This window comes from Eumetopias jubatus, unplaced genomic scaffold (genome assembly GCF_037043125.1).
Source record: "Eumetopias jubatus isolate StellerSeaLion01/CBP00866 unplaced genomic scaffold, mEumJub1_p1.0 scaffold_14, whole genome shotgun sequence".
Taxonomy (NCBI): Eukaryota; Metazoa; Chordata; class Mammalia; order Carnivora; family Otariidae; genus Eumetopias; species Eumetopias jubatus.
The window spans coordinates 67109100-67253278 of NW_028274820.1; the positions used below are offsets into that span (position 1 = coordinate 67109100).

Below are 144179 nucleotides of genomic sequence, written 5' to 3' on the forward strand. Positions count from 1 at the left end.
GCGGGCCGGGGGAGCGGGGAGCCGTGAGCCGCGGCCTCATCCGCCCCGCCGAAGCGGCCCGAGCGGGGTCGCCTTCGCCCGGCCCGTCGGCTCCCGCGGCCCTGTTTCCTCTGGTCGGCGGTCGCTGCGTCCGCGGCGGAGCTCCCCTCGTGGGGAGTGGGCCTGGCGAGGAGGGTGGGGACGTTTGTGCGCGCCCGGGTGAGGGTGCTGTGTGGGCCGGCCCGAGAGGGCGGCGGCGAGGAGGGAGGAAGAAGGATGCACCAGGCTGAAGCTGCGGTGGAGGCGGCGGCGGCGGTTGCAGCCGCATCGCCTCCTCGCTCCGCCTCCCGGCCTCTCGGGGTTTCCTTTCCCCAGGCGCGGCCCCGAAGGCCGGTGGATGGCGGGCGAGGCTTGAGTGCGGAGGCTAAGGAGCTGGTTTGGGCTTAATACTTAGGAAAAAGGGGAAAGAGAGCGCCTGGGAAGGGCGCCCCCACCCCGCCCCCACCCCTCCCGAGGAGTGGAAAGGATGGGAAGGGTCGCTGGAAAAGGGAGGGAGTTGGAAATACTGGTGATGTTTAAGGAAATTAATTTTTTGAAAATATTTCAGTATTCTCAGTTATTCTCTTCAGAAACCTTTTCATTTCCTTTCCTCCCCCGCGAATTGGAAAAAGAACAAGGCCATTTCATTCACATTTTCCACTCCTGAGTTCCATTTCATACTGTTTGTATAGTAGGAAATAGGCAACTGAGATTTTTCTGACATTTTCATTTGCTAAGTTAAATTTTGAAAGAGCACTGTTTCAAATCTTTTTTTTTTTTTTAATATAGCGTAGGGAAAGAATTTGTGACGTCCACGTGTTTGCTTCGTTACTGAAATAACTTGCGAGTTTATGGTTATAGTTAAACTTTAAGATTTCTTTTGGCTTTGTTATTTTGGAATGGAAGAATACCTTCCTGAGTGCCCTTGAGAATCTAAATGAACAGATAATCTAGATTGAAAAGCATTTTACTTGTTTTACATATTTACGTGATGAGTATAGTCAGTCGTCTTCGTCTCCCTCTCCCCAAGTAATATAAAAGCAACTTGAGGAGGAAACTTTTTAGGCATTAAGTGTACAGGTACGGATGAAATTTGTGGAATCCTGATAGACTGAAGGATGGTGCCTTAGCAGGATAAAAACAATTACTAAGCTACTTACTGCTGCCTGGATCCCTTATTCCTCCAAATAGCAAGTGAAGGGGCAGGGGGAGGGCAGGAAACAATCTTTCATCCCACCCAGCTGTTAAGTGGGTGGGGCTAGAGGAGATAGGGTTGAGTGGAGCTATGAAATAAATGTGGAAGCTACATAGATGTTTTGTATGGGAGCATTGTGTCATTCTGTGGTGGGACAACATGGTGGAGCCAAGTCCTCTTAATACAGTTATTAAAGGGACGCCTGGGTGGCTCCATCGTTAAGCGTCTGCCTTTGGCTCAGGTCATGGTCCTAGGGTCCTAGGATCGAGCCCCGAATCAGGCTCCCTGCTCAGCGGGAGGCCTGCTTCTTCTCCTCCTACTCCCCCTGCTTGTGTTTCCCCTCTTGCTGTGTCTCTCTCTGTCGAATGAATAAAATCTTAAAAGAAAATAGTTATTAAAAATATCACACACCCTCTTAAGCTTACAGAATTGAAGATCATAACTATAATAGAAATTTATTTTGTGTTTATGTCAAGTAGATTTTAATTTACAGAAAGGATATTTTTGTAATTTAGTTGAGAATTTTTGGTTTCCAGTTTTGATTTGGAGATAAGGTGTTCAGCACATTAACTACATGAAAGGTAGTGTTCTCAATAGATCGTTTCAGAAGTTTGTTGTAAAATTGGTTGTTTGCATTTGTGCGTTTTCCCATAGAAATAATCTTAAATGAGTCTACGCTAGAACTTCTGAGCTAGTCTAACACAAGGTAGAACTTCTGACAGATGTTAGAGCAATTGTAGAGGGTTAATGTCAACAACACAGACAGACACACATACATGCAAGCATGGGTAGAAGGAAGATCTGTGGTTTCCAAGGTCTCAATAATGGGGGGTGGTCAGATGACATAGACCAGTCAGAGTGAAAATAGTGGTAGAGTAGGTTGGTTTCAGACTTCTTATAATTTGATGATACACATACTCACTATAGATTGTATTCTGGGAATTGCCAGTAGAGTACTGTTCTATGACTAAATTACCAGCTGAGAACCATGTCTTAACATTTTGAGCTAATGAGCTCTCTTCAATTTCTTATTAGAGGTTGAAAGATTTTTAACTTTAACATTTATGTATTTTACTGAATTTTGAGGCAAAACTTTGTGTGTGTGTGTTTTCCCTGTAACTAAATTTGGACTGTAAATGACACTAGGTTTATTGTGCCATGAAACTGATGTAGAAAAAAATGTGTTTTTGAGGAGAATTTTAAGGTAGCATGATTATGGGTTAGGCTTGCCAGATGAGAGCATAGTGTTTTTTTTTTTTTTTTAAAGATTTTATTTATTTATTTGAGAGAGAGAGAATGAGAGATAGAGAGCACGAGAGGGAAGAGGGTCAGAGGGAGAAGCAGACTCCCTGCTGAGCAGGGAGCCCAATGTGGGACTCGATCCCGGGACTCCAGGATCATGACCTGAGCCGAAGGCAGTCGCTTAACCAACTGAGCCACCCAGGCGCCCGAGAGCATGGTGTTAAATGCAGACTGTTGGTCTCTACAGCAGTGCTTTGCAGACTTCAGGTTGAGGCCTATTAGTGGGTTTTGAAATCAATTTCATGGACTTGTAATAATTTCTAAAAAGTAGGAAAGAAAGAAGATAGCAGTACATTGCACTTAGCATGAATTTTAGGGGGGTTAAATTTTGTTTTATATGTATTGTGTATTGGATTGGGTTATAACATTTTTATTAGGAATTGTCAAAAATAGGAAAACACGTGGGGGATGTGCAGTGTGGATGGGTCAAACCAAAGGTCTTTAAACATTGTGGTAGAGTGTGGAGATCTTGGTCTGAGGACTCCGGGATCATGACCTGAGCTGGAAAGCAGATGCTTAACCAACTGAGCCACCCAGGGGTGAGAAGGGAGGACTTTAAATGCGATTAAGTCCATGTGGCTTTTTCTTATCTTGGATTCATTTATTCTGTACTCCATACATGGAGTGTGGTTAGAGAGATCTGGGACCTGCTCCTTGAGAGGAGGTCATCATCTCTAAGAGCCAGAGAAACCAGGATGGGTTCCAAAAGAAGATAGTATTGTTTAGTGACTCTGCTCTAGGCCTTGAGGACATGTATATATATATCTTTCTTATATATATCTTAAAAGATATATATATATTTTAAAATAAAATAAAATACATATTTTTTTTTTTTGGTCTTGTCCATATGCATCATCAGAAATCAAGAGAGCCAAGATTTGGGCATGAGCCTGGGGGAAAGGGGGCCAAGGAGGCAGTTTGATTTGCTTTCAGTGTTGAAGGCTTTAGGCCAGACATACAGAAGATCTTTTGATTTGTGCCTGGTGCAGTCCAGCTCTCCAGAGGTAGGATTATATATAGGGATTTGAGTTCAAAGTGATAACAAATATAATGATTAAGAATATGGGCTTTGGTGTCAGGCAGACATGGGTTTAAATCCTGGCATTTCCACTTACTAGATGTATCAGGATACAGTTAGGTTACTGCTTTTCCAACTGATGAAGGAGCTTTTCTTTCTTTCCTTTTCCTTTTTTTTTTTTTTTTTTAAGATTTTATTTATTTATTTGCCAGAGAGACACAGCGAGAGCAGGAACACAAGCAGGGGGAGTGGGAGAGGGAGAAGCAGGCTTCCCGCTGAGCAGGGAGCCCGATGTGGGACTCGATCGCAGGACCCTGGGATCATGACCTGAGCCAAAGGCAGACGCTTAACGACTGAGCCACCCAGGCGCCCTTCTTTCCTTTTTCTTTAAAAATTTCCAATCCACTGTTGACTAATACTGTTGCAAAAAGTACTGCAAAATTTCAAAAAATGAAGATGCATTAAAAAAGGGAAATACAGCCCCAATTTTTTATTCAATCCAACAGACATAAACTTATTTTGCTATAAAAATTTTCATTCTGTGCTCTCAGTTTCTATACTTGACTGAAGTAAACTGATAAACAGTTCAGACTGGCTCACTGGTCCACACACCACACTTTATTTTTTTTTTAAAGATTTTATTTATTTATTTGAGAGAGAGAATGCGATAGAGCATGAGAGAGGGGAGGGTCAGAGGGAGAAGCAGACTCACTGCTGAGCAGGGAGCCCGATGCGGGACTCGATCCCGGGACTCCAGGATCATGACCTGAGCCGAAGGCAGTCGCTTAACCAACGGAGCCACCCAGGCACCCAACACATACCACACTTTAAATAGCACTGTGTTAGACTATGCTGCAGTAAGAAATAGCCCTAAAAAAATCTAAGTGAAGGTAGCTGAAGATGAGGTTTTGCCTATCATTCTAAAGTTTATGTACTTTATTTAGGCAAGTGTTTCTTAACTTCAAAAGTACATGTAGGCTGAGGAGAGTAAATAAGTATCTCCTGAGGTTGCAGAGTAAAGCCTGAAGTTGCTCCTGTTCACATTATTTTGAATTTTTATAAAAAAATCTTAAGTTATTCATGTGACATTTGCATTTTATTTGTTTGCCTTATATGCAGTATAAAGAAGCTTTCTTCCTCCTTCTTCCTCACCAGTCTGGAAGTAAAAATTGACTCTCCTGAAGAGGTGACACGTTAATTCTGTTCTGTGTACCTCTGGGGCCACAACTGAGTACTTGTGGTAGCTTCATTTGAGAAGCGAGGCTCCAGGTCAGAATTTCTCAAACTTGGCACTATTGTAACTTGGAGTTTTGTAATTGTTTGGGGGGCTGTCCTTTGCATTGTACAATGTTTACCAGCATCCCTGGCCTCTACCCACTAGATGCCAATAGCGCTCCCCCCGTTGTGACAAAAAAAATGTTTGCAGACCTTGCCAAATGTCTTGGGGTGAGAGGGAGAGGAAAGAATCCCCCGCCAGATGATGGAGAAGCCTTTGAAGGATCATAGGAGATGGAGAAGAAAGAAGTCTTTCTTGGGACGCCTGGGTGGCTCAGTCGGTTAAGCGGCTGCCTTGGTTAAGCGGCTGCCTTCGGCCCGCGTCATGATCCCAGGGTCCTGGGATTGAGTCCCACATCGGGCTCCTTGCTTGGTGGGGGTGGGGAGCCTGCTTCTCCCTCTCTCTCCTTCTGCTTGTGCTCTCTCTGTCAAATAAATAAAATCTTTAAGAAAAAGAAAAGAAGTCTTTCTTAACCATCTAGTCCATAATTCTTCCTCTTAGTGCTCTCACCATATTTCCCAAAATTGGGAATCAGAATCACCTAGGTAGCTTATGTGTGTGTGTATGGGTGTATGCATGTATGTATGTAAGTTTATCATTTAATTCATGAATTTTTGTAAAATGTGATCAGTAGTTAACTGGATGCATAACATTATGCTAGGTCAATATTTTCCAAAATATAATTGATAAACCTCATTTATGAGGGACAACCACAGCCTCTTGTTAAAAATGCAGATTAATTAGTTCCCATCACACATGCAGTGATTCAGTCTCTGAGAGGGGCCTAGGAATCTGCACTTTTAAATGCTTTCCAAATTAAGTAACTTTATTGAGGTATAGCTTTCATACAATAAAATGCACAGAGTTTAAGTGTTCAGTTCAGTGAATTTTGACAAATATATATACCTTGTAGCTTTTATTCCAATCAAGATAAAGAACATTTTTGGGGAACCTGGGTGCCTTAGTCTTTTAAGTGTCCGACTGTTGGTTTCAGCTCCAGTCATGATCGTGGGGTTGTGAGATCAAGCCCTGCCTAGGGCTCTGTGCTCAGCAGGGAGTCTGCTTGAGATTCTCTGCCTCTGCCCCCACCTCCACCCCCCCACCCCACGTGCTCTCTCTTTCTCTCTCAAATAATAATTTTTTTTTAAAGATAAATAACATTTCCATCACCCTAGAGTTTCTTGTGCCCCTGTGCAGTTATCCCTCTACTGCTCCAGGTAACCACTGGTCTGATTTCTAATGTCCATAGATGAATTTTTAAAAATTTTTTTAGAAAAGAAGCAGCTTCATTGAGATACAATTCACATGCAGTCGACTCATTTAAAGTGATTTTTCTGGGTAGCTTTTTAAAGTCTTTCCCCCTGAATCTCCGCCGAGAGTCGCCCCGGTTTCCTGCTTCAACAGTGCTTGGACGGAACCTGGCGCTCATCCCCCACCCGGGCCGGCCATTCAGAGCCAGCCCTCCTTCATCTCTTCGTCGCGCCCTCAGACCGCTCCAAGGCCCTCCCCGCCGCCTTTTTTCAAGCCGCCTCCATGACGACCGCGTCCCCCTCGCGGGTGCGCCAGAACTACCACCAGGACTCGGAGGCCGCCATGAATCGCCAGATCAACCTGGAGCTCTACGCCTCCTACGTCTGCCTGTCCATGTTTCACTACTTTGACCGCGATGATGTGGCTTTGAAGAACTTTGCCAAATATTTTCTTCACCAATCTCACGAGGAGAGGGAACATGCTGAGAAACTGATGAAGCTGCAGAACCAACGAGGTGGCCGAATCATCCTTCAGGATATCAAGAAACCAGACCGTGATGATTGGGAGAACGGGCTGAATGCAATGGAGTGTGCATTACATTTGGAAAAGAGCGTGAATCAGTCACTACTGGAACTGCACAAACTGGCCACTGATAAAAGTGACCCCCATTTGTGTGACTTCATTGAGACTCATTACCTGAATGAGCAGGTGAAATCCATCAAAGAATTGGGTGACTACGTAACCAACCTGCGCAAGATGGGGGCTCCCGAATCTGGCATGGCAGAGTATCTCTTTGACAAGCACACCTTGGGAAACAGTGATAGTGAAAGCTAAGCCTTAGGCTGTCTTCCCATAGCCACAAGGGTGACTTCCCTGGTCACCAAGGCAGTGCATGGGGGTTACCTTTACCTTTTCTATAAGTTGTACCAAAACATCTACTTAACTTCTTTCATTTGTACCATTCTTCAAATAATTTGGTACCCCCCCAAAAAAGTCTTTCCCCCAACTTCTTTATTGTGACAGATTTGAAATATGAAGAAAACATGAAACAATAGTAAAATTGTCATCTTGGTACTTTTAAAAGCATACAGATTGTAGTAGTCTTCCAGAGTTTCATAAACAGTAGGCTTGGGATGAGGCCCTGATTGTTTTTCAGAATGATTAAAACCATTTTTTTCAGTGTTACTTTGTAAAATATGTTTGAAATATTCCTGCAGTGGCAATTTGAGTTTTTTGTAAATGTAACAAATACTTGACTGCCAGCAAAGTGTCAGACACTGCAAAATAGTAGCAATCAAGAAAGCTATGGCCCATGGCTTTATGGATGTTAACATAGTGTTTGTGTTTTCATTTCTGAAAATGCTTTTTATTCTATGGGGGAGTATATATTTGTCAAGTAAGTAATACATTCACTTTGTTCGGAATTCAGAAGGTTAAAAAGAGATATGTAGTGAAATCTTTCTACTCCTATTCTCAAGTAACCCAGTTTCCTCCTCAGGCAACCTTTTTTAACAATTTCTTCTGGAGGTGATTTTTACATATACTAGCAAAAAAACATACATTCTTCCTTGCCCCACACATGGTAGCATCAGACACACTTTCTTCCTCACCTTTGATTTTTTCCACTTAGTCTCTTAGGATATTCCATATCAGAACATGAAGAGCATTCTTTTTCTTTTATACAGCTGTATAATTCCATTATAGGTAGGCTATGATGTAACATGTCCCTTTCTGATAAGACATTCATTTTTAGTATTTTGCTATTGTAAACCATAACATGGTGAGTAACTTGGGACATTGATTATTTCACATGTGTTAGTATATCAGAACTCTTGAACCCTTTGAACAAGACATTATTAACTAAAGTTGTAGTATTGATGTTAAGTCATTACCAGCTTAGCACTTCAGCACTCAAGTTCATTCATTTAACAAACATGTCTTGTGCCTTGTGCTGTGTGGTGGGCACTGGGGATACTGAGTTAAATGCCGTGACAGTCGAAATAGAAGGTGATTAAGAGCTTAGGTTCTGGAGTTAGACCTGGATTCACATGTCTAAATCTTAACTGAATCTTGGGCAAATAACAGAATTTTGTTTCCTTCTCTGTAAAGTGGGAATCATAAAGTTACTGGATAATTAAATGAGATGATAATGTGGCAGGTTCTTAGCCTCATATATCGAGCAGATGTTAGCTTTTTTTTTTTTAGATTTTATTTATTTATTTGACAGAGAGAGACACAGCAAGAGAGGGAACACAAGCAGGAGGAGTGGGAGAGGGAGAAGCAGGCCTCCTGCAGTGGAGGGAGCCTCATGCGGGGCCCAATCCCAGGACCCTGGATCATGACCTGAGCTGAAGGCAGATGCCTAACAGCTGAGCCACCCAGGCGCCCCAAGAGCAGATGTTAGCTTTAAAAAAAAAATTATCATGGGGAGCCTGGGTGGCCTAGTTAGTTGAGCATCCGGCTCTTAGTTTCCACTCGGGTTGTGGCCTTAGGGTCATGGGATCGGGCCCCACATTGGGCTCTGTGCTGATCTCCAAGTCTGCTTGAGATTCTCTCCTTCTCCCTGCCCCTCCCGCTTGTGCTTTTCTTCTCTCTCTTTCTCTAAAAGAAATGAATAAATCTTTAAAAAAAAAAAGTTATCAGACTATATGGCAAGTGACCATTTACTTTTCTGCCTTCATTTTTAAGTTCTTAAAGTCAAGGACTGTGTTTTGTTCACTTTTCCCTACCTGGCATTTACTTAGTAAATCATTTGTGATATGATTTTAAGGTATATAGAGTATACAATGGAAATACAGAGCAGGATACCTTTTCTGAACTGGAAAAGGTAAATCTTTAAGGGTAGATAAGAGTGATCAGGCAGAGGAGGAGGAAGGATACTTATTCTAGGCTGAGAAGTCATGGTAATTTATGAGGCTAGACAGGTAAGTAGAGATTTGGTGTCTTGTGCTGAGGATTTTTAAAAAAATCTTTATTGAAGGATTTTAAAAGGGGAAGAATAGCAACCATGAACATCATGATGATAATTCCAGTAGGGATAGCTAGAACACCAGGGTGGGGCCAGCGAATTGAGGGCGGTTAACATAGCAGTCCTGGGACTAAAAGATGAAGGACAAGGGTGCCTGGGTGACTCAGTCGGTTAAGCATCTGCCATTGGCTTGGGTCATGATCCCAGAGTCCTGGGATCAAGCCCCATGTTGGCATGTTGGGCTCCTTGCTCAGTGGGGAATCTGCTTCTCCCTCTACTCCCCCTCCCCGCTTATGCTCACTCTCAAATGGATAAATAAAATCTTTAAAAAATATATAAAAAAGATGAAGGACAGAACTAGGGTAGTGGCAAGGAACATGAAGTGAAGGGGATGGTTGTGAGGGGATGTAGGTGGGGAGTAATGAACCCAGAATATCTGAACTTGAGTAAATGGGTGATTAGTAGGTTTCATATATTGAAATAGGTAATTTAAAGCATGATATTGAGAGGCCTGGAGAACATCTAAGTATGCATGTCTGGTAGTCTTAATACTAGGAGAGACATTTAGGATGGAAAATAAAAATTTAAGATTATTGTGAATTTATTCACTTCTGCTTTGAATTTTTACATTTACTAACTGAATCCACCATATTGATCAAAAGCTATACTATAGTTGGGTCGGTAAATTTGTTGGTACCTTTTTTTTTTTTTTTTAAGAGTTGGGGAGAGGGGCAGAGGGAAAGGGAGAGAGAGAGTGTCTTAAGCAGGCTCCACGGCCGGTGGAGTACTATTGCAGGGCTGGCTCTTAAAACCCTGAGATCATGACCTGAGCCGAAATCAAGAGTTGGACGCTTAACCAACTGAGCTACCCAGGTGCTCCTGTTGATACTATTTTTTTAAGACTTTGTATTTGTGGTTTGGTGAGAAGAGTTGAAGGAAATTGGAATAAAATGATTTGTGTGAAACTTCAGTGTCCTTCAAAGTCAGACAGACTGGGGTCACCAATTTCTTAAGTAATACTAGGATGTTTACTTATTTAAAATTTCTACTGATATATTTCATAGCAGTAGCTCTTTCACACTAAGGGTCACACTAGTGTTTCTTTACATGAATAACATTTTGTATCCTTAATGTTCAAATGTTCATACAGATTGTAATTAGAGTTCTTTTCTTTTTGAGGAAGATTTTGGTGTGTATTGTTAATTATAGAAAATACTGTAAATACTTGGCGTGAGATCATTATTTGTGTAAGAGGAGGCAGAATCCTCATAGTAATTTTATCTTAGTGCGTTCTGTTAATGCTGTTATTAAAGTAACCAGGGTAATATGTGTAGTGTTGTAAAAATTTGTTACATGTAGCATTCTGGCATGTCAGGTGATCTATACAAGGAAATTTTTTTCAGTAATGAATGAACCATTTTTAATTTTAAAAAGTTTTAATAGGGCGCCTGGGTGGCTCAGTTGGCTAAGCGACTGCCTTCGGCTCAGGTCATGATCCTGGAGTCCCGGGATCGAGTCCCACATCCGGCTCCCTGCTCAGCGGAGAGTCTGCTTCTCCCTCTGACCCTCTCCCCTCTCGTGCTCTCTATCTCTCATTCTCTCTCTCAAATAAATAAATAAAATCTTTAAAAAAAAAGTTTTAATAGATATGCTTAGTTTTATGATGAATTCAAACAAATTTACCAGGAGGAAAAAAGCCATAAAATTATTTCAATGCTGAAGGTTAATTTGTGTTCTTTCTTAATTAAATATTTTTTCCATGGTTGTAATTACTGGTGTATTAGTGGTTAGTGGTTCTTCACTCTGGTTTGACATTGAAAACACTTCCAATGCTTAATACCCTTGGAAGCTTATTAGTTCACTAGGTGTGAGGTGGGGCTCAGAAATTTGCATTTTAAGTATTTTAGATAATTTTGATGAACAACCAGAGTTCATAAAGTGGTGTGAATTATATATTATGAGGTAATATAACTAAAAGTACTCTGTAAACTCTTAAGTTTTTACACAAAACCAGGATATTATTCACTTAATACCTAATATAGTTTTTGGTATATTAATCTATATGCAGGTTATTTTAATATGTATATAGTGTTACAATGTTGATATCCTGATTTGCGTAGCCATTTTATTATTTTGAGATTTTGTAGTTTCAATATTTTAGAATTGTAAGTAGTGTTTGAAAGAGTATTCTTAAACCTCTTCTGCCTTCCCATTATTTTCCTGGGGTATTTGTTAGTTTAGTTCCTTAAACTTGTTTCAATTTACATTTCTTATGTTTTGGAGAGAGAGATTTGTTATGTATAAACTGATTAGCTTCCCTATTTTCAGTGGAATATACTGAACTTGTTAAAGTCACCATGAGGAACATTTGATTTTATGCTCTGAGTTATGGGGCTATTAAATAATGCAATATGGGAGTAGTTTTTGTTTTTTAACAATGTATAGCTTTTCATATATTTCTGCTTTCATGGATGTACCTACCTTCTTCTGTCCTTGAAGTCTGTAGCTATCTAGCTTACTGTTACAAATCTCTGTGTTAGTTGCTCAGTTTTTATTTCTTCGTTCATTTCTTTATTGAAGGTCTGCTATCTGTTAAGCATTAAGTTAGATTTCCATTTCTGGTTCCCAGCTATAATCTGTAGAATTAATATGCTGAGTGAAAAGGAAAGAAATTTAAGTGGAAATGATTCCTGTTCCGTGGATGTATAAAATAATGTGCAAATAGAAAAGAACTGCAAAAGTTCTTTATATAGTCACTATAATTTGTGAAGACCTTAGTTCTCAAAGGACGGCTTGTAGTCTTAGTTTTCTTGTTGCTGAGAAGGGTGAATTGAGTAAACATTTCTCTAGTGTAAGTTTGGAGACATGAGAACTTGGCATGAAGGGATGAAATTAATGATCCTAGATAGAGCTATAGTATGTCCTGTCTTGGAATTTGTCTTAGAATATTAAAGTTGGTCTAATACAGTACAACTAGGAGTTACTTTATGAGATGCTAAATTCAGCTGTGAGCCAGAAAGATAACTGGAATGACTTAACTGGCAAGCGGACCCATCAAAAATACTTAAGTTTGTGTTTGACCATGGTGCTGTGCTGTTATAATGATGATTATACAGATGTAATTTTTTTTTTTTTTTTTTGGAATAACTTTCGACTTGTTGAAAAGTTGCAGCCCCTAACTTACTGAAAGTTAAATATTTGGTCAACATGGAGGAAATGCAGAAATAATGCCATAAACACACAAATACAACATGTTATATGAGGTAAATGCACCATCAACATTAGTGCTGGCCAGGACTAAGGGAGTTAAGAGAGGAATTTTATGCTTGATGGAAACATCTTTAATTGGAATCTTTGTTCAGAGTTTTTGGGTAGGGCTGGGAGATTCCATTGTTTTTTAATTGAAGGATGGGTGTTCTAAGTATAGTTCGTCATTAGTGGAGTCCATATAACAAATTATCAGCACAATTCTTATCCCCTTCTTCTAGGCTGAGGCCCAGGTATCTGTTTTTATCAAGCTCCCCAGATGCTTCAGATTACAGCCAAGTTTGGGAATCATTTATCTGCAAGATAAAAGTCCAGAGGCCTTAATAATAGCTGTCATCTATTGCACAACTGCTACAATGACCATCGTTTATTATACTCATTATATGTGAAGTACCAAATATTTCATGTATACCTTGCAGTAACCTCATAAAGATGTTATCCTCGTCTAAGGCTCAGAAAGATTATGTAATTTACCCTCCAGGGTGTAGTTCTAAGTTACAACAGATATTGGAAATCAGATTTCTAGCTATATTTATACTGCCTTATTATTCTATGTGTTCTACCATTAAAAACTTAGGCACTTCGTTGGACTTTTTCTTCTACCCGGGTTGAGTAATATTCTTTATATTTTTGCCTCTGCTTATGCTGTTCTTACCTACCTTGAAGTCCCATCCATCCATTAAGGAAGGTCCAGCTCAAAACTACTCATTCAGGGAGATTTTTCCCAATTATCTGTCTTTGATGATCCTTCCCTTTCATTGAACTCCTAGAAGATATGTTTTTAGTAGGTAATAGCACAGTCAATTTTTTATGTATTATCAGTTATTGTTCATGTTTAATATTATAAATATTGTTGGGGTAGTGTTTGCAGTATTGTGATGTGTGGCATGCTTTTTTGAGCTCCCTACCACTCTCTAGCTTTATTGTGTAAATAGTACTGGCCTTGAATAGAATTTTTTTTTATAATGAAGTATAAGTTGAAGGCCTTGGTTATGGCTTAAAATAGAATTTACAGTTTTGAGATATCAAATTATTTTGGTTACTTCGGTAGCTCACTAACGCAGGCTTTTAAAATCTTTGGTTGTAGAGTAAATTTAACAGATATATTTATAATTTATGAATAATTCAACAGTAATACAATTTGGTTTGTAATACAGTTTTTAAAAAGATTTATTTATTTGAGAGAGAGAGAGAGAGAGAGAGACCGTGGTGGGGGAAGGGCAGAGGGAGAGGGAGAGAGAGAATCTAAGCAGACTTCCCACTGAGCATGGAGCCAGCAGACTCAAGGCTTGATCCCACAGCCCTGAGATCATGACCTGAGCTGAAATCAGGAGTCTGATGGTCAACCAACTGAGCCACCTAGGCACCCCTGCAATACAATTTTTTTTAAAAGCACTTTCTTAGGAACTATATTACTCTGCTAGGGCTATCATACCACAGATTGGGTGAATATCACAGATTGGGTGGCTTAAACAGACTTTTATTTTCTCATAGTTCTGGAGGCTGGAAGTCCAAGGTCACGGTGTGAGCAGGTTTGGTTTCTTGTGAAGGTTCTTCCTGGCCTGCAGACAGCTGCTTTCTCAGTGTGTCCTCACATGGCCTTTCCTTTGTTCATGAAGAGAGAGATGCCTTAGGTATTTCTTTCTCTTTTTATAAGGGCACCAGTTGAATGTGATTGGGGCTCTACTGTAAGGACCTCCTTTAACTTCGATTACCTCTTTAAATGCCCTGTCTTCAAATATAGTAGTCACATTGTAGTTAGAGCTTCAGCATATTAACACAATTCAGTCCATAAGAGGAATCGAATTTCTATTTTCCTATATGGTTTGTAATGTAGATGAGCTATAGAAAGTTTTAAAAAAAATGGATAGTATTTTTATTGATTTCTTTTTATTAGGTAAGCAATACTAGGATGAATATCAGTTAAACATTTTATGAGTCATGGGATTCGGTATTCTGACAGGAAATGGCTTTGATGTCTTTTAAGAAGCTAGTTTGGGAGGTACATACTGAAATAATTTGAATTCTTTGATGAAATTGCTATGTTGTGTTCAGAATGAATTCTAGTAAAATACAGAGTTTGTGTGTGTGTATATGTGTGTCTGTCATGAGTGTACAAAAGCACAATAGTGACTGATTAAAATGGAATAAAGTTAATCTTTTGAAAATTTTGACTTTTGTTATTTTTTGATATTTTTATAAGATCTCAGGATTGGAAGATGTATCAAGTTATTTAATCTAATTATGCAGAAAGTGCTCCAATTTCCTCTGCAGCATACCTGTCAAGTGGCTGTCTAACCCTGCCCTGTCCAATACTGTAACCATGAACATATATGGCTGCTGAGCACTTGAATTTGTCTAGTCTGAATTGAGATTTGGTATAAAGGTAAAATACACAAAGGATTTTGAAAATACTTACTTTGAAAAAAAGAATATAACGTCTTATTTTTATATTGATTATATTTTGAAATAATGTTTTGAGTGTACTGAGCTAAAATATATTATTACAATTAATTTTACTTTTTTGTTTTTTTAAATGTGGCTACTGGAAAATTTAAAATTGAATGTGTGGTTTGTGTTGTATTTCTAATGGATGGAGCTGGTTTAGCCTGTGTTAGAAACTCACTACCTTCTCAGGAAGCACATTTTATCTTTGAATAGCTGTCACCATTAATTTTTTCTTCCTATTTTTGTATATATCGCAAGTCTGTCTTTTATATTTGTATTCAGAAGTTCTCTTTTACTCCTTGAGACTAAAAAGTCTAACTTTTTTTAATATTATTATTTAATAGTCTGAGTACAGCTTTCTCTGAGTCTTTTGTAGAGACTTTTAGTCTTTACATTTTCTTTATGACAGGATTTTATATCTCCAGCCATTGTTGTTACTCCCCTCTGAACTGTCTTCATTTGGTACATATCCCTGCTTGTGAAACTTATCTTTTGATAAGAACTGAATATCTTTTGATCTTAAAATTACAGATCAGAATAAATCTTTTGTACATGCTGTGTAAACCTGTTAATGAGTTAAACTACCTTTTAGGGTGACTTTTAGTTTCTTATTGACCTATGGAGCATAATGTCAACTAAGATTTTTCTACCTTTTCCTCCTGCTCTACTGTTTTATTTTGCTTCTTCAACACTTTTTTTTTTTTTTTTAAGAGGAGCTTGTTGATTGATAGGTGAAATGTGTTCCACCACTGGCTTCTTATTTTTGCAATTCCATTTTATAGTTCTGAACTAATCTGAGACTTTGTCTTCAGATTCCAGTTCAGGGTGGTGAAAAAGGACATGGTTTGTATCCGTATATTTCCATATTAAATTTCATTTGGATTTTGAGTGTCATATAAAGTATTTGTTATCTTTTTCAGCTTTTATCACATGCAGGTTTGACAAGTGTTAGCATTATGTTTTCATCAAGGGGTAGACTAATGTTATCTGGGCTTAATTAAGGATGGATCCTTGTGGTGTATAATTATGGAAGTTGACATACTTCTGGTCAGCTATTAATCCACCTTATTTTATTAGTATTCCAGCCTTTGTTTCTCTGCCTTGCTGAAGTTCACATCGTGATTGAAATCTTGCAAGAATTATCTCCTGTAATTTCTTCTTTTGCAGTCTAATGAACTTGTCAGAAATGGCAAATAAAAAACATTTGACTTACCTATTAAAAATAAAAATCCATACTGACTGTGGTTAACATTATTTCATTTTCTTTCTATGTGATCCTTTTGTTTTTTGTTTTAATGGAAATGCTTCAAGTTCTTTAATAATAACTTGGAAAATAGTAGTATAAAACCAAATTACTTCCGAGTCCAGTTAGCAAAATACAACCTATGTTAAAATTTGGATATATTTTCTTTTTGGCTTTTTTCTTTGTAAACTTTAAAAAGCTGTAATGGTGGTGCCATATGATTACATTTCTTTTGGATAAATACTTAAGCTAAGTCATTGGTAGATCTGTGCTTAACTTTTAAAGAAATTGCCAAACTGTTTCCCAACATAGTTGTAACATTTTACGTTCCCATCAACAGTGTATAAGAATAGTTGCCTTACAGGGGTGCCTGGGTGGCTCAGTTGTTAAACATCTGCTTTTGGCTCGGGTCATGGTCCCAGGGTCGTGGGATCGAGCCCCACATCGGGCTCCCTGCTTAGTGGGAAGTCTGCTTCTCCCTCTCCCACTACCCGTGCTTGTGTTCCCTCTCTGGCTGTCTCTCTCTCTGTCAAGTAAATAGATAAAATCTTAAAAAAAAAAAAAAAGTTTCTTTACATACTCCGCAACACTTGGGATGGTCACTCTCATTAATTTTAGTCATTCTAGTAGAATTGGAAATACTTCATTGTGATTTTAATTTGCATTTTCCTACTGATTCATTGAGGGTCTTATGTGCTTATTTGCCATCCATAGGTCTCTGGAGGTCTGTTACAATCTTTGGTCCATGGTCTATTTTTTATACTACTCTTACTGAGTTGTATATTTTAGACACTAGTCCTTTGTTGAACTATTCAGATAACTTATTTCTCATTATACTTTTTATCCGCTGTCAATTTTTGCCTGTCACAGTTATTACTGTGCTGCTGGCTTTAATATTTTTTTCCATTATGCTACATTTTTTAATTGGAATTCTTTTGTAAGAAAGAGCTATTGTGTCTCATGTTCATTTATTCAGTTATTTATTTATATTGGTTTGGACATATGAAATTAACTTTATCAGTTTTGTTGCTCAAATTGTCCTGGATTTTACCATTGGTAGCTCTTTCAAGTTGGCTCCTATTCATCTCAACATGCCTTATCAGTTTTTGGGAGCACTTCCTTACTTTCTGGTTCATCTTGTATTTTTCCTCCCTAAGTCCTGGAATCAGTCATTTTTCCAAAGAGTACCAAGTTACTTTTATTTGAGAATAGTATTTGGAAACCAAGATTTGAGCACTGGAAGTGTTCATTGCTCTTAGGGTGTCATTGCTTCTAGGTGTTTGGAGCAAATAGGTCTAGGAAATTGTATATTTATATACATTTACACATCCATATTTTACATATGTGTATATATAAATGTGTGTGTATATGTATATTAAAAACCATGAATTCATACTGATAAACCAATTCTTTTATAATTCTGAACTAATCTGATACTTTGTCTTCAGATTCCACAAACCCTGCACTAACATAAGGTTCAGTCTAGCCTTTCCCCCCCCCTTATTTGTGACTCCTTTCTCCAGCATCGAACAGCCTGGCCCTCATCCACGATTTATTACATATTTGTACGTATCTGGTATATATATATAACTGTAGTTTCAGAATTGCTGTTATAGATATACTTACTTAGTAGACTAGTATTTGTGTATACTTCTTTTTGTCTTTAAACTCTGCAGTCAAAATACTGTTTTCCAGGGGCGCCTGGGTGGCTCAGTCGGTTAAGCGGCTGCCTTTGGCTCAGGTCATAATCCCAGGGTCCTGGGATCGAGTCCCGCATCGGGCTCCTTGCTCGGCGGGCAGCCTGCTTCTCCCTCTCCCTCTGCCTGCCTCTCTGCCTGCTTGTTCTCTCTCTGTATCTCTCTGCCAAATAAATAAATAAAATCTTTAAAAAAAATACCGTTTTCCAAAGATACTTGTGTTTTTCCTTCCTTACCATGTTCAGTGGAGTTACTCGTTTGAAATACAGTTTGTTTCATTTGTTACTGTTTCAAGTCCATTTTGAGCTCTTCTCACATCTTGGCTGATTTTTTTTTTTTAAGATTTTATTTATTCATTTGAGACAGATACAGAGAGAGAGAGCATGAGCAGGGGGAGAGGCAGAGGGAGAGGGAGAAGCAGGCTCCCCGCTGAGCCAGGAGCCTGATGTGGGGCTCGATCCAGGACTCTGGGATCATGACCTGCGCCGAAGGCAGACGCTTAACCATCTGAGCCACCCAGGCGCCCTGATTTGGGTTATTTTTTATTGGGATATTTGAAACATTACTATGGTGTTAATAGTCAGCTCTATAAAACAGTATGTCCAGAAGTATCCATCCCACCTCTCATCTCTTTTACTCTATTCTCCTTCCCCCCATCACTTTTCCACCCGTCTGTATGGGTAACCAATGTTACTAGTTTCTGGTTTAGTTTCTTCCTATCTTTTTACATGAAGGAGATACACGTAAGAAAGGAAATACACAAGCTATGTGTGAAAGGTAGTGAATTGTAGATACTACATACCTGCTATAACAGCTTTATTGAGATGTAATTCACATGTGCCATAAAATTCACCCCCTTTAAATTGTACAGTTCTGTTGTTTTTGGTATATTCATAGAGTCGTGCAGCAATCCCACTGTCTAATTTTAGGACATTTTCATCAGAGAAAGAAACCCTGTACCTGTTAGTAATTACTACTCCATTCCCTCCACTTCCCAGGTTTTGGCAACCATTAATCCGTTTTCCATCTCTATAGATTTGCCTGTTGTGAGCATTTCATATAAATGGAATCATACAGTATTTGGTGTTTTGTGACTAGCTTCTTTAGCATGATGTTTTCAAGATGCATCCATGCTGTATTAGTACTTTGTTCCTTTTTTTTGTTGAACAGTATTTCATTATATAGATAATACTACATTTTGTTTATCCATTCACCCATTGGTGGGTATTTGTGTTCTTTCTCCTTTTTGGCTATTGTGAATAGTGCTGTTGTACACATTTAAGTACAAGATTTTGTGTGGACTTATTCTTTTGGTTCTCTTGGATATATACCTAGGAGTGGAATTGCTGGATCAAAGGGTATCTGTATGTTAACTTTCTGAAGAACTACCAGACTCTTTGCCAAAGTATCTGTGGTATATTACATTCCCACCAGCAATGTATGAGGTTTTCAGTTTCTCCACATTTGTCTACACTTGACATTGTCTTTTTAAATTATCTTAGTAGCTGTGAGGTGCTGTCATTGTGGTTTTATTTTATGTTTCTCTAATGACTAATGATGTTAAGCATCTTCTTATGTGCTTATTGGCAACTTCTATAAATCTTCTTTGGAAGAATGTCTATTTGAATGCCTTACCCAATTTTTAATCAGGTTATTTGCCTTTTTAGTTGTAAGAATTCTTTACATATTCTGGATATAAGTCCAGAATAGACTGGATAGATGATTTGCAAATATTTTCTGCCATTCCCATGGGTTGTCTTCATTTTCTTGACAGTATTCTGTGAAGCACAATGTTTTTAATTTTGTGAAAATCCAGTTTACCTTTTTTTAATTGATGTATTTTGGGTGTCATATTTAAGAAACCATTCCTAATTCAAGGTCATGAAGATTTTCAACTGTTTTCTTCTAAGAGTTTTATAGATCTAGATCTTACAAATATTTAGGTCTTTGATCCATTTTGAATTAACTTTTGTACATGGTGTGAGGTGGGTAACTATTTTCTTTCTTTTGTATATGAATATCCAGTAGTCCTAGCATCTTTTATTGAAAAAAACTTTCCTACTAAGTTGTCTTGGCAACCTTGTAGAATAGTTGACCATAAAATGTAAGGGTGTATTTCCACCATTGATTTGTATGTCTCTCTTTACAATTGTACCACACTGTTTTGATGACTATAACTTTGTAAATGAGTTTTGAAACTAGGAATGTGACTCCTTTAGCTTTGTATGGTTTCAAGATTGTTTAGCTGTTTGTCTCTTGAATTTCCACATGAATTAGTGAGTTAGTTTGCTAGTTTGTGCCAAGAAGCCAACTGGGACATTCAGTGTGGGGAGTATTGCCATCTGAACAAAATTGTCTTCTAATCTATGAATGCAGAATAGCTTTCATTTACTTAGATCTTTAGTTTTTTGATGTGGTTTGTAGTTTTCAGTGTGTAATATTTGCCCTTTTATTAGATTTATTTCTAAGTATTTTATTTTTTGATGGTATTACAAATGAATTTTTTTTAGTTTCATTTTAGGTTGTTTTTTGTTAGCATACAGAAATGTAAGTTTTTGTTGATCTTGTTTTCTGCAACTTTATTAGTTCATGGTGTGTGTGTGTGTGTGTGTGTGTTTTGGTGGATTTGCTAAGGTATTTTATTTAAGATCATGTCATCTGTGAATAGAGATAGTTTTACTTCTTTCCAACTTGGTTGCCTTTTATTTTGTTTTCTTGCCAAGTACCTTGGCTTGAATCTCCAGAACAGTGTTAAGTAGAAGTGGCACTAGACATCATTGTCTTGTTCCTGAAGAGTGAAAGCATTTAAGTCTTTCACCACTCAGTATGATATTAGCTGTGGGTTTTTCTTAGACATGCTTTATGAGGTTGAGGAAGTTCCCTTTTATGCCTTGTTTGGTAAGTGTGTTTATCATGAAAGGGTGTTGGATTTTTTTGTCAAGTGCTTTTTCTGTGTCTGTTGGAGATGATCATGTGGTTTTTTTTTATTGTTGTTATTGCTTTACTTAATATGGTGTATTACATTGGTTAATTTTCATATGTGGAACCAATCAGTGGATGAATTCCACTGGTCATGGTGTATACTCTTTTTTTATATTGCTGGTTTGGGTTTGCCAGTATTTTGTTGATGGTTTTTGCATGTATATAAAAGGCATTTGTCTGTTGTTGTTTTTTGATGTGTTTGTCTGATTTGGTATCAGGGTAAAACAGGGCCATGTTTAGTCCTCTTCTGTTTCTTGGATTAGTTTGTGAAAGATTGAGCAGTCTTTAAACATTTGGTGGAATTCACTAGTGGAACCATTTGGACTTGGGCTTTTCTTTGTGGGAAGGTTTTTGATTACTAATGTAATTTATTTATTTTTTAAAATAAGATTTTATTTATTTATTTGAGAGGGGGTGGGGGGGAAGCAGACTCCTCACTGAGCAGGGAGCCCGATGCGGGGCTTGGTCCTGGGACTCCAGGATCATGACCTGAGCTGAAGGCAGATGCTTAACGACTGAGCCACCCAGGTGCCCTGTCTTTATTTTTTATAGGACTTGAGATTTTTTTCTTCTTGAGACAGTTTAGGGTAGTTCGTGTCTTTGTAGGAATTTTTTCATTTCTCTAGGTTATTCACTTTGTTGGTATACACTTGTTCATAGGTTTTATCTTTATAATCTTTTTTGTTTCTGTAAGGTTAATAGTGATTTGCCCTCTTTCATTCTGAATTTCATTATTGAGTGTTTTCTGTTGTTTTCTTGATTAGTCTTTGCTAAGGTTTGTCAGATTTTCATCTTTTCAATGAACCAACTTATGGTTTGGTTAATTTTTTCTGTATTATGTTTGTTACATATTTTGTTTATTGCTGCTCTAGTCTTCATTTCTGTTTGGTTTGCATCTAGTTTGTTCTTTTTTTTAGTTTCTTGAGGTTAAGCGTTTGGTAATTGATTTGAGATCTTTTCTCTTTAGCATAGGCATTTATAGCTATAATTTTTCCTCTAAGCCCTGAATTAGCTGCATTCAATAAGTTTTGGTATGTTGTGCTTTTTTAAAATAGTATTATTATTAATCTCAAATTTTATAGTTCCCTTTCTGATTTCTTCTTTGACCTGTTGGTCAGAGTGTAATGTTTAACTTCCACAGCTGTCACTTTTTCAAATTTCCTTCTGTTATTTATAATTTCATTCTTCGGTAGATGAAGAATAGCCACAATAGCTGATTTCAACCCTTTAAAATTGAGACTAAGATGTTTAATATATGGTCTGTCCTGGAGAACATTTCATGTGCACTTGAGAAGAATGTATTTTGCTGGTTTCAGATGCAATGTTCTACATATGTTAAGTCTAGTTGCTATGTTCAAGTCTTCTGTTTCCTTATTTACCTTCTTTGTAGTTGTTTAACCCATTTTTGGAAAGTGAGGTATTGAAGTCAGGCTATTATTGTTGAATTGTCTTATTTCTCCCTTTCATTCTCTCAGTTTTTGTGTATTTTGGGGCTCTGTTTTTAGGGGCATATATGTTTATAATTGTTATACCTTCTTGATAAATTGATGTTTTAATCAGTATTAAGTATCCTCGTCTGTGGTAACAATTCCATCTTAATGTCTGTGTTGGAGCCACTCCAGCTCTTTTTTTATTTTTTAAATCCTTTTTATTTCAAGGTAGTTGTGTCTGTGATTCTAAAAAGTGTTTCTTGTGGGCACCATATAATTGGATCATGGTTTTTAATCTACTCAGCCAATATTTGCCTTTTTATTGAATATTTAATCCTTAGACTGGTTAATGTTATTTTGATCTGTCTTCAGATTTGCTGCTTCTTCTGCTAGCTCTGATATGTTATTGAGCCTCTCTACTGAAGTTTCATTTCAGTTGTATTTTCCAACTTGAGAATATTTAGTTCTTTTTAATACTTTTTTTTAAAGATTTTATATATTTATTTTACAGATACAGATGAGGCATAGTGAGAGAGAGAACACAAGCAGGGGGAGTGGGAGAGGGAGAAGCAGGCTTCCTGCTGAGCAGGGAGCCCGATGCGGGGCTCGATCCCAGGACCCTGGGACCATGACCTGAGCCGAAGGCAGATGCTTAACAACTGAGCCACCCAGGTGCCCCTAATATTTTCTTGTCTCTTTATTGATATTCTCTGTTTGGTGAACATTGTTCTCATACTTCCCTTCAGTTTTTTAGACATGGTTTCCCTTAGTTCTTTGAACACATTTAAGAAAAATATGCCTTATGCCTTTGCTTAATGTCTCGGTGTTCTTAGGAAATAGTCTTTATTGATTGCTTCCCCCCCCCCCCCCCGTATATGGGACATTCTTTTTTGTGTTTCTTGCATACCTCATAATTTTTTGTTAAAAACTGGACCTTTTAAATAATACGACATGGCAACTTTGGTCAGATCTCCTTCCAGGGTTTCTTATTGCTGTTTGTTGTTTGTTTAGTGGCTTTCTGTGCCATGTGTTGTCACCGAAATCTCTGGTTATCTTTGTGGTTATATTATGGAGTCTTCTACGGCAACGCCAGACAGGCCAAATAATGATAGTGGTCTGGGAATGGAGCTTCAGAAGAGCCTGTCCTGTCTCCTCCAGTTGCTGTCAAGACGCTGATTTTTGCCATGATGGTGTGCTGTTGGTTTTCAAGGCTACTGTGGGAGGGGAGATGAGAATGGGCAAGTTACCTAGACTCAGCCCCCTTATTTTGGATAAGTGCTCTGTGGATGGCTACAAGCCTTTTGTTAATTTCCAGAGTTTTGAAGAAGTAGATTTTGACAGTTTTCTCACTGCTTTTGAAGGAGAGAATTTTCTGAGATCTTTACCCTGTCAGTTTCTTTACTGTCACTCCAGTCTGTATCCTTTTAATTGTGCACACAAGGGAATGTTTAAAGGTACATAATACTGTGTCAGCTGTTTAATAACAGTTTTTCCATTTAATATAATGTTATCTGTCATGCTTATTCTTCTAAAACTTATACATATGGGAATACTATGATATATTGTTTCTTTCACTTGTTTTTGGAACTTGGTTTTTTACAGTCTTTTACTTTTATTAACTGTGTTTTGTTAGATGTTCTTATAGCTAAATCTTAAATATATTCTCAAAATTATGAATGTGTGGAAGTGGAATGTGTTGAGTCTGGGAGGATGAAAATTTATGCTTTTGGTCTGCAAGACCAGATTGCTCTTCAGGGAAATGGTTTAAATTTATATTCCACCAGTCTTGTAGGAGATGCTTATTTGCCAGCATCCTCACCCAGTACTGGGTACTATTATTCATTTCATTTTGTGCTCCAGGAGATCTTTTGGCACGATGGAAATGTTTTATATCCTTGAAATGTTTTATATCTATGTCTAGTATAGTAGCCACTAACCACATGGATCCTGAGCACTTGAAATGTGACTAGTCCTAAATGAAGTGTGCTGTATTTCAAAGATTACTACAAAAAAAAAAAAATGCAGAGCAATGAATATGTGAAATGAGTCATAATCATTTTTATATTTATTGTATGTTCAAATAGTGTTGTATATACATTGGTTAAATAAAACCTTAAAATTAAATTCTTTTTACTTTTAGATTTCTAATGTGTTTAATGGAATAATTACAATTGCATATGAGATTTATTTTATACTTTTATTAGGCAGTGCTGATTCGACTCTAGACCATTCTTCCTTTAAAAAAAGCCCTGCTTCTTTAACGCTTATGCTATTTAATAGCAGCATGTTCTCACACTTTTTAAATTCGCCAGTTTCTATTTATTCATTCAAGATGGCACAAAATACTCAGTTTTCCTTTCCTCCCCAAGCTCTGTCATCATTCTGGGGCATTTTTAGTGCCCATGTGTACAACTAATTCAGTAATTTATCCTCACAATTTCTGGGTTGTGCTTGGGCCATCATTTTAATGGTCCCATGTAGTTATCATCTAGAACTTCTGTTCCATCTCTAAAATTTTAATTGTATGGCCTGTTCTAACCACAAGTTCACATTCTTTTAGCTGTCTCATTTCCTTGCTTCCTACCTTTCATCCTTGACCCTTTTCATTTTTGTTCACTGAATCATTTCAGCTATACTTGTCAGCTCCCGTAATCCCTTGTACTTTTGTGCACTTTCTGCAAAAGAAGTTTCATATGACTCCTACAGCCTGTTTGCTTGTACTTAAGTTGTAGATTGCTACTGGACAAAAAGATTCTATGGCTTCTGGGATACATTCACACAGATTTGTGGTCTTCAGCCTTAACCTGCATATAGAGTTGCTTGGCTGTCTCCTATGGACTCCTAGTCTTTCTTTCTATTGTTGTGGTTGCTCATTCAAATGTTTTACCTCTTAATATTCCCTGGTCCTCCTCTCCTTAGAATTAGTACATGATTTTGTCTTTGGCCCTTGGAGAAAACCTCATCCCTCACTCTAGAACATTGTATCCTAACTTACCCTTTCTTCAGCCTTTTGTCTACTTGATCTTTTCTATTAGCATTTAAATGGATGCAATTATCTTTTTTTTTCTCTCCTTAAAACCCTCCCTTGACCCAGTGTTATTCTCCAGGTTCTACCTTATTGCTCTGCACAGATGAGCATTCAGAAAGAATTGTTTATACTCATTCCCTGCATTTATTCACTGTTTATTTACTTCCAATATGCATTTTTCTTCTATCTTTCCCCTGTTCTGGCAAAGGTCCCTGATAATAAGTAGATTCTTCTATATCTATATTGACCACTCCAGAGCTTTTGGTACAGTTGACCACTTCTTGGAAAAGGCCACTATAATTGACCTCCTTAAACTGCTTCTAGGAACCTCTTTTTTCCTCATTCTTTTTCTCGCTCATCTTTTTCTACATTTGTGTAGGTGGTGGGATGTTAGTGTTGGTTCTGGCCTGCTTCCTACTTCATGTATTGTATTTGGATTCATACCCATGGCCTTCTTACCATTTAAGTGTTGGTTTAAAATGTTTTATTTGTTTCACCCAGACATTTCTAGAACTTCTGACTTTTATATATGCAAGCTGTGTACTAGACATTTGTCTTCCTAAAGTCCAGTTAACACCTTAAAGTCAGGTGATTCCTGCTTTTAATGATTGGTACCACCGTAATCCAGTTGTTCAAACCTAAATTCAGAAATCTCAATTTTAACACCCCCCAGGTTAGTTATAGAGACCTGTAAATTCATCTCATTAATATCTAACCCAGCATTGTCCAGTAGAAATTAATATGTCATATATGTAATTTAAGCTTTTCTTTCTTTTTTTTTAAGATTATTTATTTATTTAACTGATAGAGCGACAGCGAGAGAGGGAACACAAGCAGGGGGACTGGGAGAGGGAGAAGCAGGCTCCCCACTGAGCAGGGAGCCCGACGTGGGGCTCCATCCCAGGACCCTGGGATCATGACCTGAGCTGAAGGCTGTTCCTTAACCAACTGAGCCACCCAGGCACCCCTGAAGCTTTTCTAATAGCCACATTTAAAAAGTAAAAAGAAACAGGTGCAATTAACTTTAGTTCGTATTTTACGTCACTCAGTGTGACTAAAATTTCATTTCAGCATGCAGTCACTATAAAAATTAAGATATTCTTCAAAAATTTTTTCATACTAAGTTTTCAAAATCTGGCGTGTATTTTGCATTTACAGCCCATCTCATTTCAGGCTAGCTAAATTTCACGTTTTTGATAGCCATGTGTAGCTAGTGGCTACCTTAATAGACAGTAGAATTTTAGCTTCTGTTTCTCTTCATCCTCACTTCTTTCTTGGCTCAAGTCTTAATTTTTTCCCTGGGTTACTGCACCAGCTTTTGGGATTGCTCTCATTCTGAGAACTCTTATAGTTCATCTTCAGTATTCTTGTTAGTGGTAATTTTCTAAAATAAGAATGTGATTCTGCATGTGAATTCATGTGATTGTGCATTCTTATGCTTAAAGTCCTTTAATGATGTCCCTAAGCTTTCAAGATGAAGTCTAATCTAAGATCCTTAGTGTAGCTAACAAAATCCTTCACGATCTCGCTTTTGCTTAAGTTTCCTGTGCTGTAGCTCCCAGACGCTGAAACTAAGATGTATTAAATTTGTAGTTCCCATAGAGAATCATGTTCTCCTTTTGCTTTTGAGCCTTTGCAGTTACCAACTAGTTTGCTTGAGACCCATATTTTCCAGCACCTACCCACATTTCTCATCAGACTAAGACCTGCTAGTCCTTCAGGATCTGAAGCATCTGACCTCAGAATAGGACCAAGCTCCCCCCGCCTGCCTTTTTTGTTCTCATAGCCATTCTTCATGTTTGCTTAGATCATAGTATTTTATCACTGTTATTATAATTGCCTTCTAACTTACCTGACTTTAGGTTCTTAGTTTCATAAGCAGGGATCTTGTTTTTATTAATTTTTGTGTATGTAATTGCTAGTACATACATTGTGAAGGTCCATTAACTAGGTTGATTGAGAGAGTAATTCTATATAAGTAGAGATCTAGATTCCAGGTTCAGAGTAAAGAAAAAAAAGGTTTAAATTATGTCATCTCTTTTTTTAAAGATTTTATTTATTTATTTGAGAGAGAGAGGATGAGAGATAGAGAGCACAAGAGGGAAGAGGGTCAGAGGGAGAAGCAGACTCCCTGCCGAGCAGGGAGCCCGATGTGGGACTCGATCCCGGGACTCCAGGATCATGACCTGAGCCGAAGGCAGTCGCTTAACCAACTGAGCCACCCAGGCGCCCAAATTATAAGTCATCTTATTCTTACATGTATTCATAGAATTAAATATTAAAATGTTCTAAGCAGATTAACTAGGAATCCAGAATAGAGAAAATGAAAGTTGGTTTCATCAGTACATAATTGCGCATCTCAGTGAAAAGGGAGGAGCTGAGGGCAGGCAAACTAAGACATGAACTCTTCAAAAAAAATTAGGGTGAGGGGACATTAAAGCCAACATTTAGGACATACCCTTGTAATCTTGTAACATTTTAGTGTTCTTGTTATATTAAATCTGGAATGTAGGTATTTTTATACCAGTTATATTTAAAATATTTAAAACATTTAAATGGTGACATTCTTTAATTTTTTCATTGGGTCATGTAAGACTAAGCAAGTGCCAAGAGAGTTATATCTGTGTATACGATGTAAGGCTTTTAAGAATACTAAGGAGTAGAGGGGCGCCTGGGTGGCTCAGTCGTTAAGCGTCTGCCTTCGGCTCAGATCATGATCCCAGGGTCCTGGGATCGAGCCCCACATCGTGCTCCCTGCTCGGTGGGAAGCCTGCTTCTCCCTCTCCCACTCCCCTTGCTTGTGTTCCCTCTCTAGCTATCTCTCTCTCTCTCTCTCTGTCAAATAAATAAAATCTTTGAAAAAAAAAATCCTAAGGAGTAGACAAATAAAATTATGTATCAGTATCCTTTCTTTTTGTAGTGTGTAGTTTTTTGTACTTAGAATTGTTTAAATTTTACAAGAAAGAAAATTATTTTGTCCATGTATAAAACAATGTACAATATATGTATGTTTTAAATTCCAAAGGGCACAAATTGAACCTGAAGTTAATTAGGAAAAGACCAAATGTTTATCTTTGAAATTTAAAGTTATGGATAAAACGCTTGGATCTTCATAGCCTGATATTTTTTTAAATTGCAGTTATTAGGGGGAGGAATAGAATTCTGGTCATATTAAGGTAATTTGGGGCTGAATGTCTCATTCTGTAAAGCTGAGGGAAGTTGAAGGTTTGTAGTACATGGAGCATGGGTATGTTTTAATTTTCCTCAAATTCTGGTTTTTGTCAGGCTTCCTTTCTGTTATGTTGTTGTTATGGAAATGTATTTTTGGCATTTTTCAAAATAGCTGCTTTTTTCTTCTGGAAAATTTGTTAAAACACATTAATGTTCAGACCTTTAAAAACGATAATAGATTTCAGATGCCAAGATTTTCATAACTTTATTCTTTGGAATCGGAAAAAATGGCAAGAGAAGGTAAAGTATTCTTAAGGTTTCCGATAATCTATCAGTCAGAACTTACTTGAAGCATCTTGTTCCTCAAATATAATTGATTTCTAGAAATCAGGTTAAGTAAGTTAAACACTGAGATTACTGGATATTGTATTTAAGTTGAATTTTCCACAGGCAGTGAAATAACAAGCAGTGAATTGTTGTGATTTGATTTTCTTAAATAAGAATTTGCCATAGAGATTTGGCATAGTAACTAAAAGATTTTTGTAAATATATGCCTTTAGAGAAGATGATTTGGGGGCGCCTAGGTGGCTCAGTTGGTTAAGTGGCTGCCGTAGGCTCAGGTCATGATCCCGGGGTCCTGGGATGGAACCCCATATCGGGCATCCTGCTCAGTGGGAGGTCTGCTTCTCCCTTTGCTGCTCCCCCTGCTTGTACTCTCTCGCTTGTACTCTGTCTCTTGAATAAATAAATAAATAAACTCTTTTAAAAAAATGATTTGATAACTGTTCTTTCTTATGTAACTCATGTTTCAAATCAAGTAATACTTTTAAGACCTTAAGGTATTTTGGTAGAAGCCTGTGTGAGAATATACTTCTATCTATATTCACATGCTTATAAGTGTCACAGTTATATCACTCACATCTATAAATAATGTTTCTTATCCAGAAATTACATTTCACACTGGTACTGTGAACATTTTATTTGCCCAGGAAAAGAATCAGTGGGTGGTTAAGTCTTCTGAATTACAGACTATGGTTGATTTTAGAATTTAGGGTAAGGAATGATTCTTATGAAATGTGAAAAGTCTATATGTTTTAGTCAACCAATGTTACATTATTGGTATATTCTCAAAGTCCTTTTTTTTTGGTCTTTGGACACAGTTTTTTTCCTTAGAAGGAATTTTCCTATATTTTAGCCATTTAGCTTTTTAAAATAGCTCTCATATATCAGCACTTTGCTAGGAATATAGAGATGAGTAGGACGTGTTTTTCTCCCTCTGGGAAATAATTATAGGGGCTGATAAGTAATGTGTTTAATTTTAAAATAATTTAATTTAAAACATAGAATTATTTAAAATGTTATATTTATGTGCAAAGAATTGCATATCCTCAACCTACTCACTCATAGCAGACTACGTTACTGAGACTGCTCTTATTCAAAGTTACCAGTAACATTATTTTTATGGTTATGTCTTTGGTATTTCATTTGACCTTTCAGTGGCATTTAATACAGTTGAGTGACCTTGAGCCATTCCTGGTGTTCCTTCTTGCTGACTGATCTTTCTCAGTCTCTGCCTGACGTCTCAGTGATGGAGTGCTCCAGGACTCTGGCTAGACCCCATGATCTGTAGTTTCTCCCTGAGAATCCAACCCTTTGCCAATACTACTTATATGCTTACGATTCCTAAATCTATGTTTTCAGCACCAACCAACCCTGCATTTTCTGGACTTAACGTATTTAACGGCCTACTGGCCTTGAATGTATAATGGACACATCACACTTCACATGTTCAAACTTGTTTATGATTTTGATGATTTGGGCCCTCACCACCTAATCTTTTATTCCCCTCATTGTTCCTGTTTTTCCTTAAAGATACCACTCCATTGAGTTGTTTAAGCCAAAAACGTAGGAGTTATCTTGGTCTGTTTTTCCTTCACCAATCACATCCAGTGCATCAGCAATGTCCTGGCAGTTTTATCTTCAAAATATATTCTGAATCCTTCTTATCTCTTCTTGCATCCACACCATCTAAATTCAGTATACCCTTTCTTTCTTGGACTATTGCAGTAGGCTCCTTACTAGTTTTCTTATCTCCACTTCTTCTCTTAGCCCTGAGAGCTATCTTTACAACACAAATCAGGTCAGGTCACTTGCCTGTGTATAACCCTCTAGTGGCTTCCCATCATGCCTAAAATAACATCCAAATTTCTTACTTTGGCTGGGTCCCACATGATCTGGCCTCTGCCTGCCTCCCTGACCTCGTTTTCTATCACTTTTCTGCCTGATCCACTGCCTAACTTCATTGTGGTTCATGTACCTTCTTTTTGGTCTAAAAGTACTGTTCATCTCTACTTTAGGTCCCAGCTCTTTGCCTAGAAATCTTTCCTCCCTTTTCTTAATTCATTCCCAATATTGTACTATATGCCAAAGACTGTTAAAGGACTTGAGGATAAAGCAGTGAATAAGACACAGGGATACTCTCAGGCATTTTTCTCATACCTTTTGTCTGGAGCGTTCCTTGAATATGCAACCCAAAATACTCTCCCTGATACTTTTTCAACTCTCCCAGATGGTGGCTTCTTTTTTGATGCCACAATTTATGTAATTTATTTAATCTCTACCTTGATGGCTCACATTGTAGTTGGAGGTGGAGTAGGGTGGAGATTGCAATAAATATGATGAGTAAAATATATGTTAGATGGTAAAAAAAAAAGTGCTAAGGAGAATAACATGAAGCTGCAGCAAAGTGCGGAGGAGAATGGAGTTGTAATTTTAGATAGGGTGGTCAGGGCAGGCCTCTGTGAAGTTGACATTTGCATATCATCATCTGCTCCAGGTTGTGATATAACTCACAGATTTGTGTCAGTATAAAATATAGATGTACACTTTTCGCAGACATTGTGTCCAAAGTTAGTCTATTTTCTTCTCTGTGCTTTGTTGGTTGCCTTTCGGTTTTCACAGCTCGCATTAACTTCATCTTCCCATTTGTTGCTTGCTATCTTTAGCTTCCTCCTTCTCCTGTATCCACAAGTCTGTATTTCTTCCAGTTCTGAACTTTAATCAATAGAACTTGAAATATAGCAATGTATAAAGATTTTTAACTAAAACATTTGCATTTATCTGATATGGGCTGTCTTAATTCAGGGATTGACAAAGCAAAATTGTATGAAAGTTACATTTTTTTCCTTGGGTTTTAAACTTGGTCCCTATATACCTTGCTGAAACTTCATACTTGACAGCTTTTCTACCATTTTTAAAAAAATTTTAAGTGCAGGGCATAGTAATTGGTTTTTATAAAAAGATAAGAGGTCTTCAGGAGAGCTGCTGCACATTAATTAAAACTCACTGGGACTTATATCCCACAAAAAAAGTATTACTTTGACATGTATAAAGTCTGTCCTTACTTTATTGTAATTTATTTCTAATTTGTTGAGTTACATGCAAGTAACTTTCATTTTTCCCTCTATTTTTTTCTATGTTCCAATGGATTTGCCTTTCCTGTTTGGACTGAATGTGTCATATACAATTCTTGGAATTCCTCATTTATTGTTCCTCTGTGGATCTGTTCTGTTGGAATCTGGAACACTGGAATGATGGAAATGTGTTCTTTACAAAGTAGCTGTGAGTATAAGATAATTTTTACAGAGATGTTTTCAGTCTAAATTAACTTAAAATTTAACTTACAGTTGAATGAAATATGAGCTAAGGAAGCCTTAAATTTAATACGTACTTTTAGTTTATACATAGTAGGCTTTCAAATATTTGATTTTAAAATACTATACTCTGATCAGTATCCTAGTTAGTATTTAAAACTAGCTTTTTCATTTAATTGGCTTGGTTATCCTGTCAACATTTGGCTTAAAGATTAGTTTATATGAATCCAGAAAAAAGGCTAAAAGGTGATGGATGGAATATTTTGTTACATGTGATACCAGTGAGGAATGCAGATTGCTAGTTGTTAAATCCAAGTGTGTTGAGTTAATGCTTTGATCTCTTGAGTATTTTTTTTTTATGAGACATTAAATGCGTGAAGAACTTTTAAGAGAAATATGTACCTCTTAGGAATATTTTGCCATTGTATTTTAATGATGACTAAGACCTACCTCTAAGTAAAATTGACTAGTAAGACTACTCACTCAGATGGTCTGAACTATGGACAGTTTTTCTTACCATTGGGTAAGTTAAAAGTCAGATTTAATTACTACACCAATTTAAAAGTAGTAGGTTTCTTTGAATTGCTCATGAAACTATTGCTGAGGTCATCAAAGAATCAAAAACCATGCAGAAAACTAAATTCTGATTTTCTTTAAAATCTGGATGAATCTGATGTCCCTGATGAGGGAGGCAACAGGATCAATTGAAATGCTGAAATGGCATAATTGGACCTGGTATTAATAGCTTGAAAGATATTGTTTACTGATTGGCCTTGACCATGAGAGTTTTTAAGAATTTATGAGAAAATTGTCTTAAACTCAACATTTGATTTCATTTCATGAATAAGTAGACAAATTTCAAGGAATTCATACCTGTGGTAATTAGTATGAGCAAAGGGATAATTAAAAGAGTTCTTACTATAAGTGGATTTGAATTTTTTTTATTATGAAAAACCCTTTATTTTTTATTATTTATTTTTTTTTTAGCTGATTGGTCAGAATCTTGTTATTGACTCATTGTAAGTTGAAATCTTTACTCTGAGGCAGGTTTCTTTAGTTTTTATTTTTTGCCCGTGTATTTTTATAATTGACCATTATATTGTCAAATCACTCATACTCCTAATTCATTTTGTTTATTGCTGCAGTTAATACTTTTATTGGTGACAATAAAATCAATTTGATTTGCCATGAATAATAGTTTGTATAGTTTTCTAAAATAGGTTATTGATGGGAATTTGAAATGTGTGACAGAACAGTTTTGTTGATACGTGAATAATTTGGCCCTTTTGCTTTTCTCAGCAACAGAAGAACCTTGAAGGCTATGTGGGATTTGCAAATCTCCCAAATCAAGTATACAGAAAATCAGTGAAGAGAGGGTTTGAATTCACACTTATGGTTGTGGGTAAGATATGTTTTCTTACTAAAATTGGATTTTGATCTGAGTTTTAAGTTGTTAATTAGCTCAGTGAATTTAAGAAGACAATAGCCTGAATGACTGTAGTAATCGTGTTTTATTATGTGAGTACATTTTTTTTTAAAGATTTTATTTATTTGAGAGAGAGCACGCACTCAAGTGCATGAGCAGGGGGGCGGGGCAGAGGGACAAGTAGACCCCTCACTGAGTGGGGAGCTCCACGCAGGGATCCATCCCAGGACCCTGAGAGATCATGACCTGAGCTGAAATCAGATGTTTAACCGACTGAGCCACCCAGGTGCCCCTTATGTGAATACATCTTAAAGTGTAACTTGGTGGCATGATAGGAATTGTATATTTTCTTGCCTCTTTTTTTTTTTTAAGGTGGCACAATTTTAGAAACTAAGTAAAAGTTGAAAAGCAGTGAGGGTGGTAGAGGAATAGAACACTATAAAGAAATTCTCTTCAATTGGTAATGCTACAAAAGGAAATAGCGTCTTGGTGGTTACTTATTACAGGATAATTTTGTTCTCTGGCTTATATACTGTAGTGGAGTCATATCACATGAGCATTTAACTTAAACATACATGCTCTGAATTTGAGAAAGAAGGGTGGGGTAGAAGTTCATAATCATGCAAGTGATTACCCTGGAAATTCATTCAGTGAGTATAAGCTCTGTAGTGAGTGAAATATGGCTTTGTTCTCTAATTCAGTCTCATTTTTCTTACGTGTTTTATCCTGTGAACACCATACCCTGCCTGAAGTCCATTTTAAGAGATTGTCAAAGGTTATTTTGAGTATATGTTGGTACCATCGTTGTTATATTTAAAAAACAGTATATCATATATAAGATTAGTAATTTTAAATGTATATTTTCACCTCATATAGGCTGACTTTAGAATGTAAATCCTGAGGATGATGAAACCGTATTTCTTTATATGTTTTAAGAAGGTGAAAGACATGGGTGCCTGGATGGCTCAGTTGGTTAAGCGGCTGCCTTCGGCTCAGGTCATGATCCTGGAGTCCTGGGATCGAGTCCCGTGTCGGGCTCCCTCCTGAGCAGGGACTCTGCTTCTCCCTCTGACCCTCCCCCTCTCATGCTCTCTCTATCTCATTCTCTCTCTCAAATAAATAAATAAAATCTTAAAAAAAAAAAAGAATGTGAAAGAGAGGATAGTGGATTCACTGTCCTTGACAAAGACAATTTTATTGTCTTTTTTGTAGTGTTCATTAATTTTTGCTAATTACATTCAGCTCCTGTTGTTTTTATTTGGGTGTTGAATTAGATTAATTGAAAGATTAATTGAATTAGCTCTGAAATACTCCTTCATTGAAGGGAGGAATATTTTATCAATTGACCATAATATTTTACCTGATGGTCACTTTGTGGCTGTTTGGAAATATCTGTGTTACGATAGTTTAAATAGTTAAAACATGGTACAAAGGCTGCAAACTTGATGTTTGGTAGAGTTGGTTAATTTGCCTGTCTCTGGTTGAGTAGAAGCATAGTATACCCAGCTTGCAAATTGCTGTTGTGAAGCAGAGGTGGGTCTAGATAGATAGATGGATAAAACATTCAGAACATACTTTTCCTTTTGTAGGTCAGTTAACATCATTATATGTGAAGAAATACTAAATCTTACCTTTACATATATAACATTTATGATCTTAAATGACAAACTGTAAACAAATATAAGATCATTTTGTAATTCGAAAAAAAAGTTTCTAGGTCTGTTAGGAGCACTATAACGATTAAAAAGAGGGGCGCCTGGGTGGCTCAGTTGTTAAGCGTCTGCCTTCAGCTCAGGTCATGGTCCCAGGGTCCTGGGATTGAGTCCTGCATGGGGCTCCCTGCTCCGCGGAGAGCCTGCTTCTCCCTCTCCCACTCCTCCTGCTTGTGTTCCCTCTCTCACTGTGTCTCTCTCTGTCAAATAAAATAAATAAAATCCTTTAAAAAAAAACAATTAAAAAGAATTTTCGATATTAAAATTTTAGTTTGAAGGATAACTTCTTGAACATATACTTAGTAGAATAATATCTGGGGATCAAGGCCAGATATTTGGTTCAAAATATGACATTTTTCCAGGTGAAAAAAATTTAAGTCAGCTGAAATGATTTTTCATTTCAAATATGCAATCTTGGAAAGTATATTATTTATTAGTTTCTGGTCAGTCCTTTTGTGAACTACAGCTTTTGTTTTTTTCTTTTCCTCGATATGACTTCAGCTGGAGGGGGAGAATGGGTGTTAATATCCTGACCCACTTCACCTTGAATGTTATTGTTTAATTAGCTGTCTCTGTATAGACTTGTTGAAAGCAAGGAGTAAATCTTTTCATTTACATAGTTGGGAGTGTCTAACACATAGTCACCTTTTAAGTAAGTGTCTAATACATGGTTGGTTTTTCTGACTTTAGGCCAAATTTAACAGCTTTGTTTGCAAATCATAGAAAGCTAAAGCTAACCTTACTTTATTATTCTTTAATTATTCCTTATAAGCTAAGTCCTCATTTTTTTAAATTTAGATTTTACTTAGTTAACATACAGTGCAATAATGGTTTCTGAGAATTCAGTGACTTATCATATACAACACCCAGTGCTCATCACAAGTGCCCTCCTTCATACCCATCACCCATTTAGCCCATCACCCATTAACCTTCAGTTTGTTCTGTATCATTAAGAGTCTCTTATGGCTTGTTTTCCTCTCTCCTTTTTTTCTTTTCTCCCTTCCCATATGTACATCTGTTTTCTTTCTTAAATTCCACATATGAGTGAGATCATATGGTATTTATCTGACTTATTTTACTTAGTATAATACACTTAGCTCCATCCACATCATTGCAAATGGCAAGATTTCATTTTTGATGGCTGAGTAATATTCCTGTGAGTGTGTGTGTGTGTGTGTGTGTGTGTGTGTGTGTATGTACACATACATTCACACCCCCACATATCTCACATATTCTTTATCCATTCATCAGTGGGTGGACATTTGGACTCTCTCCATAGTTTGGCTATTGTTGATAATGCTACTATAAACATCGGAGTGCATGTAGCCCTTCGAATCTGTATTTTTGTATTGTTTGGATAAATACCTAGTAGTGCAATTGCTGGGTCATAGGGTAGTTCTATTTTTAACATTTTGAAGAACCTCCAAACTGTTCTCCAGAATGGCTGCACCAGTTTGCATTCCCACCAATAATACAAGAGGGTTCCCCTTTCTCTGCATCCTTAGCAGCACCTGTTGTTTCTTGTGTTGTTAGTTTTAGCCATTCTGTAAGTCTTCATTTTTGAGATATAAACTCAGAGTAGTTTTAGCATAATAACGATTCTTATTTTTTTCTTTAAAGATTTTACTTACTTATTTGACAGAGAGAGACACAGCGAGAGAGGGAACACAAGCAGGGGGAGTGGGAGAGGGAGAAGCAGGCCTCCTGAGGAGCAGGCAGCCCGATGCGGGGCTCGATCCCAGGACCCTGGGATCATGACCTGAGCCAAAGGCAGACGCCTAACGACTGAGCCACCCAGGTGCCCCACGATTCTTGCTTTAAGACTTAATATATTTTTACAAACTGAAAAATCTATATTTAACAGTTGATTTCTTTATGAAACTCTGTCCTTTGTTGGGAAACTTTATTCAGTAACCTTGCCTCAAAAGCAAAATTTATTGAGTACTTATTTAAGTGCCTTGTATCAAGGAGGCATAGTGTTATATTCCCATATCTTAAAGGAGTTTATGATTTATATGGCAACATAAAGTACACATAAAAAGGTAAGTAACATTTCTGGGAAGTACATATGAATCAGTGGAGTCATACAAAAATTAAGGGCCATAGAAGTTGAAGGCTTTGGAGAACTTGTCCCTGGTTGGAGATTATTTTTGCCTTATTTAAGGAGAAGAGGTAGTAGGACAGATTTTTGAATAGAATTGAGATAGACATTGAGTGGAAGGTCCAGTTGGGAAAATAATAGCTAATACCTGCATAACCTATTATGTGTCAGGCAGGGCAGTGTTCTGAGTACGTACCTAACTCATACAAACCTTAACGACAACCCTATGAAGTTAGTATTATTGTTATCCCCATTTTAGAGAGAGAGAAACTGAGGCATGGAGAGATTAGGTTACTTGCCCATGGTCACATTGCTAAGCAGTTGGTAAAACCAAACCCAGTCTACTTCTCAGTTAGTCTGGTGTGTTCTTAAGTACTATGCAGAGGCTCATTTGGGGGTATTGGATAGAGTGCAGAGCTCAGTAGAGTGAGTCCAATATGCCTTGAACTTAAATGATTTCATCTGAATGTTCTGTTTTTCCTAAAAAAATGGAAGAGACAAAGAGAGAAATGAGGGAGGATAGCGGGGCAGGAATGATTGAGAATTAGAGAACTTAAATACTTGTGTGAGCGGTTTTTTCTGCCATTCCACTGAAATGAGTTGTGTGGCCTAGGGCAGTCATGAAGTAGGAGAGGTAAATTTTCTATTTCCCCAGTCATTGTCAGCTTCCACATACTTTCATATTGTGAATATTTTACCTTGCTGAATGTTAGTATAGTGACAATATGGTGCGTTAATATAAACTAGTTACTTTTTATATTTTCAGACACAAGTATCTGTTTTGGTGTAGGAAGAAAAACAGGTTGTCAGTTTTGTGTGTAATTGTGGTTTATGGATGATATAGGGGGTTTTCAAGATTAATTTGCACTGAACATTGACTTTAGGATCTGACTCCTAAGACATGATGTTATAATAGTTGAAAATTAGGTTGAAAATGTAGGCTAGCCTAGATTTTGAAGAACTTGATTGCCACCAGGATAAATAGATTGGAATTCTTGATTTTGAATCTTTATTTGAAAATTTAGTTTAAAACTCAATGTCAGGCATATTAAATAATGGAGACACTTAGGTCTCTAATTCAGCAAAGTGTCAACCATATTTGGGCTTGAAATTTGTCTCTTGTGTGCTTCTTAATTATACTTGACTATGCTGAGAAGTAAAATGTTAATTGTAAAATCCTGATTTTACTAGAATTCTCCAAGGAGGTAGAACTCAGACTATAGATTGCTTTATCTTACCAGAAAATAGTTTTGAAAACAAGTGATATTAAATCTATTATTTTGCAGCCATCAAAAAAACCCGAAATCTCGCCATTTGCAACGACGTGATTGGAACTGGAGGGTATTATGCTAAGCGAAATAAGTCAATCAGAGAAAGACATGTATCACATGATCACACTGATATGAGGAATTCTTAATCTCAGGAAACAAACTGAGGGTTGCTGGAGTGGTGGGGGGTGGGAGGGATGGGGTGGCTGGGTGATAGACATTGGGGAGGGTATGTGCTATGGTGAGTGCTGTGAATTGTGTAAGACTGATGAATCACAGACCTGTACCTCTGAAACAAATAATACATTCTATGTTAAAAAAAAAAAAAGGAAGGGAAAAATGAAGGGGGTATTCGGAGGGGGAGACGAACCATGAGAGACTATGGACTCTGAGAAACAAACTGAGGGTTCTAGAGGGGAGGGGGTGGGGGGATGGGTTAGCCTGGTGATGGGTTTTAAAGAGGGCACGTATTAAATGGAGCACTGGGTGTTATACGCAAACAGTGAATCATGGAACACTATATCAAAAACTAATGTATGGTGATTAACATAATAAATAAAAAAACTAATGATGTAATGTATGGTGATTAACATAACAAAATAAAATTAGAAAATCTGTTATTTTGAATTGACCTATAGTATTATTAGTTTCAGGTATACTATACAGTGAATTGACAGTTCTGTGTATTACCATGATAAATGACCTTACCATCTGTTACCATACGAAGTTATGACAGTATTACTGACTGTATTTCCTATGCTGTACTTTACATTCCCATGACTTATAATGGAAGTTTGTACTTTTAATTCTTTTTTTTTTTTTTTTAAGATTTTATTTATTTATTCATGAGAGACAGAGAGAGAGAGAGAGAGGCAGAGGGAGAAGCAGGCTCCCAAGGAGCAGGGAGTCCGATGCGGGACTCGATCCCAGGACCCCGGGATCATGACCTGAGCCGAAGGCAGACGCTTAACCATCTGAGCCACCCAGGCGCCCTGTACTTTTAATTCTTAAGAGGATAAAATCCACAGTTCTATCATTTCTGTAATCTTGAATTTCACACAGTTTTTATGGTAGAGGTGTTCTTTATTTAGTGTTTATAATGATGTATTTGACCTGTACCAAATGTCTTTGGTAGCCGGATTGGCATTTCTATTTTTTTTCAGTGGGAGGGAACTTAATGCTGCCTTGGCCATCTTGGGGATTCAAGTTTATCATAATGTGTTTCTTGTATATGACTTATAAGCTAAAGTTTAGGACGTGTTTAGTCGGTGATAGGATATACATTGTCATAATTGTCATTTTCTCTCACCTTCTTGTTGGTGTTTGAATTGTAATAACCTCCAAAGTTATTTGAAGAAATTGAAAGGTAATATTGACTCATTTTGTTTTTAGGTTATTCGGCATTCAGTGGTATTATGTTTAATTCTGAAGTTAAGATATGTTGGAGACTTGAAATGCTTTGAGTAATATTTCAAAAATTTCTTCCTTGAGCTCTATTTTTATTTTACTTTTAGTAATAAAAGTAATCAGTGATTGCAAAAAGTTGTGAATATAGAAGAACCACTGAATTGTACACTTTAAAATGGTGAAACTTATGGTATGTGAATTTTATCTTACTTAAAAGAAGTAATTTAAAGCAGAGGAAGTTTTGGGAAAAAAGAAGTCACATAATTTCACATATCCACTATTATAGTTTTTTAATTCTAGGTTTTCATTGTGTATTTTAAAAGGTGCTTTTGTAATAAAGTTAATATATTTCATTCATAAAAATTAAGAAATGCAGAAAAGCAAAATGAAAATAAATACTACCAAAATCTGTCACTCAAGGATAACTGAACGATAGAATCATATAGTATTCTTGTTTATGTATCTGTGATGTTCTGTGATTGCCCTCTAAAATTAGCAGTAAATTGTGATCATCTTTTGATGTTAGGTATTCTTTGATAACCTAGCTATGCTTGAGTTATAAATTTTAATGGCTTGTATAGGTTGGATATACCATAATTTACCATGTTGCTCAACATCAGGATGATTACAAATAAACACGGTTATAATTCTGTCTGTCCTTGCATTTTTACTTAATTACTTAGGATAAAACTTTGGAAGTTTGAATTGCTGTGTAAGGGTTTCATTTTACTTTATTTTATCATTATTATTTTAGATTTTATTTATTTATTAGAGAGAGCACAAGCAGGGGAGAGGGAGAAACGGGTCCCCGCCGAGCAGGGAGCCCAACATGGGGCTCAGTCCCAGGACTCTGGGATCATGACCTGAGCCAAAGGCAGATGCTCAACTGACTAAGCCACTCAGGCGCCCCTAAGCATTTTAACAGATAATACTAAATTGCCCTAAAAATAGTTGGTATACCATTTTGCCCACTCATCTAGTGTTGACAATACTCCTTTCTCTGCATATTGCCAACAGTGGATATTATAGTCTTTTTTTTTTTTTTTTTTGCCAATCTAATGTCTAAAAATTGGTATCTTATTTTCATCTGTATTTTATTGTTACTGGTTAACTTAATTTTTTTTTTAGTATTTATTTATCTTTGGTATTCTTTTGTAAGTAGCATATTCTAGTTTAAAAAGCTGTGCTCATTTTTTTCTTTAATAGGATACAGGTACTCTAGGGTATTTATTATTATTAATATTCATATTATTATTATTAGTAGTAGTAGTAGTATTTGTTATTAGATATTGGCATTTTTTTGCCAGAATTTTTTCTGTGTTGTGTTTTAACTTGATTTTATTTTGTGCATGCAATCTTTTTTCTTACGCTTTTGCTCTTGATGTTTTCCTGCTTGATTCAAGTTGCTGGGGATTCCACTGTATTTTATAGGTTTAACTTTTTATTCTACAATCTTAAATCCATGTGGATTTTTTTTTTATCTGAGATATGAGACAGGAATTTGATGTTTATTTTATTCTTTAAATGGTTAAGTAGTTCTCCCCAAAGCATTTATTACAAGCTTGAATTTTAAAAATATATGCATGGTTGGTTCTCTTTCCAACCTTTGGTTTAGGTCATTCTATAGTTTTTCCTATATAAATACCACATTATTAGAGTTATAAATTACAGTAATTATGTTTTGACTTGTATAGGAAGATTACTAGACTAATGTTAATTTAGGGAGATAGGCAAACAATATGTAAAATAATTACAGATGGTGTTATTTTCTAGGAAGAAAATAAACATAGTGGGATTTGTTTAGAGTTATCCAGGGAAGATCTGCCTCTCTGAAAAGGAGACTTGTCCATAACAATACCTGAAACATCTGAAAATTAGGAAATACTAAAAAGAAATAAAAGTAAAAATGACAAGAGATAATTACCGTTAACATTTTGCTGTATTTATGCTCAATATTTTACTTTTGACAGTTGTATAATATTTCCAAAGGTGGCTATCTCAAATTTTAGCCATTGCTTTTTCATTTGATATTTGAATGATTTTCTCTCTTTGACCTCATAATAATGCTACAGTAAAAATGTATGGAATGGAAGATTTGGTCACATTTTAACTGTGATGTTTAATGACTGCATAATATTCTAATCTATGATTGAATATACCATAATTTTTGTAATTTATTTCTCCACTAATGGACATTAAGTTTGTTTTTACCCCTATACTGTTACAAATAACATGGCAGTGAAGATCCTTAAACACACAGGGTTTGTGTATGTGTGTTGGGAAGCAGAGGGCAGTATCTTTATTGATTTGTTGATAGTCCCTGAAGTAGGATTACTGTAGCAAAATGTTTCAACATTCTGTGGCTCTTGACACATATTGGCAAATTATTTTCTTGAAAGTTTGTTCTACTAAATATATACTTTTAAAAAAGAGAAAATATTTTCTGCCTGAATTTGAGATGTATACTATAATTGAAGTTCAGGCTATTCATTCCATGGATGCTGAAGGGAAGAATGTAAATGTAGATGAAGACCCTGTAAGGGAATAGTAGAGGAGGACAAAAGTATACAAGTTAAGGGGCGCCTGGGTGGCTCAGATGGTTAAGCATCTGCCTTCGGCTCGGGTCATGATCCCAGGGTCCTGGGATTGAGTCCCGCATCGGGCTCCCTGCTCAGCAGGGAGTCTGCTTCTCCCTCTGTCTCTCTCTCTCTCTGTCTCTGTCTCTCATGAATAAAAAAAAAAAAAAGAAAAAAGTATACAAGTTAACTACATCATTAAATGATAACTGGCATAAGAAATATACAAACCACATGCTGTGGGATTTAGAGGAATAAGACTATAGCTAAAAAGCCCACACTACTGTCTTAAATCATACACTAATTCCTGGGAAAACGGTACATCATATTTTTAGTAGTTAATATATTCACGTTTTATACACTTAATTCTTTATCTGATTTACTTTCAGTATCTTAATTGTGGAACAGTATAATTCAGAAAAACACAAAGCAGTTTTATAGGTTGGGAGTTTTTCAGTTTTGTAACAGGGGTAATGCCTGGATTGACATATATAAGAAATGTAGTCTGGATAATATCCCCGTTTCATTTAGTAGGCTTAAAAAAAATGTCGGGGATTTTAAAAATTTATATAGGTTAATCCTTGAATTATAATTCTTACTCTGTTTTGGCTTCTCATACATGTTCTATCGTAATACAGTCTTTGAAAATAGATCATAGTCTTTTGAAAACAGGGAGGTGGGTGGGGGGATGGGGATAAAAGTACATTTATGAATAAAAAAATTATAAGAAAAATAAAAGATCATTTAAGATACTTTATGTTGGAAAGCATAGTCACCCTTTTAACAGCCTTTCTGAGAGCCCTAGAATAAACTTTATAGTAAATGGGCTGAATTTGAGAAGAGAGGTGAGAATGCTGATGTTTTCCAGCCATAGGGAAATTGTTTTCTTGATATTGAATATACTCAAGATTCACTGGATAGATGAACTAAGATAAATGTTATGAAACTTTTTAAATTTTAATTAGTTAGACTTTGGGACAGAGAGGAGAAGTTTACATAGTCTGTCAATATTAAATTTTTTTTAAAGATTTATTTATTTGAGGGCAGAGGGGCAGTGGGAGAGGGAGAGAAGCAGATTCTTGTTGAATTTGGAGCCCTACATGGGGCTTGATGCCACAACCCTGAGATCATGACTTGAGCCAAAATCTGGAGTCAGATGCCCAACTCACTGAGCCACTAACAATATTAAATTTTAAAAAGATGGTACTATATGCAAAGAAAGGTACTTAGGACTTTGAAGACAAGGTAATGAAGGAAACCTTTGTCCGTGCAACTTCTTTATGGAATTTTCACTTTTCACACAGGAGAGATTTTTTTTTTCAATATTTTATTTATTTATTTGACAGAGTGCACAAGTAGATAGAGCAACAGGCAGAGGGACAAGCAGACTCCCCACTGAGCAGGGATCCCCATGCGGGACTCGATCCCAGGACCCTGGGATCATGACTTTAGCTGAAGGCAGACGCTTAACAGACTGAGCCACCCAGGCGCCCCAGGAGAGATTCTTTTAGTGTGTGGTTTTTCTTTTGGCATGGCAGGCTGCTGTTTCTTGAGCAATGGGGCAATTTTGAAATCATCCATAATCTAGGGCATGGAGATTAGGTACTATTTGTTGGTCAGATGGGTCCATCCTTTTCCTAGGTAATGTGTCACATGTCTCTGAAATTGTTTTAAATATGAAATAGTATTAATGTCTCTTCTTTCTAGCTATAACTATAGACAGGAGGTCAGAATTTCCCCTTCGTACTCTCAGTACATTTTTCTCTCCAGAGCATTTATAGATTGAGTGGGTTTTTGTGTTAGGAACCAGGTTTACTCTGTTCCAAAGCAGGAAGTTCTCTATCGTTTCATGCTTTGGTACACAACAGGTAGATTTTGTTGGAAAGATAGTTTTATGCCAACAAACCATACTTGTTTCACTCTTGAGCTTCTGAACCTCAGAATTATTTTAAAGGTTGGAAAGGTATAACCTGTCTGCCATGAAAGACCTTACAAAGGTGGTTAAAGTTGGGAAAGCCAACCTTGTTAATTTTATTTAAATTTTTCTTCTTGAATGAACAGAAACACATTTAAGTATGTAATTTGCATTCATTTACATTTGGGTCTTTTTTTTAATATATTTTACTATGTAGGAGTGATAATTTAAGGCAGTAGCTAAGTTACTGAAGATTCCGGATCAGGTTTTTTAGGGAAACAGGGGCACAAAATGAGTTCACTGACTAAACTTCCTGAAATATAACTGAGATTTTTATCATGTATTTTTTTCTGGGGATAGTTTGTGATGTATAGAGTCTCCAAAGAGAATCTATTTATCTAAAAAATTGGGAACTATAGGTACAAAGTATTTAATGTAATTAGAAGCCTGTGGCATTGATTTATAGTGATTCTTGTGCTGAAATAATGTTTTAATTAATTTTGAAACAGTTTTAAAAAGCACAAAAGTTACAGGTACAGTATATAACTTTCTTCTTCCTTCCCCCAAGCATTTGAGATGCATGATACTTGTGTGTTTCCCTACCTTGGTATATTCTCTTACATAACCATAATACACTATCAAAATCAGAAAAATAACAAATGTATGTTTCTATACATATGTATATGCTTACATATAGACACATATACATTTACATTTATATTAATCTGTATCTATCTTTCTCAACATATGTATTGAAAACTGTTAACACCAATATTTCCAATTTCAGTTCGTTACCACAGGGGTCCTTCTACCTTTCATCTTTTCTTTGGTTGTGCTTCTGAGGTAAGAAACCATTATCCTAATATGTTGACTTGATCAGTTCCCCCTCTAGATAACTAATCAGCTATATTCCCCTCTACTCTCTGATGCAATGGCCCTGCTCACCCCTCAAGTGCTGTGACACTCCATGCCACGCTAGTCTTCTCACACAGATGCCCTCCTCATCTTTTTTCAGTTCAGTTCTTCTCCTAGGGCACCTTTGGAAGCCATCTTCATTTTGCAGTCTCTAACACACTACTCTTGGGCCACTGTAGCTCTCCCTCCAACATGGTCACCTTCCTTTCTCAGACCCAGATAATGATTTTTGGACTGAATTTTCAGGGAGGAAAGTGGAAGAGAAGTAGCTGAAATAATTTTGAAAGGTTTAAAAACTAATATTTAATTATAGAATTAACTGGCATATGAGTAGAAGAAATAATCTGACCTTTTTTTGATACTTAAAGGTAGTAAAATTATAATTTGGGACTGCCATAAAAATTACTAATGGGGATAAAAACCCTGGAAGAATTTAGCTTGGAAGTGAAAATTATTTGTAGGTATGTGTAGTGTTGTAGAGGTACCATTGGCTCCATTTATATACATTTTGGCAAACTGAGTTTGGAGAACTTTTGGTTGGCCTCCAAATTTATTAACAATTGAGCCAGGGGCGCCTGGGTGGCTCAGTCGTTAAGCATCTGCCTTCAGCTCAGGTCATGATCCCAGGGTCCTGGGATCGAGCCCCGCATCTGGCTCCCTGCCCCGCATCTGGCTCCCTGCTCCGCGGGAAGCCTGCTTCTCCTTCTCCCACTCCCCCTGCTTGGGTTCCCTCTCTCGCTGTGTCTCTCTCTGTCAAATAAATAAACAAAATCTTTAAAAAAAAAAAAAACAATTGAGACAAATAGGTTAATATCTAGAAGTAAGAAAGCTTTAGACTTTAGGGCTTCTGTTCTTGCACCTAGACCCCTCAAGTAAATAGATGATAGTGCATGTCAAGGAATCAAATGTGAAGCATGATTTGTGGTTCATTCTTAACTAAAGTTTTTATAGGAGATTATGAATTGTTTATTATGTTACAAGTGGTAATAATTACAGTAAAACATAATGGTGAGATTTCTATAGTACCTTGTCATGGTCCTGAGAATAGATTTTAATTGAATGATCAGTAGTAATTCGCCTGATACAACTGATCAGCAGTAAAGTACTAGGAATTATGGATTAAGCTGATAATATAAAAATGAAAATAGCCACTTCAACCCTCAAAGGAATTTCCAGGGAAATGTATGCTACTGATAACAATTTAATTTAATAAATGCTTTAGTAGTACACATTTAAAGTGCCATGTACAGAGTAAGGGAGTTATTATTTGGGCTTAATGGGAATAATATCTTATTTGCCTGATGGGATAGAGTTCTGAAACCAGTAACTCTCTGTTGTGCTTAAATGTCAAATGTATAATTTATTTTGGCAGTTTTGTAAAAGAGCTGGTTATAGATTTGCTTTTTATTTGTTTTTAGCATATAATAAAAATCAGGTTTCTATATTTGACATAAATCTACCTTATAATACTTAGTACAACAGTTAACTATACTAAAAAAGAACATGTACTTAGCCTAGTTTTAAACTCTGATTTCTGCCACAAATGAGCTATCTGACCTTGGATAGATCATTTTGAATCTCAATTTCTTATCACAACAAACATTTACCTAGTTTTTCTAAGCCAGGCATAGGGTTAAGATTAAAAAAGAGAGAGACATACCCTCTAAGAATCTGAGGATTTAGGGTGGTGTTAGAGTGGAGACAGTCGGACAATAATGCTGTCTGCTATGTCTAACTTCTCCTGTCTCACAGAGGGCTTGAGATAATTGTATATATGAATATACTTTGTATATATAATCTATTTACTAAATCTGTGAATAAGTAAAATATTAAAATCAAATTTTTACTTAACAATATTTTTACTTAAAATATTAATTTTAAGCATGTATTTATTAGTACATTTTTTGGTCTTAATTTAGTTTTAAGATGCAAATATCTGTGATGAAGAGAAAAGAAAGGTCAGGAGTGGCTGAGAATGATATGGCAGCTAGGAGGTTAAATACTTGATTAATTCTTACTTTGAACTTTTGCTTTGGTTGAACTCCTTTGATATATACATTCAGGGCACACATATTGTCCTTTTACTTTACAATTTGGTATAACAGCAGAGCTCTTTCCTGGTGAGACTCAGACTTAACTAATTTGAAAGATGGTTGAGAATTTGCTCTTATTTCCCATTTTAAACAAGGTAGCTTGCATTCTTGCTAACAAAATATGACTTTTGTACATGACTGTTCTGTGCATTTCAATAAAAATATGAAGTTTAATGTTTTGTTCAAGTTACTTATGTGACATTACTAATTGGAAATTAGAGGAAATGTCTGATTTTTCCCCACCAGGTTATGAAGGACTAATAGTATTCACAAGAGTACTTGATTTTTAAGAGGGAGTGTTTATTGAATGATCATTAGAATTTTAGGCAGTAATGTGAATTTGGAGGAACAGAGGGGAGAGTTTGTAAATAATATCTGTCAATTTCAGCTCTTCTTCAGTTTAGCTGAAGAACTGACAGAAGCTTGATGTACAGTCTAGGAAAGGTTGCAAACCCTAGCCTAAGTAAAGGCAGTGCATTTTTACCAAAAAGTTGTGGTAATCCATTTTTGAAATAGTCATGAAAAGAATTTCCAAGTAGACGTTTAGATTTTTTTTGTAACACGAGGATAAAGAAAGGTATTGAATTGCTTAAACTGAGCTGTATAAAGAGTACTTTTATCTCTGAGTATAGCAAGAAATATCATAAACATCCTCCTTAAGGCCTTCCAGCTTTAGACACATAGCAAGTGAAAGTTTTTTGACTCAGTAGATTAAGGTAATTATTGGATGGCTGGTTGGAATGTTTGCTACTGGCTACATAGCAGAATTATTACTTAAGACTGACTGGCGGTCAGTTACTGTAATTAAAATAAGTAAACCTGTTTAGATAATTGAAGAGCCAGGTCGCAGGGAACCTGTCCAGCTTGCATTTTAGTATTAGCGTGTACATCAGTCCTAATACATTTCGAGGAGATGAAATAGTCTTAGAGCGATTCTCAGATCACATGTTAATGGAATACCTTGGAAGAAGTAATCCATATCTAGTGTAGTCTAGACTGTTCTTGATAGATTAAATCTTCAGAGATAAGCATACAAAGAATAGCAAAACAAAGAATAGCACCTTCTCTTTATTTTTCAGCCAGATATAAAGAAAGAATAAATCTGTACTTTTAAATTTTCCATCCATTACTTAACTCCTTACCATTTGGTTTCTTCATACAAAACTGCTTTTTTTTAAAGGTCAGTAAGAGGACTTCTCATTGTCCCTGGGCCACTTTTTTTAACCTGTTATTTGGTATTGTTGACTACTTTTTCCTTGCAATTCTTTCTCATTTTTTGTGTTCCTGCCTCCTGATTTATCTGGTTGTTTAGCATCCCTTTCACTGGCCATCTTTAAATGTTGGTGAATCTGGCATTTTGCCCTGTCATCATTTACTTATTAGAGTTTTTTAATTTCATGTACCTTTTAAGTCATTTTGGGAAGCGTCTCCAAAACATATATGGAAATCCTTGCCTGGATATTCTGGGCTTTAGTTCTGGCGTAAAATATAGTCATCTGTTTTGAAATAGTTCTTTAAATAATACTGGTGCATTCTGGTTAAGAACTGCATACAGTTTGACACTGTCTCATCTCTACCTCAGCTAAAATTAACACCTGTGCCTTAATACATAACATTTGAGATGATTTTTTAATGTCAGGTAATGTGCTAATAAATATTATTAAAATAATTAGTTTATTATTTTGATCAAGGCTACTACTGTACTGTGGTCGACTTAGGATTTAATTTCAAGGTCACTACTGTATTGTGGTTGACTTAGGATTTGAATTGGTATAAAACTGATTTCAAACCTCAGGGTAAAGAAGGGTAGGCAAGCAACGGACAAGATAGAAAAGCTCTACAAGTGGTCTACAGCATCTCTCAAGCACCAGGCTTTCCTCTCGTTTAAATTCCAACATGGTTAGACCTCCTGAAAGGAGTTAAAGATCTTGTTTTTTAAAAATCCTTTGCTTTCTTTCCCACACTGTTGCTGCAAGATGGTTAAAAGTGGCCTCTTATCTCTACAGATACTCCAGATAGTTGAAATGCTCCTTCAGCCTTCAAAACCTCATTGAAATATGACCTCTTTTTTAGGCTGCTGAGATCCTCAGTTTTCTGAAATCCTATTACTCTTGGATATCTCATTCAGGGTCTTGATCAAATTCTACCTTGTAGGACAACATCTTCTCTTTGTATTCCCCATTCATTTATTCAGTACAATTTAATGACCACTTACAAAGTGCCAGGTGCTTTTCTAGTCCCTGAAAGTCTGGAAATGGATAAAACATGGTCCATGTCATTAAGCTCCTAGTGACAAGAGAAGGAATTAGGATCCAGGTTTGTTTGTGTTTATAACAGCATAATGCAGAATAATAAACTACTCTTACCCCACAGTAAGTGTACTTGTTCAGTTAATGAAACCTGTCAGAGCAGGGAATCAAAAATAATACCATAACGATTTTATTTTAACAAAACATTAGCCAGTTCTTTAATGTAAGGCCTTTTCTTTGATTGTGTGTTTGCTCAGTGGCATTCCATGTCCTCACTCTTTAATAAAGCTATACCTATAATATTTATTGGTGGTGACTTCCAGTTTCAGTTTTTTAAGAAAAGCAAAAAGCCTTGCTACTTTGTGATAGTTTTTATAGGCTCCTCGATTTTTTTTTTTAGTTTTGTCTCCAGTTAAAACTGTATTCAGTTGCCTGTTTGCTCTTAGTAGATGCTTTTTATTTCTTTAAAAATAATTTTATCCTTCTTACTCCTAAACTTATTTGTCCTTCTGTGCTTTATTTTCTCTTCATCTAAATGCTAAACCAGAGTTTGGAGATTCCACCTTTCTAAAAGCCACTCCACATCTAAGCATTATTTAGGTGTTCACTGGTTTGCTTGGTTAGTTCCTTTGCATGTCTCAGTGAAATGCTGCTTGCTCTGTGAAGTCTTCCTTGATTCTTCAAGCTATATTGAAGTGTTCTTTATGTATACCCACTGTACTTTTTGTTTAACTTTGGCTTGTTTCTCAACAAAATTAAACTTTTGAGGGTAAAATGTCCCCAGTTCTGACATTTAGCAGCTGTTAATAAATAATCATAAAATGAAATTATTTATATCTGTATTTTCTGTCAATTATGATAGTCCATCAGAGGATAGCTATTGGGATGGAGAAGCTATAGGATGTTGGGAGTGAGATTAGTTATCTGAATGAAACTTTGAATCCTCCTTGGCAGGCTTTTTCAAACTGGATCATTACATCAATTTAGTGAGTCATTTTAAAAAAAATGAAAAATGGAAATGATTTGAAAATAGAGTGTATTTTGTTTAACATAAGTATTGTTTCATTAAACTTTTTAAAAAAGATTTTATTTATTAGAGAGAGAATGCGAGAGAGAGAAAGCACATGGGGGGGGAGGGTCAGAGGGAGAAGCAGACTCCCTGCCCAGCAGGGAGCCCGATGCAGGACTCGATCCAGGGACTCCAGGATCCTGACCTGAGCCGAAGGCAGTGGCTTAACCAACTGAGCCACCCAGGCGCCCTCGTTAAACTTTTAAATTTATATGCACATATATTTATACAGTACAGATAAATATACTTGTATGTATGTGTATACTGGGTTTTGATGCGAAATGTGTGTGTAGAGGAGTCTTCTCTATTTTCTGTAAATTGTGGTAATGTAAGTTTGAAAATGGCTACTCAGTGGGAGAGTCCCATGGAGAATCTCAGAGAATTCATTTAGAAGCAGATTTACATGAAGAGCAGAACCCCAGGGCTTGCGGATTGGAACAGGGATGTTCTGGTTCTTGCTCTGCCACTTACCTTGGTGTGCTCTTGGCATAGTCAGTTATCTTCTCTTTGGCTTCATTTTCTAATGTTTAAGTGGTTTGATTTGTATCTGTAAGGACTGTTCTAATGTTCTGAGACTTTATGTAATTAGCAAATTGATGTTGGTAATAAAACCACATTATGTGTGTTCATTACACAGTTTGTGTAATGAGGTGGGTTTTTCCAAGCCACTAATTGATAAAACTGAGGAGCATCTGTGCCTTAAGTGTTTATGTGATATATACAAATGAAAAATCCTCAAGGTTTAAGCTGTGTATTCTATAACTATGTATGATTAAGGAAAAATAATTTATAAGAACTACACGGTATTTCTCAAAGTGTGTTTCATATGTTACTAGATATTTTAGGGGGTTGGGGGAAACAGTCTAAGGCTGCAAAGTTGAGGAGCTGTTGGGTAAAACAAAGATCAACAGTCTCTTTAATTGTGGGACTTCTGAGAGCCTTTATAATCCCAAGGACCTAAAGGAACATGACCCTAACTATTATAAATAATTATTGATATGACTTTCTTTAAAACCTTGTGAACAAACATTTCATGAATGTTTTATTCTTAGACTTGAAATGTAATAATCTTGAATGATGATGGGATATGCATGGCTTTCATGGGTTAGGCTTCAAAGAGGACATGAGTTATTTTAACTTGTATCTAATGTTAAAAGTATGAGTGCAATATTACAAACTCAGTTACTCTTATTTTAGAATTTTCTTAAAGTATTTAACATCTAAGTATTACAGTGTTTTGTTTTGACAAGGACAGAAAAAATACTAAATCCAATTATTTCTTCTTAAAGTCCAGTAAAATGAGGGGAAGATAATGACTTTGTTCCTGAACATACATAGTGCATTTCAAAGTCAAAAAATGTAAAATAGTTGTTAATTTGGATCACTTAACAGATCTTAAGATATTAGTCATAAAGAAATAAAATATTACATATTTTATTCATATAAAGAAATAAAATATTAGTTACAAATAAATATAAAATGTTGCAGATAGGCATTCTGTTTATAGTTTATTGAATAATTTTGTTTTCTTAAGCTAGGATGTAGAATTCTGAATTGTGTTATTCTTAAATGTTTCCTAAATAATACAGTGATAAACTTGATTGAAGTTGTTTCCACAAATTCTGTGTTAGAGTTTGAGTTGATGGAACTAATTTTAGCTCTGTATTATTTTGCATTAGTGACAGTAGTAGCTTTCCCTTTAGTAAAGCACAATGACCAAGAACTGATTGTAGTTTTTTTTTTAAGATCTTATTTTTAAATAATCTCTACACCTAGCATGGGGCTTGAACTCAAAACCGTGAGATTAAGAGTCACATGCTGCACCGATTGAGCCATCTAGGTGCCCCAGGAATTGATTGTAGTTTTAGGTCACCTTGAGAGCATTAGGACAAGACTGCTATATTTGGACTTATGATTAGGATATCTGACACCTAGGTATGGAAGTAAATATTACTCTAATAAATAAATATAAGTAGGAATTAATAATTTAATGTCCAAACTCAGACACCGCTTTACTACATTCAGCATTCCTTTTTATTTATTTTGAGGCTAGGACCCTTTAAAGTCATTTCATTGCCAACCTTACCCTTCTACTCCATTCTTGTATGTCTCACATGTTTATTCCTCCTCAAAAAAGAGAAGTTTATAAAAATAAACATTATTTTTCTAAAAATATAAATTCTAAAGACATTTAGCAAAAAAGTGAAGTTCCTTTTTCTTTCTCCTTCAGTACCATTCCCTTTTCTAGTGGCATCATTAAGTTGTTACAAGTCTTCTAGCATTTTTCTGTAATTTTATGTATGTCGGTCATTCCCATGTAGATTTCTTTTTTATATAAATGGTACCATATTATAAATACTGTTCTGTGAATGTTTTTTTTCCCTGTCACTTAATATATTGTACATACATCCATATCAGTACGTAAGGAGCTACCTCATTCTTTGGAATTAAGTGGTATTCTATAGTATGTATTTGTCAGAAAAACTGTACCAGTTTAGTTTCACCAAGTCACTCTGAAGATTAATCTGTTTTCTTTAGGCTTATTTAAGCACAAGTTTTTCTCTGAATACCGCTTTAATCATAGTGCTTAGGTTTTCATATGTAGTACTCATTTCATTGGTATTTGAGTAGTTTTTCAGATTAAGAGGAGTTGAGGGGAGACACTTATTTCCATATGGGCAGGTGGATTGTGTTATTTTGTTGTTAATTTCTAATTTCACTGCATTGTGGTCAGAGAATATGACCTGTAGATTTCTGTATTTTTCAGTATTGATTGATTTTCTTCGTAGCCAGATAAATGATCAGATTATATCAGTAACCCATAGGTAATTGGACAATATGTTCATTCTCTGGGTAGGGATTTTGCATTTATTTTTGACAAGCATATTAATTATTCAGAGCATTTCCATTTTTTAACCACTTAGTTTATCTGTATCTGAGAGGCCTATTAGTCTTTGACTGTGGATGCTCTGTTAACTTATCATTGTTTCTAAGTTTATGCCTTGTGCATTTTTTAAGTTTTGTTGCTATTTTTATTCTTGCGTCTGTCATGAAACTTTCAAATAAAGTAAAGTTTGTAAAAGAGATAGAATCTAAGGAGCACAACAAAAACTTAATACTGAATTTCCGGTTCTCTCCTTGGATTAATTAATACATAATAATATGTATTTCAATGACATGTTGTTTATTGCATTAATATTCTTAAAAATGTATTTTTTAATCTTGTGTAGTTTTTAATTTTTTGTCTTACTGAAATGAGACTTTTAGTTTTTTGTTGTTACATTTGCTTGTCTTGTTTGTTAATATTACTTGGATTAAATTTGACTATAAATAATGGAATCTTTAAATAACAGTGTATGACAAGATTTATTCATCCTCTATTTCAAAATCCAGAGTTGAATAGTTCTGGATTGAAGTGATAGCTGTGCTTTAAGTTCTCAGTGTCCCAGTTACTTCCTTGTTTGTTGCCTCACTTAGCATGTTCTCTCTTCCCAAGATACTTCATAGTCTAAGATGGTTAATTCAGCTCTGAGCATCGTGGTTACATTTCAGTCAGCAGGAACAAGGAAAGAAAAAGAGGAGTGTACTACCCTTAGAGAGCTGTTCAAGAAGTTACACATGACTTGGACTCTGGAGCCAGGTTCAAAACTCTTAAATTCAAATCCTCCTTGCTTTAGGGAAAATACTGCCGTGGTGGCTTTGAGCAACTACGTTAGCATGAGAAAGGAGTTACAAGTCTAGATACCAGTCTTGCCTATTTGGATATTCTGCTCAGGGCCCTTGTGGCAGCAACCATTCACAACAGACAGTTGGTATGGTGGTGTGCAGCTAAGAAATGTACCTCTGTTAGGGTAGGTGAAGCAAGGTGCCATATTTAAGAAAGTTGAAGTTGTCTAAGTTTTTAGGTCAAATTTTGTTCCATTTTGGGAATATTGGGAGTACTGCCTAAATCCTACTCACCCTTCAAAATTTAGCTTTTATTTCACTGGGAAACTTTTCGTTGATCCAAAATAGTCTTGTGTTTCTTGCCTCTCCTATGTGCTGTAGTGCCTTGTCTGTATTTTCATTATACCATGTTTGAATGAAATGGTAAATTGTAGCTTTCTCCACCCAGATAGAGGGTGTATATATGGGTATGTGTACAGATTTGTATGGGAGTGTGTATGGTGGGGGAGGGGTAAGAATGAATTACTCGTTTTTAAATCTTCATAACCTAAGCCTCTACTACAGTGCATTGTACATAGGAACAAATTGTGTACACTTGTATATAAATTTGCATCGATTTTTGTTAATTCATCCATGCCTGTTCTAAGATTTATACCCATCTTTAAACCGATAAAATATAGATTGAAGTTGACTTTTAATTCTTCTAATTCTGTATTGATGTAAAATCTTTGACTTTTAATTTGAAAGGGGTGTTAAATTTAAAATGTCATCTTAATTCATCCTGTTTCTTCTCATGTTTTCCTGTATTTTTTTTTAAATTTTTTTTAAATTTTATTTATTTGACAGAGAGAGCCAGCGAGAGAGGGAATACAAACAGGGGGAGTGGGAGAGGGAGAAGCAGGCTTCCTGCCGAGCAGGGAGCCCGATGTGGGGCCTGATCCCAGGACCCTGAGATCATGACCTGAGCCGAAGGCAGACGCTTAACAACTGAGTCACCCAGGCGCCCTTCCTCTCTGTTTTTATCTTATTTTTCCTTCCCTTTTCTATGTTCATCTGTTCCGTTTCTTCAAAGAAAAAAAGGAAAAGTACTTTTTATTGAGTATTTACTGTGTACCAGGCACTGTGCTTAGGTTTCACATGTGTTTAGTTTATTTCTCACAGTTCATGTATTATGTTTAATTTGATATGCAAAGAAACATAAAAATTCAAGTATCTTGCTTGCTGTAATCATGCTATAAAGGTAAGATTCTCATCCAGAAAGCCTAAAGTTAAATGCTGTGTTAATAACCACTATAATATTGCTTCTGTTAGTTGTCCAAACCAAATTCTTTAAGTTATCTTAAAGAGTTTTCCATCTCACTTTTCCCTTCCCCTCCCAGTTAACCCCTAAATATATTTCAAATTCTTTTTTTTTTTTTTTTTTTTTTTTAAAGCCTTCCTCTCTTAGTATGCCGGCCATTGGTTCTCTACCATTGGCTGCAGAGCAGAATCACTTGTGGTTCCCAAGCCTTGGCCCTGGAGACTGATTTAGTAGCTGTGAGGCTGAAACCCAGACATAGTATTTTATCCAAATAAATTACATTGATTCAGACTTCTGTTTTCTGTCTGTGAGTTCTTCCTTTTCTGTACCTATATTTTGCTCGTTTTTATTTATCCTTCAAGGCCTAGCTTTGTTGTCACCTCTTTCTGGAAACCTTTAACTCCCATCTGATTTAAAAGTCTTCTGTGTTTTCTACCATTTTAAATATAGCTAAATATAGAGCTCATAGCATCTACTTACTTGTTTCTCTCCCGTACTAGTCTGTAAGTTCAGTGAGAATTGGAGTTCTGTCTTATTTTGCCCTTTTAATCCCTTGTGCCTGGTACATAGTAGATCATTAATAAGTATTTACAGAATTCTATTTCATGCAAAGCAGCATGTAATATTTCACATTGCTTTCTGAGGATATTTTATAGTCAGAATTTGACACTGTTGGGGGCACCTGGACGGTTAAGCATCTATCTTTGGCTCCGGTCATGATCTCTGGGTCCTGGGCCCTAGTTCACTGCTCAGCAGGGAGTCTGCTTCTCCCTCTCCCTTTGCTGCACTCTCTCACGCTCTTGAGCGCGCTCTCAAATAAATAAATAAATAAATAAAATCATAAAAAAAAAAGATTTGATACTGTTTTCAGTTTTCAGTATGATCATTTAACATCCCTGAGGTCTTTTTCCTCAATGGTAAGTAACTATCTCAAAAGATTGTTTGGCAGGTACAGTGACAAAGTCTGTCCTAAGGAAAGGTAATGTAAACTGAGTAGGGGGAAATTGGGATGTTAACTCATTTACTACACATTCAGGAAAAACATACCCCTTTTTTTCTCTGAGGGTCAGAGGACTCATTCTTAAGCTTTCTTAGGCTTTCAAAAATTTTTAGACTCCTGGGTGCTGGACACAATATTGCCAGAATCCTTGGAGCCTTGCTATTCTTCTTTATGTTTATCCTACATTCTTTCTCTTTTTCCAAAACATGTCCCACATCTCCACTCATTTCTCCAAAAAAATTTTTTCAATCCTCTGTAATTTTCCCCCTCTGTGTTCATAATTTAAATTCAGTGTACCCAAAGGATCTCATATTCAGTATCCTGCAATTCTTCATGAATTTCATATATGAGTTTGTCATATATACATTTTTCTTCTGAGTTAATTGCTATAACTTTTTGGAGAAAGTATCTGTTTATCAAAATTGAAAGTATACATATTCTTTGAATCCAGAATCTAATTTCTGAGAGTTTAATGTGGCAAATGGAAATAACAGTATACAAAGATACAATATTTGTACTAAGTTAAGAGTACATAAAGATATATACATCCTTGGTTTTTTTTATAGCATCATTTGTAGGAACAAAAAATAGAAAATGTATGTGCATTAAAAGGAAGGGATGAATAAATTATGTCTATAGGGTAGAGTATTCGATACCTATTAAGAATAAAGTAGCTCAGTGTGTTTTGATTGAAAAGGATGGCCATGATATGTTACCTTTTGAAAAAAAGAAGTTACAGTATAAAATGCATGTAATGAGTCAATTTTTATTTCTGTGTGTATATTTAATCCCTTCATATATATATTTATATTTTTATATGTAAAAGAGAAAGCATGGAAATATACACATTGAACTGATAACAGATTATTTTGAGAATTGAAGGAATTATTTGGAAGATATTTAAGGAAAAATTACCTTTACTTCTATTATTCAATTATACAAACATCAGGGCTTATAAAATTTAATAGTTGAACTATAAAATAGTTAAAAAAATAGATATAAACATATGTATTACTTTTGATATTAAAAACTTCAAACATGGAAGTAGAGCTTCAGCAATTAACTCATGCCATTTATCCCATTCTCGTTACTGTTAGTGGCATTAAGTTCTTCCACACTGTTGTGCAGCTGTCACCACTATTGATCTCTAGCGCTTTTTCATCAGCCCAAACTGAAACTCCACACCCTTTAAATAACTCTCCATTCTCCCTAGTCCCTGGTAACCACTATTCTACTTTGTTTCTATGAATTTGACTCTTCTAGGTACCTCATATAAGTGGAGTCATACAATAGTTATCCTACTGTGTCTCTTTAATTTCACTTACTGTGATGTGTTCAGGGTTCATCCATGTTGTAGTATATATCAGAATTTCTTTTTTAAGGGCGAGTAATATTTCAGTGTATGTATATATGATGTTTATCTACTTGTCTGTTGATGGTCACGTGGGTTGTTTACACCTTACACATTGGTATGCAAATGTCTGTTCAGTTCTCTGCTTTCAGTTCTTCTGGATATATGCCAGAAATAGAATTGTTGGATCATATGGTAATCCTATGTTTAAATATTGAGCGGTTGTCATACCATTTTCCACATTGGCTGTGCCATTTAACATTCCCACCAGAATGCCTTTGGGTTTCAATTTGTACATCCTCACCAGTATTTTTTTTCTTTCTTTTTTTTTTGTTTTTTTGTTTTGGTTGTTCTTTTTTTTGCTAATAGCCATACTAATGGATTTGAAGTGATATCATTGTGGTTTTGATTTGCATTTTCCTGATGACTAGTGATGCTGAGCATCTTTTTTTTTTTTTTTAAGATTTTATTTATTTGACAGAGAATGAGCAAGGGGGAGGGGCAGTGGGAGAGGGAGAAGGAGACTCCCCATTGAGCAGGGAGCCCAATGTGGGGCTCGATCCCAGGACCCTGAGATCATGACCTGAGCCAAAGGCAGACACTTAACCAACTGAGCCACCCAGCCTTTTGAGCATCTTTTAATGTGTTTATTAGCTATTTGTGTGTTGTCTTTGAAGAAATGTCTAGTCGAGACCTCTGCCCATATTTAAATTGGGTTGTTTGTTTTTTTTGTTTTTGAATTGTAGCACTCTTTTACATACTGTGAATATTAATCCCTTATGTTTATGATACGCAGATACCTCCTGTGGTGTGTCTGATAGTGCCCTTTGATGCACAGAGGTTTTAATTTTGATGGTCCATTTGTTTAATTTCCTTTTGCTGCCATCATGATTCAAGGAAAGGTTCAAGAAATCATTGCCAAATCCAGTGTCATAAAGCTTTCCCCCTGTGTTTTCAGAATTTTAAGAGTTTTACCTCTGATCCAGTTTGAGTTAAATTTTGTTATGATGTAAGGGATGGATCCGACTTGATTCTTCTGCATGTGGATATTCACTTTTACCACCATCACTTCTTGCAAAGACTGTCCTCTCCCCACTGAATGGTTTTGGCACCCTTGTCAAAAATCATTTTAGCATTTATATAAAGGTTTTATTTCTGGACTATTCTATTTCACTGTTTTATATGTCTGTCTGTATACTACCACCACACTGTTTTGTATCTTTTTAGTAAGTTTTGAAATCAGGAAGTGAGTTCTCCGACTTTCTTTTTCAAGATTGTTTTGGCTATTTGGGGTCCCTTAAGGTTCTATATGATCTTTAGGATGGTTTTTTTTCTATTACTGCCAAAAAAAAAAAAGTTTTGGGGATTTTGTAAGGAGTGAGTTGAATCTGTAGATCGCTTTAGGTAGTATTGACATTATAGCAGTATTAAGCCTTCTACCCCATGAAAACTGGTTGTGTTTCCATTTATTTGGGTCTTTGAAAATTTCTTGAGTGATGTTTTATAGTTTCAGTGTACAAGTCATTAGCCTCCTTGGTTAGGTTTATTAATAAGTACTTTATTGTTTTTCATACTGTTGTAAATAGAATTGTCTTCTTAATTTCCTTTTGGTATTGTTTATTATTTATGTATAGAAATGCAAATGGTTTTTGTGTATTGATTTTGTATCCTGCAACTTTGCTCAGTTCATTTATTAGTTCTAACAGTATTTTTGTGGAATCTTTAGGGTTATCTACCTAAAAGATTGTATCATCTGTGAACAGAGATAGTTTTACTTCTTCCTTTCCAGTTTGGGTGTTTTGTATTTCTTTTCCTTGCCAAATTGCTCTGACTAATGTGTTGAATGGAAGAGTTGAAGATGGACATCTTTGTCTTGTTCCTGATCTTAGAGGAAAAGCCTTCAGTCTTTTACTATTGACTATGGTGTTAGCTGTGGTTTTTTTATATATGGTCCTTATTATAGTGAGGTAGTTTCCTTCTTACTGTAGTTTATAGAATTTTTTTTTATTATGATAGGGTGTTGAATTTTGTCAAAGGCATTTCTGCATCACTTGAGACGATCATGTGTTTTTTTTTTCCCCTTCATTAGATTAATGTGGTATATTATATTGATTTTTGAATGTTGAACTATACTTGCATTCCAGGAATAAGTCCCACTTTGTCATGGTGTATAATTCTTCTAATAATGTTTGCTGTTGAATTATGTTTGGTTTTATTTTTTAAAGATTTTATTTTTTATTTGACAGTGGAGGGGGAAGAGCACAAGCAGGGGGAGTGGCAGGCAAAGGCAGAGGCTTCCCGCTGAGCAGGGAGCCCAACATGGGGCTCAATCCCAGAACCCTGGGATCATGACCTGAGCTGAAGGCAGACGCTTAACCGACTGAGCCACCCAGGTGCCCGAATTATGTTTGTTAATACTTTTTGAGGATATTTGCATCAGTATTCATCAGGGACGTTAGATAATAATTTTCTTTTGTTTTTGTCTGGCTTTGGTATCAGGGTAATGCTGACCTAATAGAATGAGTTCATAAATGTTCTCCAGTTTCTTAGAAGAGTTTAAGGAAGATTGGTGTTAATTATGATATAAATGTATGGTATGGTTCACTGATAATGCCATCTGGTCTAAGGACTTTTCTTTTTTAGGAGGTTTTTGATGATGACTTGTTTGTTTTATGGTCAGTTTTAGAACGTGCTTCATGTGCACTTGAGAAAAATGTGTTCTGATGTTGGATGTAGTGTTTTGTCTGTTTTATAGTGTTGTTCAAGTTCTCTTGTTTATCTTCTGTCTGGTTCTTCTATCCATTGTTGAAAGTGGAGTATTGAAGTCTCCAACTATTATTGTAAACCATCTGTTTTCCCCCTCAATTCTGTCAGTTTGCTTCATATATTTTGGAGCTTTGGTGTTTGGTGTATATGTGTATATAATTCTAATGTCTACTTCATGAATACCTTTTTATCAATATAGAATATCTTTTTTTGTAGCAGTTTTTGACTTAAGTCTGTTTTGTTTGATAATAGTATAGCCACCTCACCTTTTTTTGGTTACTACTTGCACGGAAAATATTTTTTATCCTTTTACTTTCAACCTCTGTGTGTGTCTTCTAGGTAGTGTACAGTTTGATCATGTTTTTTTTAGTAGTTCTCTCAGTCTGCCTTTGGGGAGTTTAATCTACCTACATGTAGTTACTGATAATGAAGAACTTACTTTAGTCATTTTATTATTTTCTGTATGTCTTAAGCTTTTGTATATCCATTTCCTCCTTTACTACCTTCTTTTGTGTTCAGTTGATTTTTTGTAGTGTCACATTTTGATTCCCTTTCTCCTTTCCTTTTTTTTGTATATTATTTAGATATTTTCTTTGTGGTTATAGAGATTACATATAACATCCTAAGTTATAGTAATCTGATTTGAATTTATACTGACCTAACTTTAATTGCATACATAAACTATTCATAGATACCCCTCCCCCACTTTTTATTATTGATGTCACAAACTTTAAACATTTTGTACTCATTAACAGATTTATAACTATTTGTTATTCATTTGTCTTTTAAATCTTACAGAAAATATAAAATGGAGTTAACAAACCAAAATTAAAATAATATCGGTTTGTATATATGTTCATGTATTTACCTTTACTGGAGATCTTTATATTTTCACATGGCTTTGAGTTATTGTCTAGGGTCCTTTCCTTTCTACCTGAAGTAATCCCTTCAGCATTTCTTATAGAGCATGTGTAGTGATAATGAATCTCCTTAGTTTTTGTTTATCTGGGAATATTTTAATTTCTACTTCAGTTTCTAAGCACAGTTTTGCCAGATACAGAATTCTCATTTAACAGTTGTATCATCACACTGCCATCAGGCCTCCAAGTTTTCTACTGAGAAATTGGTTGAAATCTTATTCAGGGTTCCTTCTATGTGTTATGTTGCTTCTCTCTTGCTACTTAGAATTCTCTCTTTTCTTTGTCTGTCTTCAGTTTGTGTCTTGGTGTGGGTCACCATGGGTTTATCCTGTTAGGAGTTTGTTGAGATTCTTGGATTTTAGTTTTATGTCTTTTCATCAAATTTGGAAAAATTTTTTTCTCTTTAATCCCTCTGATCATTTCTCATTCTTCTTTTTCTGAAACTCCCATAATGTATATATTGGTCCAGTTGCTGGTGTCCCACAAATCTCTTAGGCTATGTTTACTTTTCTTCATTCTTTTTTCTTTCTGATCCATAGAATCAATAATTTTAAAGGTCCTGTCCTCAAGTTTGCAGATTCTTTCTTCAGCCTGCTCAGTTCTGCTGTTGAACCTCTTTGGCAAATTTCTCAATTCAATTGTATTTTTCATCTCCAGAATTTTGTTTCATTCCTTTTTATAATTTCTTGATATTCTTGTTGTGTTACATTGTTTTCCTGATTTCCAGTACTTCTTTGCCCTTTTTTTCCTTTAGCTCTTTGAATATATTTAAGACAGGTATTTTAAAGTCCTCATCTAGGTAAATCCAATATTTGTACTGCTTCAGGGATGGTTTCTGGGAATTTGTTTTGTTCCTTTCTGTGGGCTTTGTTTTTCTGTTTCTTTGCATGCTTTGTGATTTTTTTGTTGAAAAATGTGCATTTGGAAAAACAGTCATCTGACGATTAGCTGGGTATGTTCTGAGCCTAGAGATCAGCCTGCAATGAAAGTTTGGCTTGGGTCTGTGTGTGAATTTCTCATTTCCCCCTGTGTACATGGCTGCTTTTGAATGTCTTAATTCTCCAAAGGGTCTCACTCTAGCTTCTCCTTAGGGCCTCAGGTGTCTACTGTATATCTATCCACTCATAATTTTCTTCTCCAGGCACCTGTGGGTTTCTAGTCCCCCTTCAGCTTTCACCATTTGTATTCAGTGCTTCTTCCACCTAAAATCCCAGTTAGACAAGGGGCGCCTGGGTGGCTCAGTCGTTAAGCCGTCTGCCTTCGGCTCAGGTCGTGGTCCCAGGGTCCTGGGATCAAGCCCCACATTGGGCTCTCTGCTCTGCAGGAAGCCGGCTTCTCCCTCTCCCACTCTCCCTGCTTGTGTTCCCTCTCTCACTGTGTTTCTCCTGTCAAATAAATAAAGTCTTTAAAAAAAAAAATCCCAGTTAGACAAGACAGACCAGTCCTTCTGGTAGATCCTAGAGAACTTAGAATGTTTTAAGTAAAGTCAGCCCTGTTCCGTCTGGTTTGAGGGAAGAATGTGGAGCTGGGTTGCTGTCTCCTTGAATCCCAGACATACCATATAGAGAATAGGGCAAGAACGAATGAACGAATGAAAATGACCTGAACTTTATTGTTCACGGCATTTTCTTGACTGGGCATTTGTTTGGTGCTGTAAATCTTTGACTTTTTCCAGAGCTCCTGTAAGGTTAATTCAGCCAGTTTCTAGTCGTTTTTGATGTTTCTCTGAGGGCTTGGAACTTCTTAGTCATTTTGCTGATGTCACTCAAGAATGCTTTTTAAATTATAAAAATAAAATAAAGTTAGTGAAGGAAATTTAGAGCACACATAAATGTAGAAAGCTAAGAAAAAAAATCTTACCTACAATTCTACTCTGTAGTAACCACTATTAACATTTTGTTGTGTTGCCTTTCAGGCTTTTTTCCCCTTTGTCATACCTTTCATTTTGTGCTGCTTTCTCTTGTTCTTCTATCCTGTACCACAAAAAAAAAAAAGTTAAATAAAATAAGGTCTGTAAACATACTTTCAGTCAGTACAGTGTTAATTTTTAAATTTAGTGTACTTTTACATTTGACATCCCAAAATATTTTTACAGATACTCAAATTTTTCATTTATGCTTCTAAATGAAAATATTGTAAATCTTTTTCTTCTCTCTCTCTCTTTTTTTTTAAATAAAACACAAGTCAAATTTATTAGATTTGTCCACAGTCAGCAATGGTGATCTCGCTGGTCTTGCCATTCCTGGATACAAAGCACTCCATGGCTTCCATAGTATTCATGCCCTCTTTCACCTGGCCAAAGACCACATGCTTGCTATTGAGCCACTCAGTGTTGGCAGTGTGGATGAAAACTGGGAAGCATTTGTGTTGGTTCCAGCATTTGCCATGGACAAGACGCCAGACCCTTGTGCTTCAGGATGAAATGCTCATCATCAGATTTCTGCCCGTAGATGGACTTCCTGCCAGTGCCATATGGCATGTGAAGTCACCACCCTGGCACATAAATCCTGAAATAATCCTGTGAAAGCAGGGACCTTTAGAACCAAATCCTTTCTTCCCAGTGCTCAGGCCATGAAAGTTCTCTGCTGTCTTTTAGAACTTTGTCTGCAAACAGCCTGGAAGAGATGCACCCCACAGCAGTGTCGAAGAACATGGTAGGGTTGACCGTGGCTAGATAGCAGGGTGGCTCTAGGGCAGCAGTGTCTGCAAGGCCTAGGTATTTCTGATTATCCCCACAGGCTTGGGTTTTATTCCAGTCTTTACTCCTTTATTCAGTACATAAGAGTTAAGAAAGAAGTAGGTATGAAGAACCTATAATTTATTTTCCTTTGTCCTAGAAATTTCTAGAATTTTTTCATCTAGAAAAAAGTGACATCCCCTCATTCAAAGGGGTAAGCCATGACAACCTAGTATGGATCTTAACTTTCTTGAGAGCCAGTATAAAGAGAAAGAACTCAACCTAGACAGAAATGGTAATGTTAATACTGTGACATCAGTTATTTAGGCTAGAGGTACCTATTAAACCAACTGAACTATTAATAATAACTAGATTCTTTAATCCTGTGCTATATTAATTGATAATTACAGTTAAGATTTTTAATTTATTTAGCTTTATTTTATATCTTGAAGCTATTTATATTTTGGTAAAAATTATATATTTGGTATGTTATAGTAAACTTGACATATAGGGTTAAAGAAGAGTATGTTCATCTTAGTGGAAATTGTGTTCTACCTTCTTCCATTCCTACCTCTTACCTTAATCAGAAGCACCATAAAAAGTAATTACCTCTGATGTTTTTGGAATTTGGTTTATGGAAAGGTACCCTTTATACTTAAGCTGATTGGTACATGGATGAATAAATCGGAAGTACTTTTTTTCTGGTTCACTTTTATACTGAGATGCATTGTGATTAATTTTTCTTCTTTTATCAGCAGATTTCTGCTTTTTATAGTTGCATGATTTCTTTTTTTTGGTCGTTCGTTAATTATTGACTATAATAAGTGTTTACACCTAACTTTTATGTTTTATTTCACTGAAGTAGCAATATATAATCCAAACTTGGGTGTTTCTTTCATAACTAACTTTGGTCTCTAGGAATACATTACTGTTAAAAATGGAGACTGTTGTATTAGATTTTAGATACAATACTTTTATCTTTATAAGAAAATGAGGACAAAGAACTTATTCTAATAGGGAGTCTTTATATAGTATGTTTTCTAATGTCACTTCTTTGTTCCATGAAGAATTACTTGTATAAAGCAAGTTTGATTATGGTATTGGTTGAATATTTAAGATTGATGAAGTGGCCGAGTTTAACACATTTTTCCTCCCCCATTTCTTTTAGGTGAATCTGGACTCGGGAAGTCAACATTAATCAACTCATTATTCCTCACAGATTTGTATTCTCCAGAGTATCCAGGTCCATCCCATAGAATAAAAAAGACTGTACAGGTATGTACATTAGTATTGTTAATTGATGATAAGCTGGGGTAATGTTAACACAAAACATATGCTAATACTTTTATTATGCTTCCCTGGAGACAGGTTTTATATTTGGCCTCATCCGATGTAAAGTGGTAAACCTGATTGATGATTAAAAAGAGAGAGGGTGAGCACAGGTAATTAGAGGAATTATCTTGACTAGAACCTTCTAAATTTGTCCCTAGGACCCTCCTAGAGATTATACTGTGATGTAATAAATAATATCCCTAGAGTTATACTGTCCAACATGGTCTTGCCATACTTAGCTATTAAGTTTGAATAAGTTAAAAGCAAATAAAATCTAAAATTTAGTTTCTCAGTTACACCAGTCACATTTCAAGTGCTCAATAGTCATATGTGGCCAATTTGCGTAGTACAGATATATTTCCACTGTTGGAGAATGTGCTAATGGACAGTGTAGAGAAAACATGATTTGCAGAAAAGTCATTAATTTAATTTATTAATTAATTTAAATACCGTGTTCTATATTACTCAGTGGCATAGTCCCATATGATAGATGAACGGCAGTTGGAATTCATTAAGGCTCCCAGGCTATGTGTAGTCTAATTTAGTACTTCTCAGTCTTTAATGTGTGTTCAGATCAGCTTGTTAAATTTAGTTCCTGTTTTACTTAGTTTAATCTGAGATGGGCTGAGATTCTGCATTTCTGAAAAATTTTAGGTGATGCTGATGCTGCTGACCCATAGACCACACTTCATATGACAGAATGCTCTAGGCTCCAGATCTGCAGTGTTCAGTACAGTAGCCAGTAGCCACATGTGTCTGTTAAACTCTTAAAATGTGGGTAGTCCAAATGGAGATGTTATGCAAATATAAAATACATCCCAGATTTTGACAATTTAGTATGTAAAAAAATATAAAAGATCTTATTACTAATTTTTTATATTGATTATACTTTGCAGTGATAATATTTTGGTTATATTGTATTAAATACATTAATTTCACCTTTTATTACTTTTTAAAGTGGCTACTGAAAAGTTTTAAATTATGTGGCTCACATTACATTTTTGTTAAACAGCACTCCTCTAAACTATTAATTGCAAAAATTGTTAGTGGATTGGTGCGATAGTAATACGTAGCACATAAGCAGAGAGGAAGGGAGTGAATAGTTCTCGCTGGAGCAGGCTTTATTCAGGCTGGAGGTGGATTTGAAGGATTGGTAGTAATTATTCTAGTGTACAAGGTGGAAGGAAAGTCTGGAAATTCTGGGCAGAAACTCATATCAAACTGCAAGGTGCAGTTTAGTAATTAGATTCTTAAAGAAGTAATTTTGTCAAGTGAATATTTTTTTTTAAAGTTTTTCTCTGTTTTAGGAGTTTTTTTGTATCCTTCATAGAGCTTGAAATTTCAGATTACTTGCAAAAATGTATTCTAAAACCTTGACACTACATTGCTTATTTATTTGGTGATCAGTGTTGGATAGTTTAACCCTAAGCAAGAAGAGGAACTTTTAATTTTTTAATTTAGGTATTTAAATTCAAGATAAGTAAACTTTGTATGTAGAAATGTTAAAGAAATCCCACAGTATAGATTCCCAAGTTCAAGAATATTTAGTCTAGGGGCACCTGGGTGACTCAGTTGCTTAAGCATCTGCCTATGGGTCAGGTCACTATCCTGGAGTCCCAGAATTGAGCCCCGTGTCGGGCACCCTGCTCAGTGGGGAGTCTGCTTCTCCCTCTGCCCTTTACCCTACTCATGCTCTCTCTCTTAAATAAATAAATAAAATCTAAAAAAAAAAAAAAAAAAAAGAATAGTCTAAAATATGTTAGATCTTAATGGTCATGTGCCTGCCAGTAGTGTTCTTGGTAATTACTGCTGGTGAGAAAATTTTCTGAGTCCTCTTTGTAGTTCTGGCATATAGTGTAACTCCAGGCTTGCATTAGTAAGTCATTAGCATCTTCTAGGTACTATTCCAATCAGTTTACATGCATTAACTTATTTAATTCTTAGAACAACTTTATGAGGTAAGTGGTACTATTACCGCCATTTTACATATGTGGAAATTGAGGTACAGACATGGTCATATCCCTGAAATCACGTAGTTAGAGTGACAGAACTGGATACAAATCTAAGTGGTCTGGTTTAGTGTATATTCTATTAAATTATGCTGTCTCTATACTGTTGATATTTAATATAAGCTAGTTTCATAGGTTAACCAGTTCTTAATAGGTGGATTAGCTTTCCTTTACTACATATCCCTTTTTAATAATGTTTCATCCAACAGGTTTTTGGTTTTCTTTTTTTTTTTTTTTAACCTTTTCGTTTAAAAATCTTACAAAGGGAGATAGTTTCCCACTTAGGCCATTTAGACAAAATGAGGACAAAATGATTTGGTCAGTGAAGTCATCTCTTCATCATAATTAATATGTGAAAATAGTTAAAATATAACAAAAAATGCCTCTATAAGCAATAAGGGGCTGATTCAGCTGATGCGGACTAGTAAGGGATACTTACAGGAAGGGATTTTTTTTTGTTTTACTTTCTAAATCTCAAATAGTACATACATGGTGTTTGCTGTTGCTTGTTAGGTTTGAATTTGCAGTCTGGACTCAAGGGTAAGGACTTCCCTTTAAATATTAAGCTTGAAATTCCAATAAACTACTGCTGGGTGGTTGATGGAAGGAAGCAAATTAACTCATGAAAATTTTGTACCTTACCATGTTTTATTTTACTTTGCTTAATAAAGACGAACAGTATTCTAGCTTTCTTAATTCATCCATGCAGTGATTTTTATCAGTGCCTGAACACATGAAAGTATCAGCACTTGCAATTTTAGGAATTCAACATATAAAAATCTAACCTGTCATACTCTGTAGCAAAGTATTTGCTTAAATAATGAGAGATTGCTTGTAATGTAATTACAACTGTGTGTATTCTGTCATGGTCCACATATTGTAAAAAGGATATTAAATAGGATTCTTTATCATATTATCATCAGTGATTCTCCATATTATGAGACTGAATCTTTTTCCTTTTATCTTCTCAATTTTATACAGTGAACATACTTTTATAATTTTTTAAATGCCTTTCAGAAAAGAAAATATAAATACCAAAGATAAAAAGTATTTATGAGCAATAAGATTCATATTAAGAATTGGTTCTAGGTCAGTTCAACAAAAATCTGTCCCCTAGAAGTCCTTATGCCAAAAATAAATTTGCCAAACAAATTTATTAAAAATACTGATAGACTATATGGTACTGTCTACCCTAAACCAGTTGCTCAAACCAAAAAACTTGGAGCCATCCTTAACTCCCTTTTTCTCTCTAAATCCACAGGCAGTCCATCAACAAATCCTGTTACCTCTACTTTCACAATATATCCAGAATCCTACTTTCTTGTACTGCTCATATCCAGGGCTCCATCATCTCTCTGCCTAGATTATTACAATAACCTCCTAATTCGCCTCTCTGACATGATTCTTGGCCACCATCCCAATCTTTTTAACAAAGCAATCAGAGTCTTCTTTTACAGAGGAAGGCCAAAGTCCTTATAATATCTAGGAGACCCTTATAATATCTAGGAGACCCCATCCCTCTCTATAACCTGTTTCCTACACTTTTCTGATTTTGGCTTATTCTCCTCTGACTAAACCAACATCCTTGCTGTTCTTTGAACAGGCCAAAGCTACTTCAGGTTCTTTCCACTTCTTGTTTTTCTACCTGCAATGTTCTTCCCTGAGATTTCCTCATGGCTTGCTCCCTAATTTTCATCAGTTCTCTGCTTAAAAGTTAATCTCTCAGTGAGGCCTTGCCTGGCCACCTTATAAACTCCTTCCAGTCCCTACCCTGGCTCTAAATTTGTAAGCTCTGTGAAGGCAGGAACTTCATTTTATTCACTGCTTAAACTCAGTTCTTAGAAGTGCATCTGTTACATATTAGCATCCAGTATTTGTTGAATGACTGAACAGTTTTAAAAATATGTAAGACTTCGCGTTTAGTTGGGATATTTTAAAATTGATGATTTTTGAAGGTTTGTTAATCTTTCTTTCTTCGTCTGTGAAGTTTTGTAAATCACTAGAAGAAGTGAAATAATTTTAAATGAGATTTTTTTGAAGTTTTAACTTTGACAGCTTTTTTAAAATTTTCTATTTTTTTCTTGAGCAAAATTTTTAAAATAATTTTGTAGTTTTATACTAAAAGGGCACAAATTTTAGCATAAAGCTTGATGAACTTGTGTGTGTGTGTGTGTGTGTGTATGTGTGTGTGTGTGTGTGTATCCAGGTAATTATCACGCGGATTCAGATACTGTAGTACATTTCTAGCACCCTGGAAGGTTTCCTTGTGCCTCCTCTCAGTCAATATTACACCCAACTCCAAATATAAATAGCTTTCTGACTTCTGTCTCTATAGATTAATTTTGCCTTTCTTGAACTTCATTTAGATATATACTTTTTTGTGTCTGATTTCTTTCACTGCATATTATGTCTGTGGTATTTGTGCTGTGTAGCTGTAGTTCTTCTTCATTGTTGTATAATATTCCATCGTATGATTATATCATAAATTATATTCTGTTGTAGATAAGCATTTGGGTTTTCGTTTTTTTTTTTACCACTATGAATATTTTTATACATTCTTTTAGTGGACCTGGACACTCGTTTCTGTTGTATGTCTGTGTACATTAAGTATAAAGGTATTTTATTGTTTCAGTTAATTTTCTTTGATTTCTTATGAGGTTGAACATGTCTTTTATACTCATTAACTATTCAGATTTCATTGAAGTGTTTTGATCATCTTAATATTTCCTATCTTTTTCTCCTTGATTTGGAAGAGTTCCTTATCTAGATAATTGCATCTTACATTTCAGATACTGAAGATAATTTCTCTCAGGCTAGCATCTGTTAAAGACAATGGGAGAGGCTCTCAGTTTGTTAGAATTGTTTTTACATTTGCTTGTCTCCCAAATAATCCTGTTTAAACTCAACCTTCTTTTAAGCTAACATTTCAATAGTGTTCTCTTCAATTGTGAATATCTTCCCAACTCTCCCTTTTTTTTGAAAACAAAGGAGTAATTAGGGCTTCAGAGTATCTCTAGTAAGATTTTTAAGACAAAGGCCTGTGTATCACTCTTAAATCTCCTCTTTTTACCAAAAGTAAGACCTATAACATCTGAGAACTGGATAGATTCTGACTAGAATCGCAGAGAAGTACTCTTTCCTGACTGTACCATGGAGGTATTCCTTCATATACTTGAAACAAGTTGAAGAATCCTGTGTACTCTCTTCCTCATTTATCCAGGAGAGAACATAACATGTTCTGAGTCGTTCCGTTTATTTAGAAAATAGAAGGTAGTTTTCTTTTACAGTTGACTGGCTTTTCACTAAGCTCAGTAATCTAGCAGATAATCTCCTCTTGGAAGCTCATAAATTCTTTCAGTGGAAGGTGCTCAGAAGTATTACATCTCAGCCCAGACATATCAGACCAGGAGAAACATAAAATCCTGAGCTTCAAAAGGCAAGTGTCTGCAATTTCCCTGACCTGAAGGCTTTCTGAAACCCTTCCAAACTGTTGGGGGGGAAAAAAAAGACAAAAAGAAAAATCCTGTGATGTAGCAAGGTAGGGAGTGAGATTTTAATAAAGACCGTGATCTCATAATCTCCCTGAGCATTATTTATTTATAAGAGACTGGTATCATGGGGCACCTGGGAGGCTCAGTCGTTAAGCATCTGCCTTTGGCTCAGGTCATGATCCCAGGGCCCTGGGATTGAGCCGGCATTGGGCTCCCTGCTGTGCGGGGAGCCTGCTTCTCCCTCTTCCACTCCTTCTGCTTGTGTTCCCTCTCTCGCTGTGTCTCTCTGCCAAATAAATAAATAAAATCTTTAAAAATAAAAGAGAGAGAGAGACTGGTATCACAAGAAATTCCTTCACATTTGCAGTCTTGGAAGGAAAGGGAAGGTGTCTACACTGAACAGAGAGATGGTTCTGAGCTTCCTGTATATCAGTGGTTCTGATTTGAATGGAATTTTCAGTATTAAATAGAAGTCCTTTGTGATTAATTCCCAATGTCCTGTCTTGGGCCTCAGGACTGAGTGCTGCAGCTCCAAATGTGAGCCAACACTGTAGTCCTAGAGTTCTTTATATAGATGGTTCTCAAACTTGAGTGTACACCACAGTCACTTGGAAGGCTTGCTAAAACAGATTGCTGAGTTCCTCTCCCCTCAGAGTTTGCTATTTAATAGGTTTGAGGCAGGGCCCAAAGAATTTATGTTTCTAATAAGTTCCTAGACTGTGCATCTGCCAGTCGGAATACTATACTTTGAGAACCACTGCTCTGCAGTGTTTCTAGCCTGATAAAAACTGGTTTTATCCTGTCTCCCTGGAAAGAAGTTAGAGAGGGTACTGTTTATCCTTCATTCTTTCAGAATACTTCACATTGAATGAAATAGTACCTGTAACTTCTGTTTTTATTCATATATTTTTTTGTTAATAGACTGATGAAAATGAAGTGATAGAAAGAATTGAATACTTGTTCTACTTCATGTTCCATTCTCAAAAATAGATCCTCAGATTAACAAAGTTTTAAGAAAAATATTACATACAGTGTTGTATGTATAGTAGCAAATTTTATAATGTTACATTTGAAAATTTTTGAATCATATTTCAAGTCTGTGGAAGGTTGCCAACTATCTCCAAGGGAAAGACTGTCCTTTATTCTGAGACTAAATCGTTTCAATTTCTTTTGTGAAATGAGAGTGTTAGATTTTTTTTTAAAGATTTATTTATTCACTTGAGAGAGAGAGTGTGTGAGAGCGGGGGAGGGACAAAGGGAGAGGGAGAGAAAAAAATCTTCAGCAGACGCCCCACTGAGCGCAGAGCCCAGTGCAGGGCTTGATCTCAGGACCCCAAGATCATGACCTGAGCTGAAATCAAGAGTCAGACACTCAGCCAGCTGAGTCACCCAGGCATCCCAAGAGTGTTAGTTTTGTTTCATTTTTTTTAAGTTCTTAGTTGGCAACCTTATATTGTCCCCTTTAAAAAACTTTTTTTCTTGGTTTATGAAGTCCTACAAATCACTTTTGCAGATTAAGTGGGTATAAAAATTTTGGAAGTGAGAAAAGGTGAAAGCAATGAATCCTATCCCTAAGGTAATGTTTTATAGACTCCTTGAGACGTTTATATAAACCCCAGTTAGGAAACTCTCTTGTTGATATTGGTCCAATATTGATTGTTTTTTGAACCATGCATAGAACAGACATTTGAATGTTTATCTTATACCAGGTTTTGAGGCTACAAGTGATGATAGACATAATCAAAGTTCTTAAGCCAATCACAAGAAGGATATAGCAAACAAATATGATTTGGTGAGAATATGCTGCTGTGAAGTGCTATAGATTACCTTGGCAAGGTAGCTTATAGTGAAGTAGTAGGAATGGAGGGCAAGATGGTACTTGTTTGAGAAGTGAGTAGTAAATGAGGCACTGATGATGGGATGCCTATGAAGGAGGTGAAGAAAGTGAATACCTAGAGGTTGAATGTAGGGTACTGAGAGAGTCGTTTGGTTTTTGTTTCCAAAAAAGACCTGAGAATGTTTATATCCTGTGGGGAGTTAATCCCTAAGAGATGAGAGGTTGAAAATAAAGGGTAAGTAGTCTAAACAGTTGTCAATATGACTCTAATATGGAGTAATCAGTTTCCTGGTATAGATTGAGAAATTATCCTTAGGAAGAAAGGGATCTATTCCACTGAATAGAAGGAAAGACTGTTGCTTCAAACAAATTGGGGATGCTCTTGTCTTCATATAGAGATGAGGCATGGTGACAAACAGTAGGGTAAAGAGCCATACTGGGAAATGAGAGAGGCGTGAGACTAGCGAGCACATAGAAGGATTATTGGATAGCAGGGAAATTCCTGTCAAATTGAAGTTCATGAATTTTGTGGAACAGAAAGATATCTGAGCTGGAAAGGAAAAAGAAATAAAGGGTTTAGGAGGAGGGTCGCTAATAGAACATGGAAGGGACAAGGAACTTAAGATCTCAGTGTAAGGAGTCAGGGGAAATGAGGTGTAATGATTTGTGGGGGGGAGGGGTAGAAGGAGAAGCAGGCTCCCGATGAGCAGGGAGCCCGATTTGGGACTCCATCCCAGGACCCTTGGATCATGACCTGAGCCAAAGGCAGATGCTTAACTGGCTGAGCCACCCAGGCATCCCTGGATCAGCTTTCTTTCTTTCTTTTTTTTTTAATAAAGATTTTATTTATTTGACAGAGAGAGACAGCAAGAGAGGGAACACAAGCCAGGGGGAGTGGGAGAGGGAGAAGCAGTCTTCCCGCGGAGCAGGGAGCCTGATGCGGGGCTTGATCCCAGGACCCCGGGATCATGACCTGAGCCAAAGGCAGACGCTTAACCGACTGAGCCACCCAGGCGCTCCCCTGGATCAGCTTTCTTAATAAACTAGGTCAGGGTCTTGATTAGAAGGCAATAATCTTTAGGCATAACGATTCTACTATTGGTCATTGCTTCTTAGTTTCTTGTGGAACATAATGAAGTATTTAAGTATTTAATATAGATATTATATATCTTATATTTATTTATCTTAAATATCTGTCTAACTTATTTAATTATCAGGCATTAAATAATCAAAATAGATAGTTTTTGTCTTTGAGCCAAGTGGAATATCTCAGGCTGTTTAAGTCTCTGTTGTCCCAAGTCCCTGCAGAGCTTTGGCTGTAATGCCACCTCCTGAACACGTTTGGGTAGAGGGGTAAGCTCCTGACAGAAAATCTTAACCCTCTCCTTGAAATTTAATATAGTTAATTAAGTAACACTTTGTACTTACCTTAACAAGTAGCTCTTAACCATTAGGTTATAAAACTTTTAACGGTGTTTTGAAAATGAAAGAAAAGAAGCTATGGAAACACCGAAGGCTTAATTTTTTTCTCAGATTGAAAAACGGAACAACATTAGAAAAAAGAGTGTCTTGGATTTCTGGGAAAAGAGTCCAAAAGAGGCCTCAGTAAATTAATTAAACAATATAATGGGCTTCAGTTTTATTTTTCAGAGAGAAACACGTAATTGAAAATACCCTTGATTCATTCCTTCAGTATTAAATTATGCATTTAATCTTAGAGAACTTTGAGTGATGCCATGAAATATGCTGATGTGACCTGCTTAAGTAAAGTGCATGGGAAAGTGGCCATTTGGAATAGATTTCTTAAGAAAAGTTTGAAATTCCTGGACTTGAACTAATTTGTTTTCCATGGATCCCATGAGGATACTTGCAAAACCAGATGACAGGATACAGTCAGATACTGTGAATGGCACTGGTTTACAGTTAAGTTTTCTGGATCTCTTCCATATGTTGCCTTCTTCTTTCTATTTGACCATGTATGGATACATAGAATTTCATAGGCCAGAAAAGTCCTTTTATAAACAGACTCTTTAAAGTATTTAAAATACAGATCTTAATTTTTTTTATGTCCGTAAACAATTACGTTGTTAAACTGATGATAAAAACAAAAACAAGGAAACAAGGATCTTAAAATTTAAGATGGTATGGTGTGATTAGTATACAACCTATTATTGAAGATAGAAATGGGCTTTGCTTAGTAATAAGGGAACCAGAAATGGTTTGGAGTAAAATTGGGAGATGATTCATGTAGAACAATTGTATTTTGCATCAGTTTCTAATATATAGTGCTATGTCATTTAAAAGAATTATTAGGTACAGGGATGGAATGATTACTTTGGATATTTCTGCTTCAGTGACAGTTACCATAAATGAATAAGCTGTTTTTATGAAGGAAATGGAAGCAAATTCAAAATATATTGAGATGTTGGAGATTGACCATTTTTTAATTGATATATAATGACAACTCAGTTGTCTTTTGACTAGAGGACAACCATATATATAAAATACAAACTTTGTAAGTCACATGACATAATATAATTTTAAAATTTTCTTAAATAATTTTTTATTTAACATAATTTTTTTAAGTTTTGAAAATCTAACACTGGTAAGTCTGATTATTTCCTCATTTTGCTTTCTCATGTTATGAGAGTAACCTCATATCAGACTAGATGTATTATCTTAGCTATGTGGTGTGAAACAGTGATCTTCTAAGCATTCACATCCATTATTGATACTGAAAATGTCCAGGAAATATTAAGAACCCTATTTATTGATATTTACTTTTTTAATCTACAGAGAATTAATACTGTTAGTATTTATTAACAGATTTCCAATTGTATATATTTGGTAGATATGAATAAATATATTTGGGATGTTCAGAATTTCCACTGGTGGTTCACACTAGGATTAAAGCAGTATAAAGACCTTTGGTCTAAAAGATAAGACCTTTGCCTCTTATTTGTCTAAAAGATTAGAAGCCCCTCCATGGACATACATGTCCAAATCTCAGGCAGTGTTTTCAATTTTAACAAGATTTTTTTTTAAAGTATTTTATCTTTATTTTTTTTTAAAGATTTTATTTATTTATTTGAGAGAGAGGGAGAGAAAAACAGCATGAGAGGGGAGAAGCAGGCTCCCTGCTGAGCCGGGAGCCTGATGTGGGACTCCATCCCAGGACTCCGGGATCATGACCTGAGCCGAAGGCAGTTGCTTAACCAACTGAGCCACCCAGGCACCCAAGATTTTTTTTTTTTAATATTATTTTTTTAACAAAATAACTTTTGGTTGCCATAGACCTGTACTGTCCAATTCAGTGTCACCAGCCACATGTGTCTATTTAAATTAAATTTAAGTTGATTCAAATTAAATAGTTAATTCAGCTCCTTTGTTGCTGTAGTCACATTTCAAGGGCTAAGTAGCCACCATGGCAAGCATTTACTATATTGGACAGTGCAGATACAGAACATTTGCATCATCTCAGAAAGTTCTGTTGGACAGTGCTACCATAGACTTTCTTGCTCAGCAATCTCAGTCTTAGTTCCTCAGTCTCTTCATGCTAGCCTCTGTAAAAATTGCCAAAGGAAAATGGAAAGACATCATATCTGTAATCCCAAAAGATACACCCAACTTTTTCTACCTAGAAATTAGTCACTTTTCCTTTCCAAAACATAAATAGCTGAAGTTGCTTTTCACATGTTGATGATTTTTCCCTTAAGTCTTAATAGTACTTAATTCCTTAATTCGTACCATCTTATGGCAGTTAACACTTAAAATTTGAGTCTAATTCTTCTCTCTTAAATTAGCCTGTCAGTATACGTAGAGCTTCTAGTCTTAATTAGCCCTTGATATAAATGTACATTGAATGAAAACCTGTGTTTTTCTGAGGCAATATTCCCCTAAAAGGTTTGAATCAGTGTTTACTTTATCTAGCAGCAGCATATGCCCAAGATGAATGATTTATATGTTCTGATACACAGCTTGGGGTTACAGAAAATCTTAGATTGTAGGAGGAACTGTTTGGCATTGTTTAAGTCCAATACCCTTTCTCAAATAGAATATTTTTACAAATTGTAAAGAGAACCAAAGATTTTAATCAGAGTAGGATTTTTTTTTTTTTCAGTGCCTGCACCTTTGCTGATTGCTTTGGTCTAAATGTGCAGTATAATATTTGAGAAGAGAATTGGATCTTAGCCATATCATCAACACAAGTGTAAATAATTATGGCCATGCTGAGAAAGATTTGGGAATGGTAATAAGTTAACTTGAGTAATTGATTTGGACCAAACTAGAAGGAGATAGTCCAGGAAAACATTTACTGTAAATGGTACATTAGATGTACTTGTCTGGTTAATTGCATTTGATTTCTATGAATTACCAAATCATTCAGGCACATTATTTATATTATTAGATTATATGAATATTATATGGCTTTAGTGACTATTACTTTTTCTCAGTTCCTGTTTTCCTTCTTTATGTCAATTATAAACCATAAACCCACTATTTATATATGTGCTTTTCTTTCAAGTAACCAGGACTTCTAGTAACCGCAGTAATTGATTCTAAAGAAAATGTGGGGTGGGTATTTTGTTTGTAAAAATTTCCCAGTTGGTTTTGATTAATGCTCATCCCCTGCCTCTTACCTTGTAGGAAACCACAGGTGTAATGTGTGGTATTAATATCTGTACCAATGACTCTTACAGGTGGAACAATCCAAAGTTTTAATCAAAGAAGGTGGTGTTCAGTTGCTGCTCACAATAGTTGATACCCCAGGATTTGGAGATGCGGTGGATAATAGTAATTGGTAAGAAGGGTTGTCGTCACTGCTTTATATTGCATTTGGTGGTTAGACTTTTTCTGCTTAAGATTTTTAAACTAATTTTAGCAAAAGTCACTGAACTTTTAAGTGATGTGACTCGAGTTCTTTTACCAACTTTGCCACTTACTTGAAAATGTTGCTTAACTTCTCTGAACTGATTTCTATAAAATGGAGATAATACCTGTCATAGAATTATTTTGAAGACAAATTCCAAGACAGTATAGATAACAAGAATTCTCATTATTATAAGGAAGTTAAAACTTCCCATTGTCTACTATAATTTTATCCATTTATTGTATGTATTATTTTCTATCACATCCTAATTTAAGCCTAATTTTAAATGTTCAGTTTTTCCAAGTCATAAGTTAAGAAAACATTCATGACATTCTATTTGGAAATACCTTAGTATCTTATAAACAATATTTAAATTTTTCTTTGAGTACCACATTGTTTTTGAAGTAAATTTCTGTGTCAACTTTTAAAACACCTAAATAATCATGGAACACTACATCAAAAACTAATGATGTACTGTATGGTGACTAACATAACATAATAAAAAAAAAATACCTAAATAAGTTCATCATGAGGTTTTTGTATTATTTAATCTTTTCATTTGAAATATACTCTATACTTACAAGTGCAAATAATATGATAATTTGGTTGTGCTTTGACTCTGTATAATTAATTTTCTTTGATTTGGAAAGTTTAGAAATACTGGAATCAAGATTTATTCAATGTAATTAATATTTTTTTTGAATCAGTATAGGTAGAAAAATTTGAGATCTCTTCCACTGGTTTGATTGGTTTTGCCCATTTAAAAATATTGATTACTTGAACAGTCATCAGTTGCACATTCATATGTAAATTGAAACTTAATTATTTTATTTATCTGCTTTCTATAGCTGGCAGCCTGTTATTGACTACATTGATAGTAAATTTGAGGACTACCTAAATGCAGAATCTCGAGTGAACAGACGTCAGATGCCTGACAACAGGGTGCAGTGTTGCTTATACTTCATTGCTCCTTCAGGACATGGGTCGGTATTTTGATAATTCTGATAACTTGCTTTTGCTTATTATTACTGAACTTTGGGTGTATATTTTAGTAATCCAGATTTCTGTGGAGTACAATTAACTAACCAGTTGTGAAATCCCAAATTCTATATAAAAATGGCTTATAAAAAACACTTTTTAAGTCCTAGATGAGCTCATTTTACTAATTAGTTCACACATAAGGCTTTTTTACCTGCTTCACTATAAGAAACAGTGTTTCCATCATGGTTTAATGTCTCAGTGTGGCTAGTTTAGCTTCCCCTCTTGACCTCTTGCCACAAATTGAACTACCAAATAATGAGGAACAGCTATAATAATTAGCTTAGACATATTCTAAGAAACTCCAAAGATGTTTTTACTATGGATCTGATGGAAAAGATTATAAAAAAAATTAAGTACCTAAGTTCTTACATGCCGTTTATTTCTTCACTAAGTTTCTTTGACTCTGTTTCATCTTAGCTATCACAGTCATGTTATTTAAGTTTCATATCATCTGTGCTAACCTTCTACTTATTAGGAGTTTAAATGTAAGTATCTGGACATTCATATGATCTGATTATTCTTTTTGTTAGTATGGCCAGCCTCTATTCCTTTTTTTATTGTTTGTACTTCCTTTGTCATTTGAGTAGATATGTGTCACTGTCAACTGCAGATGTTTGTATTTACTCCCCCTTCAGTCTTTTTCTTTGGGTAGATGACTGCATAGCTCAGCCACCTGATGATTAGAGCTGCTATCTCTCTACCAAAAAGAACTGGAATATTATATAGCATCACACTAAATAGCATTACACCACCTCAGATTACAGTGGTATAAACTAGTTCCTTCATAACAGTACCTTTCTCTTCTATTTTCTGCTGCTTTCTCCACCATTTCCTAGATAAGCCAATGCCCATTATCATTATCATGGTTGAGCAAAAAGTCTTAATTATGTAGTTTACCATTTTTGCACTGTCAGATTATAGCGGTGCAAATGTTTCTTCTTTTGTTTCTGATATTCTTCTGCAGTGTTCTTAGAAGTTTATATTTAATGTGCAAAATTGACTCATCTACTTAAAAGGCTCAAAAGAATAATCTCAAAAACACAACACACTATATATAGCCTTTTACGAGTACCTGCTAGCTTCTTCCTGAATTTATGTATTTTTTTTAATCATTCTATTTTATCATATCATTAACTTATTAGGGCTTTTTCTTGGAAACCAACAAGTAAAATCTTAACTGCTCTGTAGTCACTAGAAATTTGTCAGTTTTTATCCAGTTTTATTATTTTAGATCTTTTGGACTCTCTCCAAGATTTAGTAATTCTCATGAAATCACATTCCTTCTATCCCTGGGGAAAAGTATATTTCTTAAAATTGCATGGGAAATAAGATTAAAAAAAAATTTTTTTTTTTTTTAATGATTCAAACGATGTGTAGTACTTTTGGGCCACTTCTTATTTGTCATAAGAGATGGGGATTCAAAATTTTTGTTTTCTAGGTATAAAAATGTGCTTTTGAATAGTTTCTCATCTTAACTACTTTTAGGCATGGAACAAAGTTTTGCCCATTGGGATGTGTTACTGTGGAGTAAGTAAAAGAATAAAACACTGAATTTATGTAGAGCGTTCCTAATCTCCTGTTCACTACAGACTGAAATTCTAGGCAGTCTAATAGATGAATCAGGTCCTTTCTATCTTATCTGGTAGTCCCTAGATTCCCTTTTTTGAGGGGTCCTGTTTTGGAGTAATTATAAATTGGTCCAACATTGTATTTTCAGTGTCCCCCACCTCGGCCCAGCTAGTGTCATCACTAAACACAAGACTGATTTATGATTTCAGGAATTGTTGCTTCATTTTCTGTTCAGTGATTGGTAAAGCTATTAAAATTAAAAACTGACTTGGAACTTGAATTTTAAAATGGTATTTTACCCTTTTGAATATTGATTGCCATTTAAAAAAATCAGTGTCTTTCAATGAGTTTTATATAGATTTTTTCCCCTTAGAAATATATGTATGTGTATATATTATAAATATTTGTCATTTGCCCTGTAGTCATTTTATTTTGTTGTAGGCTTTGAGGTTAAATAAATAGTCTTTTCGCTGTAATGTGGGTTTATCTTCTAGAAATTCTATAAAGGACTTTCCATTGTTTAAAACTAAATTTCTTGGAAAAGACCTGAAATAAAACTAAATGGACAGAGGAAAAATTTCAACCAGAATGTAATCTACATGTGAACTAAATGTTTTCTGCTGTTGACATTTTGTAAGCTTCTGAAATTTGTATTCTAATTTAAAAGGGCAGAAGGGTTTTATTGGGGCTTTTATAAAGGTTTTACCTTTTTTCCCCTAAAGTTTAATTTTTAAACTGATTTAAATGTTCTTCAGCCTTGTTGTTTTATATTTAAGAAGTTGACTTTACCCATTTCCTTCTCATGGTTGTTTTTTAGTGTCTTTTTCTTTAAAAGTTGAGATGATAAATATTCAGCAAGTGCTGTTTTACATTTTAAGTGTAAAACCTTGTTAACTTAGATTTTGATTTTAATATTTTATATTAAGTGATCTTAAGATGTATTCAAATTTTAGATTAACTGAATTCTTCTCTGTTACTGGTTTAATGAGGTGGTATTGGTGCTAACTTAAATTTGTCATGAGTATAATCTGGAAAATGAACTATAAAAATTTACAAATCTGAGACTGACCAGGCCATGGCTTTTATATTTAATGTTGTATGTAATGACTGATGAAAAAAAGCAAAACTTAAATTTTTTCAAAGTTGGTTATGTTCTTTCACTTAGCACTTATGAAATAAGGGTGCTGTTTATAGATAATACAGTGTTATTCCAGCGACAATCTCTTTTCTGTAGTGTTCCCTATTCTCTGAATGCCAATATCACATTTCAAAGGATTCAGGATAAGGAGAATTAGAATAGGAGGTAGGTGTCTTCTCCGTACCTGCCTTCCTACTCCATATCCCTCTTTCTGCCAGTCAGCATCACTACCACTAAGAGGTATAGTGTTATTTATTATTTGTTAGTAAAAAGGAATACCTCTTTAGTCTCTGGGTCCCTGACCTCCCAGCTACTTACATATATGTATATACTCCACACACAATATGTTTATTTAACTGTAATACTCTAAAAGAACTCTTAACAAGGGCTTTCTCTTTATTTTATATTAATAAAATTCATAATGAAACTAGATCTTTATTCCAATTGTTTTTAAGGTTTGTAAGTTAAGGAATACCAATTTAAAATGATATTTCTATGAAAAATATTCCTATCATCTTCATTTATTTTTGTGGAATATTAATTTTTAGCCTATAATATATTCTAGATGTGAAGAATTTCTTTGGTTTTCATTTAGAGTTATTCAAGAACATAAGGAAAATCACAGCACCTTACTTTTTTGGTCAGCAAATATTTGGGTACCTCAGGTGTTGAACTGTAATAGGTGATGGAGATACAGATACGAGACAAAGCCTTGCTCTTAAGGGTCTTCTAGTGAGAAGATGGGGAAAACAGATACAAAATATATGACAGATTAAGTGTTGTGACCTCTTAGAAGATGCCTAGTGTTAGGTTGGAGAAATAATCCCAGAGGAAATGAGAATTATAAGCCTAGTCCTAAAGGACAAATAGGAATTAGGCAAGCCAAGTAGAAGGGGGATGGGAATGGAGTGTGTTTTAGGTAGAGGCAGTAGCCCATGACCAGTGGTCAAAGTATGGTGCTTTCAAGGAATCATGAGAAGTTCAAAAAGGCTGACACATTACAAGTAGGAGATGGCAAAAGATGGTAAGGGATGCTAAGAGATGAAGACAGCCAGAAAGGCTATGTCTTCACAGGCCTGGTAGGCCACACTAGCCAAGGAATCTGGCCTTTGGTAAGGTTTTCAGTCAGGGAAATGACTCATTCAGATTTGGATTTTAGAAAGACCTTTCTGATTGTAGTGTGTATGGTTTGGAGGGAAACTGGGTGCATTCTAATAATTGTACTAAAAAGATCTTAGTGGCCTGAACCGAAGTAATAGATTTATTTGTTCAACAGGTTTTGGGAAATCTTTGGAAGTGAGAATCAGGAGGGAGGAACCCTCAGTTTCAGCCTTGAGTAGTTGGGTGGATTGTAGTACCATTCTCAAAAATAGCACAGAAGAGGAGGGAAAATTTGGGGGTTCAGATGAGCTTTTGATTTTGAGGAGCTAAAATTGGATGTCTAAGTAGTATTTCTACTGGGTGAACACAAGTCTGCAACCTAAGAATGAGATTTGGACAGGATGTGAAGATTTGAGACTCCTAGAGGATGATAGAAGTCACTATGGTCAATGCTAAGACTACAAAATGCAGAGTAAAGAGAGAATGTAGTGTAGAGTACTCTGAGGAAGGTAACTCTTAAGGGACTGACTTAGAAAGATGATCCTAATAAGTACCCTAAGGTAACAGCTTATGAGAGAGTAATGTCAAGTGCTGCATAATGGGTAAATATAAAAAGTAATGGTAAATACCACAATATCTATGAGTTACTGTGCTAATTATATTAGGAGCATGGCAGTATATGGTGACCTTCTTGAAAGTATAACAACAAAGTGAAGACAGCATCCAGATTGTAATGGGTAAGAGGGATAGTGAAGAAGATTCTCTTTTGAGCCTTTTATCTGAGACATAAAGTTGACATCAAGAATGGAATGTGGGTTTCAAAAGAGGACTATCATTTTTTATTTAAAAACAAAACAGATTTCCCAAATTTTGAGTAGTAAGTACAGAGGCTATTCTAGGAAAGCCTATTAGGAGCTTTTCTGGTTTTTCTAATTCCTCTTTAGGGCCAAAACCCTATGACCAGGGTGTTCGGGGAGGAGTCAGCCTTCTTAGCCACTCCAATGCTTATTGAGGTCCTGTTCTACCTAACTGTTGCTGGCCCAATACATCTTCAGAGAGTAGTTCTGATAAGTAAGTAGTCCCAGTGTATTTAATTGAGCACTGGGGATGTGAATGATCTATTCCCCCAAATTGATCATTCAGTCATATTAAATATTGTGTATTTCAGACTTAAACCATTGGATATTGAGTTTATGAAGCGTTTGCATGAAAAAGTGAATATCATTCCACTTATTGCCAAAGCAGACACACTCACTCCAGAGGAGTGCCAACAGTTTAAAAAACAGGTGAGAAAAGGAACTTGAGTTCTTGGGTTTCTTATACCACTCATGCAATTTGCAGTTTTTTTATTTTCAGTTTAATGTGTTACAATGTATTTCTCTTGCTACTTTACTGTATGGTCATTTATACTTTATTAAAAATAACTCTTGAAAATCATCTGCCTTAGTTTTCTCCTCAGAGCTCTTATCTACTATCAATAGTGCCCTTATCCTTTGTCAGTTTAAATGATTTTTTTAGATGTTACTGTTAACAGCCGCCTCCATCAGTCCTCTCCACACCCTTTAGAATTATTGTTATTTTTAAAGATTTTATTTGTTTATTTGCTAGAGGGAGAGAGAGAGTGACAGTATAAGCAGGGGGAGTGGCAGGCAGAGGGAGAAGCAGGCTCCCTGCCGAGCAAGGAGCCCGATGTGGGACTCGATCCCAGGAGCCTGGGATCATGACCTAAGCTGAAAGCAGACGCTTGGCCGACTGAGCCACCCAGGCGTCCCTAGAATTATATATTTTTAAGTATTTTATTTATTTGAGAGAGAGAGGGTGCACACGTGGGTGGGGGTGGGGGGAGGGTCAGAGGGACAAGCAGACTCCCCGCTGAGCAGGGAGCGCGACAAGGGGCTTCATCCTAGGACACTGGGATCGTGACCTGAGCCAAAGGCAGATGCCCAACCAACTGAGCCACCCAGGTGTCCCTAGAATTATTTTTATAGACTGAATTCCCAGGAAGAGGATTACTTTTTGGAAGGGTATGATTATTTTATAGTTCTTTTTTTTCCCCCATGTTGTCATGGTGCTTTCCCACTAAAACAGATTTTTTAATAATATTTTTTCAATGCCTTGCCAACATTGTCATTTTATTTTTAAAACTTTTTTTGGAATTAAGTGGCACTTAATTATTTCTTTGACTTTTAATTTCCCAGGAAGGCCGAACACTTTTTAAAGCAGGGGGTTACTTTTTCCTCATTGTGTTTGGTTTGTTATATATAACATTTTTTGAAATGTAGTTTGAATTTCTGGAGCTATGCTTCTATACCAGTAGTCTATTTTTTATTTTATGCCAGTTATAGTTTTTAAACTGCAGCTACTTTGTTTAAGTAGACTCCACTCACAGCATGGAGCCCTGTGTGTAGGACTTGAACTCAGGATCCTGAGATCAAGACCTGAGCCGAGATCAAGAGTCCAATGCTTAACCAACTGAGCCACCCAGGCGCCCCACACTATAGCTACCTTGTATAATACTTAAAAATAGATCTTAGAGTTAGTTATCTCTTACTGTCTTTATAAGTCCCCTTTGTAACAAGATACTTTGTTTTTCCACCTTTTTCAATATGAATTTTAGAATACCTTGAAACCTACTACAAAAACAAAAATCTGGGGGCACCTGGGTGGCTCAGTTGGTTAAGCAGTTAACTCTTGATTGCGGCTCAGGTCATGATCCTGGGGTCCTGGGATCAAGCCCCACATCAGGCTCTGCACTTGGCAAGGAGTCTACTTGAGGATTCTCTCCCTCTCCCTCTGCCCCTTCCCCTGCTTGCTCATGCTGTCTCTCTCTCAAACAAATCTTAAAAAAAAAAAAAAAAAACCCCAAATCTGTTGAGATTTGCTTTGAGATTATGCTAAATCTGTATATTTTGGGAATGTTTTAGTTCATCATTTTTACTGCATTTGTATTTCTACTAGGAGTATATATATATTTATTTTACATTTATTCACTCCTATTTTTATTTTGTAATGTGCTTTTTCTAAGTTCAAATACTAATTGTTTCCCAAATCCAATTATTTCAGATAATGAGAAGGGAGAGGATTTTTTCCTAAGTACTGCTGTGCATAATCTTTAAGAACCAAACAAAAATATGTTTTCTTTTGTCTTTTTATAAAATACAACCAAAACCTATACCAACATAACTTCTCTTCTGTCTTGGTTTGTGTGTATCTTGATATGGAATTGTACTAAGAACTTAGGGATAAAAAAGATGAGTAAACAATAAAGTCTACTTCCAAATTTGTCACTTTGTAGTAGTTGTACAATTTTTTTTTTTTAATATTCTTTAAAAGTGGTTTTTAACTACAAGGTGCCTATCAAAATCATCTGGAGAACTTTTTTAGAATGAGCTATTGGGGGGTACCTGGGTGGTTCGGTTGGTTGAGTGCCCAACTCTTAATTTTGACTCAGGCCATGATCTCAGGGTCGTAGGATGGAGCCTACTTAGGATTTCCACACACAACCCCTCCCCACTTGCTCTCTCTAAAAAAAAAAAGAGAGAGAAAGAAAATGAGTTTTGGACTGTATCCTTACCAATTGGTTTTATAGATTAAGGTAGGGCTTTGGCATTTTTAATATACAACCTCTAAGAACCACTGCTCTTAGAGCAAGCCACTAGTGTTTCTTTTTTTTTTTTCCTAGTCATATATTTGACACTTGATCATTTATTCTCATGTTTTTCTCGATATAGATATGATCATTTATTCTTATGTTTTTCTCGATACAGATACATACCCCAATTGTAAAAGATGTGTGGTCCTGTTTTTCTCTGTGGCAGTTTTACCTCTACCTACTTCGTTTAGGGCCCCTTTATGCTGTTGGGGCCCCCTACAGTGATGGTTGGCTGAAATACCCAGATAGGCAAGGACTTAGTTCTGGGTATACTGGCCATTGGTTTATTGTGAGTTTGAATAGGGTGGGTAGTTGAACATTATTTGGGTGTCTATGTTCTGTTTAGAATTTGGAGTGATTTGGAATTAATTTGAAGTAGGTAATTTCTGATGTTACTAATAAGTAGCCTCCCCCCCCCCCCGCACTTTCCTTACTAACTCCTTAGCTTCTTAATTTCCAGGGTGTGTTTTTTCTCTGTGTACTTGCCTGATCTTATATCTGTTGCTCCTTGATTTGTGTGTACACAAATGTACATGCAAGGACATTTTCTGATCAGCATGCAGATTTTTCTCCTGGAGCCAGTGCTGTACTTAGTTTCGCTTACCTTTACCAAATTTTAGTAAAAGTTTAGGTGAGTTGAAGCTGTGTTGATTCAGCTGAATAAAACAGTTTGAGGGTTCTATCTAGAGAAAGAAGGTCAGTCAAATTGTAAATAAATGATGTAAAACCATTATAGTAGAAATCAACTAGAGAAAGCCCTTTCTGGAATCTTACATCATTTTTAGAACTCTTTTGGTATTATAACCATATAACTTTAATACTTCTGAAGTAATCAGATTTTGGGAATAGTATTTATATATCAACTTCATAGTTAAAAAAGATCAGCATAGTTCTTGGCTTTAGATTACAGTTTTGCATCACTGAAATATACTAAAGGAATTGGAACTGAGGAATCAGGAATTTAAGAAGAGTATAATACAAATAAAGCTAATCTACTAATTATGTGTGGTGTACTTTTGCTAACTTCCTCTTTCATTTTAGATAATGAAAGAAATCCAAGAACATAAAATTAAAATATATGAATTTCCAGAGACAGATGATGAAGAAGAAAATAAGCTTGTTAAAAAGATAAAGGTAGGTTTATTCCCATATATACACTAAAATGTTTTAGGGCCTTAAACCCACCTTAATATCCGCTGAAAAGATAAAAAGTATCAGTTGTTTTAAGTAGTTGGCTTACAAAATGAATAGGGAGATTATTCACTGTTGAATTCAACTTTGCAATTAACTTTGTTGAGTGGCTGTTATATGTAATAAGACATTGTGTAGAATAGAGAGATGAATAGCATAATCTCTGTTGTATAATCTCTGTCTTCGATTTTCAGTTAACTAGTTTTATATTATGTAATTTTCCTCCTTAAAAAACAGGTAATGAGAAGGGAGAGGATTTATTCCTAAGTACTGCTATGCATAGTCTTTGTTTAAGAGCCAGATGAAAATGTTTTCTTTTGTCTTTTTATAAAAAAAAACCCAAAACCTATACCAACATAATTTTCTGATTTTTAATTTATAGTTATTCCTAAGTACCCTGAACCTTAAAATGATGTATTAGTTAATGGCATTATCTAAGCAAATAATTGTCTTGGAATAATGAAATACATATACCTGACCAATGAAAAATTTCTGCAGTTTTATAAAATAGTCATATATTTTATATATTCTTAAATATTTCTGGAAGCTACAAGAATTTTGAAAGATTGTAGTGTGAGTTAGTCTGGATGAATACAGATCCAGTCCCCCAGAGCTGGAGTTCCACAGATTGAGTTAGCACATGTAATATTCCCTGCTTCCAGGGCTTTTTGGGGTTAGTTTGTGATCAGATAGGCAGGCTAGTCACAAACCTCATTTTTTCCCCTCTAATTGCCAATTTGTTTTTTACCCTTTTTAAATTTTTCAGTATGGGACTGTTTCATTTGGAGATTATTTTTTTTAACAGGTACTTTGATGAGTGAAGTATATATGCCTTAGTATTCTAAAATTTTCAGAGAAAATATAATTTTATTCACTGTTTACATTGATGAGAATACCATGTAATGACAGTTTTAATAATAAATAGTAATTGTGAATGGCCTATAAAAGTAAATACAGTAACTGTCAAAGTAATTTCTTTTTTTGGTAATGTGTTGAGTAATGTAAACTTCTTTATTCTTGAATTTGTGAGGACTACAGAGATATATTTGAACAAGAATACTTTGTTTTATAGGACCGTTTACCTCTCGCTGTGGTAGGTAGTAATACTATCATTGAAGTTAATGGCAAAAGGGTCAGAGGAAGGCAGTATCCTTGGGGTGTTGCTGAAGGTAAGGTTTTCTTCAGTGAATGGCTTCCTATAAGATCTCACAAATGTGATCAAAAATTAGTATTTCACATTGATATATTCTAGATTTTCAGATAGTTCTGAATTCAGTTTCATTTAGCCTCATATGCTCATAAGTACATTCCAGTTTTTCAGACCTTGTGTTCTGCCAAGTCAGGCAAGTAAGTCTGGTTAATTTTGTATACTTTCCAAGTTACTTGTCAGTATCCTCCATCCCATCATTAAACCTACTCCTGTTTTCTTCTTTGAAAACATACTTAGAGTGCAAGAATTCTTTAGCTGGGACCCAAAGGTTGCTGCCAAGGGATCTAATAAATCTTCTAAAGTTGAAAATAAATCTAAAGTTGAAAATAATTTCAGAGAAAAGGACTCTCACTTTTATCTGAGTCTCAGATGGGTCTGGGACCCTCAGGAATGATTGAGAACAACTTTCATTTTAAGCTGAATTAAAACATTCATAATATCCTTTCCTTGCGATAAAAGTCATCTTTTCTTGGCATCACATCTTTAGAGTAAAAAAAAAAAAAAAAATTTCACTGTTAAGAGATACTGTACTAATTTTTTAAGGAGTTTCAAATACCAGTAAAATCTTAGTTTATAGCACAAACCCCAGAAGTCTTCTTGGCAATAGACATGTATCCCCAAATTTGTGTTTATTGTATTGGGTTTGACCTAATACTTAATCTTCTGTGTTATGGTAACTTGGAATCAAGATTGAATCATGATTGTTTTATCTACTTGTTGTTATTAGTTTGAAAAATTCTGTAATTTTTGGAAGATTTTTCCAAGTTATTGTCCTTATCAGCAGTTTTCCCTATCAGTGAGAGACTGTACTCGTTCCCAGCTCTCTGTCATCCCCTGGTAACCTTCAGTTGCTGAGCTGAGGCTTTAGAACTTTTACATTCCTTGGAAATATGTGATGAAATTGCTTTGTTTCTCTAGTTTTAGTACCCCCTCCCCCAAACCAGAATGTTCTTATTAGTGATTCATTTTTTAAAAATAACCTTAAAGTTCTTGACTCGTGTTTTTATTTTGGGCACCTTAAGGAGGCTTTTCTGAAGTGATTCCCTCTCACCCCAACACTAAGCTTTTAAAATACATTTTATTAGGGAATAAATATAGTGTCTTACAAATGAATACACAGTCTCCCCTTTCAGAATTTCAAAATTGTTTGTTTCTGGAGAGCTCATTTATTAGGTTTATATATTTTATCATTGAGGATTATACTAAAATAAATAATACTATAGTACACTTGTTTGGCATGCCCTTAAAGTAAGTACTGTGTTAGTGTTTAAACTGTAATGAAAAGTTTTGATCTAATGAAAAGTAGTGAAAAGTCAATGAAATTTTGCATATTCTCTCATTGTTACCCCCCCCAAATATTCCATGAAATTTCCTTTGAAAAGACTTGGTTTAGTAGAAATAATGTATGTGTGTGTGTTTTTTTTTAAATAGTTGAAAATGGTGAACATTGTGATTTTACAATTCTAAGAAATATGTTGATAAGGTAAGTTTGAGCAATGATGAAAATAAGTGTTTTTCTTTCTCAGAATAAAGTTAGAATTAGATTTATTTAGTTTTTGACTTCTATAAATATAGCTAATTTAAATTGATATTTTCATTCTAGCACTAAGTAAGCACTGCTTGGAGACAACTTGGATTATTTTGCGAAGGTTTTAAACTTGTTAGCAAAAATGCAAAATAAGCTGTGTTGCTAGACATGTATGGGAAAATGAGTCTCTTTATTGTTAATAGTAAACGAGATAAGGAAAGGAAGAGGCTTTTGCTCTTTCATGTGAAAAACTTGGGAAAACTGTGGAAGGGAAGGCTAGGTTTTGAGTCAAAAGCTAGACTTTGAATGTTAAAAGGTACACAGCCTGGCAGCTGGTGAGTGGGGCATTTTTGGTACTGGAACACAGTGAACAAAACTGATCTTCCTCGTAGGTGGGAAAACATTACTCCTAAATTGTACCTTGTGCAGCTGATGAAAGAGACGGAAAGCCTGTGAGAGTAGGATGTTGAGCTAATCCTGATTAGAGGACTGGGACTTGAATTAAAAAAGAAACAGCAAAGAGGAAGCCAGAGACATTACTGGGCAAGAAACAGAAAGGGCATCAAAATGAACTTCAGTGTTTCCATGTTGAGATAAATTCCTTCCTCTTGCCACCTCATAACCCTTTCCCCACTTCTCTCCTCCCTCATCTTGCTTTCTTCTCCAGGCCGTTACCACATACTTCCTTCAACCTCCAGTTTCCCAATACACAGGAGTATCTTTATCTACGTAGAAGTATTAACATGCATATTGATGATAATTGGAAGTTATGGAACAATAAGGTTATTCTTACGAGTGAGGGGGGAAATTTAAGTGAGTCAGACTGCTACCTCAAGAAGTACACTAAATATCAGAGTAAATTTTGAAATCAAAGAGATTGCCATGTTATTAGTCTTTCTTAAAGAAGCTTACAACCAGGTGTTTTTGGTAGGAAGGAGATGATAGGGTTGATTCAGCAGTTGGGGTTGCCAGGCCTCACACCGTGAGAGAACAGATGCATATGAGAGGGGTGTCATTTGTCTCAGCTTTGAGAATATAGCATTTCAGTTTCTCTTATGAACTGTTCCCTTTCTCTTCCATTCTTAAGATGTGACGTCAAAAGAACCAATAATTGCTTACAACAGTATATATGTAGGGAATGTTTTATAAATATTGTCAGTGCATTCTCTCTGATTTTATTCTTTTCCTCAATTTTTTTTTTAAAGATTTTATTTATTCATTTGAGACACACAGAATACAGAGAGAGAGAGCATGAGCAGGGGGAGAGACAGAGGGAGAGGGAGAGGGAGAAGCAGGCTCCCACTGAGCCAGGAGCCCGATGTGGGGCTCCATCCCAGGACCCTGGGATCATGACCTGAGCTGAAGGCAGATGCTTAACCATCTGAGCTACTCAGGTGCCCCTCTTTTCCTCAATTTTAAATCCCCTATGCAGCTTGCCCAGTGCTTGACACAGTGGTATTCTATAACTTCGTCTTGTGTACTTTTTAAATATGCAATCAATAACTGCCTGCACAGCTAAAATACTATAGAAGGGAAGGCTAGTTACTGAGCTAAAAGCTAGACTTTGAACATTTGAAGGTGCATAGCCTGGCAGCTCACTAGTATAAAAGGATAACAGAACAAACGGACCATTCCTGATTAAGGGCCTATTTTTTTTTTTTAAGATTTTTTTAAAATTTATTTGACAGAGAGGGCACAAGTAGGCAGAGTGGCAGGCAGAGGGAGAGGGAGAAGCAGGCTCCCCACTGAGCAGAGAGCCCGATGTGGGGCTCCATCCCAGGACCCTGGGATCATGACTTGAGCTGAAGGTAGATGCTTAACCGACTGAGCCACCCAGGTGCCGCTTAAGGGCCTATTATGTGCTATCTGTATCAAGAGTACGAGAAGTGATGGCAAAAGTGTTTCTTATAAAGGGGAGCTTACAGTAAAATTGAAGAGATTGTATGGTGTTATCCATAACATATACTGGTACCAAAAAATGAATGACAACCAAGGAGAAAATTGTAATGGGTCAGAGTGACTTGATTTCAAGGCTGGAAAGAGAGCTTTCAAAGCAGTGGGACTCTTAAGTTTCAAGAGTCAGTGACAAATTAGCATGAGCTATTCAATCTCAGCCAGTGGATATGCTAGGAATAAGGAGCTGCCTGACTTGACTGAAGTGGAAAGGGATGATGATGGCCATGGAGAAGATAAATTCATCAAGGAATAGAGCATAAAGGAACATGAGACTTGGGGAAAACCCAGAGTTAAAGTACTCCTTAGGAGGAGTAAACTATCAGAGAACTGCATGAAAATGTCCGTTAGTAGGAGATAAGTTAGAGTAATTGAAAATCACATTGTGTTCACAAAGGGAAAGTAATAGTAAATGTTTTCTGGATATCAGGAAGAGTAAAAACACAGTACACCTCGGGGCGCCTGGGTGGCTTGGTCTGGTAAGTGTCCGACTCGATCTCAGATCAGGTCTTGATCTTAGGGTCATGAATTCAAGCCCCGTGTTGGGCTCCACATTGGGCGTGGAGCCTACTTTATAAACAAAAAACAAAACAGTACACCTTCTTGTTTGTTTCCTGGAAAGGAGGTGGAGGATCGCAGAGGCAGGCATGGATGATGTGAGAAAAGGGAGAATCAGACAATACAGAGTATTGCCCCTCCAGGTGTGTCCTTTCCCTGATTTGGTAAAGGATATCATTGAGCCGCTCAGTGTCTTTAGCTTCTAGAGTCATCAAGGAGTGAGGAAATTGTCTCATGTATTGTATGGTTTATTTCATATATGTATTGATTTTATATATGATAGAAATACTATGAGCAAAATTCATTTAACCAAAATACCACATTCACTGAACAGTTTGAAGAAACAGAAGTTTATTCTAAATTATTTTCCTCAGTTTGAATCCAACTTGATATGTGATCTAAAGTGTTCATATGTATTACTTTAGTAAAAACTCAAATAATAATAAAGACAACCAGTTTCTTTTTGGTTTTATGAGTTTCAGCAAGAGCTAATCTTTCTCTAATAAAAGAAAATATATACTATGTACTATGAATACTCTTCTGAGGAAATGCCATCCTTTAGTAACTGCTTTGAGAAGATTTATAACTCTTAAACTCTCATTTGGAACTTAAATATCCACTGGTTTCAAGTTTAGTATGTTTTATCTTGCTCTGCCTTGAGCATAAATGAAGACAGAGGAATGCTCTTCCTTAAGAATAGTCTTTTGCTTTAGAAATTTTTGTTTTGGTAAAATTTTAAATTTACATCAAAGCTTTCTTCATAGAAGCAAATTGTTGATACGATATTTATTCATGACAGAACACACATGCAGGACTTGAAAGATGTCACTAATAATGTACACTATGAGAACTACCGAAGCAGAAAACTGGCAGCTGTGACTTATAATGGAGTTGATAATAACAAGAATAAAGGGCAGCTTACCAAGTAAGTATACCTTGTTTCCTCCAGAAAAGGTATCATTTATGTAGTAAATAATCATATTGTTTCATTTTCATCAAATTCTTCTTGGCTACTCAATAGAAAATTGGGATATATTCTTTATGCACAATAGCAGAAATTTATTATTGTTAAGCTTTGTTTTAGCAGTTTTATATTTTACTGTTTGTCACAGGAAGTGTTTATTACCTTGTTCCTTAAGTGAAAGAGCCATGCATTCTCTTCTGGTCATTTTCCATCGTGTTTGTAGTCCATACACCACTCACTTAATAGATCCCCAATTAGAAATCAAATGGCTCCTTTTGCAAATACATTTTTAAAAGTTTTTATTTTAATTCCAGTTAGTTAGCCTACAGTGTTATATTCATGTCAGGTGTACAATATAGTGATTCAGCAATTCCATACATCACCCGGTGCTTATCACAACAAGTGCCCTCCTTAATCCCCATCACCAATTTCACCCGTCCCCCGACTCACCTCCCCTCTGGTGACCATCAGTTTGTTCTCTGTAGTTAAAGAGTTTGTTTCTTGGTTTGTCTCCCTCAATCTCTCTCTTTCTCCTTTTCCCTTTGCTCATTTGTTTCTTAAATTCCACATATGAGTGACATCAGGTGGTATTTGTCTTTCTCTGACTAACTTATTTTGCTTAGCATTATACTCTCTAGCTCCATCTCTATTATTGCAAATGGCCAAATTTCATTCTTTTTTATGGCTGAATAATATACTCCCGTATCTTTTGTATCCGTTCATCTGTGGATGGACACTTGGGCTGCTTCCATATCTTGGCTGTTGTAAATAATGCTGCTATAAATGTAAGAGTGCATGAAACTGAATACATTCTTTTAAAGGAAGAGGACAGTTATGACCAAGATCTCTTAACCCACTTTACTTTTAAGATAAACATTCTGTACTCTCTTTAAGGAGACTAAATACAGAGCTTCTACCTTTTATTATGTCTGTTTTGAATAAACCATTTTAGTAGCAGAGTTTTCACTAACATTGTATAGAAACAAGGGAAAGGACCAAACAAAAGGAATATTTAGGTGAGCGTAGTCTTGGTTACCTTCTCCAGCCCTATTCTGTATTTCCAGGGAGTAAATTAGCTTGAGTTTGGATTTCTTCTCTTGGTTGGTAAAGTAGTGTGAGTGACTGACAAGTGTGTAGCTTGTGTGTAGCTTATATACTACTAAGCTAGTATATATCTCAAGCTGTGGTGGTTTATGATGGGGTAGGAAAATGAGATGTGTGAGGAGGGCTGTGAGTTAGCTGGTATAATTCTTGGTAGCAGTACCTGTGCCCCATTTTTCCTTTATTTGGGACTGTTGAAGATCATAAGTATTTTACAAACCATTTTAACAATGTGTGTACATTTGTAGCCAGATGTTATCTACTATTAGAGGATAATCCTGAAGGATCATCTGTACAAATAATGAAAAAGGCAAGTTTTTTTTTTTTTTAAGATTTTATTTATTTATTTGAGAGATAGAGACACAGAGAGAGAGGGAACACAAGCAGGGGGAGTGGGAGAGGGAGAAGCAGGCCTCCCGCGGAGCAGGGAGCCTGATGCGGGGCTCGATCCCAGGACTCTGGGATCATGACCTGAGCCAGGGGCAGACGCTTAACGACTGAGCCACCCAGGTGCCCCTGAAAAAGGCAAGTTTTGCAAAGTAGCAGTATAGTACTGTGTTTCATAGTGGTCAGCATTCCTTATAATGGAAAAGAAGAGTGTTCCTTTTTTCTTTTTTAGTTATGTCTCTACAGTGGCCCTAAATTCCAGAAGAAAGCAAAGCATTAACAGTCACTGGCAGCTCTCTTTTAAAACTGATCTCAGATCTAATTCTATGTTTATTTCCTTCTATGTTTTTCTAATGATGTTGGAGTCATAGACCCTTTGAATTAGATTTCTTCTTATATTGTTACTTAACTTTGAACTTCTCCGTATGCTGTTAACATGCTTGTATTTGAGGAACTTTACTGATCAATTCCTGGGTTTTCTGGTTTCAGTGGTCTGCTGAGAGTGACCGTTAAAAAGGTAAATTTCTAGGTTTAATCATTGGTGAGAGATTCTGATTCAGTAGATATGGAATGGACCTGAGAGTTTGTATTTTTAATAAGCACCTTCTGTGGTTTTGACACAGGGTCCTTATTCAGTGTCTGCTTTGCAAAACACTGACTTTTAGGAATTTATTACTGCTGTTTTAAAAATTGATTTGGTTAATATTTCAACAATGTGTTTATATTTAATGTACAAGATTCTATTTGAGGTAAGGTTCAGTGCATGAGAAAAAGACTTTTATCTATTTCTTTTTAAAAGCAAAATCTGTATCGGGAAACTTTAGCGCAAAAACATAAGGATCCATCATAGTAAATATTGTTCATAATTTCCTAATCCATTTTAAATGTATTTCACTAGCTTATGGACTTTTTAACTGTTTAAAAGAAAAACATGAGTAGTTAAAGCCACCGATAATTTTATATGTGAAAAGGAAATGTACTGTCAGTACCTATTATTCATTAAATATATGCAGTTAATGTTTGATTTTTTTTTCTTTTACACATTTTTTCATGTCCTACAAATAAAGAATTGTTTCCACATTTCAAATATAAGGCTTTTAAAATAGTGCTATTGTGATATTTCTGCTGTTGGATTTCAGGTAAGACAATTCAGAGAAAAATAGTAAACCTTAGAGTGTTGTTAAAAATTCTTTTGCATAAATAGAATTCCAGTGTGGATTACTTGAGTTAAACTATATAACCCAGGCAAAAACATAAAAAGTAGAACACTGCTGGAAATCTGTTTCTTAATGAGATGAATCATGTCCAGACTTTTATCTATGAAAATGATAAAAATGTTTGTACTGCTAAAAAGCAAATTGCCCTAGGAGTTAGTATATTATTTTATATTAATAGTAAGTAGAAAAGTATCTTTAAAGATTGAAGCAAATGGAGAATGGCATGATTAGAATAGATATTGGTATAATTTATTACATTAGGTTTTTACTACTTTATTGAATAATATACTGAATCTGAAAGAAGTCACTTGGAAGTTTTATCCATTGGTTATATGTTATATTATCTTGAAAATGTTAGGAATTTCAGAAAGCATTTCAGCTGAATTTTTTGTTTAAATCAGTATCAACAACTTATGGTGCTTTAGCTGATGTTAAATTGCTATAAGCTAAGGATTCATCCCTGAGTAACAGAAAAGAATGGCGATTATCTAAAAATGTGATACAAGCATATGTGACTTTAGGCTTCTTAGTGATGATCTAGTTGTATTGCTCTCAAGGGACTCTTCCCTCCATAGCAGTGTATCCTTTGATGATATTGACAGGGAGATGTTGAGGTTGTGGGGGCTTGGAATGGAAGAGGCATAGTCATTAAACAAAAATTGCCACTTCTCCAACCACCTCCCTCTACTATGACTCTGAACTCAGCATCCCCGCATGGACCCAAGTATTGCATTTCTAACACCTAACATCACAGTTAGCCCTTAATAGAAGCATGTCTAATACTGGGAGATACAGATACATAATCTGTGAGATTATGTTATAGTACTTTGATTAATCACTGAAAGAGATTGCCCTTCTGTCACCTGGAGGTTTTCAGACTTCCAGATACACCTGGCACAGTGTACCTCAAGTAAGGGCTGGTTAAGAGGGAGTAGGTCTTTCTTATGTAAAGTGAGAAATGGGCTATCTATAACTTGGAAATTTTCAGGCAGATCACTTTAGGCAAGACTTTGTGTGTAAGTTGAGGATCTGGAAATTGATTCTCTTAAAACTATACAGGCTCAAGTAACTCTTGGAAGACTTGATATAAATAGTTTGAAGACCACTGAACTGGACAATCTCTTTGGTCCTTAAAAAAAGAAAGGTGGTCATTTTATCACTTTATCATTTTATTACTTTGCATGGTCTCTAAGTAGCATCTGCAGGCAATTTGAGGAAGAAATAAAATTGATAATAAGGTTATTTATTTACTGATTGCTAATGGACCTATTTTTTTCATTGCCCTCATACAGTATTTATACATACACAAATCTATTAAAAATGTACAGTTATATTAGCCTTTGTATGGCAGTGTTTACTCCAGAAAGTGCTAATCACAATTTAGTTTTAGAATATAAGCTATTTTTTAAGCATTAGGTAGTAAACAAGGTTAATGAATTTTTTTTTTAAGATTTTATTTATTTATTAGATTGAGAGAACTAGTGGGAGGAGGTGAAGAGGGAGAAGCAGACTTCCTGCAGAGCAGGGAGCCTGATGCAGGACTCGATCCCAGGACGCTGGGATCATGACCTGAGCTGAAGGCAGACACTTAAACAACTGAGCCACCCAGGCACCCAATTAATGAATGTTACATTTAATTATCTGATGCAGTTTTGGATGGACTGTAGAATATACTGAATAGTAGTTAAAAATATTTGGTTTTGTATCTCAGATATTTGTATATCTGAAAATGTGCCTTTCTGTTAGGTTAGTTAGTAGTCCTAGAATGATTATATTTTGGAAAGACCCTAAAACAAGATTTAGACATCACATTGTACATCTTAAATGTATACAGTATTATATGTCAGTTATATCTCAGTAAAGCTGGGAAGAAACCAAGGTTTAGATTATGTGGTTAAAATCTGAAAAGGAGCTGAGCTTATCTCATCAAATACTAATTTGCTTCAAGGCCAAAGTCTGGGAAAGTGGGCACTATTCCTAGCAGCTATTCAGGTATTGCCTGTATCTGGCAAAGAAAATACCAAGTCACCAATTTAAATACTTCTTAAATCCTTAGGGAGTGTGTATGTTGTTCACCCCTGACTGGAGAGTGTGGAGGATGGTAGGCAATTGAAAGTAACAGAAAGGGAGGTCAAGTTCCAGATCAAAGATTAAGCAAGGGGTTGTAAAGGAAAAGGAAGAAGAATTAGCAATATCCAAATGGTAGATCTCTTAAAGGAAGGTGATGCCCAGTAAGGGGAAGGTTAACTTACTTTACTTACTTACTTATTTATTATTATTATTATTAAAGATTTTATTTATTTATTTAACAGAGAGAGACAGCAAGAGAGGGAACACAAGCAGGGGGAGTAGGAGAGGGAGAAGCAGGCTCCTGGCTGAGCAGGGAGCCCGATGTGGGGCTCGATCCCAGGACCCCAGGATCATGACCTGAGTCAAAGGCAGATGCTTAACAACAAGCCACCCAGGCGCCCCTATTATTATTTTTGATAAACCTGCTTTTTCAAGTTCTTCCTTGGTCGTCTTTTGTATGTTTTACTTAAAATCACATTTGATTGGTGACTCTTTTATGAATTGTTGTCTATCATTGGCACCAGTTATGATAGTTGGTATCTTGTTCCAAGTTGGGCATACCCTGTTACCTCTTTCCCATATGTTATTTTTCTGTTTTGAATAGCTTTCTCCATCTGTAAGCTTGGGAAAACTTTATGGATAACAAATTCCTAGAAATGACTAAAAATACAGGTTTCCAAAAGCTGATTCTCAAAACTCTTTTGGTACATAAAAATTTTCATTGAACAAGAAATAAAGACAATTTTCTGAAATCTTCCGAAGTTTTTTTAAAAAAATTACATTTATTCAGTTTTATCTTTTACTCTTTGTTAAAATGTCCTTTCATGAAAATATAATGACAATGAGTATTGTTTTATATTTGGCTATGATGCTGTTACTTGGCAAAATGAAATGTTGGTATTGTTTCCTGAAATTTTGGAAATTTTTATTGCTCTTTGAAATCTATCTAAATGAAATTCCTTTGAAAATTTTTGTGTGAAAGTTGCTACATGTCTGTGTACATAGTGGCCTACTGACCAGTGGAGCAAAAGTATGTGAATGTATTTGTTTAATGTGTTCTTCAGGAAATGGTAATTTAAATGAAATGTGGTTGTCTTCTGTTATACTGAAAATATGGGTTGTGTCACACAACCACAGTTAGAACCTTACTAGGTCAGCCTTGTGTGGTCCTTGCTGTGATTTTGCTGTTTGTCACATGAAAGGGTGAGTCATCTGGTGGCTTTCAGGAACTATAACCCTTTAAAGAGATCCCTAGAAGGAGTTACGTTAAATCTTTGTGGATTTAGCGTATAGGCAGGTTATGTTATACCTTTTCGTTTCTTTTTATTCTTTCACCAGGCCTTTTTGTTTCTTTGGCTGAGTTGCTTTAAATTTCTCTGAGAAGTTTAAGTGTATAAGCTTTAGCGTATCTATGTGTGTAAAGAAGAGTTTCCATTAAAAAGCAGTTAGGCTATAATTAAATGCTTTTTCCAGCCATCTAGTAAAAAGGTTTTATTTGGAAAAAAAATGTTCAGTGTGATGAAAAAATGACCCTTCTTCCTGCGTTTTCTACATTGTAAGCATAATTTTGTATTACAGTTTTTTAAATATCACTTTAATAAAGATGACTAGCAATGAGGTGCTAATTTAAAAATTAAAGAGATTTGAAAGATCATTTTTACTGGTGAGAGGCTTCAGAAAATCCATTTATGAGCATTTTTTTTTAAACACCGAAATACCATTTCATTTGGTCAGGAGTCCAGTATTTTGACAAGACTGAGAAACTTAAAAGTATCTCAATATGAAATACTGCAAAATTTTTTTTTGAAGGTACACATACTTAAATAGGTCTAGAAATTTGATCAGGCTGTCAGAAGATAATTGCACAATGTGTTTATTTTCATAATTTGGTATAGTAATTACTAACAGAATTTTTGGAAAGAAATTAGCTTTAACAAATTTTGCCATAAACTTATGTTTTAGGGCACATACCTTAATTACTTAATTGTGAAATCTCTGAATTTGCCTTTAATTGTTGCTTTTATTGTGGTTTACTGTAAGTGTTCAAGTCTATTTTTTCTTTTAGATATGACGCAGTTGAAGGCATGTAAGTGGTTATTTGTTTTTCCAAAGACTTAAGCAGTTTTAGGATGTAGAGATTTTTAATATTTAAAATTTGAATTTAAAAGCAAATTTCAAAACATAGCCTGTTGGTCTGGAGTCTTCTGTTTTCCCCCTCGAGTTATTTAAATAAAAATCGAGATGACAGTGTTTACTTTTGGTTAGTTGGTAGCCTTTTCATGTGCAAATTATATGATAAATTCTTTAAATTTACGTGAATTGCCTTCTTCCTCCCAAGGATAAAATTAAATGAGCATTTTATAAATAGGTTATTAAAATAAGTAAGAATATATATTAAATTTTAAAATTACTCTGAGTCTCTATTTAATATATTAACAGTTTCAAGCTGTGGTTTCAAATTGCAACAATATTGTTGGATAATCTCTCTTGCTTAAACATACGTATTCAGTTAACACTGTCAACTAAAAAAATAGTTATTAGATTATTTCTGTTCTAGAATCTAAGACATGTTGGGGGGTGGGAGAAGTGAGGTTTATAGACCCTTTCAAAATCTAACAAAAGCTTTGGACCTTCTCACCAGAAAAATGCTTACATGGACACACAAATTTGGTATGTCATTTCAGGGGATTCATTGGCACCCTGCCCAGGAGATCAGAAGCCCCTTTATTAAAAACACCTGCCATAAAGATGATGTTATCAGGAAGGGCCCTAACTTTTAATGAAATAATGATATTTATATATATATATATTTTTTAAGATTTTATTTGAGAGAGAGAATGAGGGGGAGAGAGCACATGAGAGGGGGGAGGGGCAGAGGGAGAAGCAGACTCCCCGCCGAGCAGGGAGCCTGAAGCGGAACTCGATCCCAGGACTCCAGGATCATGACCTGAGCTGAAGGCAGTCGCTTAACCAACTGAGCCGCCCAGGCGCCCATGATATTTATGTTTAAAAGCTTATTTTAGTTGACCTCACTTTTTGAATGCAGGTTTTTGTTCTCAGTTAATGTTTGGTTTAGTTTCATTTTCAGAACTTCTGATTAATTGCTTAATTGTTAAAATATACTGCAGGTTTGTAAGTTTACTTTTGGTGAAGAAATATCCTTTAGTTAACATTTTATTTGAATTTACACTAATTGCAAAAACAGATCTTGATCACAGCAATACTTTATGTCTTCGTCCTCCCTTTGTGCTAAGAAAAATCAGTAGCCAATGTTCTGTCCTGTTGCTCTTATTTAATATATTCCATCTGGCTCTCTAGTCCTCCTCCTTGACAGGGAAGAAGAGTGCTGTAAAAATACTCAGCCACAATTTAAAAAAAAAACAAAAAACTCAGCCTCATAAGGAGAGAAGTCTACCATAATCAAAGTATGTCACATCAGGATTAAAGTGACTAACCCTAGAAGTTATAGGTGAAATCCAAGACCTGATTTTGTTTTTGTTTGTAAGCCATGATTTAATTTCTTAAAGTGCATTACTGAGATAAAATTCACCAGTTTAAAATGTGCAATTCAGTGGTCAAAGCCTGCTGATATGGAGGCAAAATAAACATGTTTTATCAACAAAGTCAGAAGAGGACATGTCTCTTTTAAGTTGTCTTGTGTACTGAATAGTTTTCAAAGATGGAAATGGTAATTTAAATGAAATGTGGTTGTCTTCTGTTACACTCAAAATATGGATTGTGTAACATTTACACTAATTGCAAAGGTTTGTCAGTCACGAAGCAAAGGTTTCTTTCCTCCCTGGGACTGTAGTGAGCTACTGGTACTTTGGCATTCATTGTGTCTCTTTAAGTATACTAGCCTTAAGATAAAGCTTGTTTGCAGTATTTTTCAACATGAAAATTTTGATCAGAATTGTTCAGAGATTTGAGCCTGTGGACTTTAGTGTCAGTAGAGTGAAATACTTCCATTTAACTACGCTTGTGTCTGTTTTCTGGCATTTCAAAAATAATTATCAGGCTATTTATTTGCTTCTGATTCTCTCATGTATCATCTGTGTATGTGTTTTATCATCAAACATCTTTTTAAAATAAGACAAAAAATTAAGACAGTTAAATATTTGAGTTAGGTGGAGTGTATTTCATGAGTAGTGAAATTACCATAAGTGGCCTAGAAATATTCTGCAAACCTAAATGAAAAACTTCCTAGGGATTCACTGGTAGTCATTTCGAACATGGTAATTCAGTTACTAAAATAAGTTTGAATTAATGTTAATTAACTTATAATTGTGATGTCAGTAGTTGTCATAGAAGAGATTGTAACACTTGGAAATTTGTAGAGCTAAAAGTATTCTACATATATTAACTTCATTAGGTCTGTTCCTTTTTTTGCATTGAAATTTTGTTTAAAATACAAAATTAAATTTCTTCTCATTTTCCATTCTGTGAGTATAATTTGGGAATGTTTCCTTTCCATTTTCCTCCTACAGTTTATTTTATGTCATCTTTAGATTTGATATGCACTAGGTTAAGAGAAACATCCTCCTAACAGTTTTGTTTTTTATATCTATTTTCATAGTAATTATTCGTTAGAGATTGAGGTTTAAATATAAAAATTTATGGAAGGAAATTCTATTATAAATATTTATGAATTGTAAAGCTTCTAAAGAATTTTTAATGCATTTATACATAAAACTTTAAATCTGTGTTCTTTGTCATTGAAGATGGTGTCAGAAGAATTGAAAAATTATTTTCAAACATATTTTCAAAAAACAATTTAGTGATTGGATTCAGCTTATTTGTTTTCATCACTGTTTCAAAGTTTTGTCTTGAATTCATATTTAGACTTTTGATGTTTATCCTTAATGTTCACAACAGGAGCCCTCTTGCACAAATGGAAGAAGAAAGAAGGGAGCATGTAGCTAAGATGAAGAAGATGGAGATGGAGATGGAGCAGGTGTTTGAGATGAAGGTCAAAGAAAAAGTTCAAAAACTGAAGGATTCAGAAGCTGAGGTAGTCAACCTAACATTTTCACATCCTAAAGACACATCATTTCTTTTTAAAATAATATCTCTAATAGTACAGATAATAAAACCTTTCTACACATATTTTTTCAAATTTAATATAATGCCCTAATGTAATAAAATGGAGAAATAAAAGGAAGCACTTTGTTTATAATAATATTATATACCTCAATATGTAAGTGTTTGGCCGTACATGTACTTGGGAGGAAGATATAATAGAATACTTATATAATGAATTACCAGTTTTAATGAGCAAACTGTGAGAAATGAAATTATAAGGTATTTCATATATTCAAGGTAAGAAGAGTAAAGATCAAGAGTTTTGGGTGGACGTAAGAATAAAAACTAGTATTAGAATAATAATAATAAACCAGAGTTATTTGCATATGAATGAGAGAACAAAAGAAAGAACTTTAACTGAACTAAGGGCTTGCCAGGATAAATTACAGACAGCCAAAGGGAAGAAAACAGAAGGAATGTGATTTTGTTGTAAATGAGTTGGGCATATTTGCAATAATAGTGTCAGAGTAATTGCCAGTGTTAGCAAATTGGAAAAGTAGTGACAAAGCATCCCAGCAAGCTTATCTACTACCTTGGATGTTGAGGCATACATTTAGTTTCTATAAATCAGAAAGACCTAGAAGACATTTCCTTACATTTCCTTCAAGAAGTGAAAGATGGAGGAAAAAAACATTAACATGAGATTCAAGTAATAGTTGGTTTGATAGATATTAATATGAAATATTTTTAAAATGACCTTTAATGTTAAAATTCAGTGAGACTCCTGTGTTTATATGTGGCTCCACTAATGTTTGTATCTAAATATATTAAAAGGGGATTCACGGGGTGCCTGGTTGGCTCATTCGTTAAGCCTCTGCCTTTGGCTCAGGTCATGATCCCAGGGTCCTGGGATCGAGCCCTGCATCAGGCTCCCCACTTGGTGGGAAGCCTGCTCCTCCCTCTCCCACTCCCCCGGCTTGTGTTCCCTCTCTCTCTCTCTCTCTCTCTCTCTCTCTGTCAAATAAATAAAATCTTTAATAAAAGGGGATTCAGATCTATTTTGTTTACATTCTTATGGTTGATCTCATTGCTTTTGTAATTACTGCATAAAATACTGAAACCCTCTTTGACTAAATAATCAAAAGTATTTTAATCCACTAAATAGAATGCATGGAATAAGTGTAAAATAATGAGTAATTTCGAGGAAATGTTTATATTCCACATTAGATTACTCTTAAATTACTAGGCTTTACATGTGATCTCTTACTTTAAAAAAACAAACCACTTTGACCATTGTTACATTTGTCATAAACTTAATGCAGCAAAGATATGGAATAGTTCCTTCCATTTTGAGACTGCAAAGCGCTGCAGGAATAGCATCCCTAGCATCTGTCATTAACAAGATGACATTTTGGAGATTAAGTTTAGTCTTTTTATTTATCAGCCTTTTATTAACTCTGTCCGTTTGAGTTTCTACCCTTTCACTAGTGAATAATCTGGAAAATCTATAACAGAGGGGAATAAAAACAAGAATAATCAAGAGTCTGTATTACCTCTCCTCTTAGATTTCATTGAAAATCTAAAAGTAGTTGAATTTACATTTGCTGTAGACATATTTTAGTAACTGCTCCTAGGAGTAAATGTTATAAACAAATAATTATGAAACTGTAGCTGAAAAACCCTTCAAGAGTTTTTATGATTTCTATGAGTGGTGAAAACAGAGTTTTGAGAAACTTTACGCTTTGAAGGATGAAATCTTTCTTAGCATTGGAAGAACCTATAAAAAGATCTGCCAAGTTTCTCCTGATACCGTAAGCTATATAAGTATATAAATATATAGATGAAGAGACCTACATAACCTTGTTTAATACAGTTTTTTCTCAAGTTCAGTAGTGCTAGAAATGTTTGTTTAGGGCACAGCTGCTAATATCCCGCAGCACAGTGCATCAGGCACAGTACTAAGCATCCTTATTGTGTCATTAAATCCACACCATAACCCTATGAGGTAGATATAATTGTCCATCTCCCTTTTTATACATGAGAGGAAGGATAAATTAGCTTGGTCAGTGCTGCATATTGTTCTAAGTTGAACCCATTAGTTCTTTAAGTTTGCTCTTAATCACTAGGCAAGTCCACAATCATGTATCCACAGATTCAAATCCTAAATCCTAACAAACTCTGAAAACTGCAAAACCAGACATAGAACTAATTGTTTTATTCCACTTGATGTGAATATTTATAAAATTTACTGCAAAAAATAGTAATGCTAAGGTAGGTGCTACCCTAGACAGCCCAGGAGGTGTTTTGTAAATGTAATATATACACCTTTCTAAGTAATATTGTCTTTCTAAAATCTGAAAAAGTCAGAATTTTGGAAGACATCTAACCCTAACGGTCCCTTGAGAGGGCTTGTAACCAGTACTTTCTACCTACATGCAATTAACACAAAAGATACTTATTAACAGGAATGTACAGATAAAGAATGATGAATACCTGCCAACTCCTACCCAGCTTAAAAAATAAGACCTCATTAGTTCATTTAAGCCCCTGTGTACCTCTCTATGGTAGTTCTCGTTCTCCTTCTCTGAAGTAACTATTGTGAATTGTGTGTTTATGATTCCGTTGCATTTTTTTTTTTTAATAACTAGAGGCATTTTCCTGTGTTCCTATTTTCTGATATTTTCTTAGTAACTTGTTTGCTACAGTCAGGAAGATGACATCTCACATTGACTCATGTTTGCTTAAATTTATCTTAGATGGTTTTGTTTTGTAGGAATTGCATGAAATATTTGCAGTAGGAATAAATATGAAGTCAGTCTTTGTTGTTTACAAAATGATTGAGAAAACAGGCTATATACAAAATTTTACTATAATCCAAATTCAGTATGATGTAGTATGATCATTAATAGAACATGATTCCTGGACATCTGAAAGTTTTGAATACTTTTTAGATATTAAGTGTATTTAGATTCAACCTGATTTTTTTTTTATTGGTATGACTGTTTTCTTCAGGAATAGATTGACTAGCGCCTAAATGGAAATATTTAAAGAACCGTTAGATAAGCTCTTTGTTTCTGCAGTTACTTTGCAAGAGTGTTTCTACTTCTCAGCCAGCATTCTTTACAGCATTAATTCTCAATGTAGGAAAAATACCTGCCTTGAAATCACTAGGGCTTGTTGAAAATGCAGATTTCTAGTCTTAACACTCAAAGATTCTAATTCAATATAGGTGAGATCCAGTATTCTATATTTTGAGCAAGCACTCTTGGTGATTTGTACGAAGCTAACATTTGAGAAACCACTGCTTTATAGGAATCGGGGAAGCTTACTGTGATCTTGAAGCTCTTTTTTAAGTCCTTATCTACCTGCTTTCTTTCCACTTGTCTCAGCTTTCTGAACTTGGAATTAGGAGACCGGTTAAATCCAATTTCCTGGCTAATAATCTTGGGCAAGTGACTTAAACTCTGCAGCTGTTTGCTCATCTGTACAATGAGGACAGTGATGTCTTCTTTGCCTTGTTTCTGCATGCTTATGAGTAATGAAAAATGAGATGATAAATAAGATAGGGTATGTCCATTGTAAGTGCAACACAACTATAAACTTGTTGCACGTTTTTTTCCCCATTTCCCAAAATTACTCTCTTGGGTCACTGGTCTTTTGGGTGGCAAGTCCTACAGAAGAAGAAATCCTAGACAGTGCTTTCCAGGTGGTATTCTGAATTTACAGCACAAGAACTCAGTGCTTATAACATTAGGATGTCTGGGTGAAACTTAATCCTGCTCCTGATTTATTAAACAGTTTCATTTTATGTATCGTGCTGTGATTTAGCTCCAAAGGCGCCATGAGCAAATGAAAAAGAATTTGGAAGCACAGCACAAAGAATTAGAGGAAAAACGTCGTCAGTTTGAAGATGAGAAAGCAAACTGGGAAGCCCAACAACGTATTTTAGAACAACAGAACTCTTCCAGGTAATTAATATCAGATTCCTAAGAAATGTGTGTATTAATGTTTTAAGGAATAATCATCTTATTTATTTTAAAAGACCTTGTGGGTGGTTCAGTCGGTTAAGCATCTGCCTTCAGCTCAGGTCATGATCCCAGGGTCCTGGGATCCAGTCCTGCGTCGGACTCCCTGCTCAGTGAGGAGTCTGCTTCTCCCTCTCCCTCTTCCCCTCCCCTGGCTCCTGAGCACTCATGCTCTCAAATAAATAAATAAAATCTTTAAAAATAAATAAATAAAAGACCTTACCCATTATCACCCAAGCACAGTTAATTTCATGGATGAATATTTTTATATAGATGGATGCAATCTGTCTACTCTAACAGTATTTCTTTTCATTACAAACATTTTCCGTGGCTTAACAGTCTTCCTAATTATAATTTCATAGCTTCATAGCATTCTCCCTAGTTGACTCACCATAATCAATCTCTTATCTCCTCCCTTCAGTTGTTGGACAGAATAGTTGTGTTCAATCATTGGCAAACATAGAAAACACTGCTACAAAGATCTTTTATACATTTAGGGGTATGTTTTAGTTGTGTTGAATTATTTCTTTAGGATAAAAATTATTTCTCGGGGCGCCTGGGTGGCTCAGTCGTTAAGCGTCTGCCTTCAGCTTGGGTCATGGTCTCAGGGTCCTGGGATCGAGCCCCACATCAGGCTCTCTGCTCGGCGGGAAGGCTGCTTCTCCCTCTCCCACTCCCCCTGCTTGTGTTCCCTCTCTCTCTATGTCTCTCTCTGTCAAATAAATAAAATCTTTATTAAAATTATTTAAGATAAAATTTTGGATATCTGATTCCAAATACAACTGATCAGTTACTTGTTCTTAGTTTACACAAAACTCAGTAATATTTGTACCTTGACTTTGTTCTCTTTCTTTTTAGTCCCATTAAAAACTGAAAAGTTATATCCCTGTAAAAATTCTACAGTCTACCCTCACTGCTAAGTATTTTCAAGGTTGATGTTTGTTCTATAACACTGTCCTTCTATTAACTTTTCCTCAGCAAAGAGGAAAATCTATTGGTAAAAGCAAATGTAATTCAGAATTCAAATGACCGTGAAAGGATACTGTATTTGATGTCAGTTGATATTTTTCAGTTTGCACTATTTCATTTGTAAAGAATTGTTCTCATACATTAAAAATGGATTTTTGTCCTATTTTTATTTTTTATCCTGAAATTTGGTCAAATATTCAATTGTCTGTTAATTGTCCTCATTACTCATTTCTAAGCCTTATTTTTTAAAATTTATTTATTTACTTTTGAGAAAGAAAGAGAGCAGAGTTGGGGGGTACAGAGGGAGAGGGAGAGAGAGAATCTTAAGCACAGCTCCACAGCCAGTGCGGACCCAGCACGGGGCTCGATCTCACAACCCTGAGATCATGACCTGAGCCGAAATCAAGAGTCCAATGACGCTTAACTGACTGAGCCACCCAGGCACCCCTTTTATTTTTTTAAATAAAAAAGTAGTGTTGGAAAATCTAACACAGTTGTAGCTGGATTAGCCAGTGCTACTGTCATGTTTTGGCTGTAATGTTTATAACATGACTACTCATTTTGATTATTTTCCTTTAACCATTTAGAACCTTGGAAAAGAACAAGAAGAAAGGGAAGATCTTTTAAACCCTCTATTGACCACCAGTTACGTATTAGTTGCCAATATGCCAGCTTGGACATCAGTGTTTGTTGGATCCGTTTGACCAATTTGCACCAGTTTTATCCTTAATGATGGATTTAACAGCATGACAAAAATTATTATTATTTTTTTGTTCTTGATGGAGAATAAGATGCCTTGAATTGTCTAGGGTGTTGTGTACTTAGAAACTAACAGCTCTAAGTACCTTTCCTACTTTTTTTTTTTTTATTAAACAGATGTCTTCAATTTAATGCAAGAAAACATTTTACTGTTGTACAATCATGTTCTGGTGGTTTGATTGTTTACAGGATATTCCAAAATAAAAGGACTCTGGAAGGTTTTCATTGAGGATAAATTGCCATAATATGATGCAAACTATGCTTCTCTATGATAATTATAATACAAAGATTCCATTCAGTGCAGCGTATACAATAATGTAATTTAGTCTAACACAGTTGACCCTATTTTTTGACACTTCCATTGTTTAAAAATACACATGGAAAAAAAATCCTATATGCTTACAATGCACCTAGAGCTTTTTTATAACAACCTTCTTTTGTTTATTTGTTTGTTTTGGATTCTTTAAATATATGTTATTCTCATTTAGTGCCCTCTTTAGCCGGAATCTCATTACTGCTTCATTTTTGTAATAACATTTTATTTAGGTATTTTCCATATATTGGTCCTACTAAAATAGAATATAGCATCTTTCATATGGTAGGAACCAACAAGGAAACTTTCCTTTAATTCCCTTTTTACACTTTATGGTAAGTAGCAGGGGGAAAAATGCATTTATAGATCATTTCTAGGCAAAATTGTGAAGCTAACGACCAACCTATTTCTACCTATGTGCCGTCTCTTTATTTTACTAGAAATGGGAATCATGGCCTCTTGAAAAGAAAAAAAGTCACCGTTCTGCATTTAGCTGTATTCATATATTGCATTTCTGTATTTTTTTTTGTTTGTATTGTAAAAAAATTCACATAATAAACAATGTTGTGATGTAATAGAGTGTGGGCTCTTAAATATTCTACAGCTGATACACAAGATTAGAATATGTTTGGGGAGAAACTTTTCAACTTGAATTTGCCTCCTCCACAATTGTATCTCATCTTTTGCATGTTTATTTCATTTGGAATGGTTATGTATTATTGGTTTTCTAATTTATGAGATATACAGTATGTCTACTCAGTACTATCTCATTAATATGTTATTCCTCTGAGAAAAATTCCAACTCATTCACATTAGGTAAACTCTCATGTCCCTGGAAACTGAAACTTTTTAACTGGAAAGAAAGTGGTATAATTTCACTAGGTCAAATGATAGAGATTTTAACATAATGCTTTATGGCATTTTAAGTATAATTAATGCAACCCAGTTCATTACCTTAAAAAGTTTCACCATGTTTGTTACTTTTTAAAATTGATGATCCAAGCAGAAGTAACTGCTAATTCTTATTTTTGTTGGCTTCACAGGCTGAAGGATTTAAATAAGTCAGTATGCTTGAAAGATCCTTATTGCTTTTCAAAGATACATAAATCCAAAATGTAAAACAGATTATTCATGTTACAGTATCTTGACTTTACATGTAAGTTCACCCCAGGGTTGCTATATTTAAAGTAGATCTCATGAGCCATTAAAAACATGATTTAGGAATACCGTAGTAAATATTTATTCTTATTTGATGGCTATCACTAGTTAAAAATTGTCTTGGAAAAGTTTTGTTAATCCTAAAATGCCTTCTGCTATTGGAGGACATAACATGGTATGAGTGGCTTTTTAAAAATAAATTGCCTGTTAGTCCAAGACTAGCATCAGGTGTTCCAGAATAACAGGAGTTTTTTGTTTTGGTTCCTATGTTAAGAGAGATTGGGTTAACACCTGTAACCAGAAAGGTTTGGTTTTAGGGAGTTAACAACCTATTGAATTTGGAGACTGCAAAATGGAAAACTTTATATTAGACCACCTGCCTAACTAGTGAAGTATTACTCCTAGAAACAGGTCCTCATAGGTACCATTTAAAAATTCTGTATATTGTGTTAAGTTTGTAAGTCACCTTTATTCTACTACCCTAGTAAAAATTTGCACAAATCCTTATCCTTGTCATACCTAAGGTTTTACCTGAATCTGATATGGGACCTGTACAACCTTACTGGGTCTTTTGATTGTTGACTCCAGGCTTTTCAAGCATATTGAGGGCTATTTTTGCTATATGGCTTGTGGATTTCTGAGAACTATATGATCACTCATAATACATGTAACATTGACGAAGGCATAAGGAAAGGCCAGCTTGTAAACAACAAAACAATAATGCCTAGTCTCCATTGTCTAGAGACATTATATGATTGAACTAACTTGGTAACCACTATCTTTCTAAGTATGCAGGATTAGTCAATCCCAGTCCCAGTGGCTTGATTTGGGCACCGCAGTGATAGAGCTTTACTGCCACCTAGTGGGATGAATTCTACTTGACTCATTATCACGTTCACAAGTAACCAGGGAAGTTAATAAATGAATTGATTGGACATATGGCTTATTTCTGTGTAGCTTAGGTCATACTCTTGAAAGCTGAGGAGATACATACAGGCTCCTGCCTCTCAGACTCATTAGTTTGGTATTGCTCTACCACCTGCACATTCTGAGGACCCTCCCCTCCCGGCCACCACTTTTCGTGCCTTTTATCCTCTTGGAGAAACTGACCTAGTAATGTGGAGGTAGGTGTATAGTAGGTGAGGAAAAAGCAAGAGGAAAGCGTATAAGATGCCGTGATAATGCAGCAAGAGCAGAATGTTGACTTAGCAAGTCATCTAGATCACTATCTCCAAACTTTACCCTGTTTCCTTATTAAATATTTTTCAGCATGTATCCATAATTACAATTGTATAATAAATTGTATGCATGTACTACTATGTTACTGTGAACATTATGAAACAGAATTTTAAAGTGGAGGAAAGAAGTTTAGTACTCTTAAGCCCCAGTGAATCATCTAGCTCATTCCACTTTGGAAGCCATTGATCTAGGTAGTATGTAGATCATTAATAGTTTTGTTGACTCCCCGAGGATGTCCTAGTGAAGACTGCTGTGGTATCCTACTTGATGTGAAAGGAAAAATTATTGTCTGCCACTCCAGTAAATTGAAGTCTTTTCTAATAAAAAGCTTGTGAATGTAAACAAAAGTCCCTGTGTTTCATTCAGGATATTTTCCCTACCCCTTTGTAATAATGGCATTTATCCATGTATTGAACACTTACTATGTTCCAATGGTAAGTTAACTAGTTTTTGTGCATTATCTTCATTTAAACCTTAATAGATACCGGTATCATCCTTTCACAGACTGGAATCAGGCTTGGAGATGTTCAGTGACTTACCTAGGAGACAAGGGGTGACTGGCAGAGCTGGAGTTTGAGCCAGTCTTGGTGATGATATCAGGGCCTATGTGCTTCAGTCTTAGGCCATGCAACCACCTGGTGTGTGCTAGACACTAATCATCTATGTTCAAATCCCATCTCTGTGTGAACTGGGCATGTTACTTTCCTTTCTGAACATTTGTTTCTCCAGCTATAAAGTAGGGCCCATATATCCTTTGCTGGTTCAGAGTGAAGATTACATTCTGACTGCTCATGTGAGGGTATCAGGACCCTGAGAGATTATCCTTGGATGTTGATGGAAGCAGTGATGCTGGGCCCATGACAAAGAGTATTGTTTTTCCCCAACTTTAAATGATGGTGCATTTTTAGTAAGTTTGCATGGTGCTTTGGTAAGTCTTTAGACCTGCTTCTTTGTAGACAAAGCCTTTTGGAGTTACTATGTGAAGTATGTTTTGACAGGGCACACCATGGAAATAAGATTATTTTGGTGAAAAGTGGGTTTTTTACAGTGCCAGTAATGGGGGTTACAAAATACATCATTCTTTGCAAGTAATGCTGAGATTGTTTATCGGAGTATCTAATCTCTGACATGGTTGAAAAAAAATTGCTTCTTTTCAAGCAAATTGGTCCCCATGATTTGGGATTAATCCATAGAATATTCAAAGTTAAGTGTCAGCCGTTTTCAACAGAAAATAAGGGTTGACAATTTCCTGTGTTCTTTAGAAGCCTTTCAAAGCTTCACAGGAAGAATGAAGACTATTCTTGGCCTGAACATTTGCCCCATGGAGTGCTGGGCCCAGCCAAACAGCTTTGTGTTAGCAAAAGAGGGTCAAGTGAAAGGGGACCTTGTTCTGTGCCAGGCTCTCAAAGGATAGGCTGAAACACCCTTGGCCACACAGAGCCACTGTTCAAGGTGCAGTATTTGGACCTGCCGAAATCTAAGGCCACTCAGGCTTTCTGAAATCCTTTGGGATGGAGAAAGACAGTAGTGGACACTTGAAAATAGGTCTGTGAAGACATGGCATAAGATGGGGAGTTAATGTGGGGATAGTAAGACACTGCCAAGAAATGTCTATTTGTTCTCGCTCTTTTCAAAGTAGTCCTGCTTAGCTTTCCTAGCTTTTAGGTGTGTTGCAAGGCACAACAGTTCACCCTGGATATTAACAAGGAAACGGACCCCAGAATCCCCCCTGGGTGGGGGCTGGGATGAGGGGCTGGTTCTCACCAAAGTGTGGAGTACTGAACTGACTTGGTCTAGCAAGGGTTTACAACTTTTCTTTTCCTCATTTAATTACAGTGTCTTTGAATTTCTCTGGTCTTTTTCATATTTAAATATATGCTCCACTAGATTTGCAGGCACAGAAAAGTTCCCTGTATTTTGGATAAGCCAATAATTTAAGCAACTTGGCAAGTGGTGGGTGAAGTGATGGGTTCCCTGGCACAGTCCTTGGTGTTAATGTGAACTTTTCCCCCCTGCTTTTCAGAAGTCAAGGAATCTATATTTTGTCCAGTAGTAGTGGAGGGAGCTGTCCATTTTATTTATAGGGATAAATCTCATGTGATTAAATCTATGGCTTAGCATGGTTACTTTAAAAAAAAAAAAGTTCTTTCATTCAGACACCAAAATAAAATCTTCCTGAGACCTTAGGGTTGCTGGGTAGAAGTGCCAGGAACTCAAGTTGGCATGTTCTTTCCCTAAATTCCACTTCATTAGTGCCTAGTTAGACCCCATCCTTCAGAGTGAGGTGCTTGGGGTAGAAGATGGAGTAGAAGTCACTGAGGCAAGCTTACCTTCTGTGATCTCTGCATTCAGATGGGGTTGGCCCAATTATATATATACCTCATGTCCTGAAGAGATGGGCTTTTTCTCCAGCTTGTACTGTGAGAACAGATGGACTCATCCTACCAAATGGGAATATTGTGACAATATTCAAACTAGGAAGAATACCTGTTTATCAAATGAGGGGAAATTCAGCTGGGAATCCGAGGGAAGGAAACGAAACCAGAGAAGAGTGCAGCAACAAGCATATTGAGTGCCTGCTATGTGCCAAATACATAAAGTTCACATAGATTCTCAGTTAAAGCTCAGTAGAATTCTATGATGTGCCTATTTAACCCCTTTTTAAAAAGCGGACTAGGGGCGCCTGGCTGGATCAGTCAGTAGAGCATGCAACTCTGGATCTCAGTGTTGTGAGTTTGAGCTCCATGTTGAGTGTAGAGATTACTTATAAAAAAATAAAATGTTTAAAAAATAACGGGGCGCCTGAGTGGTGCAGTTGGTTGAGTGACTCTGGGTTTTGGCTCAGGTCATGATCTCGGGGTAGTGGGATCAAGCTCCAGGCTCAGCGGGGAGTTGGCTTGAGATTCTCGCCTTCCCCCTCCCTTTGCCCCCCACCCCGCTCACTGTCTCTCAAATATTTAATAATAAAATAAAAAATAAGCAGATTAGAAATTCAATGTATGATTATATAACATTTGTATTAGCTATTGCTACTTGCGAAGCAACAAACGCCCCCTAATAAATGCCTTAGTAACAACTATAGTTAGATTTTAATAACATTCATCATCTTAGTTTTTGTAGGCCGGAAATTAGCAGGGTGGTTCTGGCTGGAGAGTAGCATTAAAGATGCTGACTTTGGGCTATAGTCGTCTGAGGGCTTGCCTGGGGCTGGAGGGCCTACTTCCAAGATGGCTCACTCAGACCATTGGCAAGCTGATGTCAGGAGGCCTCAGTCCCTTGCTCCATGGACGTCTCCAGGGGGCTGCCTGGGTGTCCTTGTGACATGGTGGCTGGCTTTCTCCCAGAACAAGTGATCCAAGAGAGAGCAAGGTACAGGCCCCCAATGTCTTTTATCACCTGGCCTTGGAAGTCACACAATGTCATTTCCACCATATATTTCTGCAGCTCAGCCCTGTTCAATGCGGGAGGCAGCTGTACAAGAGCTAGAGTGTGAGGAGGCCGCTACCACATTTTATCTATTTTCTGGTTAACATGATTTTTACAAATAATGCTGCAGTGAACATTTCTGTATACATCTTCTTGCCTAAATATTGCAAGAGTTTCTACGGGCTTGTGTATCAATATGAATAAAGCCAGCAAATCTGTGGCTTTGAGCCTGCTAAGCCTCTGTCAAGGTTTCTGGAAGGCATCGTGTAGAATGGTTTATCCCCTGCCCCCTTCTCACTCAGACCAGATGTCCCTGTGGGCCCAACCCACAGCTTTCAGTAAGTCCAGGCTTACATCTTTACAGTCTCTTCTTGACCAGAGAAGAGAGGAGGATCTCTCCCCCTGCCTTAGAGTTTTTCAGACCTCGGAGAAGAACTGCAACAGGCCCAATAGGGTGACTGGTGCAGATGTGGTTCCTGAGAAGGCCACTGTGAGCCAGAGAGCACCTCTGCTCCCTCCACACCTTGTCTCCCCCTAGGGATTATGGGTAAATGAGGTGCCAAGTCTGCAGGCAGCCTGGGCCTTTGAACCAGTTCAATTCACCCCCACCGCACACTCCAGCTCTGGGCCATCTGGGGCTTTGCCTACCCTACAAACCTTCTTTCCCACACCCAGGCAGCCTCTAAACCTGGGCATCATGAGACTGCACCTCTCTCCCTTCCCCCTGGCAGTCTATCCTGGATGTAGGTTTCCAGTAGCCTCTACTCCATGGATGCACCCAAAGCCCACCTCACAGCACCAATCCCATCCCCCCCCATGCTCCCCCAGTCCCCCAACCAGGGCTGGATTCCTACTGGTACCCCCAACTGACTGTCAAATAGCCCCTCCCTATTGATTTATTTTTTTCATGAGCTTTTTTCTTCTAATTTATAATTTTTGCAAAAGGTACTTTTTTCTGAACTATTTCTGAGTCATTTGTAGCTCCATGCCCCTTATGTTAATACTTAGGTGTGTATTTTTAGAAACAAGGAAATTCCCTTATAATAATAGTACAATAATAAAAATTTGATGAAATTTAATGAGCTTTTAATAAGATGAAAAACATTTAAATATTCTTTTTGCTACCTCATCTTCCAATATATATTTATGTATTCATATTTACACACACTGCATTTTGCATTATGGCCCAAAGCCCCCAATTCTGGCTGTTGTGCTTGCATTTTCCTTAAAATAAATTTAAAGGGCATCACTTCAGCATCCCTGGGACTGGATCCCTTGGGCGCCAGTAAACCCCGTGGGTTGATCACATGAAATCAGTGGCAGTGTTGACATCAGAGTCCAGGGGCCAGGCTCCCAGTTCATTTCTCTCTACACCATGTGGGGACAGATTCATTCTTTCCCACTCATTCATTCATTCATTCGTTCATTCAATCATTCATTCCATCCAACCTTCTCTGAGCACCAAGTCCTTATAGGTGGGACAGCTGGGGGGCATGGGGTGCATGTGCTGGCTCTGCGCGGGACTGAGGCGCCTGATGCTCCTGTCCTCTAGGAACACGTGGCCTCTGATAGAAAAAGGTATGAAGCACGATGGGGGGGACGCTCTTAGCGTAGGGCCAGAGGGACAGCTGGGTGTGGTCAACATTTGTTCCTGTTCGAGACCCTCCGGCTCCCTTCCCCACGCCCCAGGCGCTGCTGGGCCCGGCCTTGGCCGCAGGTGTCCCCAGCCCCGCGCTGAGACCTCTGCTTGCGGCTGGGGGACCCGGAATCCCGCCGCCACCTCCGGCGGGGTTAGGGTGGGGGGTGGTGGGAGGTCCATCCGAGGATTCGAGGAGCTGCGGCGCGCTTGCCGAAGGCGGCCCCCTGCGCCCCCTGGCGGTCGTGGACGCCTGCGCAGGACCGGGCTCCCCACAGCGCGTGGCCGGGAGCCTCCACCCTCCGCGCACGTCCCGTCCCCCTCCCTCCCGGCCTCTGTTTCTTGGGGTGAAGCGGGGCCTAGGATGTGTGGGGACAGCCCCTACTTTGCTCCCACGGGCCGCCATTCCAGCGGCAGCGGCAGGTGGGGGCCACTGGGACAGAAGGTGTTAGCATCTCCACGCAGGCTGGCACCGGCGCCGGAAGGAGACTTTCCCGGGGGCCTGCCTGAGTGAGGGCCGCCCCTAGATGCCACAGCACTCCACAGTCGGATTTTGTTTTGCTTCAGAAATAATACTTCAGGACCTTCTGTTACTTTTATGTATTTGGGGAAGGGTTTTAAAGAACGTCGCCAAAGTAACTTAACCCTTGAAACAGAACATTACAACCAAACAAAGAAAACGTTAATGGCGTAGCCATTCTTCAAAAAGTTAAGCATAGGGGCGCCTGGGTGGCTCAGTCGTTAAGCGTCTGCCTTCGGCTCAGGTCATGATCGAGTCCTGGGTTGAGTCCTCAGGTCCTGGGATCGAGTCCCACATCCGGCTCCCTGCTCAGCGGCAAGCCTGCTTCTCCCTCTCCCCCTCCCCCTGCTTGTGTTCCTGCTCTCGCTGTCTCTCTCTGTCAAATAAATAAATAAAATCTTAAAAAAAAAAGTTAAGCATAAAATTACTATACGACCCCGCCTCTGGGTCATATACCTAAAAGACTTCCACTTCTGGGCATATACTCAAAAGAAGTGAATGCAAGTCTCAAGCAGATACTTGCACACCCATGTTCACAGCAGAGTTATTCACAAGCACCAAAAGGTGGAAGCTTCCCAAGCAGTCACGGACACACACGTGGATAAACAAAATGTGGCCTATGCCTACGGTGCAATATTACCCAGCCTTAAAGGGAGGAAATTCTGACACATGCTACAACACGAGTGAATTACCACTGAGGGACATTATGCCAAGTGAAAAAAGCCAGGCAGCAGACACCAAAGGACAAATGTTGTATGATTACACTTCGATGAACGATCTAGAATAGGCAAATGCAGAGGGACAGAAAGCAGACGAGAGGCCACTAGGTTCTGCGTGGGGGCACTGGGGAGTTACTGCTTAATGGGGCCAGAGTTTCTGTTTGGGGTGTTGAAATTTTTGAAAATAGCGGTGATGGCTGCACAACATTGGGAGTGTCGTTAATGTCACCGACTAGTACAACTTTGACTCTGCCTCTCCTCCTCCCTGCGGCCAGGGCCAGCGCAGTGACTGAGCTAGAGCCTGGAGTCCTGTAAGTGGAAGGGGCAGGTTGCAAAGCCCGCAAGACCAGTGTGGGCAGCGTCCCCCTCCAAGTGGCCCGCAGCTGTGGAGAAGCTCTCTCCTAGCCTCACATCTCCCTAGGAGTGCCACTAGGTGAGTCGTCATTGTTTTGCTTTCCTGTGGGGAGCTGGCCTTGGCCTGGGCCTGCTCTGGGCTTTAGTACGCTGGCCCCAAGCTTCCACAAGACAGAGAGTGACAGTGACTGGTGTTGAACCCAGCGTGACCAGCTCCAAGCCCAGGTTAGCACAATGGGGAGGAGGGTCTGGTGGCTTCGCAGAGGCCCCTCTCTCCTACTGAGGGATGGCCAGGGCTGCCGTGGCCACCTCATCTCCACGGACCTTCACCCCTGCGGCAGCCGCTCCCTTGCCCTGACCCTCTGCGAGCTCAGTCTCCCTCTCCCCCTCCCATGTCTGTCTCTACCCGGGCCTGTTCTTCCCTCAGAGGCTCCAGGACCCCTGGGCCCCAGTGCTCTGCCGCACCTCCCTGCCTCCCCAGTCCGGTATACATTGCCCAACAGGCACATCAAACTTCTGCTTATGTCTCCAAAAACTGGGGAGGGGAAGAGTTTGAAATTTGAAATTTTATTTTTTTTTTAAAGATTTTATTTATTTATTTGAGAGAGAGAGAGAATGAGAAATAGAAAGCACGAGAGGGAAGAGGGTCAGAGGGAGAAGCAGACTCCCTGCTGAGCAGGGAGCCCGATGCGGGACTCGATCCCGGGACTCCAGGATCATGACCTGAGCCGAAGGCAGTCGCTTAACCAACTGAGCCACCCAGGTGCCCCATGAAATTTGAAATTTTAAAAAAGGACATCAAATTACTTATTATGGGAAACCAGGATTTGTTGGAACCCTGGATATTGTTGTACCTGTTTGCAGTTTTAAGTTGCTTGTATTCTGAGCTGCATGGGTGGGTGGTAGGAGGTGCTAGTCTTTGAGGGTTTATATCCTGTCGGGCATCTTGAGCTGGCCCTGCCCAGCCCGCCCCGGAGGTGGGTCTTCTCCCTCCAGCTTCTCGCTTACTCTCATGGAGGCCTGCCATCACATCGCAGGGGAGGCCAGGCCAAGGAAGAGCGGGGAGTACAGAAGGTGGAAGGAGCCTTCAGCCTGCCCCAGGGGAGTTTGCTGTCCCTGCAGTGTGGTGTGGGGTGGTCCAGCTGCCCGGTGGAAATGCGTGGGAGAGATGAGACTGAAGGAGGGAGCGAGGGAGGAGCTGGAGTTGAGGCCAGCATTCAGCATACAGCAGAGGACAAGCACCCTTGTGGTGCCCATTTGGGGCTCTGACCAAGGACAAGAGGGCATCTGCTTCCTGATGGCTGGGGAGGGGCAGACACCACCCGGGGTCTCCTGGGAGTATCAGCTTGGCCAGGAGGAAGCAGGGCACTGGGATTAGGAATCCCCAGTGACCTCACCATGTCCTCCGTGGATGAGGGGACCTCTCTGGAAAAAGGGCTTGATGGACACTCACGTGCTCCTTCTGGAGTTGTGACAGCACACAGTGGGCCTGTTACAGGGTTACTTTGTGTTGGACACTTGAGAAGCCTGTTGGCATTGCCTAGCAGGTGGCCCGGTTGTGGGAATGGGTACGTTGGTGGAGGCCCCTTCCTGTGCCCTGCCCACTTCTCTGAAGAAGGTAAAAGGAGAGGGGGCAGGTCTGTGCCAGGATTCTGCCCCGCCCCCGCCTTGGGGGAATTGGGAACACCACTCCCAGAGGGCACCGGGGAGGCGCTGGCCCAGCACCAGGCACCCCCTGCAGACTAACCTCTGGCTTCAGCAGCTGCAGCCGCACCAAGTTCCTGGGACTATATTGACATTTTTGGATTTTAAGAAGTAAAAGGGCCTCAGTTTCTCCCTGTGTCAGACCGGAGCCGTTGCTTTCTGACCTGCAGCTTAAGGAACTCTTGTGCCAAAAGGGGCAGTGGATGCGAAACGCTTTCCCTTAGTCCGAGGCTGCTGGCCCACAGTCATGGGCATTCCCACGGTGAAGAAACATGCCCACGTTGCCTCTTGACAAGTGGATTCATAGGTCTGCCCTTTGGAATTAATCTCCCATAGGTGGAAACATGCAGCAGATGAGTGATGCTTCCTGCTTTTGCAAGTCAACACAGCCAAGGGGCCATGGACAGCAGAGCAACGAACTAGTTTGGCCTCAAAAGAAGTGAGAACCCGGAGCCAAAGTCAAACCTGGCCAGTGGAAGACCTCAGGGCATCTGGGAGTCTCTCTGGGGGGGTGTGTGTGTGCATGCACATGTGTGTAAGGGGGCAGTTTGTGATACACTTCGCTTCACTACTGGTTCTATCACTAAAGAGAAAGGACCCCCTGAAAGTGGGAGGAGGAAGAAGGAGGAGACGGATTTTCCTGTGGCTGAACTTCCGTGAGCCTTTTGGGAGAGAGCACAGCCCTGTTCATCCCCAGGAAAGCGGTAAGGCCAGCGCAACCCAAGATGCGACAGGATGAATTTCCAGAGCTTCGGCAGAGCCAGGTTTGGAACGCATCCCTTAGGAGGGGCAGGCAGAAAGTGCTAGAAGAATCCAGCAAGGCCTAGCTTGCATACAGAGTCGTCCTTAGCTTTAACGAGAGGAAGGCTTTGCAGATGGGATGCAGTTTTCTAAAAGGCATCAGGTTATAAAAGTCCGTTCAGCCCAGAGTATTTACACCGATGTCAACCCCGTGCATCAGGCAGGGGCCCGTTCTGGCTCTACTGCTGGACCCTGAGCAAGCTCCCTTCTTCTGCAGTCCCGCATACCTTCTGTGGAGAATGGAGACTTGTCCGCACCTCGCAGCATCCTTGTGAGGATCAAATGCTCCTATCAAGTGCCTGGCAAAGCGTCTAGGGCGCCGTAAGTGCTCAAAAAGTATCAGTGTGGTGGGCTGCTAGCTGAAAGATTGAGAAATTTTGGTTGTTTGGTTTTGTGGGTGTTCTATTTAAGTAATTCTGTTCGTCCTTGAGGGGTGGGGGCAGAGTGAGCCCATGGCTGGTGAGGAGACAATGAGAGGTATTTTTCTCCTTCCAGGAAGAGAACCAACTTTACTATTCTTAGGATCTTGACCTCCTTTACATCTGGAAAAACTTTATAGTTTCAAGGCTGATGCCCTGTCATGGCACAAAGAAGGAGAATGAACGTGTTGCATTTTGGAGGCTTGGAAAGGGTACAGTGGGCTGAGGCTGCCATTTAGCCCCCGGGGACTGGGAAGAACAATCTATGAGCTCACCTGTGGGAGGGGAGAGGGCTGTAGGGGATCCTGCGTGGAGAGCCCTGGGCAGGCCCAGTGGGGAGGGTGACGGCGTCCTCCTCGGCAGGGCCCTGCCAGACAGAGGGAGGAGGCCAGTGAATGTGTGCTGTGGGGTGAGACCATGGCATTGTCCAGGTGGGGGGAGCCACCGTGACCTGGACACCTGGAGGACCTTTGCAGGGCGATGGGACGCCCACCCCCAGACGTTGTGGGATCCAAAGGAGGAGTCCTAGAAGGACAGGAATCTAACGTTAAACACCTCCCAGTCTTAGTGGGTGGTTCTTAATAAATCAGTGGGGAAACATCTAACATTATTTGCGTCTTGAGGTGAATAATTCCTTGTGAATGAGACACAAAGATAACATGGGTAACATGCGCTTGGAATCTCAGTAAACCGGTGCCAGACAAAACTGCCCAGGTGTTTTCTTCACCTGGTGGTTTGGGTTCTCTTGACATCAAACTGATAGAGGCCTGAGGATCAACAAACTATACCCACCCAGCAACAACACAGGGCTGAGGGGTAGCTAGGAAGAAGAAGAACCCGATACCATTCATGCTAATGAAAATACATGTGAACCCACGATACATATTTACAAGGACACTCACCCATTCAAGGATGCGGTCTCACACTGGTGAAGGAGATGGGTGTGGGGGCAGAGGGAGTCCATGTGTAAAGAGAGTGTCAGGAGAGGGCTGCCTGGCCTGGCAGGGTGCCTGGGTCCTGAGGCCGGAAGGATGACCAGAGCTGCTCTCCACAGAGGCCGCTCAAAGAGGTGAGAGGCAGGAAGGATGCTGGGCATTAACCATGAAAGCTCCGTCACAGATGCCATCAAATCTTCAGGCCATGCATGAGGCTCCGAGGAATTGGCTGGATGCACAGAGAGCTTTCCAGGCTGTCTGCCCTTCTGTTCATTTTGAGTGTCCAGTGTTGACTCGTTTGGACCCCGGCACTTGGGAGGATTCATATGCGCTCCCCTGGCAATTTCTCGGGTTCCGATAAGCACAAACGGCTTGTGTCCGATGGGAATTTCCTCTTTGATTTCTTTCAGGAATGACATTGAAAGTAAATTGTTCTACTTAAAGTGTTGGATCCTAATACATCCCACTGGAAAAACTCTCTTTCTCTGTGCTGCCAGAATTCTCCTTCACTATCAGGTTTTGTGGATTTTCCAGAAGAACCAGAACGGAGGGCCAGGCTGCCCCCTGGGGCCATGTCCCGGCTGCTGACCCTTCAGTGACAGGAATTTTTGTGGATTGTCTTTCTTGGAAGATGGGGAGTGACTGTCGTGCTGGTCACTGATGCTGGTGACACATATCTTTATCCAAAGAGATACATTAGAAACTTTGTGCTCTGTCCTCCAAAGAGATCCCAATCTTTTTGGAGGAAATAGTTAAGTCAATTATGATATAGGCAGATAATTTAATATTTTGCACCCATGAAAAATCCTACTTTTGAAGCATCCTTATGGACTTGGGGAAAGGTTCATATTACATCCATTCTGATAATCCTCACCAGTGCCTCTTCCCCACAACACCAGCTGATGAGAGAAGAGCAGAAGCACAAACAGGCCACACCCGAATCTGCTGGAAATTACTCTTTGGCTGGTTTCCATCCTATAGCTAATTGGTCTGCTTTTCAGACCTTGTGAGCCAGAAGAAATGGCCCCAGGATCACAGACTTCGTAATTCCCGGAGCTCAGCAGATCCCGGGACAGCAGGAAAGGCTTGGCTCCACGAGCCTTGGCTCATTCCTACTGGGGGTGGGGGGGGGTGGGGGGCAAAGTCGCAGTCAGGGCTCAGGGTCGGGGTTCAGGGGTTGGGGGCTCGGAGGTTCCGGGCGAAGCTGCACGTGAGGGCCGTGCCTTCCCGCTTCTCACACCAGGTCCTACAGTCATGCCCCAAGCACAGTCTCTGGACCCTGGCCTACGGCTTAAAGAGTTCCGGGAGAACTAGACATTTAGGGATATTTGGACATCTGAAAAAGCCCAAGAAAACCAGGCGGCCCCTGCGACCCCCATTTCTACCCTGGGGAGAAGGGCATCAGGAAGCTTGGACCCCAGGACCCTGCAGGCTTCCTTAGGTGGAGGGCTCCTCTGTTCTTGTCCCCACTGAAGGTCTCCCCAGTCGATCTCAGCAACTCGAACTCCAAGTTGGAGGCATTGCCACATGGGACCCGAAAGAGGTGTTGCTGGTGACATTACTGAGCAAGTGCAAGAAAGAAGCTTTCTAAACTCCTTGAGATTCAGCCAGGAGGATCCTCCCGCAGCAAGTGTCCCGCGGAAATAATAAAGGAAGGTGGTAACAAAAGAGGAGAAAGAGAGAGACAAGTGGTGGTGTCGGCGGGGGGGGGAAGGGGGGGCAGAGTGGTATGGGCATGAGGATGGCCCGATAGATCACTGAGGTAGAACTGAGAATCCAGAAATAAACCCTCACATTTACAGTCAATTGAATTTCAAGAGTGATAAAGCAATTCACAGGGGAAGGGATAGTGTTCTCAAACAATGGTGCTGGAACAAGGTTATCCACACACAAAAGGAAGAGCTTGAACCTCTAACCCAAAATGGATTACGCACCTAAATGTGAGAGCTAGAACTAGAAAACCCTTAGAAGAAAACATAGGGATAAATCTCCATGACCTTTTATTTGGCAGTGATTTCTTATATATGATGCCAAAGCATGAGCAAAAATAACAAAAAAATAAATAAATTAGACTGTCAAAATTTAAAACTTTTCTGCCTCAAAGGACCTATCCAGAAAGAAAAAAGACCACCCGGGGCGCCTGGGTGGCTCAGATGGTTAAGCGTCTGCCTTCAGCTCGGGTCATGATCTCCGGGTCCTGGGATCGAGCCCCGCGTCGGGCTCCCTGCTCGGCGGGGAGTCTGCTTCTCCCTCTTCCTCTGCTCCCTCCGCACCGCTCCTGCTCTCTCTCTCTCTCTCTGTATCTCGCTGTCTCAAATGAATTAAAAAAAAAAAAATTCAAAAAAAAAAAAGAAAGAAAAAAGACCACCCATAGAATGGGAGGAAATATTTGCAAATCATGTATCTGGTGAGGGACTTGTACCTAGAATATAAAAAGAACTCTTACAACTTAATAATAAAAAGACAACCCAATTTAAAAAACAGGCAAAGTATCTTAATAGACCCTTGTCCAAAGAAGATATATGAAGTCACAGGAAAAGATATTCAACATCACAAGCCATCAGGGGAATGCAAATCAAAACCACAACCAGATACCAATTCACCCCCAGTAGGATGACTATTATTAAAAATCAGATAATAACAAGCGTTGGTGAGGAAATGGAAAAAGTAGAAGCCTCACACACTGCCATGGGAATGGAAAATGGTGCATTCACTTGGAAAATAGTCTGGCAGTCCCTCCAAAAGTTCATCATAGAATTCCCATTTGAGCCAGTGAACCCACTCCCGGGTATATCCCCAAGAGAACTGAAAACGTATGTCCACACAAAAACCTGACCACGAATGTTCATAGCAGCATCATTCATAGTAGCCAAAGGTGGCAAGAACCCAAATGTCCACCAACTGGTGGATAACAAAATGTGTTATATCCATACAATGAAATATTACTTGCTATAAAAAAGGAATGGAGTGCTGATAAGGTGCTATCTCAGGGATGAACCTTGAAAACATTATGCTAAATGAAGCCAGTCACAAGAGACCACATATTGTATGATCCTATTCATATGAAATGCCTAGAAGAGGCAAATCTATAGAGACAAAAGTAGATAGGTGGGGGTTGGGGTTGCCTAGGACTGGGAGATGAACGGGGAATGGGGTGACAGATGGGGGTGCGGATGATAACTGAAGGGTACAGGTTCCTTTTCGAAGAGACGAAAATGTTCTCAAATGAATTGTAGTGACGGTAGCCCGACTCTGAAGATAATACGAACCACTGTATTATACATTTTAAATGGGTGAGTGGCAAGGTGTGTGAATTATATCTCATTAAAGTTGTTACCAAAAAATCTTGGGGACTGATTGAAGAGTCTTTACTTAAAAGAAAAGTTCACCACAGAATTTCAAAAAGGTGCATTTAAAAGTATGGTTCAATTCCCACATATGTAAGGCATGAATTGCTCTAAGAAGCAAGGGATGCACGTGTAGATTAAAGTCACTCGTCTGTATTCATAGCACGCGTGAAAAGGGGTCGATTCTTGAATTTAGTCAGTTCCCATGTATGAAAACAAGGCAAAAAAGGTGTAGTCATATATTCTGTCATAAATGCCATCTCCAAGAAGATTGCCACGTCCTCTAGGAAGAGGCTTGCTGGGGTCAGTACGTATGTAAAGAAACCTATTTCTAGTGACTTCTTCAGTATGGCTCCTCCAGGGGGAGCCATAGCTTGGGGCACACTTCCTCTCTGCCAACTCTGAGCGGCCACAGGGCCACGGAGAGTGGACTGGGACCCCAGGCCTGGGGACAGGTGACATTAGACGAAGGACCTGGCCTGAGGGTTCCCCAAACATTCGTTCCCCTCCCGGGCCACCTGATGTCTCCCCTGAGAGGTTGACTGGCAGTTGCCAAGTCTAAGTAAACAATGAACCAAATCTATTTGTACAGAAATATAGGGAAGAGGTGAAGCATGGGGCTGGGACTGCCTGCGCGTCCAACACAACAAATTCATGGCCTGAGAGTGTTTTGTAAGGAAGAAGTAGATCAGATATTGTGTTTGATGGTCCCGAGTGGCAGGGCGGGGGGAGGGAGGGAGGGATAAGCCATTCAAACCTGTAAGTAATCACTGTTCCCTGGCTTATCAGCATATCCGCTCTGGAACACAGGGCTCCTCCCGGACATATTTTTAGTTCCAAATAACAGGGGTCAAAGGGCATACCTTTACTATGGGGAGACTTGCTGGGACCCCCATAGGACCTGAGGGGTTTTGCTTGTTTGTTTGTATTTTAGGAAAAGGAACATAATTGCTCATATCTCCTTAAATTTAACTTTTTTTTTTAAAAGATTTTATTTATTTATTTGACAGAGACACAGCAAGAGAGGGAACACAAGCAGGGGGAGTGGGAGAGGGAGAAGCAGGCTTCCCGCCGAGCAGGGAGCCCGATGCGGGGCTCGATCCCAGGACCCTGGGATCATGACCTGAGCTGAAGGCAGATGCTTAATGAATGAGCCACCCAGGCGCCCTTAAATTTGACTTTAAATCTCTTCTTTAATCCTGGCTCATTGGCCGATGCTTTTTCACCAGACTGTTTTATATATTCACACGTAGCACACATAACTGCTATTCTATCCACAGGGTGACTTTTCCATCAGGGCCTCTGCTGGGTACTGATGAATTCAGCAGTGTACTCTAGAGAACAAATGAACTTCTGAATTCCAGATGGATCTGAATTCAAATTAAGGTTCCCGTGGTAAGCCCCAGGGGTCATTGACTTCCTCTCTGTGGTGCCATCTGGGCTCCCTCTCCCACTAGTTAGTCAGTGACCCCGCCTCTTGAGGGCTGCTCTGGGCATCAGGCCCTCACACGTGGTCTAACGCCTTGACTCTGCATGCATTTGTTTATTTTATTTATTTATTTTTTAAGTATCTTCAGCCTCCCCTTCTTTTTTTTTAATTTTTAAAAAATTTATTTTAGAAAGAGAGGCACAAGAAGGGGGAGAGGCAGAGGGAGGAGAAGCAGACTCCCCGCGGAGCAGGAAGCCCGATGCAGGGCTCGATCCCAGGACCCTGGGATCATGACCTAAGCAGAAGGCAGACGCTTAACTGACTGAGCCACACAGGCGTCCCTATGTATTTATTTTTAAAACAGGTATATTTTTTTAAAAGATTATATTTATTTACTTGAGAGAGAGAGAGAACACAAGTGGGCGGAGGGGCAGAGGGAGAGGGAGAAGCAGGCTTCCCACTGAGCAAGGAGCCTAATGTGGGGCTCAATCCCAGGACCCTGGGGTCATGACCTGAACTGAAGGCAGACACCTAACCGACTGAGCCACCTAGGAACCTCTAAAACTGTTTTATAAATCAATGATTATTATTGTGGAATATTCCTGAAATTACAAAGAAGAAAATAAAAACAGTAATTCCATTTTCTTTCTTTTTTTTTTTTAAGATTTTATTTATTTGACACAGAGAGACACAGCGAGAGAGGGAACACAAGCAGGGGTAGTGAGAGAGGGAGAAGCAGGCTTCCCGCAGAGCAGGGAGCCTGATGTGGGGCTCGATCCCAGGACCCTGGGATCATGACCTGAGCCAAAGGCAGATGCTTAACGACTGAGCCACCCAGGCGCCCCAGTAATTCCATTTTCTAGAACTAATTACGGTCTTTTTACATCTGTATAGGTTTTTTCTATTATTATTAAGACCACATTTTTTGAGTAGTTTGAGGTTCACAGCAAAACTGAGGGGAAGGTCCAGATTTCCCCTATACCCCCCACCCCTGTCCCCACACATGCACAGCCTCCTGAGAGGGGGACATTTGTTACAACTGACACATCATTATCACCCAAAGTCCATAGCTCACGTTACAGTTCCCTGTTGGTGTTATTCCTTCTGTGAGTTTGGACAAATGTAGAGTGACATGTAGCCATCATTATGAGACCATTTAGAGTATTTTCACTGGCCTAAAAATCCTCTGGGCTCTGCCTATTTCTTCCTCCCCCAACCCCCCAAATCCTGGCAATCACTGCTCTTTTTACTGTTTTCATAGTTTTGCCTTTCCCAGAAGGTCATAGAGTTGGAATCACACAGTATCCGTCTTTTCAGATTGGCTTCTTTCACTTAGTAATATGCATTTAAATTCTTCCATGTCTTTTCGTGACTTGATAGCTCATGACTTGTTGGCACTGAATATAGTCCATTATCTTGATGTTTTAGTTTATTTATCTATTTATCCTCCTGAATCTTGGTTGCTTCCAAGTTTGAGCAACTACGAATAAAGCTGCAAAAAACATATAGTTTTTTTTATTTTAAAGATTTTTATTTATTTGTCAGAGAGAGAAAGAGTGTGCACAAGCAGGGGGAGGGGCAGGTGAAGGAGAAGCAGGCTTCCCGCTGAGCAGGGAGCCCGATGTGGGACTCGATCCGAGGACCCTGGGATCAGGACCTGAGCCAAAGGTAGACGCTTAACAGACTGAGCCATCCAGCCGTCCCAAACATACAGTTTTTAAACAGAATTTTATAATATGCTTCCTTTATTCAACAATAGATCATGAACATTTTCTCAAGTCATAAATATTCCTATGCCATTTTAGTTTAAGGGTCACACTGTAATCCATCACATGGATTAAATGAGTTAATACAAGTAAAGCCCTTAAAATGAAGAGGGACACATGGTAAGAACTCAATATACCTTAGCAATTATTACAATATGAATGTGTGTATAAACTATATGTATAATTTAATCAGCCCTTTATAAGAGGGTATGAGGGTGGTCTTCTCTTTTTCACTAATATAATTACCCAGTGTGCATCCTTGTGGACAAATAACCAATATTTACAATAGTTTCATTCATTTATTTTCTTTAAGCTTTCTACATGTGTCTTTAGAGTCTCACTTTCTAATGCCAAACAGAGACAGCTTTTCTGTGGGGAAGCACAGCACTGAAGGGAGCTGAACTGTTTGGGTTCCAATCCTTCTACCACTTTGCCCTACATGTATGACTCTGGACAAGTCACTTCACCTCTCTGTGCCTCAGTTTCCTGTTCCTGTAAAAAACAAAAAAGTCCTCATAGAGCATAAAGCATAGACTTAGTGAATCACTAGTTGTACACCTGAAATTAATGTAACATTATATCAACCATACTTCAATTAAAAAACAACAGGAAGAAAAGTCCTCATAGGATTGTAAAGAAGATTAAATGACTTAATAATGTATGTGCCATCGGTGGATGAATGGATAAGCAAATACAGTACATCCATACACTGGAATATTATTCAGCCATAAAAAAGGAATGTAGGCATGGTAACCATAGTTAGTAATACTTGATACATACATATATATATTGTATGTTTGGAATTGCTAAGAAAGTAGATCTTAAAAGTTCTAATCACAAGAAAAAGACTTGGTAACTATGTGTGATAATAGATGTTACCCAGAGATCATAGGGATCATTTTGCAAAATACACATATATTGAATGAGTATGTCCTACATCTGAAAATGTTATAATGTTATGTATCAATTTTATCTCAAAAAAAAAAAAAAAGGATGCAGCCTGATACCTGCTACAATTTGGATAACCTCAAAAACATTACACTAAGTGAAAGAAGCTGGACCCAAAAGGCCACATATTGTGTGATACCTTTGTTAAGATATATCCAGAATAGACAAATCCATAGAGACAAGAAAGATTAATGGTTAGCAGGGCATAGAGAGAGGGGCAGTGGGCAGTAACGACTTAATGGTCTGGGGTGTTCTGGGGTGATGAAAAAGTTTTGAAACTAGAGAAAGATGGTGGTTGCACACCATTGTGAATACACTAAATGCCATCGAACTGTACATTTTTAAATGGTTAATTGTCTGCTATGTGAATTTCACCTTTAAAAAGAGCAAAACATTTTATAGTTCCTAGCATCTAGTAAACAACTAAAATATTATTAGTATTTGCCACCCCCTCCAGCCGGCAGAGACTGTTAATCTCAACTGTTTTCAAAACAAGGAGAGAAGGCATTAAACAGGCAGTATGAGGGGTCCCAGGCCCCATGGAAAGGATTTTCCTGAGGCCTGCCCATTACACAACTGCTAAGATCATAACATTTGCCTCTTGCTGCAAGGACAACAAATGGGAAACTGGGTCATGGAATAAGATCGGTAGCACTTAGAGAGCTTCTAGTTTCATTAATGTGGCTCTGGGAGTTGAAATTTGGAAAACTATTCCACTGCTTAAATATCTCTGGCAGCTACACCCTTCTTTCCATCCTCATCATTACTCTGAGTGTAGGCTCTCTCACTGTCTTTTTTTCCCCTAAGATATAATTCACATGCCCTAGACTGACCCCTTTAAAGTGTCCAATTCAGGGGTTTCATATATTCACAAAGTCGTTGTCTTTTGCTTGGACGGTAGCAAGTAGTCTCACAGAGAACCTTTCTGGTGCACTGTGTACTTCTGGGTTTGCTTCCAACTTCAGCCAGTCTGATCTTTCTAAAACCCAAATCTGATCGTGTTCCCTTCCTCCTTTACCTATCTCATTTAAAATACCTCACAAGCGTCCCACCCCACAGAATAATGTCTGAATTCCCAGCATGCCCAGTATCTGCCTACTCTCCAGCATATCCTCTCCCACCGCCCTACTTTCACTATTATAAACCACTTCAATAAAAAAATCCTTGCACACACATCTCAGTGAACTTGTCTGCAAATTTTTGTAGTATATATTCCTAGAAGCAAGGCTTCTAGATCCAAGAATGGGCACATTTTAGGACATTGCCAAATTGCCCATCAGTGGTACATGAGTGGACATGCTTGCCCACACCCTCAACAACATCAGGTATTAATCATTCTAAAAATCTTTGCAATTTTTATAGATGAAAATAATGTCATTGTTTTAATTGGAACTTCTTAACGAAGTTGTACATATTTTCATAATGTAGACTATATTTCCTATTCCATGAAATGCTTGTTTATGTCCTTATCACTCTTAGGTTGTTCATTTTCTTTCTCATTGATTTGCAAGAACTTCTTATTTATTTGGGATATTAGGACTTGTAACATATGATGCAAGTTTTCTTGGTTGTGGTTAGTTCTTTGCCTTTGTTTTTGGTGTTCTGTTGACAGAGAATTTGTGTAGCCAAATTTATCAGTCTTTTCCTTTGGGTTTCTAGCTTTCACGTCATGCTTGCAAAGTCTTTCCCACTCAAAGATTATAAAAATATTCACCTATGTTTTCCTCTGAAATGTAAATGGTTTAACTTTCTTCCTTAAAACTTTCTCTCCTTGGGGTGTTTATGCCGTTGTGAGGAGGGAGGTCAGATTCCAGCCATATTCTGTAACAGTGGCCAAGAGCCTTGCTTTGGGGACCTAAGGACAACGGATTGTGGATCCAAACCGATGACTTCGGGCAAGTCACACTCTCGGTGTCCCTGTTCCCTCTTCTGTGAAATGGGAAAAACCACAGAATGTGTTTGTAAGTGTGCGGTGAGAAGTCAGCAAGATGATGTGATGATGTGCGTAGAGCAAAGAACACAGTGGCGGGGGTAACCCCTCAGTCTGGGTTAGCTATTTTTCTTTCTTCAGAGCCAGTCTTCATTCTAGCATCACTGCTGGTGGAAGCCCCCTTCTTCCCACAGCTGTGAAATGCTGCCTGTTAAAGGCAGCCATACCCTAGCTTCCCGGGTGCGCTGTGTTTGCTTCTGGACTTACTCTCCTGTCAGTCTCTTCCGGGCAGGTGCCTCATCTGGGCCCCTAAGCTTTGCTCTCTTCTGGCCAGCGAGGTCTTCCTGCCCCTTGGGTGCCCAAGCTGTCTGCCCTCAGTAACTCCCTGCTCTTGTCTTCCACCCCCGCGCCCCCCCCCCCACCAGGGGCGGTAGCCACAGCCAGCGCCGTCCACCCTCTGTCTCGCGTCTCCTCATAAGTTTTCTTTGAATTTACCAAGTAAGGCGGGACCTTTGGTTATACCCACTTTGCAGATTCAAGAAATAGAGAGTTGGAGAGTTACAGTTAGAACTTTAGTTTGGGTGATTTTTTTTTTAAGGTTTTATTTATTTATTTGAGAGAGTGAGTGAGAGAGCGAGCACAAGCCGGGGGTAGCAGCAGAGGGAGAGGGAGAGGCAGGGCTCGATCCCAGGACCCTGAGTTCATGACCCAAGCTGAAGGCAGACGCTTCACCGACTGAGCCCCCCAGGCACCCTGCAGTTAGAACTCTAAAGTAAGACTGCCTTCTCTCAGCTCTGCCACACACCAGACAACTTACCCTCTCTGAGCCCCACTTCCCATCTGAGAAACAGGGACAAGCATCGCTGCCTTTCAGGGTCGTTTCAAGAACCCAGTGGGGAAGTGCTGGCCGTGGGGTAGTGCTGGCTCTCACCTATGGGAGAGCCTCAGTTTCCCCATGACGAGGCTGCCTATCAGAACGTCTAGTTCTCAACCCACGCAGGCTTGCTCTGCCGTGCTGCCTCCCCCCGAATCGGGACTGTTCAAGACCGAATCCTACCACCGGGAGGCCTTCAGGCCTCACCACGATCTCATCCAGGCCCCTCTGGGGCCTGCGTCTCCTTCAGGATGCTCATGGCAGCCAGGAATGTGCCCCACTGAATGCAACTGCAGCCTTTCTAATTGCTGTTGCTAAATATATAGGCCACCCTGTACTATACAAGTAGCACGTCTACATCACCATGGTGATCAGGAAGCTTCAGGCTCCAAACACATTCCTCTGCAGCCTGTGTCCCAGGGACAGAAGGGAGCCAGTGAAGCTGAGTCTGCTAAAGGAGGGTGGCCCGCCCCCCAGTCTCAGAATTGAGTGACCAGGGCGCTGCCTCTTGCCTGCAGGAAGGCCATCCTTTGGAGACTTTCCTTGTCAGCCTCCAAAGCACACATTTCCATCACCTAAAACCGATTCAGGAACTCAAGCTCCCAAGAGAAGGAGACTCTACAGGTGACACCTGGAAATCTGGGCTAAATCAGAGGATGCAGGATTCACCGGGGGCATCCAGAAGGCACAGGCTTGGGGACAGAAAAAATCCCAGAAACACCCACAGGAATCCTCTTTTGGAAGGTTCTCTGAAGGATGGAGCAAAAAACAAAATGTAGGGGCCTCCAGAGAGCCTCTTGGTGCTAAGGAAATTGTGAGACAAACAGTACCTCCTTAAGGCTCTTGGGCTCCTCGGACCCAATTGAATCAGAATCTTGGGGGTGGGGGTGGGCTTTGATGGGAGTTTTTTCCAGGTGACAGTCCACAGCCCTGATGGAAACTCCAGGTGAGGCTCTGAGGATTATCACGTGCTTGAGGGAAGCTACCAGAATTGGGAGTTTTCTTGAAGAGCCAGCAAGGAGGCTCTGACCTCAAGTGGGGCAGGATTGTTTGTGAACGTGCTCCTGATATTGAGAAGGCCTGTAGGGCCACAGTCCCTGCGAATGAGAGGGGAATTAGCATTTGGGGGTGGGGGGTGAAGTTCTGGTGGGACAGCGACGGTCTCAGGCAGTCGCGGCCCTTGCCTGGGGCTCGGCGCTTTAGAGGACCCTGCTCTGGCCTCAGGAGTCCTCTGGAGCAGAGAAGACCTACCTGCCCAGAGTCTGCGCACTCTTTTTGAAACCATGCCCTGGTTCCCTGGGATTCTGGAATACCTACCCAAGTGCCCTGAGCCTACTTCCGGACGCGTGAGACCTCCGCCCTGGGTTCACCTTCCCCAGGGAAAGCGGTGCAGCAAGTCGTGCTCCTGAGGGGCAGCCAGGGGGTGGCTGGCTGCAAGCTGCTGTGGAGAGCCTGGGCTGAGCCGTCCAGATACCCACAACTCACAAGGCCATTTGCGGTAAGAGATGGGCAGTGCGTGGTTGAAAGGGGCCAGGGGCCCGGGACCTGCGTTTGTGTTCACGCTCCACAGCTGCCGAGGGCAGGGCTGGCGCGTGCCCCTGATCTTAGAGAACCAAGAACTCAGCTTCTCTCTAGAATGAGTTAACTGTGTTCTCCAAATCACCCCTCTGTATACCCCCTGCTCTCTGCCAGTGGTGCTCCCTCTTTGTCTGCCTCCTGCTCTCCTGCCCAGCCTTCCAGGCTCCGCCAGGGGTGGGCCCCTCAGCAAAATGTCCTTGGCCTCCCCAGGTGTAGTTCCCCCAACTCCCACCCCAGTGCTTCCAGTGCTCCCAGTACTATTGCTTGTCTGCTGCCCCCATTCTGGGCACAGTCACTCTAACCGGCACATAGGGGCTGAGGGCTTCTTCTCTCCTCTAACACTGCACCTGATTTTCCTTTGGGTCTTAGCCCCTGGCCACCACACCTGGCATGGGAACACCACTTAAGGCCTGGCTCATGAACTGGAGTCAGTCATTTTGGTAATTATGGGAGGAAGGCTTTGGAGGCCTCCTCTGATATTTACCCCAAACTCTGGTTTCGTTTGGAAAATACAGTGCTTATTCTGAAGGGTCAGTTTCTTCTGTTGAAGTAAAGCCTGGGTGTGGTACTGATCTGCTCTGGCATTTCCAAACTCTGAGCCGCCCTCATGTGTGTTAGATACTCCCCCACCCCGTGACCCGCCACCAACTACATGGAGAAGGCTGGACAGGCAGGTGCGTCCCTGCTGCCAAAAATCCAGGGAGCTCGGCTGCCTGGGGAGGAGGTGAGCACGTGCCCTGGTTTGCCCAGGATAAGCTGTGTGTATATCTGCTGTTCTGGAATGATTATTAATAGGGCTTCTTTTACCCTCAAAAGTGTCCCATCACTTGATAAGATAAATGATGGGGCCTCTGAGAAGCAGAATCCGTGTCACACTGCCAAGCTCAGCAGCCTGAACATTTGCACTGTTTTACTTGAGTTCTGGGAATTCTTAGATTTACTGTATTCTCAGAATGGTTGGCAGGAAGCAGGGCGGATTTTCATGGCCTCATTAGGAATCCTAACTGGTCCTCTTTAAAATCCAAGAAAATGGTTATAAATATCCTGTGCAATCCAGTGGCTCTCAGGCTGTGTTTCCAGAGGACACCGAAGAAGGAGTCCTGAGCCTGTCAAATAAGGATGGCTGTGTCCCATGTCACAGGGAAATTATGAGTCAGTGGACAGAATGGACTCAGATTCAGTTTCTTCTCCAAGTTTTTGTATGCCTTCAGGAACTGCTCCTGCTTGCTAGCTGGTGGATAAATACACAAATGCTAAGTGAATATGAATTTTTAAAAATTCAAGAAAGTGTTTAATAACTTATATATTTTTAATGAGGTGAGAATTGCGGCCTACCTGGAATACGGTCCTATTTTCTTTTGGTAAAATTAGTTGTAGCTTATGTGACGGAATTTAGCATATCAACATGTCCTAGTGCTTCAGTATGAAACTAGCATCGAATATTTGTGAGTCCTGATCAGGGGCAGGCAAGTGCTGAACAAAACCTATACATAAGTCTTTCATCCTCAACCCTGTGAGGGAGGGGCTATGGCCACCCCATTCCACAGAAGAGAAAACGGGGGCTTTGGGAAGGAAGAAAGCTTACTTCAGGTCTTACAACTTCCAGGTGCTCTGCCACCTAAACTCCTCTGACATCCTCCTTGAAACATCCTCAGTAGTCAGTACAGAAAAAAAAAATTCATTAGACTTTTGCCCTTTGGCCATGTTCCATAGCAATTAGAGAAGGCTCCTGAAGCTTCAGTGATATCATCTGAATTTTCCTTTTGACTCTGAAACAACCTCTTGTTTTGCTAGAGTTTTTCTGTTTTGTTTTTCTTTTAAGGGGTGAGGTTAATGAATCTGGAAAAACCGAGGCCATCTCCCATTAACTAAGCTGCTCATCGGTCCGGGGACCTCTCCAAGGAGAGAGCTCCATCCACTTTGTCCTGGCCTATTCCTCAGAGCTCTGTTTCTTTCTTTTTTTTTTAATTTAATTTTATTATGTTAATCACCATACAATACATCATTAGTTTTTGATGTAGTGTTCCATGATTCCTTGTTTGTGTGTATAACACCCAGTGCTCCACGCAGAATGTGCCCTCCTTAATACCCATCACCAGGCTCACCCATCCCCCCACCCCCTCCCCTCTAGAACCCTCAGTTTGTTTCCCAGAGTCCATAGTCTCTCATGGTTTGTCTCCCCCTCCGATTTCCACCCCTTCATTTTTCCCTTCCTTCTCCTAATGTCCTCCATGCTCTTCCTTATGTTCCACAAATAAGTGAAACCATATAATTGACTTTCTCTGCTTGACTTATTTCCCTTAGCATAATCTCCTCCAGTCCCATCCATGTTGATGTAAAAGTTGGGTATTCATCCTTTCTGATGGCTGAGTAATATTCCATTGTATATATGGACCACATCTTCTTTATCCATTCATCTGTTTCTTCCAGACCCCCCACTTCAGTCGGCTTCCTCCTTTTCTTAGCTTGTCTGAGAGGGCGCTCCAGGATGCTTGTAATCAGGTACATAAAAGGTGCTCAATAAACACTGGTTTTAAGGATGTATGGGTTAAATGAGGGAAGCCATGACTCAACATCACTTTCACCAATACTGAACTGTTGCATTTTGCCCAATCCACTTGCTGTGAGTTTCTGGGTGACTGCCAGGAAATCGAATCTCTGTGTTCTCTGGCTGATGACGGTAGGAGATCCACCGTCATCCACCTTTATACCAAGGGTGGTATAAAGCTTCCCCTTGGTCCTATGACCTCATCCAGACCATTGGAAGGTGGAGGAGGGAAAGTTACCTGTCTGTACTTGGCCTACTGAATTTGCCTTTCACAGCCAGGCTGCTTTTAACTCCCCACCGAGCCTTTCCCTGCTTCCTACATTTATTGCTGTGGCACCGCCTGCTAACTTTCCTTATGGGACCTGGCCTGTCCGCGACCCCAGTAGGCATAGAGCCATCTGCCCCGCCCCCTTCCCATTTGCCTCACACTGAGCATGCTCTGCCGGTCTCGGTTCTGTGATTGGCAACAGGCCACCTGCGCCTGGAAGACTTGTCCTGCCTCCCGGCTGTTGCAGGGAGTACACAGAGAGGTGGCTGACCCCACCGAGATGCTTTTCTTGTTCACACAGAGAGTGCACTTACTGCCAAAACTTCTGAAGGCCTTTGTGTCCCCCTGTGGTGTCAGAGCCTGAACACACTTTGCATTCCAATGCCGTACTTTTCCTGGAAAGCTCTGGGCTTTCTCTCCAGTGCTGGTCTCATTTCCTTTCAGCTCCAGGCAGGATTACAATGGATGGTACCTTCTGGGCCCCAAGGCTTTCTCCCAACCAAAACCAGAGCCTAGGTCACTTCCCTCCCCCCTAACCCCACCCCGTATGATTTTTAAGTAAGCTCTATGCCCAGTGTGGGCTTGAACTCACGACCCCTGAGATCAAGAGTCACATCCTCTACTGGCTAAGCCAGTCAGGCACCCCTCCCAAATTATTTTTAAAATAATGTTTACTTTTTAAAACAATGAGAACAAAATTTATATAGGGACACCTGGGTGGCTCATTCAGTTAAGCATCTGCCTTTGGCTCAGGTCATGGTCTTGGAGTCCTGGGATGGAGCCGCCTATCAGGCTCCTTGCTCGGTGGCGAGTCTGCTTCTCCCTCTCCCTCTGCACCTCCCCATACTTGTGTTCTCTCTCTCTGTCTCTCTCTCTCTCTCAAATAAATAAATAAAATCTTGAAAAAAAACAAAATTTACACACACACACACACACACATATATATATATACACATACATATTCATGGAAGGAAATTTAGAAATCCTGGAAACAAAAAAATCTACCACTACCTTACACTAATATCCATTGGCATTCTGCTATAGATGTGTCCAGTCTTTTTTTGTTCAATCTGACTTTATTATTAGAAAAAAATACTCCTGATAGTCTTTTAACAACTTGACTATTAACTATTTATTCATTTTTTATGCATTCTCACCGTCAAAAATTTTTAAATTTTGTAGTAATTTTAGATTTATAGAAAAGTTGCAAAAATATTACAGAGTTCCCACATACACTTCACCCAACTGCCCCTGTGTTAATGTCCTATACAACCATGGTACATTTGTCAAAACTAAGACATTCATGCTAGTGCCATTCTACTAACTGAACCACAGACCTTATTTAGATTTTTACCAGTTTGCCCCTTAATGTTCTTTTTTTTTTTTTTTTTTAAGATTTTTATCTATTTATCTTAGAGAGCACAAGTGGTGGGGAGGGAGAGGGACAAGCAGACTCAGTGTGGAGCTCTGGAGCTCGTAGCCCAACTTGGGACTGAATCTCAAAACCCTGAGATCATGACCTGAGCTGAAATCAAATGTCAGAGGCTCAACCAACTGAGCCACCCAGGTGCCTCCCTCCCCCATGTTAATGTTCATTTTCTGCTCTAGGACCACATCAGAACACCATGTTTATGTTTCTGTAATCTTCTCAACTCTGTGAAAATATCTGTTTTTCCTTATTTTTCATGATCTTGGCACTTTTGATAAGTACTGATCAGGTATTTTGTAGGATGTCCCTCAATTTGAGTTTGTCTCACGATTTTCTCATGATTAGATTCGGGCTCTAGATTTGGGAGAATACCACAGGACGGAAGTCCCCTTCTTACTGCATCACATCAAGGGGTCTTTTTGTCTTCGTTAATGTGTATTTTCATCTAACTTTGATAAAAACAGACCATCTTTCCATATCATTATGGGTTCTACCACAGGGATGGAAAGTAACCCATCAATTACGACAGTGCTCCAACCTGGATAAGACCTCAGAGTCCCTCCCAACACAGCCCTCTGGGCAGCCTACTTCAGAAGCCTATACTATACTGAAACGTTTTGCCAGTTCTGTTCACATGATTTTTTAAAGGCTGTAAAAGTTTATAGAATGGTTGTACCCTGATGTGTTTTACTAATCCCATATTGGGTCACTATTTTTTTTTTTTCTCTTTCCTTTCTCTAATTCTTAAAGAATCCTAGTACTATTTATTACTGGATCAAAATGAATAGATATTTTTTAAGACTTCTGATGTATATTTTCAAATTGGCTCCAGAATATTTTCATGGATATATATCCCCAACAGCAGTGAAAATGTTTTCCTAAAACTTTGTCAAAATTCACTATTATAACATAAAACAATAAATAGAAAACTATCATTTGACAGTTAATATCTTTTTATTGTTTTTATGTGTATTTCCTCAATTACTGTAGAGATTGAGCTTTCTTTTATAGGTTTACTGGCTATTTATATTTAATATTTTTTAGACTACGTACAGATGTCCTTTGTCCATTGGGAGATGTTAGCATTTCCTCATTGATTTTTAAAGAACCCATTATAAATCAAAAGTATCTATCACGTATCATATTTCTTGCAAAATTCTCCCAATCAGAAAGTTGTCTTTAAATTTTGTTTGTCGTGTTTTTAATGTACAGAAGTTTTAAAGTTTTGTTTAGTGAGGACCTAAGTTCAATTTCCCCCTGAAATGAACTGATCATCCCAGCCTACTTTATTAAACAAACTTCTCATTCTTCACTAATTTAAGTGCCATGTTGTCAAATATTTAATTCTCCTATAACTTGAGTTTTCTTTCATTGGTATCTATTTCATTCCATGGAGTTATGCACAAAATTCTGCACCTCTACTTCCTATCATCTTTTGCATAGCTTTATAATACTGTTTAATGTTACATAGAAAAAGATCCTCTCGTTATCCTAAAAATTCTAGCTATTTCAATGATGCTTTTTTTCTGATAAATTTTAGGATTATTTAGACATGTTTTTGAATTTCCACAGGAATATTTATTATAATTACATTAAGTGTATGCTATGGATTAACTGGGGGGAAATTGCTAGCCTTACCATATTCAACCTTTAATTCAGTTAGCTGGTCTTTCACTTTGTTCACATCTTTTACATCCTTTTGAGAATAATTTTGCTTTTTTCTGAGTTTTCTGTCTTGGATTCATTAGTCAAATGTTAATTTCTCAACTGAAACAATAACGAGAAGTAAACTTTCCAGCAGAATATTTTTTTAACTATGTCAGTGTGGGCTGGAGATAAGGAGGAAAATGACCAAAAGTCCTTGTCAAAGGAGAGGTAATTTGCAGTAATTTGCAATTTCACAGGGTGTGGCCAATGGAGCCAGACAGGCTTGGGGTCAGCTCCCAGATTCACATTCACCAGCCTAGGGTTTACTCCTATGGGCCTTGCACCTTCTCTGTGAGATGGGGTAGTGACCCTGCAGGAATGTTAAGACTGGAGCTTGTGTGGGCAAAGTATCCAGTAGAGTACCTGGCACATTCAAGTGCTCAATAAAGGGTTTATTTAAAAAAGTCATTCCTTGGGCGCCTGGGTGGCTCAGTCATTAAGCGTCTGCCTTTGGCTCAGGTCAGGATCCCAGGGTCCTGGCATTGAGTCCCACATCGGGCTCCTTGCTCAGCAGTGAGTCTGGTTCTCCCTCTCCCACTCCCCCTGCTTGTGTTCCCTCTCTCGCTATGTCTCTCTCTGTCAAATAAATAAAATCTTAAAAAAAAAAAAAAGTCATCCCTCATTCTCCCTCTCCCCCACCCCCAGCTCTAGGCAACGACAAATCTATTCTCTCTTCCTGAATTTGCCTATTCTGGACATTTCGTTTAAATGGAACCATACAATTTATGGTGCTTTGTGTCTGGCTTCTTCAGCTCAGTGTTCTATTTCCAGGGTTCATTCTTGTGGCACCATGTATCTGTACTTCATTCCTTTTTACGAACAAATTTTTCTGTAGAGATACACAATAATTTATTTATCAGTTGATGGACTTCTGTGTTGTTTCTACTTTTTGGTTATCATGAATAATGCTGTGAACATTTGTGGACAAGATTTTATGAGGGTGTAGGTTTCAGTTGGTTCAAATGGTAACTTCAGGTTTAACTTATGCCAGACTGTTTTCCAAAGTGGTTGCAAAATTTTATATTCCTACCATTGGTGTATGAGGTCCCCATTTCTCCACATCCTTGCCAACAATTGTTGTCTTTTTATTTTATCCACTCTAGTGGGTCTGAAGTGGTATTACATTGTAGTTTTGGTTTGCATTTCCTTGGTGGCTAATGATGTAGAGCATCTTTTCATGGGCTTGTTGACCATTTGCATATTTTCTTTGGAGAAATATCTATTCAGATCCTTTGCTCATTTTTTAAATTGAGTCACTTAGTTTTTTTTTCTTAATTATTGAGTTGTAAGTGTTCTTTATATAGTCTAGATACAAGTCCCTTATTAGACATATAATTTGCAAATATTTTCTCCTATTCTGTGGATTGTCTTTTTACTTTCTTATGGTGTCAAACTAGCTTTAGCCAAAGTTGACTTTTATTGGAAAAGCCATTTCAGAGAGCCCTGGGCACACAGATGTCTTTATTGGTCCCTCTTTCATTTCTCCATTCTTTCCTTCTCTCTGTACAGACAGACTTCACTGCTTTGTCTCAGCTAACCAGCCCAGGCTAAGACCAAACGCATTAGTCCCAATCTCAAGCTCCAAAAAGAGAGAATCTGATTGTTTTCATTTAGATGAACTGTGGCCAGGGAGGTCATTGTTATATAATGGGAGGACAGCTCCAGGGGATGATGGAGGGCTGAAAATATACCCCTAGAGTTTTCTACTATCAAATTGAGCATGTCCCTCCACATTTTTGCACCTTTCTACAACAGCTTTCTTCGTTTTGGCATCACTGTGTCTGTGACGATGGGATGGCTCAGGCAAGAAAGCCATTAAAGCATTTCCTCCCCCCTTCCCCCACCACCTGTGTGCAGGCAGTCATTCCAACCACCAGTTGAAATACCTAGTGTGTCAGATATTATACTTAGTGCTGAAGATATGGGTATAACCCCAATACATTTTGGGGCTCTGTATGGCTCAGTTTATGTACTGAGACATATTTTAAAACACAGTTTATAATTAAACTTAATTAAAAACAAATTGTGATTTTTTTAAAAAGATTTTATTTATTTATTTGACAGGGAAAGAGACAGCAAGAGAGGGAACACAAGCAGGAGGAGTGGGAGAGGGAGAAGCAGGCTTTCCGCTGAGCAGGGAGCCCGATGCGGGGCTCGATCCCAGGACCCCAAGATGGTGACCTGAGCCGAAAGCAGACACTTAACCGACTGAACCACCCAGGAGCCCCAAATTGTGATTTTTTTTTTATCTGCAAAAAGAATTAAGAAATATTGATGGGGAACAAATCCATAATTCTTCAAACCCTTTCAAAATCTCTATTCCTTCTTTTCTAGCAGATAGTAGATGCCCCAGAACATCTCACTTGTCAAATTCTGTCTGAACTTTTCCCGATGCCTAGTTTCCTTCTGTAGCTCAGGGCCTGTTTCTCTTTACCCATGTTTCCAGGGGTATTGCAAACATTTTATAACTTGGCCAGTAAAGACTAAACTCTTTTCAGGGGGTGGGGAAAAGGGAAAATATGAGTAAGCAAAGTGAAATTCTCTTCAGCTGGTTAGGGGTGGGAAGAGAGAGAGAACATAACTCTATCATACAGAGGTGAATGGGACCAGGTACTTAACCCTGTTTGGTAAAGTAGCCTGACAGGAACACAGATTAAAAGCCAGCAAACCTCTTCTTGGTATGGGGGAATATATCAGGGAAAGTCACACAGAGGTTTGAGGGGTATGTCAAAAAGAGTAGCAGTCTCAAGAGGGGTAGAATCCTTTGCTTCTGATTTACAAATGGGAAACATTAGGTCACCGGTAAACTGCAACTTGCATATCTATTACCACCCAACTAATAAATGGCAGAAGTAGAACTAGAATCCTCCTCCGACTTAAAGACCACATTTTTAACCACCGAACCACATTACTGCTCTTAACGGAAACATCACTTTCTCCAAATCTTACTAGCTGTGTGCAGATCATGGGTCTCAACCCACAGAATACATTGGACCTCACAATGATTGTGGTGAAGGAGGACTGGACTCTAATTTCAACACATTGTTATTTTCCATCTTACCTCTGGAACGGACAAAATAGCACAGAAGTTCAGCTTTTTTTGCAAAGAACTAAACTGGAATTTGAAAGAGATTTATGGTGGCTTGACAAGGAAGCCTGGCTCTTTCCTCACGGGACAATGTCTGCCTCCCGCACAGAAGCAGCCTGCCTGGCGACTGTTTGCAGCCCTCCCACCCTCCGTGACTGCCAGGAGAGAGCCCTTCTCAGACTTGAGATGCTGAGCATTTCAGACTGCTCCTGGGAAAAGTGTGCTCTGATGAATGGAGCAAGAGTAGCACAAACCTCATTTGAAGGATAGCTGTCAAAAGGCCATCCATCCATCTATATGTTTATTCATGATCTTTTTGGATTTTCCAATCAACCAAACTTGGAAGCTTGCCTGTCAATGCTGCCCTGGAGACTCTACTCAGTCTCCGACTCAGGAATCAAACCAGAGCTCCGTTCCCTGCCAATGCACCGTCTGGGATGCCGGCTGGGTGCCCAGGGCTGGGAATGTTATTAGATGCTTGATAAATATTTGTTGAATCTTACATAAATTCACTTCCTGAAACCTGCTCAGAGATGGTGAATGGGCAGAGGGAAATGAGAAAAAGTGCCCTTCTCTCCTCCTAGGAGGTTGATTTAGTTATTGTATTAGAAATAGACATGCAAATTAGCATGTGCTCAGAGCTGGATAGAAATCCATCCATTAACCCAGATAAAATTTAACATATTCCATA

General features: G+C 37.9%; 1 protein-coding gene and 1 pseudogene across 1 annotated transcript; both read left to right on the forward strand.

The window, feature by feature from the left end:
- Positions 1–6327: 6327 nt before the first annotated feature.
- On the forward strand, positions 6328–6977 carry LOC114201302 (ferritin heavy chain pseudogene; annotated as a pseudogene).
- Positions 6978–33246: 26269 nt separating this feature from the next.
- On the forward strand, positions 33247–110240 carry SEPTIN7 (septin 7). The gene is made up of 12 exons (XM_028093874.2): positions 33247–33349; positions 65527–65633; positions 77728–77828; positions 78746–78880; positions 83915–84032; positions 87440–87532; positions 88662–88758; positions 90231–90282; positions 93638–93763; positions 103453–103588; positions 107428–107567; positions 109181–110240. Exons 1-12 carry the CDS (start codon positions 33340–33342, stop codon positions 109218–109220), a joined length of 1155 nt encoding a protein of 384 aa, XP_027949675.2. The 5' UTR covers positions 33247–33339; the 3' UTR covers positions 109221–110240.
- The last annotated feature ends 33939 nt before the right edge of the window (positions 110241–144179 follow it).

What these genes read in the sequence shown, in the direction of transcription:
- SEPTIN7 (XM_028093874.2), top strand. An exon ending in AGCTTGTTAAAAAGATAAAG is followed by an intron (nt 87,533 to 88,661) that starts GTAGGTTTATTC and finishes TTTGTTTTATAG; the next exon opens with GACCGTTTACCTCTCGCTGT. An exon ending in TGAAGGATTCAGAAGCTGAG is followed by an intron (nt 103,589 to 107,427) that starts GTAGTCAACCTA and finishes GCTGTGATTTAG; the next exon opens with CTCCAAAGGCGCCATGAGCA.